Consider the following 144179-nt stretch of genomic DNA (forward strand, 5'->3'; position numbering starts at 1 on the left):
AGCTTTTAGGCTGTGCAATTTTTTTTCAGTCGCAGTCTCAACAAAAGCCAGATGTACCCATGTTAGGATAATATGAGGGAGGTTTAAAGTTACGGCTGGGGTGTGAGGAACCTCAGAGGGAACGGAGCAGTCCTAGGGGAAAGTGCCAGGGGGCTGCTACCTCCCTGAGGTCCAGAGACCAGGGAAGGGAGTGGTTCCTGGGACCCTAGCAGACAGCGTGGGAAGGGGGACACCTGGGGAGGGGCAGTGACCTTCGGTGGTCAAGGGGTAGAGATAGCCTTCAGCAATTCGGCAGGGAGAGGGGAATAAACACTTAGATTCACTCTCCTCTCTCCCTCCCTCCCTGCTAGGAAACCAGGGGGCAAGGGAGACAGATATCCTTAGATGGATTGGCCTCTCGGGGTCCAGCTAACCAATAATCTTAATTCCATCTGCAAAGCACCTAGATTAGAATCTTGGAATCTTTAGAATTCAACCAACTACAACAATGATCAGCATTTTGCCAAACTTAGGTGACTCGCCTTTCTTTAAATTACAGTGTATTTTTAGAAAGCAGGTTTATAGAGATTATAATTCATATGCCATACAATTCACCCATGTAAAGTGTACATTCAATGTTTTTTTGATATTATATTATGTTAGTAATTTTAAAAATTGTGGTAGAATATTTATTACATAAAATTTGCCATTTTTAAGTGTACATGTGGCATTAAGTACATTCACAATATTGTGTAACCATCACCACTATTTATATCCAAAACTTTTTCATTACCCTAAGTAAAAACTCTGAAACCGTAAAGCAATAACCCCCATTCCTCTTGCCCCTAGCACCTGGTAAACTCTAATCTACTTTGAGTCTCTATGAATGTGTCTATTCTAGGTACCTCACATAAGTAGAATATTTGTTCCTTTGTGACTGGCTTATTTCATTTAATACAGCGACTCCAAGGTTCATCCATGTTGTAGCATGTGTCAGAACTCCATTACTTTTTATGGCTGGATATTATTCCCTTGTATGTGTACACTAGCTTTTGTTTATCCTTTCATCTATTGATGGAATCTTGGGTTATTTTCATGTTTTGGCTATTGTGAATAATGCTGCTATGAACATTGGTGTACAAGTATCTGTTCGAGCTCCTGCTTTCAATTTCTTTGGGTGTATACCTAGGAGTGGAATTGCTGGATCATATGGTAATTCTGTGTTCAACCGTTTGAGGAACCACAAAATGGACTTCCACGGTGGCTGCACCATTTTACATTCCCACTGGAAATGCACAAGGGTTCCAATTCTCCACATCCTCCTCAACACTGTTATTTTCTGTTTTTGTTTTTGATAGCCATCTGCCACCCTAATGGGTGTGAAGTGATATCGAATTGTGGTTTTGATTGGCTTTCCCCTAAAGATTAATGATGTTGACCATCTTTTCATGTGCTTATTGGCCATTTGTGTATCTTCTTTGAAAAAATGTTTATTCAAATCCTTTGTCCATTTTTGATTGGGTTGTTTTTGCTGTTGCTATTGTTGAGTTATAGTTCTTTACATATTCTGGATATTAACCCTTATCAGGTATAGGATTCATAAATACTTTCTACCCTTTCATGGGTTGGTTGTCATTTCACTTCTTTTTTAAAAAAATATTTATTTGTTTATTTATTTATTTGGCTGTGTCAGTTCTTAGTTGCGGCACGCGGGATCTTCGTTGCCGCGTGCAGTTATCTTTTTAGTTGCAGCATGCGAACTCTTAGTTGTGGCACGTGGGATCTAGTTCCCTGACCAGTGATGGAACCCGGGCCCCCTGCATTGGGAGCGCAGAGTCCTAGCCACTGGACCACCAGGGAAGTCCCTCATTTCATTCCTTTGATGCACAAAAGTTTTGAATTTTGATGAAGACCAATTCGTCTTTTTCTTTTGTTGCTTGTGCATTTGGTGTCATATACAAGAAATCATTGCCAAATCCAACATCAGGAAGAGGTTTCCCTCTGTGCTGGCCTCCCAACAATTAAAAGCAGCAATCAGAACCCACAAATCTGATTTTTGGAGAGCAGTGTTGTTCTTATCACTCACCCTGGCCCTAACAAGCTGCACCAGGAACGTGGGCTGCTGTCCCCACAGCTGAGTGTCTTGGGGCTGAGGGGTGGGTGATGATTGCCACTATTAAGAGGAAATTGATCAAAATTTATCAGCCTTTCATCAAGCTCTCTCCTGGGTGCTGCAAGCATTCTACTAGACACAGAGTTCCAAAGTACTTTATTCAGACGTCTCCTGCCAGTTCAACTGCTGTTTTGACGGATGGATAGATTCTTAAACCTTCCTAACTCCACCATCTTCCCTGACATCACCTTTACGATTTTATGACCAGAATAAAACACTGGAAGTTTTAGCCCTAACGTAAGTTGTCCCTGTCAATAAATCCACACTGGCAGGCTGTAACTGATTCCACTATGGTGCCATTTTACAAGCAGGCCCTAACGTACCAGGTCCCTTCTCTACAACTTCAGCTCTGAGCACCTTGTTCCTGCTATTTCTGAGCCCCCTTCACTCTGTCCAAGTCAACAGTCCATTCTCATCCCCCCAGGGGTCAGCACGGGTGGCACTTCCCATTGGTGGCAGCTTAGAACAGAACGGGGGTCTCACTCCGTGGCCAAGGTCAGGAAGGTATCTTTGTTCCGGAGGGGAGAAAAGCACAGCTCATCTTCAGAACTGAATCAGGAAACCCTATTGCCTGTAGCTATAATTTTTCTAAAAAATGAAAACAATGTTTAAAAGGGTGATTTGAAGTCCACAACAGAATTAATTTTTAAGTCAAATATCAGCCCCTAAGTTCAGGGACTCACTTGGGAAACAAACCATCCCTTATAACACTGGGGACTAAATAGGTTTTGCAGATTATTAAATGGCTATCTTTCCATTGTGAATCCGCCTCCCGAGATTAAATATCTTCATTCATACAAGATAGAGGGAGATTTTTTAACAAAAAAAAAAAATTTATTTTCTGCACTAATATTTATACAGCTGTAAACTCAAAGAATCATCCAATACTTGTACAAATCTGGGGAACAGTTAATAAGCACCTTCAATGGTTTCCACAGTTAAAGAATTTATCATTTACAAAATTTTAGAATGAGTCTAGTAAAATGAATAAGATAGTTATAAACATTATACAAAGTCATGACAAAACATTTGATATAGAGGACTCAATATGGAATGATAAATATAAAATTAAACTAATTGATGGGGTTGGGCTATATAAAAGACCCATGTGTTCCCCAAACCTTGTGATTCTTGGGGATATGTGTGCCTCTCAAAACAAACTCCAATTATTCAAGGAAAGGCTCTCTTGATTCAGGTCTCATGTACTGCAGAAAAGGGGGTGGGAGGGGCTGAGTGTCCTGAGGTTTGCAGATAAGAAGAGGGGTCTCTTCCTTAAGGAGAAAAACAGGCATATTCTTCCATGTCAAGTGTATAAGTGTTCTCTGGCAAGGAACATACCATTTTTTTCTTTGGCGTTATTTAAGAGTTTTTCTCATTGCTATTGTTAAATCCCCTCCTCCACCCTTTCTCTTGGGCTTTCCATTCCTGCTCTTGGTCAATCTCTTTGAGATACTTCTGAGTCTTCTCTACTCCCTTACCCCGATCTTTACTGACTCCAATTCTTTATTCTCAGCTTTCAATCCAAAATTTCTATCATTTTAGGACTCTGGGAAGCAGTTGACAAAAAAAACAAGCAAACAAACAAAAAAACCCACTAGCTATATATAGTCAGGAGAGGTTTTCTAAACAAACTGTAGAAACATACACATGAAATGTGGCAATGGTCCTTTTAATTACACCAATGAGCAATAAACAGTCTGGATCACTAGTATAAATATTCAGTTTGGCCCTCCTGGATTGTGATTTTGCATGAGAATACAGCCAGCAAGGGCCATGGATAGAGGGAGAAACAAAGGAGAAGAAAGCTTAGGGTTGATTGTAGATTGGATCTCATGGGTGGAGGCCAGAGGTGAGGGACTATAGGGGGTGTCATCACTGGTACCAGCCCCATCCTGTGTCTCAGATGGGTCTCCATTAGGAGGCTGGACACAGGTGTCAGCAGTGGGGCTGTGCCGCCCCAGAGACCAGATGCTAGGATCCAAGTGCTCTGGTAATCTTTGGTATAATTTAAGGCACATCAATAGAATCCCCATCCTCAAACATCTGACTCTACACATTGAAATTCCTACTACTGGACACTCCTTTGATTTGAGCCTTTGAGTACCAAAGACTACTGCTGAAATACCAATAACTTATCTGGGAGAGGCTGCTCAGTATCATCCACCAAATACCCATGTATCCTTCAGACAGGGTGGGTTTTGACCAAAAAGCAGGGCTTGCTCTCTATAATGTGGGCCTTGGGCAGGATGCAGGTGGTACAGAACTCAGGGGTTAAAAGCCTGGAGTACAAAGAGGGAAATCAGAGCACCAAGATGAAAGTGTGGGAGGGCTAACTCCCTCCTTTGCTCACAGCCTTGCCTAGACAATCCTGGCTGGTGTGTTCAGCAGCTGACTGGATGATGGGTATCTCAGAGTGAGGCTGAGCTCGTAAGGCCACAGGGAAGGGGCAGCTCAGGCCTGGGGAGGTTCTGCTCACCACTGGGGTGTTAAGGTTGGGGAAAGTTTCCAGCACCAGGATGGGGCATATAATCCTCACTCAGGGCTGTATAAGCTTGTCTGAGGGTTGGGGTCAGAGAGGTTTTCTGTCTTTGTGTAGGAGTAGAGGCTTTCCCATTCCAGAATTGCAGGGCATATGTTTTGGGGAACAGTGAGGGCAATGCTGTTGGGGCTCAGGCTGGGTTGGCCCTGGACCTGGTGGCCACTTAGCCACCAGGTCAGACAGTTTTCAGTCTGGACCCTTTCAAGTAGGGTGTTGCTGTGAAATACTTTAGAGAGGGAACGAGGCACTCTTGTCTTCATTTCCGCTCGATACAGTCAACGCCCAGGGTATTGTCAGGGCAACGGCAGGTCCTGCTTCCTGGGGTGGCCAAGCAGAGGTGGGTGCAGCCACCATTGTTCACTGAGCAGTAGTTGTGACCTGGAAAAGGCAGAAGTCAGCTCAACAGCTAGGAGAGTGGCCTCCATACTAGACCCCTTTTTGGTCTCTGGGAGGCCAAGCTTGTGGGGGCTCCTGGGGAACAGGGAAGGCTGCACAGGGCACTCAGCTCCGCTTATCTATCGGCTGTTTCCTCATCATTAAGGGTTTGCCAGATGTGCAAAAACCTTGATTCCTGATCTGGGGGCTATGCAGATTTACCATTGAAGCTATTAAACAGATCTCAGGGAGGGTTTTCCAGCTCTGATCAGAACATGGAGTTGGAATTTTAAAGCACAATGTACTCTTTATCTAGCTTGGCCACTTGAGTGGGGGACAGGAGGGAAGCCAGGAAGGAGGCTGGGCTAGGGGAGAGAATTTGGAGAGGCTACCTAGCACAGACTCAAGCCAGGCTGCATAGCTCATCCCCGGTTCTGCCATCGTGAGCACCATAAGTGACCGTGTGACTCCGGGCAAGTGGCTTCAGTTTCCTTATTTATAAGGTGAGCATAATAATAGTACCTACCTCGTAGGGTTGCTACAAGGATTAAGTGAATTAGTGGATACAAAGCACTTAGTATGCTAAATGACTTAATATATGTGATGTACCTAGCTCACAGTAAGTATCACATCCATGTTTGCCTGGTAATTATTATTATTATGAATTATTGTTGTTGCTGTCAGGACAAATGGATGGATTTTAAAGCAGCAGAGATCCTAACACTGATGTTCCTCCTTGGAACCTGAAGACCGCATACTTTTAGACGCAGCCCAAGAGCTGATACTTTTCCTCACCCTTATCCTCTATCCACTTCATTCCTTAACATTTTCTATTGATTCATCTTGGCTCACCTACTCAATGATGAAGACCCTTGATGGAAGGGACTGTGTCTCACCTGCCATGTGATACTCTGGTAGCAGCCAGAGTGTGGGCTCTGAGCCCCAGAGTGCCCCCAGCCCCCTGACCAGTTAGAGCACAGGTGAGTTACCTTCGGGACACTGAGACAGGGCGGTGGTGATGCCATACAGCCGGGTCTGTTTCTGGGGATGGAAAGAATCCGTCTCTTTGGAAATAGCAAGATCCACAGCGACCACGGAATTCCTACAGAGCACCAAAGGACGGGAGGTTAAAATACATCTAATGTCTTGAACTTTTCTCTAGGGGGCAGCCTCTTTTATTGTTTGGGGGATAATTTGGAGGCCATAAACAGATTCACTGGCCTTGCTTCCTAGCCATCCCTCCCTCTTCCTGGGATGAGACAAGCGTGCAGTTCTCTGGCTTCTTAAAAAAAAAAAAATGGACAAAGGTCAGCTAGCTCTTCCCTCCAGCTCTAAATTCCAAGCTGGGAAATCGGCTTTCTATACAGATGCCGTTGCCACATCTGCTTGCTTGGTTTAACCCCACCTTCCTGCAGGAAGAGCTGGTCAAGAAGGGGCTTTGGGAATACTGCAGTTTAAGAATTAAAATAAAATAGGGGCATGGAGCCCACCAGCCAAGTGACCGAGGTCGGCTCCTGGGGAGAGAACAGACATGCTCAGGAAGTCCAAGTCTGCACTTGAAGCTGCCCATCAAGGAGCATCGAGATGATACATGGCAACCCCTGCTCCCCTAGAGCCCCTGCCTCCCATTCCTCGCCCTCCTGTCTGACAACCAGAGGGCGAGGCAGAGGGGGCACCTCTGGAGGCGGGAAGGTCAAGCCAAGAGGCCACTTGGGAAGGGCGTGGCCTCGAGAGAGGGCGGCAGGGCAGGTCCCCCGCCCCCCGCGCTCCAGCTGCTGACATACGTCTTCCAGTCTGTGTAATACAGATTCTTCCCGAAGCTTGTAACGGCGAAAGGATACTGGAGCCCTTCAAGAACCTTGCGTCTGCTGGGCTGATCGGGCTTCAGGCATTCGGCCTGATGGGTGCCTGTGTGGGGCAAACACAAGTCGTCCATTGTTCATATAAGAAATGGCCCCTTTGTGTCCAAAAACGAGAGTAATGAGGGCAAGGGTGAGGGTGAGCGTTACAGGCTCATATCCTAGAGAACACAAGACTTGCTCTTCTAAACTGCAAAGTTGTCTGTTCATCCTCCCTGGCCCCTCATTGGTCCACACCCCCTCCATCCAGTACCCATACCCGGTTCGGATGGGGAGACAGAAGCTGGAGCAGAAGAAGAGCACCCCGTCTCACCAATTCCCGGGGACTCAGGAACGATGCCGTCTTCCAGCTCCTGCTCAAGTCCCTCCTCCTTGAAGCCTCTCCAAACCTCCCCTCCCTGCATTCAGAGCCCTTAGAATCGCCAAGCTGCACAGCCTCGCGTCAATACCCGCATCATGACCAACTTAAGGCTTGGGCTTTCACTTGACTGTGCACGCTTTACTCCGTGCATCCCCCGTGGCACCTGACAGTGTCTAGAACAAAGCAGGAACACAAGGGAGACCTGATGGATGACTGACATTCCTCCCCGACCGAGCGTCCTGCCCACATCCCTCGCCCGAGGGACACCCCAAATCTGCCCGGGCAGGAGCACACATCAGGGCTGCATTACTTTATCTTCCTTGGCCTCAAGTCCTGCCTAAGCCCTTGGGGACAAGCGGGAGCTACAAGAATGTTAAGTTGTGACTTGCTTAATAGGTATCAGGATGAGGACAGGCTCTGGGGGTCAGCAAACGTTTTCTTAAAGGGCCAGTTAGTAACTAGTTTAGGTTTTGTGAGCCAAGAGGCAAAATCCAGGACATTATATAAGCATTTATATAACCTTTTATTTATTTATTTATTTATTTATTTATTTATTTATTTATTTATTTTACAGTATCAATCTATTTTATTAATGTAAACAAATATTTTACTGAAAATGCCAAGGTTTAGTTTGTCCCCAATCTGAAAGGTAGAGTATTTGTATCAAATTATTTGGTCTTTGGGAGAAGACTTGACTGTACTGAAAATGAATATGACTAGGCCGAATGTGTGATTTGTACTGACATTTCTGAGATGTTCAGATTCTTGCATGTGAAATATAAAATGAGCCTCAGCAGGAGTGTGACACTAATACATTTGAGCCAACTAGTTTGTCTGCAAAAAAGTCTATGGATTAAAAAAAATTTTAGATAGCTCTAATGCCAACTGAATTAAGTTGTCATTGTCTTAAATCTGAAACTCTGAAGTATCCTATAATAAGAAATTTTGCATTACCACTTGAGCTTGCCCAAATAGTCTTATGAAAATGCAAATTAAAATACACAGTGTTTTGGAGGCCTCGGTGAAATCGTATTATGGTGTAGTACTCAGTTAGAAATGACTATGTAGATTATACACTCAGCAAAAATGGATAGAGTCCAGAGCACACGATGGCATTGGTAACTGCAGGCAGGCCCATCAAACTTTGCTTCCATCTTTTAAAGCATTGTACACAAGCACTATTGGACGTGGAGGAATGAGACACCTTCTTTGTATCTTTGAAAGTTCTTTTCCCTTTATGTGGCCCTTCTCTTCCTATGTGAGGTGGGAACTTGCCATGGAGGCTTCCCTGTTTTCCAAGCGGCAAAGAGAATGCATGATCCTGGGCTGCTTCTTTAAGGCTCTTCACTGGGGCTTCTTAAAATGCTTGAGGGAAATGAGTAGGAGAGAGGGAGGGATCGATAGCACATGATTGATGGAAGATGCTGATAATTTTGTTGGTGGCAAATAGGAAGCTGAAGCTCCAGCTACATTCTTCTCTCTCCAAACTCCAGAACTCCCCACTCCAGAGGCCCTCCTTTCCATGTGCTGTATATAACCTTTTAAAATGTAACATTTAAAAATGTGAAAACTGGGGCTTCCCTGGTGGTGCCGTGGTTAAGAATCTGGCTGCCAATGCAGGGGGCACAGGTTCGAGCCCTGCAGGGTCCGGGAAGATCCCACATGCCGCGGAGCAACTAAGCCTGTGTGCCACAACTACTGATCGTGCGCTCTAGAGCCCATGAGCCACAACTACTGAAGTCACAACTACCAAAGCCCGTGCGCCTAGAGCCCATGCTCTGCAACAAGAGAAGCCACCGCAATGAGAAGCCCACGCAACACAGCGAAGAGTAGCCCTTGCTCACCACAACTAGAGAAAACCTGTGCGCAGCAATGAAGACCCAACACAGCCAAAAGTAAAAACAAATAAATAAATTAATTTTTTAAAAAATGTGAAAACTGGGCTTCCCTGGTGGCGCAGTGGTTAAGAATCTGCCTGCCAATGCAGGGGACACGGGTTCGAGCCCTGGTCTGGGAAGATCCCACATGCCGCGGAGCAACTAAGCCCGTGCGCCACAACTACTGAGCCTGCGCGTCTGGAGCCTGTGCACCGCAGCAAGAGAGGCCGCGATAGTGAAGAGGCCCGCGCACCGCGATGAAGAGGGGCCCCCGCTTGCCGCAACTAGAGAAAGCCCTCGCACAGAAATGAAGACCCAACACAGCCATAAATAAAAATAAATAAATAATTAATTAATTTTAAAAAAATGTGAAAACCGTTTATAGCTCCTGGGTTATACCAAGGAGGTTGGATTTGGCCCAAGGCTGTAGTTTGCTGACCCCTGACCTGGAAGATTAAGACCTCTCCCTAGACTGTGTCAAGCCTAGAGAAACAATAAATTTCAGAGCAAAGATATGCAGCTATTGTTTGTGCAGGAAAAAAGCAGTTATCTTATGCTCTCTTCCCCATAACAGATAATCTTGATAGTACAGGGGGTAACAATAATTGTTTGGTAAAAAACAAAGCACTGTTCCAACCCCAGGAGCCAGGCCTGGGGCTTTCCGTCACCTGCATCCACCCAGCAGAGTTGAGATGAGTAGGCATCAAAGGTCAGCCCGTTGGGCAAACCCAGGTCATCCTGCACAAGGATCCTCCGGTTTGTGCCATCCATGTAGGAAGTTTCGATTTTGGGGCTGTCTCTGTTCCAGTCTGTCCAATAAAGATTCCTGGAGGAGGAAAAGGAGGAGAAAGAGGAAGAAAAATATGAAGATGCATGAGAAAAAGTTCACTTAGAAAACACTTAAGACTCACAGAGTTGGAGAATGAACTTATGGTTACCAGAGGGGAAGGGTTGGGGGGAGGGATAGTTAGGGAGTTTGGGATTGACATGTACACACTACTGGTGGCGCACTGGTTAAGAATCTGCCTGCCAATGCAGGGGACATGGGTTCGAGCCCTGGTCCTGGGGGATCCCACATGCTGCAGAGCAACTAAGCCCGTGCGCCACAACTACTGAGCCTGCACTCTAGAGCCCATGAGCCACAACTACTGAGCCTGTGCTCTAGTGCCCGTGAGCCACAACTATTGAGCCTGTGCTCTAGAGCCCATGTGCCACAACTCCTGAGCCTGCATGCCACAACTACTGAAGCCCGGGTGCCTAGAGCCCATGCTCTGCAACAAGAGAAGCCACTGCAATGAGAAGCCCACGCACCACAACAAAGAATAGCCCCCGCTTGACACAACTAGAGAAAGCCTGTGTGCAGCAATGAAAACGCAACGCGGCCAAAAAATTAATTAATTAATTAATTAATTAAAAAACAATGGATAACCAACAAGACCTACTACATGGCACAGGGAACTCTGTTCAATACTATCTAACAACCTAAATGGGAAAAGAATTTGAAGAAGAATAGATACATGTATATGTATAACTGAATCACTTTGCTGTACACCTGAAACTAACACAACACTATAAATCAACTCGACTCTAATATAAAATAAAAAGTTAAAAAAATAACAACAACAACAAAAAAAACACTTTAAAAGAGGGGAAAATCCTTGGCGGTCCAGGGGTTAGGACGCCGCGCCTTCACTGCTGAGGGCCTGGGTTCCATCCCTGGTCGGGGAACTAAGATCCTGCAAGCTGCAAGGTGTGGCCAAAAAAAAATTAAAGTTTAAAAAATAAGTTCATAAAGGAAAAAAAAAACACTTAAAAAGAACCCATGGTGAAGACATTAGCAGACACTGAGACACAGAATGGCTAAAAAGGATCTGCAGGTGTCAAGACATGTTTTCCTTTGCAAAGACCCTTGGATTTGGCTCTTCGCTTGAATCTTTCTGTTACTCACGATTTCACTCCCCTTAAACATAAGTTACATATTATATCTCGGCAAAACTGTTTAAAAAAAACCAGAACACCATAACTGACATAAACACATGGGAATAATTCCCATATGCTGTCACCACACAGGAAGACACAGCAGACCCAGGGGATGAGGCCCAGAAGCAAGGCTGGCAGAGGCAGTGGTCAAGGCACCTGCTGTCAGGGAGGTGGCTGAGTGGCCACAGAACAAGAGACGTGGTCTCAAAGGGAAGGAGTCAAAGCGTCAAGGAGACACAGGCCTGGGGTGTAAGATGTAGAGTTTGCAGTAAGGGAAAGGGAGAAAAAGCACTGATACGCTGACAAAACCCATAGGGAGGGACTCCAAGGTGTTCATGCTGGGTTGGCCCCCAGGAAGGAGCCCCAGGGGGACATTTATGCTACCTTGATACTCTTCTGGGGTCGATACAAGTCAGGTGTTGATTCACATTCAACCCAAGTGGAAATACCCAATTTCTGAGCTGTCAACTTACAAAGGCTCTTGGTAAAAGATTGGAAAGTGGAACATGGTATCAAGTCCATGATCACACGTAAACATACTGCCATTTCACCATGGATATCTGTAAGCCACCAACTGTAGACTCACTCATCCTAAACTCATTCATTTCAGGAGAGCAATGCTGGAGTTACAGCCTAACATTTGAGAAAATCCAAAAGGGCAGATGCAAATAGAAGAGACGCACACACAGATTTACGCAAAGATACCCTCTCACGGAATCCGTTACGATGCCTCTGGGATTCACCAAATCAGTCTCAAACAGCACCCGGCGCTGGGTCCCATCCAGCTTTGCAACTTCTATCCGATCCAGGTGAGAATCCGTCCAGAAGATGTTGCGGCCCAGATGGTCAAGAGCAATGCCTTCTGGGCTTCCAAGATCTAGAAGCAAACACCAAACACTCCTGATTTTTTTTAAAGCAACTAAGATGAGGTTTTTCTGATTACTCAGTGCTATTTCACCTGGCATCCAATCCTTGCACTGTGAAAAAACAAATGAGAGTGTTAAATGCTTGTTGTTTAAGTTAAGTAACACTTAGTGACAAATTGAAAAATGCTACTCATTCCCTCGATGGACATCCACATTGGGAGCCAGGCCCATAAAGATGCTGAAGCTGTGGCCCTGCCTTCAAGAAGCCCACAGCCAATCACAGTTCAGACTGAGTTCCAGGTTCTGTGGGAACATGAAGGAGGGACACTGGACTCAACCTGGGGAGACCAGGGAAGGATTCCTGTGGGAGATAACACCTCCTAAAGCTGGCTCCTGCAGAAGCAACAGGACTTTGTCAGGCAAAGATCCTGGATAAAGGTTTTCCAGGTAGTGGGACCAGCACATAGGTCTAAAGGAAGAAAAGACATGGCCCGAAGTAAACCGTATGTCATTTTGCGTGGCTGGAGACCCCGAGGGTGGAGGGTGGCCAGAGATGAAGTTAGGACGCCCGTGTTAATGAGCTTAGCGCTTATCCCTTATGCAAAGGAGAGGCACAGGAAGATCTGAAGATGGGAACAGGACAGATTTACCTTATTCATCAATGGGGAAAAGAGGTCATTTCAGAGAACTAATATATGCTAGAAATCACAGCTGTTATTACTTTTATACAAGTATTAGGATTACAAAGAAGGGGTGTCAGGAATTGTGAATAGCACCCAGAAGTCCTTACTAGGCTATAAGCAACTGATTTCCAAGCCAGGGGTTGCCACAGCATAAGCTGACTGCAATGGGAACCTTCAGCACCCACCTAACCTAATCAGGAGTTCAAGATTGCAATAGTTTCCTGACTAGAAATACAATCAAGCTAAAAGCTAAAACCCCACCAGGGTTTTACTGGTGTCATCTGGGATGCTTTCCCCTCTGCTGATTATAGAATCGAAGGTCATTAGTACAGCTGGAAGTGGAAACAGGAAGGGGGAGAGCCGAGGATGGAGCTACCCTGCCCCAGGGGCCTGGTACAAGGAAACCATCCCAGCACTGTTTTTTTTTTCTTCTTTCTTTCTTTATTTGGTTGCATCGGGTCTTATTTGTGGCAGGCGGGCTCCTTAGTTGCGGCTCGCTGGCTCCTTAGTTGTGGCAGGTGCAGCACTGTGTTCTTTCATCAATAGAGAAGCAATCCCGACCTTCAGCCCCCTCCATATCGGCTTTCACTAGACCCCTAATACAATCATGATTGTGAATGCCGGCAATGTCTAAGGCCCCTCAAAGGACCCCCACCAGAGGAAGTTTATTAAGAATTAAAAACAGCAGTTTCTAATTTTAAACAAGTTCTTTATTGTTCTAACCAAAAGTAAAGATTTATAAAGTATTAAAATATTTTCCATGTCCCTAGAGGCAAAGGGATGGTGAGACTGAACTCCAAAGGCCCCTTTCAACTTTCAGACAATATCAGAAGAAATCATTCTAGGGTATATTTGGAATGAGTACATCCTGTCTGAGAGGCATGAGCTATTCAGACACACACAGAACAGTGGGACCAGGGAAGGCTGTTCAATGAGTGTCTCTTTACAAGTTCCAGGAAGGAACTCCATGTCATGTTGTCTCTTTATAAACAGCCCTGCTCTTGACGTCAAACCCAAGAGCAACCATACCTCCTTCCCCAACCAGGAAAATACTTCTTTATGGGATAAGGAGCCAAAGGAAAGGCCTGGAAAACCTCATCCTTTGCTGTGAGTCAGGGCAAGATGGGAAGATGTCAGGGCAATATATTCCACACTGATTATGTTGAAAGGAAACAGATGACGATACTTATCAAAGATATTTGGCTAGGACTTTAACTCAAGGAAAGACAGAGAAGCCCAGGATTCAGACGTTACGAAATTAGGAAGAAAAGAAAAAGAAAAGATACACACTGCCATTTTCACTCACTAGGAATGTACCAACACATACCATGATGAAGATGTAAGTGGAAGTTTCTTTCTCTCTTTTTGAAATTAAAAAAAAAATGGATCCCTAGGGATCTTTCTTCTACAAAGATCACATTCTGATTTAATTCTGTGTTTTCACAGTGGGCTTTTGTCTGGAATGTTTCTTACTGTGCTTATAGCTTTCTTGGATGATTATCAGTTCCAAAAGCAACAGGAAATAGCAAACGATGACCTACTCCCCTCTTCCACTGGGTTTTGAAGTCAAATCACAGACAATAGCAACAACATTTTTAACGGTGATAAGATACAAAAAGGCATTTTCAAACTTCTGTTCATTAAAGCAAGCCATGAAAACTAGCAGACATTATTTAAATAGCATACTGGATTCCAGAAAAGGATTTGAGGTCTATGTCCAAAGTCAGACATATTTAACTCAACCTCAGTTTAATTCCTGCTACATCATCTCTTGTGAAGGAGTCAAGGAAGGAAAAACATGCCCCAGGGGCTACTTCGCAGGCACAGGGACCCTTCCAGAGTACCAGTTTCTAGGGAAATGTTAAATTGGAAATTAGAAAATCTACACTTGGCCCCAAGTAAAAAGAAATACCAAAGAGGCTCATATATTTTAAGGATGTATCTTTGATTTGAGTGTTTTGCAGAGGAAACAAGATGATTTTACACAGCAAATATCATTGGCATGACAATGTCTTTTGATTGAAAATATCTGCAAGTCAGCTGATGAGTCACAGACTTAGTAATGTGTAATATTTGACCTTTTCAGTACAGGAGAATTTTTACAGGCCCTTGGATTTTTGTCATAATGGACTTGAATCTTGATAAAACATATCCACCTAAAATAGCCTTGACTTGTTGAAGGTAGACATTAACATAATAGAGTCCTTGGCTTAAATCAGCATCCATAAGTTAAGGAATTGAGGTTAAATGTTGAGGGGTAAGCTGTGCCAAAGTGCCATGTGCTTTGTCATCAGTGATGCAACAAAACCAGAAATGTCTGTAAGAGTTCAGCCTGATTTTCTGTACTCTTCTGGCAATCTGAGCAAGGTCCAGTGGGGGTGAGGTAGAAGAGAGGAGACCCACCCCACCATGAGGTTACAGGTTGAAGTGACAACCCTTCAACTGGAAAACTGTCTTGGGAACAGACTCACTTCTCAGGGACAATATCTGCCAATATGCTCGTGATCCTCCCATCTTTACGATTCATCTGCGTATTGCCTGATGGACCACCCACCCTGGGGCAGACAGTCTGAGAATCGGTTCTAGGCTCAGCAGCCAGAGGGTGAAATGTATATCCAAACTGGATGGTTGAGTTTGGCCTTTATTATTCCTTAAAACTGGCTACAGGAGCTTGCAGAGACAGGCATGGACACTTACCCTGTTTTAATTTTATTCTCCTCAGGCTAGCAACAAATCCCAGCTAAGATGTTCATGATTTAGTGATGAGTCCTCAGAGGACTCTTCAGAGAAGGCTGGAAAGGGCGATGTTTGAGGTTGAGAACCCAGCCCCTCTCAGATTACCATATCCTGTAAGCAACCATACACTGCACCCCTCCCCTCTCTCCCAAGAGCCACGTGGGCTGCTAAAAGCAAAACTGAAAAGGAAGAATGACATTTGCTTGCCCACCTTGTCGGATGATGGTGCTTGGCTCTCCACCGTGCAGACTGGCTCTCCCAATGGAAGGCTGACTGATGTCGGTCCAGTAAACAATCTTGTCCACACAGTCGAAGGCCAGTCCAATGATGACTTTATCCTGGAAGTGCAGACCAGTGGTGAGAGTGGTCCACCTACTAGTGAATGATGATGGCGGGACTCTCTCCCATGCTTAGAGGCACTTAGATACCTTTTGAAATGAATTGTCTTCAAGTCTTTGTCTTTTTTTTTTTTTTTTTGGCTGTGCCACGCAGCATACAAGATCTTAGTTCCCCGACCAGGGATCGAACCCATGCCCCCTGCAGTGGAAGTGCGGAGTCCTAACCACTGGACCGCCAGGGAAGTCCCTCTTTTGTCCATTTTAAAAATTATTGAGTTGAAGGATTTCTTTATATATTTCAGATAAAAATCTGTTGTCGGGGCTTCCCTGGTGGCGCAGTGGTTGAGAATCTGCCTGCCAATGCAGGGGACACGGGTTCGAGCCCTGGTCTGGGAAGATCCCACATGCCGCGGAGCGACTAGGCCCGTGAGCCACAATTACTGAACCTGTGCGTCTGGAGCCTGTGCTCCACAACAGGAGAGGCCGCGATAGTGAGAGGCCCGCGCACCGTGATGAAGAGTGGCCCCCGCTTGCCACAACTGGAGAGAGCCCTCGCACAGAAACGAAGACCCAACACAGCCATAAATAAATAAATAAATAAATAAATAAATAAATAAATAAAATATTTTTTTAAAAAATCTGTTGTCATACACATATATATATGTATGTATGTATATGTATATTTTTTCTCAGTAAAGAGCACTTTTTCATTTTCTTAATGATGCTTTTGGAGAGCAATAGTTTTAAATTTGTATTAAGTGCAATTTTATTTTTCTTTATGGCTAATGCTTTTTGTATATTATCTAAGAAATCTTTGCCCAACTGAAAATCATAAAAATTAAATAAAAGACATAAATATTGGAAAGGAAGAGGTAAAATCACTCTATTTTAAGACTATGATTATTTATGTAGAAATTCCTGGGGAATCTATAATAATATTTTAACTAAAAATTGAATCTAGCAAGGTTGCAGGATCCAAGGTCAATGTAAAATTGTATTTCTACATACCAGCAAAAAGTAGAATTTAAAAATAATAAGGTTTCTAATAGCAGCAAAATATTTAAGAATAAGTATTTTAAAATGTGCAAGATTCTATACTGAATACTATAAAACATTGTAGAGTGAAATTAAAGAAGACCCAAATAAATGAAGAGATGTTAGTTTAATGGATCATAAGATTTAATATTGCTAAGATATACTAAATAGAGTTTAGGATATCCCTAAATAGAGTTAAAGATCTAGTGGTATCCATATCAAAATCCCAGCAGGCTTTTCTTTTCTTTTCTTTCCTTTCCTTTCCTTTTCTTTTCTTTTTGGTAGAAACTTACAAGCTTACTCTAAAATGTATATGGAAATGCAAAGTGAGGCCCTGGGGACCATAGAAGTGTAAGACCAGGATGCTCTTTTACTGGGAGAATCAGGGTTATCAGCAGACACTTGCCCTCCAAAAGTCATGTCATAAAGGAACACAGATCCTTACCATACACCATATACAAAAATTAGCTCAAAATGAAGCAAAAGTCTAAATGTAAGAGCTAAAAATACAAAACTCTTAGAAGAAAACATAGTTGAAAGCCTCATAACATTGGATTTGGCAATGATTTCTTGTATATGACATCAAAAGCAAAACTAGATAAATTGGATCTTATGAAAATTAAAAACTTTTGTTCAGTAAACAACACAATCAACAAAGTGAAAAGGCAACCAACCCATGGAAGGTGATGAAATATTTGCAAATCATGTAACTGATAAGGGGTTGATAGAATATATAAAGAACTCCTACAACTCAGTAACAATAAGAACAAAACAACCCAATTACAAAATGGGCAAAGGATATGAATAGACATTTTTCCAAAGATATATAAATTGTCCATAAGTATATGACAAGATGCTAACATCACTAATCATTAGAGAAATGCAAATCAAAACCACAATGAGATACCACTTCACACATATTAGGATGGCTACAATTAAAAAACAGAAAATAATAAGTGTTGACAAGGTAGTAGGGAAATTGGAACCTTTGTGCTCTGGTGGTGGGAAATGCAAAATGGTGCAGTGCTAAGGAAAACCGTATAGTGGTTCCTCAAAGAACTAAAAATAGAATTACCATGTAATTCCAGGTCTTGTTTATATCCAAAAGAAGTGAAAGCAAGGACTTGAACAGATGTTTGTAAATCCACGTACATAGCAACACTATTCACAATAGCCAAAAGGTGGAAGCAGCCCAAGTTCTCCACTGATGGATGAATGGATAAACAAAATGTGATACATCCATATAATGGAATATAATTCAGCCTTAAAAAGGAAGGAAATTCTGACACATGCTACAACATGGATGAAATTTGAAGACATTATACTAAATAAAGTAAACCAGTTACGAAAGGGCAAATACTGTATGATTCCACTTATAGGAGGTCCCTAGAACAGGCAAATTCATAGAGATAGAAAGTAGAAGGGGATGCAAAGGGCTGGCAGGGGAGGAGGGAGTTATTATTGGATGGATCCAGAGTTTCAGTTTGGGATGATGGAAAAGGTTCCGGAGATAGATGGTGATGATTGTTGTACTTAATGCCACAGTGGCATTAGCTACAGTTAAAATAGCTAAATGATAAAGATAGATAGATAGATAGATACATACATACATACATACATACGTACATACACAGAAGGACAGACAGATAGATGATACATAGATAGGAAGGACGCAGTGAATATTTATAATGTTGTTTCAGCACTCTCCCTCCACTGATCCCATCTCAATTTCCTGCTTTTCATAGCCTCATTTGGCATTTAAGCCTCTCCCCTTGGTCTTGGGGGAAAACGACTTTCACATGGAATTTAACCCACTCCCACTACCCGGGAGTGTGTGCTAGTGGATACGGAGGAAGAATGATGATTACCCCTTGAGGGCTGTGTGCTTCAGTGAGGCAACAGGAAATCACAAAGATCACTTACACATTTGTTCAACAAATACTTTTCAAGTGCCAAGCACTGTCTGGGATCTTCGAATACCACTGTGAAACAAACAACTCCATGAAACAGACGGACAATTTCTGATCTTGCTGTGCTTATATTCTTGGTGGGAAGAGATACATCAGACATAGAACATGTACCCTGATATACAATGTTTCGAGTAGTGCTGGGTGCCTGATGAAAGACAAAGCAGGGTAGGTGGAGGCTGCAGTCTGGATAGGGCAGCCAGGACAGGTTTCTCTAAGAGCTGATGCGCCAGCAGAAATTCAAGTGACATGCGGCAGTGAACTGTGCAAGTGTCTGGAATGAGAGAACTCCAGGCAGCAGGGACAGCAAGTGCAAAGGCCCTGAGGTGGGAGCGTGCGTGGTGAGTTGAGGACCAGCTAGAAGGCCAGAAGGCTACAGCCGGTGAGTGAGGGGGCAGTGGTAGGGAATGGGGTAGGAGAGGTAGCCGGAGGCCATGGAAAGAACTGGATATTTTTCTGGGTTAAGGGAACCGATCAGAGGGTTTTGTGTTGGGGAAGAACATGAATCCAATCAAGGCTGCTTTGCAAGAGGCTTCTGAAAAGCATTTTTACCATGGATGGACCTACAGATTATCATCTCTAGTAAGTTAGTAAGTCAGAAAGAGAAAGACAAATACCATATGACATCATTTATATGTGGAATCTAAAATATGACATAAATGAGCTTAACTATGAAACAGACTCAGACAGAGAACAGACTTGTGGTTGCCAAGGGGGAGGTGGTGGGGGTGAAGGAATGAGAGTTTGGGATGAGCAGATGCAAACAATTACATGGATAAACAAAAGGGATAAACAACAATGGATAAACAAGGTCCTACTGTAGAGCACAGGGAACTATATTCAATATCCTATGATAAAACATAATGGAAAAGAACATGAAAAAGAATGTATGTATATATATATATATATATATATATATATGTATGTATAACTGAATCACTTTGCTGTAGAGCAGAAATTAACACAACGTTGTAAATCAACTATACTTCAATAACATAAATTTCTTAAAAAAGAAGCATTTTTATTTTGCAGACTTTTTTGATCATGTTTCCTCCCTGGTCAAAAAGAAGAGGGGGTATGGCGGTGTGTAGAGATCCATGCAGGAAGAGAAAATAGGGCAGGTGGGAAAGACAGGGGAGTAGGGAAAGGAAGATGAGAAGAAAGTAACATTTCTACCCGGAATCTTCAAGCAGGCTCTGCAACCAGCACTGAGGGGTAAAGAGGATTCCTGCTGGACTTTCATCTCTAAGAGCTGGTAGCCCGCTCGCTACTACTTCTTCACTCCTTAGAGAACCCTGACGGGCCCCACTGCCCTGGCAACCCTGAGTCCACAGCCAGGAGCCTCCACCAGGTCTCAGGTTTGGTTTCCTGGCAGGAGGTCAGGATCCCAGATAGAAAAGCTCCTCAAAAGTGTCTGAGCTCTAACTAACGGACAAAAATTCCCCGACTCACAAAATGCATCTTTGAAACTTTGAAAAGCTCTGGTTACTTACTGCCTCTGGGCAGACAGGAGCATCTTGAGCTGAGCGGCTGCCGAAAGATGAGTCACGTTGCTAATTTAGCAGGGATGGCAACATCAAACCTGGCAGATGCTCACAGACAAGAGAGCAAACTCACATGACGCGCCCACCTGAGGGGTCAGATACCAAAGGGGTCTCTCTGGAAGCCCTACTGTTTCTGCTCCCACCCTCGAGCCTCACGGGGGTGCTTAGGAATACAGTGGCCTCATTTAGAGGTGGACACCCAGGGTCCTGGGTCCAGGGGTCCAGCCCTGGTCCCTGGGCTGACTGCACCCCGCTCGTTGCTCCAGGCCATTGAAGCAGAAATTGTCACCAAGTGCCATCGGCCAGCACTCACCGGGGCGTGAAGCAGCGCCTTGGCTTCCGTCTTGGTCATGGTGCTTCCCTCCAGGGGGAGGTGCTCTATCTTCCCGGTCTGGGCGAAGAGTAGGTGGGTCCCAGGTGGCAGGGGGATCACGGCGGTAGGAACTGAGGGTCCGTGGTGAACCGGGGGAGCCACTGTACTCAGACCTGGGTGGTGGGAGACGGCAGTGAGTAAGGCCCGCGTGCAGTAGGAATGCACAAACGTACGCGTGTGGGCGCGTGCACGGACTCACACACATGCACCCACACCCGGTCACGTCACCTTCATGGCACCACAGACTGCACCGTCGCACGTGCACATTTAATATCCGAAAGCACAAGGAGCAGAAAGACCTCAGTCAGTCAAAGGGCATTTGTGATGAAGATGATGCAGGGCCAGAGTTTAACATTAAAGGTCGACTGGAAAGAAACAATGGCTCAGTCTCCCCCTTAATGGAACTAACCTGGCTATCGGTGCCCTGCTCTGCACATGGGCTGCAGCAGTGAACGGAAACAATGCAACAGCAGCAACCCTGAAACCCTGGCCACAGGGAGCTCGCACCCCAGCAGGAAGCTGCTGAGTATTTTCATGCTCGAGGAGACCGTCTGAGTGGACTAGCCCCACTCACCCCATCCCACGGGGGTGGGAGGGTCTCAGACGCCACAAACGGGAACACAGGCCTTCTGGGCTTTCCAGAACGAAATGATGGGCAGGGCTAATCCTCCCTCAGACTCGGCCTTGCCTCCTACCTGCTGACCTGGTGGCCCAGCACAGCTCCTGGCTCACCTGACAAGAGAATGTCCCAGGAGGGGACAGGCAGCCTGGGCTGCGGGTAAGGAACACGCAGTGGCTGTCGGGAAACCTGGGTCCCAGACCTGGCCCTGCCACTCGCCGTGTGGACACGTCGTGGACCTTCCTGGGCTCGTTTCCTGCTCTCTGAAGTGAGAGAACGAGACCAGGTCAGCACCGAGCTCATTTTCAGTTCTTTTCTCTTGTCCATCTTGCCTGTTATACCCAATCAATGATATAAACCAATCTCGTGGACCTTTTTAATATCTCTGGACTCTATCCCTCCAAACTCACTGCCAGCACCTCAGGTCAGACCCTCGCCGTTTCTCACCTGGATTAATTAGAAATACTGCAATTAATTAATTGCACCCGCCTCCCCACCACCAGGGCCTCACTCCTCCCTCTCAGCTCTTCTAAAACAAACCTGGTCACATCAGCGCCTGCTCGAAACCCTTCCTGGGCTCCCCTCTGCCCTCAGGACCAATCCAGACCCCTCAGCGGGGCATCTGATGTCCTTACCTCCATTCTGCTCCCCTCCCACAGGACACAAACCCCTGGTGGTTTTTTTCCTGCCTCTCCGCCCTTTCCTGCTGCCTGGACCATGGGCCTCCTCAACCCCTACTCCCCAGCGCAGCTGACTCTGGCCCTGCTCAAAACCTTGGTTCTCACGGTACTGCTCTGCAAAGCCTTCCTGGGCTAGCCCGCAACCCCCCAAGCCACTGTGCTTCCTGGCCCACCTACTCTCTCTTAAGGTTCCTTTCCCTACCCTGCACCTGTTTACCTGTCCTCTGAGGTTCTGGGGCTGGCACTGGGGCTTCCCTCTGTGGGCTGCCAGCACTGACCACACCAATCTGACACTCAGTTAATGTTGGCTGGCTGGTGTAATGAAGTTTGTGAGTGATCACTTCTCACTTCCTTTTTTTTGGCCACCCTTCGCAGCATGTGGGATCTTAGTTCCCCGACCAGGCATAGAACCCACGCCCCCCTGCATTGGAAGCGCAGAGTCTTAACCACTGGACCGCCAGGGAAGTCCCTGTGAGTGATCACTGCTTACTCAGCAGCCTCTTAGCAGCTTTGGGAAACTATCTGGTAGGGGATCAGTTTATGATTATTAGCTAAATGGAGAATGGAGAGGCAAGGACTGATTGTATTAGATTTTGGTAATTTGTGACAATTACCATTTTCTATGCCTGTGACAGAACTTTAGAGCTGAGAAGCATCCTAGAGATTATTTTGCTCGAATCCGATGTTGAGGCCGAGGATGCTGAGACTCAGGCAAGTATCTGTCCAGTGTCACACAGCCTGGCCCCCAGCTCGGCGCCTTCCCACCGTCATGGACTGTCGCAGAACTATCTTGCAGAAACCTTTGCGGCTGTTAGCTCCTGCCATTCTAAATGGACCGAGTACCTAAAGGTCAGGCAAGTGTACCAGGAGGAGAACAGTTCCACACCTGAGTTAGCCCCTCCATGCCTGGGGAGGGGCTCCGGTTGGTCTCTCCCATCCCTGCACTGTGTGCCAGCGCAGAGCCGCTGGAACGCTGGGCCACCCACTGCAAGGTTTACCTCGGGGACCCCTGAGCACACACCCTCTCTGCTACCAATTGCAGCCTCAATGCAGCGGGTCCTGCCCATCGTTTGCACAGAACAGGTTTGCACAAAAAAAGAAGAGGAAAGGGTAAGAGGGAGGAGAGGGAAAGTGGGGAGAGAGATGGTGGGGGTGGGCAAGTGATGGGGAGATGGAAAAGGGGGCTGCAGAGGGGAGAAAGGGAGGGAGGGACGGGCTCCGAGCCAGTGGAGCAGGTCAGGATTTAGGGCAGGCAGAAAGTGCCAACTGCACCTTTGGCAAGGGTCCCCGGCAAGGGTCCCCAGCGATGCTTGCAGGTGCTGAGACTTCCTGTCTCCAGCACTGTCCTCTGACTTACACGGTGGCCTCATCCCGGGCGTGGTCCTGGTGCCCTCCACCTCGCGGCCGTCACGGTCCACACACCAGCAGTAGCCAGTGCTGCCGTGGCACTGGGTGGGCGCGTAGTGTCCGTGCTCATCACACTCGGGAACAAACAGTCCCGGAGGCCGGGGGCGCTGGGGGTCCACCGCCCCGAGGATGTGTTCTCGTTCATGCTGGCATCGGGTCTTCTCCACTTCTATCAGAGAGGCGAGCAAAAGGAGGGTCATCAGCTCAAGTCCCCACATCCCACTCAGAACCTCAGGAGCTGCCGGTTCACTACTGAGTTTTGTTTCATTAATTTAAAAAATTTTTTAATTTATTTTTATTGAAGTCTAGTTGATTTACAATATTATATTAGTTTCAGGTGTACAACATAGTGATTCAAAATTTTTATAGATTATACTCCATTTAAGGTTATTATAAAATATTGGCTATATTCTCTATGCTGTACAATATATCCTTATAGCTTATTTAAACATTTTTTTTAAATTTAATTTTTATTTTGTATTGGCGAATAGTTGATTTACAATGTTGTTAGTTTCAGGTGTACAGATAAGTGATTCAATTATACACATACATATATCTGTTCTTTTTCAGATTCTTTTCCTATATAGGTTATTACAGAATATTGAGTAGAGTTCCCTGTGCTATACAGGTCCTTGTTGATTGTCTATTTTATATATAGTAATGCATATATGTTAATCCCAAATGTTTTATTAATTAAAAAAAATTTAAACATCATTATTATTTAGTGAATTTAACGGTCAAGAACAGTATACCTACATTTTCTTTTCCTTCCTAGGCCATGTTTTTTTTCAGTTTTGAAAAACTGAGGCAAACTGAGATAACATAAAATCAACCTTTTTTTTTTTTCTTTCTGGCAGCACCATGTGGCTTCTGGGATCTTAGTTCCCAGACCAGGGATCGACCCCAGGCCCTCAGCAGAGAAAGCACCGGGTCCTAACCACTGGACCGCCAGGGAATTCCCCAAATCAACCATTTTTACAGTGAACAATCCAGTGACATTAGTACAGTCACAATGCTGAGTGACCGACCACCTCCTCCCTGTAGTACCAACGCATTTCCTCACCTCAAAAGGAAACCCCAGACCTATTAAATGGTTGTCTCCACTTCCTCCTTCTTCCCAGCCCCTGGCAACCACCAGTCTGCATCTGTCTCTATGGATTTACCTATTCTGGTTATTTCACATAAATGGAATCGTACAATATGCGACCTTTTGTGTCCAGCTGCGTTCGCTCAGCAGAATGTTTTCAAGGTTCATCCATGTTGTAGCCATATAATAGTACTTCATTATTTTATTTTTTTAAGATTTTTTATTTATTTTTTTTGGCTGCACCACGCGGCATGTGGGATCTTAGTTCCCCGACCAGAGATCGAAGCCGCGGCCCCTGCAGTGGAAGCTCAGAGTCTTAACCACTGGGACCGGCAGGGAAGTCCCAGTACTTTGTTCTTTTTTGTGGCTGAATAATATACTATTGCATGGCTACATCACATTTTGTTTATCCATTCATCACTCGATGGACAGCACTGACATTTGTTTTAAGAAATTTTAAGTGTTTCTTAAATGTGTCCTTTTTATCATCACCAGCTTCTTGATTACCCACACTGAGTCCGGGTCAAAGATTTGGGGGACCAAAGACCACAGGGCACATGTACCAACATTTGTATGTTTCCTTTTAATTACGTGCTAGTGTTTGGCATGAAACATGGCCTTTTGACTGTGTAACTCACAGATCCCAAGGCTGGGAAATACTGCTCTATCTTTGGGAAATTGCCGATGAGAAGCTATGAACTGGCATAAACTCCCATGTTTATAGAGTTGTAAGTGGCAGAGTTGCAGCTGCTTCCACGCTGGCTAGACTCCAGCCACCACAGCACCCAGCCAGGCCAGCGCTGCCATCACCTCTGCGGCATCCACCACCCAAAGCGATGCCCAGACACTGCCGAGAGCCACACTTCAGCCAAACTGAACCACGTCTGCTGCCCCTCTCCTGCGGGCCTTTCCATGTGCCGTTCATTGTGTGACTCCCCGCCCCCACTCCTCCTGCCCGGTGAATCCTTCAAGAATCAGCTCAGGCATGTGCTTCTCGGGCCCTCCAAGAGCTTCCAGGATGCTCTGGCCTCGCCCGCCCTGTGACTCTCATCACACTAATGCTGAGACTCTAAGGCTGTTCCTGGTCTGTCTCCCTGAGCACATTCTAGGCTCTGAGAAGGTAATGAGGGACTGCATCCCCTTAACCTTGACTTAGGAAGCCCCTCCTGGGCTGGAGTGGGGATGGACATGGGAATAAACCCCAGGCCCTGCCCTCAAGGAGCTCCCAGTCTGGAGGGAAGGGAACAAGCAAACACACAGTAACCATCCAATGAGTCAGTGTCTTGACAGAGGAGCCCAGGACACAGCACATACACACAAGAGGTCCTCTCTGTAGGGCTTGGAGAGCAAAGGCGTGCTGAAGTGCGTTTTTTTGATCTTTACTGGAAGATTGTGGTTATATAATTGAGGGCAGGGCTCCGCTGACTTTTCCTGCTAAGGGGCAGAGAATAAATATTTTTGGTTATGTGGGCCATATGGTCTCTGTCACAACTCAGCTCTGTGGATGTGGCATGAAAGCATCCAAGCTTAATACATATTGTAAATGAATGAGTGTGCCAATAAAACTTTATTTACAAACAGTGGGCCAGATTTGGCCTGTGGGTCTGTAGCTGTCAACCCCTGCTCTAGGGCATTGCTAGTTATGTTAGGGAGAAATCTTATATAAATACTCTAATTAATATATTAATGTATATTAATATATTGCTGTGTTCATAATATATATATTGTAATAATAGAGTATATAATAATATATTACATATTTCACAGAATTTTGTGTCTGAAAAATGTTTTTGATGTTCAGTTCCACCACATCTGGCCCTGTCAGCAATGCTGGTTGACCAGCGATGGCAGGAGTAACTAATCCCACGGTATTATTTGAGGCGTGAGTAGAATGTGATGAGACAATGTAAACGGCTGGAATTTTAAGTCTTGCACTCCAGCGTTCATCTGTGACTGTATCTACACCAGATGAAGGAAGGAAAACAAGTCTGTGGGCCACAGATAATTTCGGGGAGTGAGTTAAGCTAACGTGTGTGTGTCACCGTTGCCATAACACGTTCAGTGAGCAGGGGGTGTCCTAGGCACTGGGCAAGTGGGTGCAGAGGGCCCGGGGCTGGGCTAGGAATCCAGAGACCTGGGTTCTAGCGTTCATCTGTGACTGTATCACACAAGAGATCCTCTCTGTAGGGCTTGGAGAGCAAAAGCGTGCTGGAGTGCTTTTTTTGATATTTACTGGAAGCTTGTGGTTATACAATCGAGGGCAGGGCTCCACTGACTTTTCCTGCTAAGGGGCAGAGAATAAATATTTTTGGTTATGTGGGCCATATGGTCTCTGTCACAACTCAACTCTGTGGATGTGGCATGAAAGCATCCAAGTTCAATACATATAGTAAATGAATGAGAGTGCGTTCATCCGTGACTGTATCTACACCAGGCCTTCACAGTGTGTTCAGTGATGTGCTGCCGATGACTGTTTAAAGTGCCTTTGTGCTGCCAGTTTTCACATCAGCCTGCTGGACATGGCTGGCCCCTCGATTAGAAACAGCGAGCCTGCCAGGAAAGTGTGTGTTGAACCTGGGAGGGGAAACTGGGTCTGCTTTCTCTTTTGCCCCAGAGGCTAATATAAAAAACAAAAGGCCCTACTGTATAGCACAGGGAACTATATACAATATCCCGTGATAAACCATAATGGAAAAGAATATAAAAAAGAATGTATATATGTGTGTAACTGAGCCACTTTGCTGCACAGAAGAAATTAACACATTGTAAATCAACTACACTTCAATTAAAAAAATAAAATTAAAAACAAAACAAAAACAACAACAACCACCACAAAACGTATTTGATGTAGGAAGAGCCAAACAAAGGCACAAATAATACCATCTGGTTGATGATAAAAATGTTGGTTTTCTTCACTCTTGGATGTAGGGCTTGTTTACTTCCTCGGTATCTTACATTTGTACAGGGCTTTAGTTTCTATACAAGCTGTCTCTGCTCACACATCGTTCACTTAATTCTCACTATAATCCTATGCAACAGGCAACTACGGTTTTTACGTCAAATGAGAGAACGGAAGCTCAGATTGGCTTCCCCAGGCCACGGCACTAGCGAGTGGCTCAGCTCAAGCTAGAACCCGGGTCTCTGGATTCCTAGCCCAGCCCCGGGCCCTCTGCACCCACATGCCCAGTGCCTAGGACGCCCCCCACACACTGCATGTGTTATGTCAACAGTGACACACACAAGTTAGCTTAACTCACTCCCCGAAATTGTCTGTGGCCCACAGACTTGTTTCCCTTCCATCAACATATGTATATAGTGCTGCCTTTCCAACTAGAAAACAGGCCTGGTATTCTGTGTACTGTCAACCAAATCAAACTTTTAAGGGAGGAAGGGGTACCTCCCTTGTACGTGGCTGACAGTTTTGGGTTAGCCAATACACAAAATCTCAAGTGATCTAGAATTTCCAGCGGAGCTGTATCTCAACTGTATCTTAAGTGCTGTTATCTTGAACTTATATTAAGGTGGGGGAGACCTCAGCTGTGACTCAGGAAACAGAATTTCAAGTGTGTGTTTTTTTTGTTTTTTGTTTTTTGGCCGCGCTGCGTGGCTTGTGGGATCTCAGTTCCCCGACCAGGGATCGAACCTGCGCCCTCGGCAGTGAAAGCGCCGAGTCCTAACCACTGGCCCGCCAGGGAAGTCCCCAAGTGTGTTTATGGAAAGCTGTGATATCACCGTGTTCCCTGGGATGGCTTCTCAGCCTGGCCCACAGCAGCCCCTGTGGGCGCCTCCCCTGAGGGCTCCAGGCTCCCACAGGGAATGTCCCACTGTGGGTGGGGTGGGGAAGGGATAATAAGGACACGTCGGCCTTGCTTCTGGTTGAGGCAAGATTCTCTTTACTCACCTAGTTTAATCTGCTCGGGGGAGGAAGCATTCGAGACCTGATACTTATCCAGGGAACAGCAGGGAGTCTGGGGTGACTTTTCTCAAATTGGGGACAAAGAGAATGAGAGGAAAAGGAAATAGATGGAGAAGAAAAAAAGCACATGTTTTTGTCTCTTGATTTGCATCCCATTCCCTTGCCTGATTAAACTTCTTCCTAGGTGTTAATTCAAATAAATAACTCTTGTAGCCTCTGATATACTCAGTGGGATGGAGGAACTTGTTGGGGGCTTCCGTTTATTCAACCTCTTCCTGCACAGTCCACCCCCCTCCGTAAGGGGCCACCTGATCCCAGTGGCACTGCCACACACACACATCTTGGGATGAGCTAACATGGGCGTGGTGAAACCATGCCTGGTCTCTGCTGGGTTTGAGATTTTGGCTCCTGGCCTCATCTCCTGAGCTGCCAAATGGACCCTTGTTAGTCCAAGACTGCCAAATTTCCAAGAACGGGAATTTACAAGTAAGAGAACAATACCCATCTGATGTGAGGTTTCCTAAGGACACCACCACAATCTCCACCACCGATGATGACGATGGTGGTAAAAATCTCTCTACTTATGAACTCTCTTCAGGTCCCTTCCCAACATTTGCCCCCAATTCTTACAGGACTGGTGAGGAAGGAGAATGCCCAGAAAGGGGGAAATAAACTAGCGATTAGCAAAGGGCAAAAGGGGAGGGGAAAGCAGAAAGGTCACAAAGCAGCAGGAAGAGAAAATGCACCTCTAGCCTGTGTGCCGTCTCATCGTGTGAAACTGCGTCTTTGGGTTTTACTCCCGTCTCCTCGGTCCACCCCCAGCATCCTTCCTCTCCTGACACCCTATTAGTGTGGGCCTTTTTTTTTTTTTTTTTTGGGCCCTACTGTGCGGCTTGCAGGATCTTAGTTCCCCGACCAGGGATCGAACCCGGATCCCCGGCAGTGAAAGCGCAGAGTCCTAACCACTGGACCGCCAGGGAAGTCCCTAGTGTGGGCTTTTTAAATTGGTGTACCTCTCAGATCAGGAACCCCATGGACCCTTGAATCATTTATGTATTTGTGATAAGCATTTACTGAAACCTCTGCGAGCCAGGTGCCCGGCAGGTTGTGGGCATCTTCGCTAGATACGAGGGCCCTGGGAGTTCACAGGACCCCACCAGGGTAACGCATTGTGAGAAGTGGCTGGTAGTGGTCGAACAGGCTGCTTGGGAGCCGAGAGGAGGACCCCCTCGGTCAAGGGGTCACCTGACACCGAGGGCAATCAATCTGCAGTGTTCCTCATACACCCCTAATACTCCGCGTGGTAGAACCCAGTGGCCTGGGTGTAGCACTCACCTCAGGCTGGAGGTTTTCAGGCCGTGCATGGAGGAGAATAAAGAAGCCAAGAAATTCAGGATATTGGTGAGGGTGGTTGACATGATGCTCCTTGGGGTTACGGTGAGAGGACTTCGAGAAAAAGAAGGGATGGAGAAGCTGACTTGGAAATGAGGCTGTGTGAGGCTACAAGGCAGGGAGGTGGTGGCTAGAGGGGGCCACGGGCCTCAAGACCATAGGAGTTCTCCAGCCTCTGGGGGCCTCGTTTTCAGGATCCTCTACGCCCTGACCTCACCTGAGCTGCTAAACCGTATCTCGTCCCCACTATTCCTCCCCATCTCCTGTTCAAATCCTACCCATCTTCCAAGGCCAAATCCTACTTCTCACGCTTTCCCTCACTTCCCTAGCCCACCTGGATCTCCTCTCCCAGCCACTGGTTACCACTTACAGACTCGCTATAGTTTCAAGCGCTCTCTTCTCCTGCCCAGGGGCAGTGTGAGCTCCTCCCGAGCGCAGACATTACTGTTTATGTGCCGAGTACAGTGACAGGCATATCACAGATGCTTAAGAAATATTTAGCAATTGATCCTGGCTAGTTAGCCAGGTGCCTTGGGCAAGTTAGGTGGCTTCCCTAACCCTCGTCCATTCAATGAGGTTAATCGTACCCCCAATGACACATACCAGCCAATGATGGAGAAAACTAAGAGGTGTGGTATCCTGGACACCAAAAGAAGAAAGTGTTTTAGGCGGGAAGGTGAGGTCAACTGTACCAAGCGTTACTAAGAAACGGGGGGGCAGGGCTGAGATCTAACAAAAAGTGAAGGTCATTGCTGACTTTTATCGGAGCAGTTCCAGGGTGGGGAGGGGGGTTGGGGGATGGTAGGGCAAAGCTGACTGCAGTAGTGAAACCGAGCAGGACCCTGTGTGGCTCCTGGGCACAAAAGCCTTCCTGTGTCCCCCCATTTCTTGATTACAGGAAATAGGCTTCATTCAGCCTCCAAGACCTTCCCTGAGTTCCAAGGGGTAGGTTCAAACAGATGCTAATCAGGGAAGGCACCGGATGCAGAGACAAGGGAGGAGTAGTCAGGAAACAATAGCGCAGCCTTGGGGCAGGGTCCTGGTTCCTCCTCAAGGGATACACATAACAGTATCTTTGAGCTATTTTGCAGACACTGAAACCCTCACCAGGTGGAAGAAGTTGACTGTTTGCTGCCCACGAGCACGTAGACCCCAGACTGGCTGGAACCAAAAGGCTGGTGATGCAGGCTCCCGCTTACCTCACCACCAACCAATCAGAAGAAGGTCCACGAGCTGATCACGCCCTCTTTGAACCATTGCTATAAAACTCCTCACTACTCCCTCCAGGTCGGGACATACAGTTTTGAGGGCATTAGCCTGCTGTGGCCCCCTTTGCCTGGCAAAGCAATAAAGCTCTTCTTTTCTACTTCACCCAAAACTCTGTCTCCGAGATATAATTGGGTATCGGGGTACAGAGGCTGGATTTGGCTTCAGTAGTTCAAGAGGGAATGGGAGGCTCTGGGAAGAGGGTAACAGCCTAGTTTTAGAATCTAATTACAGACAGAATAGCTACAAAAGCCATGGGCAACATTTACAATGAAACGAGGTGACCAGGTTGTCCTATGAACCCCCAAACACAAGCAGGGGTCACAAAGCCCCCCTGGTGTCAGTGTCTGTGTAGAGAAAGGAGAGGGAAGTGGCAGCAGGGCATCTAACAGTTCTGGGAACAGGAGAACCCCAAGAGCTAACAGGTACTCAGCTGGAAAGCAGGCCAATTTGAAAATGGTAGCTGAAACCTTGGAAGGATTTTTCTACTCCGAGATGGAATGTAAAGCCAATGGCGGCTGGAAGATCTAGCCCCTACTGGGGAGAAAGTGCTGGGAATGGGATCAAAACTAGGGAGGATGAAGATGACACGTACAAGGAAAGAGAAGGTCCAGCGGGGGAGGGGAGCAGAGCCAGGAAATCGTAATGTAAGCTGAAATATTTTTAAACACTTCACCAAAAGAGCAGAAGAGGAAGCTCTGTGTTGCTAGAAAAAGTTATCTGCACCAAGCTTCTTCCAGAAAGTTCAGGAAAACTAAAACTCTCATAAAAATGAACAACAGAAAAGTATGGAGGGCAAATCCAACACAAAGTTACTATAAGGAAAAAGGATATAAAAGGATAGTCAGGAGTACAACAACCCTACAGATAGTGAAAGCTTGCCAAAAAGATGTGCTAACGGATCAAAACTGTAATCGTCTATTGGGCTGGCCAAAAAGTTTGTTAGGGTTTTTCCGTAAGATATTATGAAAAAACCCAAACGAACCTTTGGCCAACCCAATGTTTCAGCTTAAGCAAAAAGACAGTAGAAAATGATAAAAAACAGGAAAGAACAAAATGAATCAGCATTTGAAAAACTCAAAAATGAGGCAACAGAATTCAGGAAAGAAGTAGAAACTTTTAAAAAAGAATCATTTCAGAAATGAAGACTCAACTAGATGGAACACAAAGTGAATAAACATAACAGAGTATGCCTTAAGAGAAACAGAAGGTGGAAGTGAGGAAAATGTTTAAAGACAAAAAGAAAGGATATCAAACAAAGTTAGGAGATTCGGGCAAATACTGGAGATAGGCAAAGAAGATTCAATATGCAAAATGGAAGTCCCTAAAAAATAACCCAAAGCAAGGAAAGAGAACAAATACTAAAACTAAAATTCCAGAAAAGTTTCCTGAAATTAAAAGATGTGAAATGACAAATTGAAAAAGCACACTGTGTAACTAAGACCCAGAACAACCAACACCAAGTCATATTCTAGTAAAACTGTTGAACTTTTGAAGGGAACTATGGAAGAGAAAGAAAAACATCCTTTGGACATCCAGGTAAAAAGGGGAAAATTATCTTCCGATTATCATTTGCCCTTTGGACAGCCATGCTTTATGTCAGAGGAATATTTGAGATAGTCAAGGAAAGAAAATGAACCAAGGAATACTGTTTTCATGAGCCCTTCCTGAGAAATTTTCTAGAGAACAAGCTTCTGACAACCAGATAACTAGAGAGGCATTGACATAAGGACTGGTAACAAGCAATAAATAGTGACTTGTTGAACTAAGACCAAATGAGGGTTCAAAGTGAGAGAACATAGGGACTTCCCTGGCGGTCCAGTGGTTAAGACTCCCTGCTTCCACTGCAGGGGGCGTGGGTTTGATCCCTGGTCAGTTAACTAAGATCCCACGTGCTGCAGGGCACAGCCAAAAAACAACAAACAAACAAACAAAGTGAGAGAATATAGTAGGTGTTGGTTACATGTACATGCCCAGGCAATGTAGATATAACTGTAAAAACAGGAGGGCACGTGCAAAAAATTTTAATTGTTCTAAGAAACTGTATTGGTGGTATGTAGTATTTGAATGCTCAGCCTGTTATGTGTGTGATGTGGAATAAAGTAAATCCGGACTTATGTTCTATTCTAATTCTTACATCCACTGTGCCCTTGAGAACCAGGATTCTCAGTATGGAAGAAAGGAGATATGGATACAATCTAGACAGTGTAAAGGAAAAACCCTGTGGTCATGTATTTGAATTGGAACTATCAACACAGACACATGAATTCCTAGCTCTGTCTGAACATTTCTACTACTTAGATTGTGGTCCTGCAATGCTATTTCCCACTAAAAGAAACCAGAGCTTCATGGAAAAAAGGCTGGTTCTAGTTCAGAGAGCAAGGGAGATATTAAAGACCACAGTGGACCCTCTGTATCTGCAAGGTTCCACATCCTTGGATTCAACCAACTACAGATCGAATATATTAGAAAAAAAAAATCCCAGAAAGTTCCTAAAAGCAAAATTTGAATTTGCCACACAATTTACATAGCAATTTTCATTGTATTTACAACCATTTACATAGCATTTACATTATTTTTACAATTTTTTACATACCATTTACATTGTATTTATAATTATTTACATAGCATTAGGTATTATAAGTAATCTAGAGATGATTTAAAGTATCTGGGAGGATGTGGATAGGTTATATGAAAATACTACACCATTTTATACAAGAGATTTGAGCGTCCATGGATTTTACTATCCTCGGGGGTTCTGGAACCAGACCCCCATGGATACGGAGGGATGACTATACTAGGATCATGTCAAAAGGACCAGGAGCCAACTCGAAGAGGTTCCCATGGGCCAAAGATGGGACTCTGAACCACAATGAGAATAATGATTACAACCAATTGATATCCATGAGTCTATAATGCTATTAAAAAACTAACAATTAATTAGCAAACTTCAGTGGCTAATAAGGAATCAATCTGTTATCTTATCAACCAGTAAAAAAAAAAAAAAAAAGGGAAAGATCCAAGCATCTATCCTGCTTTTTCTTTATGAAATGTACCACTGGGCATCCAAAGAGTAGATGAGGGGAAGCATTTCTTTATAAGTATTCCAACTAATAAATGAAAAAAAACAAAAACAAAAACCCACCATGATGATAGAATTAGACTATTGCCATTTTGTTACCCACTAAACATTAATGGACCTAAGCAATGAGCATCAATTCCAATGAATAAAGGAGAAAGAAATGATAGAATTAACGTCTCACCATTTGCCACTCCCTGGAAATTAATGGATCTAGGACATAATCATTAATGGCTCCTAACATCACCTGGAGTGAGACAAGCAGACTTTATGCGCTTCTGATGGAAGGTAAGACCACCACTTGTCTTGCCGAAAGGACTGAACCCAAGTCTGATCAAGCCTCTGGACTCAGCTGCCAGTTTGCAGATGATATGGAGAACAGAGGAGCATGCTGAATTGCCCCCGACTGTGCAAAACTACAGCTCAAAAGTCTTGGGTTCTTCAATAGATGAACTTCAAGGACAAGAAAGGGATGGCAGAGGGAACTAGAGGTAGAAAAATGAGCAACTCTCAATCTGTAGTGTCTAGGAATGTACATGCATGATAAAACAAGAAATGCAAGGAAGTGATTTCTGTGAAGGTGATGTTGGTGGTTACTTTTGGAGAGAAGGAGAAGGCAATGACTGGAACAGAGCACCTGCAGCAGCTTCTGGGGCTGGTAAAGTTCTACTTCTTGACCTGAGTGGTAGTTACAGGGGTGTTCACCTTAGCTATCCATCCTTGAGCTATCCATCTGTTCTATACGACTTCTGTATCTATGTTTTATCTTACAATAAAACGGTAGAAAAAAGGAGAGAAAATGGGAGAAGAGGAAGCGGAAGTAGAACTCCAGACAACCCTCATGAGGAATTAAACACTATGAAAGGGAGGAGGAATGGGACGGCAGTTGGGGAGGGGTGGAGGCTCAAGGGAAGTCCTCATTTGTGTCTTTTAGATGAGAAATGGCTTCTCTGCAGGCTGACTGGAATTATCCAGTAGAGATGGAAAGAATAACCATCCAGGATGGGAGAGGCTACCGCAGGAAAGACAATTTCATCTCAGACAAACAATAATCTGGCACATTAAATGAATGTTGATTGGAAATTTATGATTTGACATTTGGTTGGTATTTAATTTGTAAATGTGCTTTGCTTTTATAGTTATAGAAGAAGTTGATACCTAGATTTCTCCATAATAATCTAAGCCAACCCTGGAGATCTTAAAAATGTTTTTCTTTCAAAAAGGGTCTTACTCAATTTTGAGAAAAGTTGCTTTAGAAAATTCTTTTCTATAATGAGTTCAAGAAACCTTTTTGTAAACTAAGAAATTATTCGGGCCTCATGTTCCTTATTTACAAAATAAAGGAGATGAATTACAGAATTTCTGGAGCCCTTTCCAGCTCTCAGTGGGAAATTCAAGTTTTCTAACAGCGGGTTTGTTTGAAACAAAGTGCAAACTGTAACACAAACAACAGACACACAGCAAACAAAAAGTACATGTTAAATTGTTCCTCAGTTCTCCTCCCTTTACACTGTATTATCCTAAATGTTTTGTTTTCCTCTTTCCATGCAGCCCTACTTTCCGAACTCTTTAATTATCTGCCTTGTGGATCTGTGGATCTGGAAACAGTAAGCTGGTAAGCGTGCCTGGTGCCAAGCGTAAAGAAAAGTGATCAAGCATCCCCAGGTTTGGTACTTGTCCTTAAAAATTCGGGCTTTACATCTCTAGCCCAGGATTCTTCATACTCCTCTTTCATCCTCTAATAAGCTCTCCTATATTCCAAACCTCTACCCATTTCCATTCCCCCAGACCTGTCACCTCCTCATATTCCCACACTTAGGTAGTTCCTTTTCACACTGTAGGAGGGTTGGCCTGTGACTGATAGTATCAGCAGAAGTGACAGCATTGTAATTTCCAAGCTTAGGTTACAAAAGACTGTGGCTTCCATAAAAAAAGAATGAAATCATGCCATTTGCGGCAACATGGATGGACCTAGAGATTATCATACTAAGTGAAATAAGTCAGAGAAAGACAAACATATGATATCACTTATATGTGGAATCTAAAAAAAAATGATACAAATGAACTTATTTACAAAATAGACTCACAGACATAGAAAACAAATTTATGGTTACCAAAGGGGAAGGGGGTGGGAGAGGGATAAATTAGGAGTTTGGTATTAACAGATACACACCACTACATATAAAATAGGGAAACAATAAGGACCTACTGTATAGCACAGGGAACTATGTTCAGTATCTTGTAATAACCTATAATAGGAAAGAATCTGAAAAAGAATATATATATACATATACATAATATATAACTGAATCACTTTGCTCTACACTTGAAACTAACACAACATTGTAAATTAACTATACTTCAATTTAAAAATGCAAAAAAAAAAAAAAAATCTTAAGAAAAATTTTTTTGAAAAAGACTGTGGCTTCTATCTTGGGCACGCTCCCCTTCCTTGCTTGCTCTGGGGGGAGCCAGCTGCCAGGTCTTGAAGACACTTAGGCAGCCCCGTGGGGAGACCCGTGCTATGAGGAACTGAGGTCCTCCGTCCAACAGCCCATAAGGCCTGCCTGCCAACCACCATAGGGATCCTTCAGCCCCAGATGAATCTCAGAAAAGATGGTAGCCCAGCTAAGGTCTTGACAACAAACTCTTGAGAGACCTTGAACCCAGACCACCCAGCTAAGCTCCTGAATCCCTGCCCCACAGAAACTGTGAGATAATATACATTTACTGCTTTAAGCTGCTAACTTTGGGGGATAATTTGTTACACAGAAATAGATGACTAACATGGCAGCTTTCAAACTTCCTGACCACAACCCATAGAAATGCTTCCCACTCTGCAATTCAGGACACACACGCATGCTTACACATACACACACTCAGCCATGCACCGGACAAGCATCCACAACTATTATTTCATGAAACAATACTTATTCCTACTGTATATACTCGGCATACTCTATTTTCTTGATTATTTTCTTTTTCGTTCCATTCCATTTAAAAGAAAATGGTAATAGTGCCCCACTGAGCTGATTTCACAATCCACACATGCATTTTGGGCAAAGAGTGCAGAAGGACAGTGGGGAACAAATCATCATTTTTTTGGTTTTGCTTATCATTGGCTGATACTGCAGTAGCCATGACCTTAACTGACTCACCCCTAAAGCTAGTTTAGTTTTTTATTTTTTTAAACTAGCCCCTGTGTATAGAGTAGGTACCAAAAAATGCTCAATGTCTAATCCCTACACTTCATTATGTTTGGCAATAGGAGTCCAGATGACACTATACTTAATTTTTCATTAATATTTCATTAACTATTTAGTCACACAAAATTTAGAAAAATATGATGAAAACCTCAGTGTTCATATTCCAGCTGGGAAAAAAAAACACATTAGAAATACAAATGCAGCCCTTGTGCAGCCCTTCCCAACCCCAATTCCCTCTCCTACCATAGAAGTAACCTTTATCCTGAAGTTTTTGTTTCTCATTCCCATGCATGCATTTTATAGTTTCATTGTATATGTTTACACATATGCAGGTTTCTTTTCATACAGGCTTATATTTCATATAAATGGGATCATACTGCATATATCCTTTTATGACTATTTTTTTTAATATGTAAGAAGTAAATTTATTGAGAGACAGACACACTCCATAGACAGAGTGTGAGCCATCTCAGAAAGTGAGAGTCTTTTATGACTTTTTTTTGCCCAACATGCTGTGGAGATTTATCCATTAACTCTAGTTCACTCAGATTTATTTACTTATTTACTTATTTATTATTTAATGTGTCCATTCATTCATTTATTTATTTGCTGCACCTCGCGGCTCACGGAATCTTATTTCCCCGACCAGGGATTCAACCAGGGCCCTTGGCAGTGAAAGCGTGGAGTCCTAACCATGGACTGCTAGGCGATTCCCTCTAGTTCACTCATTTTAACTCCTGTATATTATTTCGTGGTATGAATTGTACCCAAACTCATTTGTCCATTCCTCCTGTTGGTAGTCACTTAGATTTTTTTTTCTGTTATGAACAATACTCGATGGACACATATATTTCTAGTGTATATTCTCTCTCGAGCATATAAATAGATGTTGAATTTCTTAAGAAAACAGGATTAAATACCTAAATAATCCTAGCAAAGAACTCTGATTGATTTTATCCTTGTCCCAGTTTTGTATCCCAGACTATAGGTCTGGATTTGTTTCTGTTTAGTCAATAGAGCCTCGAAAACGGGGCAAGGAGTCAGGTTAAAAGAACAAAAATAAAAAATGAAACATCTGCTTCCTTTTGAACTGGAGATGTGAAGGAAGCCTAAGGAGATAATGCCTTAGTCATTTTTAATAGCTGCTGGAATGTCTTAACTCAAATGATCATGAACTTTTCTCTATGTAACCTGCCTAACAGAATCTGTGGGGAGAGCCGTGTCTTTTACCCATAATTTCAGGAACAAAAGGTTGATCCTGCCTGGGTTCATCTAGGCTGGGGATCAGCAAACTTTTTCTGTCAAGTGCCAGGTAGTAAATATTTCAGGCTTTACAGTCTCTACCACAACTACTGACCTCTGTCTTTGCAGAATGAAAGCAGCCATAGGCTATTCATAAACTAAAGAGTATGAGTGTTCCAATAAAACTTTATTAACAAAAACAGGCAGTGGACCAGATTTGACCTGCAAGTCATAGTTTGTTGAGTCCTGTCCTAAGCAGAAGAAAACAATTTAGACCAGCAATATGTAGTACTGTATATCGAAATTTAAACTTTAATCTGATATTTTTCTCCTTTTAGATGGTCAATTATCCTAAAAACTGGTCACACCCAGTCCTGTTGAGAGTGCGAATAAATAATTATCAATACTATTATACACTGCCGGTAGGAGAGGTGCATTCATTTACTTCCTCAACAACTATAAAGAGCTACGAGCCCCAACATAGGCCACGTACTCCACAGGATACTGGGGACGTGAAAATAAAGTGCACAGGCACCCTATGCTCAAGGCACCCAAGGCTAGTGAAGGGAGGCAGACATTGGAATAGCTTGTAGTTGCCCAAAAAAGTAATGAAATGGAAATTTCCATGTATCTCTTATTGAATCATTGACAGTGGCATAAATATGTTTGGCCAACAAGAGCAGCAGCAATTAAAATAAGTAACAACTCAACTGGCTAACTGCAGTCGGAGGCATCAGATACATCCTTAATCTCATGACAGGATACCATGTGGTTTCGGGAACTGAAACCAGGTTGGGAGTCCATCGGGCAGACCTGGGTTTGAGTCTTAGTTCTAGTACTTACTATCCCCGGGACCTTGATTGTGCTTTTATCTCTGCGTTTTAGCATCCTCTATGTAAATGGCAATAGTAATAGGACTTACTTTAAAGAGATGATTATGAACATTACATGAAATAGTGTCGGTAAAGCACCCAGCACACAGTAGGCTTCATGCAAATGGCAGCTAATTATATGTATTCATTCAACAGCATTTGTTGAGTGCCTCCTAAGTTCCAGGATCATTCCAGGTACTGAACTAGGACTATCATTATCCTCATGATCTAATGAGATACCACAAAAGTCTCAACTTTAGAAGCTGCACGGTCCAGGTGTAATAGGTGGTACGTGCAATTCTGTGGGGTCCTCAGCCTGACTCTTCCCACAACTGCTGGCCCTTCACCTTCCCCACCCTCACCCCAGCGCTATTCCCCGTGACTCTTAGGAATCTGTGATGGTTAATTTTCGGTGTCAACTTGACTGGGCCACAGGGTGCCCAGATACTTGGTCAAACATTATTCTGGGTGTTTCTCTGAGGGTGTTTCTGGCTGAGATTAACCTTTCACTCTGCAGACTGAGTAAAGCAGATGGCCTTCCCTTAGGTGGGTGGGCCTCATCCAATCAGTGGAGGGCCAGAATTGAACACAAAGGTGGACCCTTCCCCGAGTCAGAAGGAATTCTCCCTTCCTGATGACCTATGAATGGAACATGAGCTTTTTCCTGCCTTTGGATTCAGACACTGGCTATTCCTGGGTCTCCAGCTTGCCGACTACAAGCCTTGGGACTTGCCAACGTCTATAATTGTGTGGGTCAGTTCCTTCTGATAAATCTCTTTATATATAAATAAATAGATTTCTCTCTCTTTCTCTCTCTCTCTCTCTATATATGTATATACACATACACACACACACACACATATACACACATCCATGAGTTCTGTTTCTCTGCAGAACCCTAATACAGATCGGTTCTTACCCTGTATCGCTCAAGTCACAGGGATGACCAGCCTCCAGGCTGCCAGCACAGTTTTGGTCCAGGTGTGGGACCCCCGGAGTTGTGCAGTGTGCAACCCACATGCTCACCACCGCAGCTGTGCTCTGATCGCCCACCTCAACTCTCCACGGAGCCCCACCTCGCCTCCTCTCCCAGGGCCATGTACTCAGTACTCACGGACAGGGCAATGACCCACCAACTCCAAACGTCCCCGACACCTTACCTCCAGGCATGCAACGGAAGCCGTCTCCCTGATAACCAGGTTTGCACTGGCACGTGAAGGACCCGGGAGTGTTGTAGCAGACGGCATCAGGGTGACATCGGCTTAGCTGGCATTCATCCACATCTGCAAGACAGGCACCAAGCCCGGGGATAGTGAGATTGCTTCCAGAATTCCTAGTTTACACAATAATATAAGCCACTTGCTCAACTTCTGGGGACTGAGTTTCTGATCTGGGAACAGTGATTTAAGAACTCACCAAACATTAATTATCAAAACACTAACTCCTCAATTTCTATCTAGTGTATTTACAAATGTGTTTCACTTTGATGTTTTCATGAAAAATCAAGCAGGCAAAAGGAAAAACGAGAGAATTTTTTTTCATTATTTCCTTCTCATCATAAACGAGAGCTTCAAAAATGTCTGAGTTTGGAGACAGATGATCAACTGCTTGACAGAAAAATCTCAAAGACCAGAGAAAATTCACATGTTCAGTAACAAAGAGAAAGTATTTCAGAAATTATAATCCCTTAGAGAAGCTTGGACTTTCCAGAAATACTCCATGGTATAACGTTAAGTAATTTTGCAAACCAGGGGACCGGGAAACGGTGTTCAGAGTTATTTCACTTGAAATTATCTTTAAGAGCACCCTGGCTGCCAACAATGGACTGATCTGAGGTCTGAGAGAATTTTGTGGAACCATTTATTCTCTGCATCTGAAGTCATTTATTCAAAAAGGGGACTTCACTTTTTTTGGAACACAAGATTAGAGCAGGCCAGGTGAATGACTGTATGTATCTTATTAAATAAAAGGCTGGACTTTAAGCTCCATGTGTGTAAGGATTGTTTGTCTTTTCATGAAAGACAAACAATCTCCTCAGTCCCTAGCAGACAGCAGGTGTTTAATTATTGCCTGAACGAGCAAGTGACATGGAACAAAATGGTACGGGGAGGACAAGTGTCTTCCCCAATGAGAACAGCCCCCCAAAGAAAGCACATAATTCAAATTACTAGAGATACAAAATCCAGCCCATCTACTCAATAGAGTTGAGAGAAGAATTCTCTTTTTTTTTTTTCTTATTTTATTTTATTATTTATTTCTGGCTGCGTTGGGTCTTCATTGGTGCGCGCGGGCTTTCTCTAGTTGGGGCGAGCGGGGGCTACTCTTCCTTGCGGTGCGCGGGCTTCTCGTTGCAGTGGCTTCTTTTGTTGCGGAGTACGGGCTCTAGGCGCACGGGCTCAGTAGTTGTGGCTCACGGGCTCTAGAGCGCAGGCTCAGTAGTTGTGGCGCACGGGCTTAGTTGCTCTGTGGCATGTGGGATCTTCCTGGACCAGGGTTTGAACCCGTGTCCCCTGCATTGGCAGGCGGATTCTTAACCACTGCGCCACCAGGGAAGCCAGAGAAGAATTCTCTTGAATTCAGAGTTGAGTCAGTAATTAGCATATGAAAAGTATCACCCAGGGGATTTTTTCAGGTTACACAGGGAGGAAAGTCAGAGTGACCACGTACCTTGGCAGGCTCTGCCATCCCCAGAGAAGCCTGGCAGACAGGAGCAGGTGTAGGACGAGCCTCCCAAGTAGATGCACTGGGCCCGCTGAGAGATGTCACAGTCATGAAGGCCAGTCTCACAGTAGTTGATGGGGCGCTGGTCCACGACAGCTTCAGACAAAAGGTTGACACGCAATGTTTGGAAGAGTCCCCTGAGCAGTCCCAGGGCCCTTCCAAGCAGTGCAGTCCACTGAGGTGGACTATGTCTGGACCCCAGACCTCCAGACATCTCTTCAGGTGCATCCCTGCTCCCCGCTGGGTGGTACCCTGGCTCTCCTCCTGTTTCCTCCCACCTGGATCCCACCTCTGATTAAGTCTTCGCAGCCTGCCACTGCAGGGGGTCCATCGGCCTGACTCTAGACCTCAGCTTCGCCCCAGGGCTCTGCCTCAGGCCACTCTCCACACCTGGTCCCCGAAACCCAACTTTCCCTTCATCTGGTTGTGGAGGTGGAATCTGCAGGTAGACACGCTTCCTGTGGCACCTCTGTTGGTGGAGCGTTTGGAGCTGAGGATCTGAGACTTCCACGGTATCTTTGCCCTCGGCTCACTGGGCGGGTGGAATATTCACTATGAATGCCAAAGTCACCCACTTCCCACCAAGGAAGGTGAAATAAATTTTCCCAGGGAAGTGAGACGGGGATGGTAGAATGACTGTGGGCCTCTGGGGTGGGCAGCCCTGGGTTTCTACTAGGTGCATATGAGTTCACCATATGGCTTTGGGTAAATCATATAACTTCTCGGAGCCACAATTTCTTCCTCTGTAGAATAGGAATGACTTCCAGCTTGCCAAGCATGGGGAGGCCCAGTAGATGGGACTATTATTTTCTAAAGGGTCCTGATGACAAGACTCAGAGAATGAGGTCGTAGGAAGTAGGCATGTGACATAGAGGCTAGAATATCATACCCCATCTTGTGCTGTTGCCTCAAGATGAAAGTCAAGGACTAAGGTCTAGAGGGTGATTTCCAACAGCTGGTTCAGATACTCTGGGGTTTGTAAGGCACTTTAACTTCTGGTCTTAAAGCTCTAAGGCCCAGGTCAGAGTCCTGGCCCTCGCAATGTCAGAACAGAACACTTTCTTCCTGCAAGGAGGCCCTCAGGGTTTCGATTATCCTGGATACAGGAGGACTCCTTATCTTTATCCTCAATGAGTCTTCCCAAGATTAATTCCAGTTCATCCTGCCTCAAGTGCCTCGGCAGAGAGAGTTCCAAGCACCGTCAGGGGACAGGTAAAGAAGAGGCTCCTCTTCAAAGGTCTGCGCCCATGAAAGGTTAGCAAAGTACCGTATTGGTGGATGGAGGCCCAGCCTGTGGACTCAGCACTTCAGACTCCTGAAGTTGGACTGTTAACTAACTCCCATGGGACAGGGACCATGGAACCAAGTCTGTGGGACAAAGGGTTACTGGATTTTAAATTGCTACAAGTGGTCCAAATTTCTTTCTAGAAAAGAGTAGCCCAGATTACACTGAACCAGCCCAAGGACACACTCTGTTTCCTTGGACCACTCCTGTTTTCTCTCACTTTTCATCGTTTCTAACACTCTTCTTCTCTCCAGGGTCCTCTTTCCCCCAACTCCTTCAGCTCGCAAAGTGTGAAAGGGACACTCTCGGAGAATTGGGACCGAAAAAAGGTAGGGGAAATATACCCAGACAGAACAACCAGGAAAGGAGTCTCACTTCTCTTCCATCAAATATTCATGTCATTAGAGTGCGTAAGTGATCATTTTACACATTGTGTTTGCTCCAGCCTCATTGTGCCCCACCCTTGGTAACAGGCGAGGACCTTGCTGCAACATGGGTAGGTCCTAATGTCCCCTGCCCTGCCATCACCTTCACCTTTGCTTCTACTTTTATTTTATTTTTTTGGCCAAGCTGCTTGACTTACAGGATCTCAGTTCCCCGACCAGGAATTGAACCCTGGGCCCACGGCAGTGAAAGTGCAGAGTCCTAACCACTGGACCGCCAGGGAATTCCCACACCTATGCTTCTATAATTCTCAAATCCTTTCTAGAAAAAGGCAGTTTATAATTTAATTTTTTAAATCATGTTTTCCTTCATGTAAGACCATTTTTCACACCAGAGCAATTTTCTTCTGAAGGAAGCTTTAGAACTTTACAACTCCAAATAATTTAGTTCTACCTTTTTCATTTTCAAAGTATACAAAGCATTTTTTTTCCTTTTTTCTTTTTCTTTTTTCTTTCTTTATTTTTTTTCAACATCTTTACTGGAGTATAATTGCTTTACAAAGGTGTGTTAGTTTCTGCTGTATAACAAAGTGAATCAGCTATACGTATACAAATATCTCCATATCCCCTCCCTCTTGTGTCTCCCTCCCACCCTCCCTATCCCACCCCTCTAGGTGGACACAAAGCACTGAGCTGATCTCCCTGTGCTATGCAGCTGCTTCCCACTAGCTATCTATTTTACATTTGGCAGTGTATATTTTTAAGCAAAATATACAACAACCCAAAGAAGACCTTTCCACTAATTTACACGAGAGGGGCCACCAGCACATCCAGCTGTGCTTCCTTCCCTCAAAGGCTCCTAACCCCGCCAGCCGGCAATTTCCTACAATTCTCACCCTGCCTGTCAACTAGCAGGGGGTGCAGGGTGGGAGGGAGGGGAAAGTTTTGGAAAGGACAGAAAATCAGGCTCAAAATGGGATTTAAAAACAAACAGTATGGAGGTTCCTTAAAAAACTAAAAATAGAATTCCCACATGACCCAGCAATCCCACTACTGGGTATATACCCAGAGAAAACCATAATTCAAAAAGACACATGCACCCCAATGTTCATTGCAACACTATTTACAATAGCCAGGTCATGGAAGCAACCAAAATGCCCACTGACAGACGAATGGATAAAGAAGATGTGGCACATATATACAATGGAATATTACCCAGCCATAAAAAGGAACGAAATTGGGTCATTTGTGGAGACGTGGATGGATCTAGAGACTGTCATACAGAGTGAAGTAAGTCAGAAAGAGAAAAACAAATATCGTATATTAACGCATATATGTGGAACCTAGAAAAATGGTACAGATGAACTGGTATGCAGGGCAGAAATTGAGACATAGATGTAGAGAACAAACATATGGACACCAAGGGGGGAAGGGGTGTAGGTGGTGGTATGATGAATTGGGAGATTGGGATTGACATGTATACACTGATGTGTATAAAATGAATGACTAATAAGAATTTTTTAAAAAATTACAAGGTGAGGTGGTGGGATGAATTGGGAGATTGGGATTGACATATATACACTACTATGTATAAAATAGAGAACTAGTGAAAACCTACTGTATAGCACAGGGAATTCTACTCAGTGCTCTGTGGTGACCTAAATGGGAAGGAAATCCAAAAAAGAGGGGATATATGTATACGTATAGCTGATTCACTTTGCTGTACAGCAAAAACTAACACATTGTAAAGCAGCTATACTCCAATAAAAATTAATTTTAAAAAATTAATTACAATTACATGGTCAGTTGTGGTTTTACTTTTCTAGCTCCTGCATTTCTGAAGAGAACCCTGAACTGTGACCTGGCATGGGCAGAGCCGAGGAACTGCCCTGAGATGCTGCCACCCAATGTGACATTGGTCCCCGAGAGACACCTGCAAGGCTGGCTGGGGCCAGGAAATGAGACAACGTGGAGAAGGGAGGTGATGCCAAGAAGGAAGGACAAAACGAGGGACAGAAGCCACGTGTTACAAGGAGAGAAAAGGGCGGGGAATAAAGAGCCTTTAGGGGAGTGGTTTCACAGCCTCTAGTTACTTTAACTTCTGAGAATAAGATCACAAAGATGAATGATTCACAATAATTTTTCCTAACAACATGACAGGAGAGGGAGGGAGAACAGGAACGCTGGGTGAGCGAGGCTGAGCCTTTAGCCTAAGCCCACCTGCCCTGACCGATGGGCAGGTGCATGGTGCCGTGCACTGTACAACTCGGGGTCCCAACCTGCCCATGCTCCGTCCAGGCCACGTATCACAGGGGGCAACTGTATCTACACATAAAGGTGATTTGCAGGCCAGCTGAGGCTCTTTCCCTTTGTGTCAGCATACTTTGCACATTCCAATTAACTAAAAGTTTGCACCCAGTGGAAAAGAGAAAGTCACAGGCTTGCAGAAAATGACAAAGATGGAAATCCACAAAGCAGCCCCTCCCCTAATGGATACCCATCCTCATGGAAAGACAGTCACCTCTGGCCATCCACACACCCTGCATGAGCGCACAGCCCCTCACAGTTGTCAGGACACAGAGCCGGCCTCCTAAACCATCCAGATTCTTTCCTCACCCTTCCCTGCTCTGACCTGACAGACGTCATCATCCCAGCCTGGGCTTCAACCCAGGACGTAGTTTTAACAAGGAATTCCGGGACAGTGAAACTGACCACTAAATTATCCAGTGACGAGCCAGAGTCTTTGTGTGAATGCATTCAGGCAGACTTGATTTCACCCAGTGAGCCATCTCTCTATGAGGTGAGCCTCAAAGGAGCCAATTAAAAGAGGCAAAAGGCCAAGTGGGATGGAATTGCACAGGGGGCCACAGGCAGGGGGAGAATCAGGAAACCTCGATGCCAGGTCTTGGTGGAACTCAATGATCTTCAGGTGGTTTTCACACTTGCTTCTGAGAGGGGGGAATCCATTATTCAAACAAAATCTTACTCAGAAATTGATATATAGAAAAATGAAATAGTCCTTGTATCCCCATTGGCAGATCCTGGGGCATCTCCAAGGGCTCCACGGGACACAGGAAGCCCATGATGCAGTCTAATCACCTCATTTTACAGGTGAGGAACTGAGGCCCAGAGAGGTTGTCTTCCTCAAAATCAAATGCCTAGGAGTAGACGTTTGCCCACCATCTGTCTTGCACCCCACCCTAGCCCTTCCGTGAGGGTGGATTCCAGGAATGGCTGGAGACAGAAACTGAGGACACAACGTGCCTCACACACGTCTGCCCCAGGACTGTCCACGTCACCACCCAAGGGGTAAAGGATCCACCACCAAAGCTTGAGCCGAAATGTAATGTAGATGGTGTTGCCACAAAAAATAGACCTTTGCATCTCCTTCGTCTCAAAAAGCAGAGAAGGAAGTCAGGCCAAATTCACAGAAGTTGTTGTTCTGTATGGAAAAAAAAAAAAAAAAGATGGAAGTAACTTGAGCAGAGCTGAAATCTCAGCTCTGTGCAAAGGGGACTGGCTGCTTCTCAGTTCACAGATGTTTGGGTCACACTCAAAATATGAGAACGGCCTGTTCCCTCCGCCCTCAAGACACCATCTCACCCCGGGACCTTGGCGGCCTCATCTGAGTTTCAAGACAGAGCAAACAGAAAGCATGCTAGGGTTTAGTAAACAGCAAGGAAAGCACAAGGAGATGGTTCACTGAGGCAGTAAAAGGAATCTGTTTTAAATTGGGAAGAGATGTTGAGTTCAGACGGCCCCTTTAGCATGCTGCCCTCCAGACCTGGAAATCTCCAAGAACCTTTGAACTTGAAATTCTTGGAAACAACAGGTCAAAGTGCAGCGGTCGGAAAAAGTGGGGAAATTTAAACAATCTGGCTCTTTGGAGTTGGCCCGTCACCATCATCACCAAAATCATCAGCAACCTAAAGCATAATTAGCCTAATTAATAGCCTTAACTTCTAACTTGGATAGGCTAGGAAGTTATGCTAGTACTTGTGGCTTGTAAAATGGAAATCCATAAATAGAAAAGCTCCGAATGGAGTTTTAGATGTAAATCAGGAAGAATTCAATCTAAGGCAGGTAATGACACAAATGCCTATAAGGTGTTCCCTCCACGTGAATCCCAAGGCCACTAATTATAAGGAGAAACATGTCTAATTGTTTGAATAGCCATTAAAAGAATAATGAAAAGAGTTAAAAGGAATTTTATAAGAAGGGAAGGATATTACCAGTGTAGACAGACAACACTGCTTATTTCTTGTACCTGTGACTCTCCAGGCAGTCGGAGGGAAGGAATGAAGTCTGATTCACCTTTGTAAGCTGTCCTCCCCAACAGAACAGGGAACCTTCCATCTCAGCCAGGATAACGACCTGGGGCAATACCATTCACACAGGTGCTGACATACGTCATGTGAATTACTCGTTTTGAAAAGTCACCCACAGAACTTACCCACACATGTTCCCTCCTCTGAAAACCGGTAACCCTCTACACACTCGCATCGGAAGGTCCCTGGGTGGTTATTGCAGATTGCATGGCTCCCACACACCGAGGGCTGCTCTGAACATTCGTCGATATCTACAGCAAAAAAAATGTTTTTAAGATTTATTTATTGATTTATTGATTTTTGGCCTCGCCGCTCGGCTTGGGGGATCTTAGTTCCCCGACCAGGGATCGAACCCAGGCCCCCTGCAGTGTAAGCGCCAAGTCTTACCCACTGGACTGTCAGGGAATTCCTCCCAAATTTTTGTTTGAATGCAGACTTAAAAAAAAAAAAAAAACCTCTTCAAACACCACTAAACATAACAAAATAGAAAGCATTTTGGCATGCAAATGGATCCACTTTAAAACACACATTTTTATATTCTAAAAATGATGTTAAAGAAGTCTTTTTTTCTGTACATAATTTGAGAGTGATCCCAAGGCCCTCCTCCTAAATAAATGTGTACTCCCCGCTCCCCGCCCAACCTGCCCTGCCTTTTGAAGTTAGTTGCTAAGCCTCGCGCCCACTAACATCAGATGGGCAAATACGTGTTAGAAAGACGTGCAGACAAGTCTCCAGACTCTGAATAAGGTTCCTAAACTACAAAACATAATTAATATGCTCTTGTTCAAAAATATTTCCTTTCTCCAACGATAGTGACAAAGCAAAGTTGGACTGTTTAAGCCTAATTGTGAATCTTGGAATGTTATCCTGAGCTTAACGCACTGACAGGAAAACCATTAACTCATAAGATTGTGAGTGATGCTCTCCCACAGGACAATACTGTGGCCATCGCGTGGGGTGACTGGAACAAAGGAACGTATGCTCTGGAGCTGGACACAGCTAGGTTCAAATCCTGCCTCCTTTCCTTACCAGCTTGTGTGGTCCTGGGCAAGTTGCCTCACTACTCTGCCTCAGTTTCCCCACTGGTGAGTACTCACGCTGCTATTCATCTTGAGGGGTTCTACTGAAGATTACAGAAAATGGATGTAAGCCTAGCCTGCTCAAGAAACGTACCTATTGGGACTTCCTGGGCCGTCCGGTGGTTAAGACTCTGTGCTCCCAATTCAGGGGGCATGGGTTTGATCCCTGGTTGGGGAACTAAGCTCCTGCATGCCGTGGGGTGCGGACAAAAAATAGAAATAAATTAAAAAAAAAAAAAAAGAAATGTACCGATTATTATTATCCTACACTACCAGCCGCAGGGATGTTCCGATTCTAGGAACATAGCCGTCAGATGGCCACTGGCATTGGGGGCCGGTCTGTGGTTACCCCTACAGGAAGGCTGGTTGGCCCAGATAAGAAATCAAGCTCCTCTGTCATCACCTGGGTTACCTGTCTGCTGATGGATTGAAATAAATACAGTCACACAAGATCCTTCTGTGCCAACCTCACTCTCAGAGCGCACAGGTACTTCTGGCGTTTTTAGAACTCCTGGAGACGCATGTGAGGAAGATTTCATGGTGGCTGAGACCACACAACTCCCCTCCCCGTCTCAGCTGCCCCTCCTCAAGTCCATCATGTGAACCTTCCTCGTGCTCTGCCTCCGATGGCCAGTCCAGCCGGTCTCTTCACCGGTGAGGCAAAAGCCCCGCTGGCTTTTTGGACTACATTGCACAAGACAGGCATTTTTGCCACTTCAGCCCCGTAGTTGGATCTATACTCAGAAAAAAACCCAAACCAAATGGCATTCAGCTTTTGAAACTACACTGCAATGTAAGTTTCTGTGACGTGTTTAAGATACAAGATCTCATATCACTTATACGTGGAATCTAAAATTTGGCACAGATGAACCTATCTACAAAACAGAAACAGACTCACAGACATAGAGAACAGACTTGTGGTTGCCAAGGGGGAGGGGGGGAGGGGAAGGGATGGATTGGGAGTTTGGGGTTAGTAGATGCAAACTATTACATTTAGAATGGATGGACAAGGTCCTACTGTATAGCACAGGGAACTATATTCAATATCCTGTGATAAACCATAATGAAAAAGAATATAAAAAAAAGAACGTATATATGTGTATAACTGAGTCACTTTGCTCTACAGCAGAACTTAACACAACACTGCAAATCAACTATACTGCAATTAAAAAAAAAAAAAAAGCTACAAGATCTCAGACCAGAGGATGGCTCCAGGCACAGCTAGAAGGTTACAGAACAAAGCCCCTCCCAAGGCAGCCTCTTTATGAGCTGGAGCTGGGATGGGGGGTGGAGGGATATTCAGCAAGTGTGGACTTTCCAGCTCCATCCACCAGCTGCTGCTTCAACAGCATGGGAGAAAAAGATCATTCTGCTTCACTGTGTCTGCACTACAGCTCTCAGAGGACACTCCAGGCCCAGATGTCTGGACACACTGTGCAAACTGAAGGGATCCACGGCTGAGACTCAACTGCCAAAGCACAAGAGCACAGAGCAGCAGTTTTCAATCAAAGAGACAGAACACAATCACCAGGGGAAATTTGCCAAGCTTCATTCCACCCCTAGAAGGTTTATGGAAAGGAATACCGCGTGTTTCAAGAAAGCTTCTTAGGTGATTGGACAGATGCTCATCCTGCACACCTTACCTGGAGAACCACAGCAAATAGGATCTGGGGGGCCCGTGGGAGGAGGGAGGAGATGGTCCCCTAGCACTACCCCACCTCCATGCAGGTCTACACATAAAATCCAAGCTGGGCGACTCCTTTTCTTTGAGAGCAAAACCCTAGCCATTTCCCTGCTATTATTTCACGGTCCTTACAGTTTGGAAATTCTCCCTAATGCCTAATTTAAACCCTCCCTTCTGTAATTGGAGGCTAGGACTCTAATCCATTCTTTAGTAGAAACAGTGAACTAGCAGTGATAACAGTTCCTTATAAAAGATCACAACATCTGCTTGAAGATTATTGTTCTTATTAGTCATGATCTGGTCAACGTCTTCACTGGGAAGAGGTTTCCTTTCACATAAATCATTCCCTAACCCAACAGGAAAATCCTGGATTATTCTTGTAATCACTGCTTCCTTTTTGACTTTTTTTCAGAGTGGCTACTTTTCAACAACTCTAAGTTTCTCTAAAATGTGTCCTTTTCATAAACACCAGGCTCTTATTGGAGAAGAGTCTCAGGATTTATCTGTTAAATGCCTTGTGCGCACTCAAGATTACTCAATGAGAGATTGTGCAAAACCCTCTCTTACAGCCTCCCAACTGAGAAATATAGGGAAGTCATTCTGTCAGGCACCAGAGCTCTTGTGATTCAACTGGAAATCTCCAAATTAGCTCGCAGGGTCACTCTGCAGTGTCTAATCAAGCCCAGCCTTATTTTGAATGTCATCTATCATTATATCAATGCTACACACACTGAATGACAAAGGCTCACCTCATTCTCTTCAGAGGCACTTTCCAGGTCAAAATATTATGTGAAGTGATCTGCTTAATGCAATTTCCTATCAACAGCCCGGTGTCTCAATGCATTAACACTACGAGGCTTATTCTCGTGACCCAGAACAGAAAGTAGCCTGACTAGGAATATACCCACATTCCATGGTGCAAATCTGCCAGGATGAGGACTAATCACAGGGCGAAAGCAAGTGCACACAAACACCTGTCTTCCTGGGCCAACACATCAGAGGGGTTTCCACGATAGCAACAGATTCCATCCATAAAGCATGGCTGGTTGTGCCTTGGGAAAGTGAAGCAAGCAGTCCCACCACAAGCTCAGGCACCAAAAGCAGAATTAGCCAGAGGTTATGGGTCAGCAGGTTGGGGTAGCTCCATGTTTTACTAATACAGTAATTCCCTTACATACGAATGAGTTCCATTCCGAGAGTGCGTCTGTAAGTCCAATTTGTTTGTAAGTCCAACAAACTTAGCCTAGGTACCCAACTACCACAATCATCTATATACCGCTCATTTTACGCATGCTTCCGGACATCTGGGCTTGAAATAAAGATACTGTACTACTGTACTCTATACAGTACTGTACAGTAAACTACACAAAAGCACAACCACTTATAGAGGATGCACGCACGTGACAATGTACACCAGACACGTGAACTAACTTAGGTGACTGGACATGCGAATGCACATTTGCAGCTTTGAAGGTTTGCAACTTGAAGGCTTGTATGTAGGGGACTTACTGTATTCAGTTGGCTTATGAAGCTGAAGCAGAGCTACATAAAGACTAAGGAGGTATAGGCTTCTGCTGGAGAAATGGGGGCACCTCATCCCTTCGTGCTGTCCATCACCATCACCATGGCCTGGGAGGTCTCTGCTCACACACACACAGTATCACAGTTTCAAAGTGGCCTGAGCCAATTTAGCCATTCAAGACTGTTGGGCTCTTTGGGGAAACACAGGGGAACTCTGATGATCAGAGGTGAGTAGGAACTACGTCCCCTGCCCAGTGGTATGTTACAAGGGAAGCGAGTCTCAGATTGAATTCTACCACACGGACAAAGTCATCAGCGAGCTGGCTAAACAGTTGTACAAGCTGTTCCTGTAAGCCCAGTCCCTGCTCTCCATCCTTTCCAATGAGCACCTCACATAAATTTCACTCTGAAGTAAACGCAGCAATACCCCCACAGCAGGATCTGCTAAGCTTCACGTGAAATCAGCACACTAAAGCTGCCATTCATTGGAGGCATCCAATGGACTCCATTCAATGGATTCCGGACCCAAGGCATTGTTCCCAAATTCCAAGGCTGCTGGGCTCCCCAGATTCTTATGCCCCAGTCATTCAAGGGGGCTGCTCATCATTTTGGCCAAAAAGACATGTGCACACCACCCATTTCACTAGGGAAGCTTACTTCTAGCACTCTTTACATTTGTTGGTGAGCCCCTGTGGCGGGTTTAGGAAGCTTTGACATTCTTACCCTAGTTGCCTCTGCTGTATGGACTCTTCACTGAGTCAGGAGTCAACTAACTGCCTTTTGGTGGTGGATTAAAATTTAGTAACAGACATAAATATCAAGCTGTCTACGTGAAAGTATTTAAAGTGAAATTATAAGTAATAAAATAAGTACAATGAAGACAGTATAATATATGCACTTGAGTCAGAGTCTCAAGGTCCAACGTTCCAATGTCCCCGGCTCATCTGTAAAAACAGGAATAGACCTCCCACCCATTAGGATGGCCGCTATCCAAAAAACAAAACAAGTGTTGGCAAGAATGCGGAGAAATTGCAGCCCTTGTGCACTGGTGATGGGATATAAAATCGTGCAGCTGCTGGGGAAGACAATATGACGGTTCTTCAAAAAAATCACACACAGAATTGACGTGACCCAGCAACTCCACTTCTGGGTATATCCCCAAAAGAGTTGAAAGCAGGGTCTCAAACAGATATTTGTACTCCGTGTTCATAGCTGCATAATTCACAACAGCCAAAGAACTGAAGCAACCCAAGTGCCTGTAGACAAATGAATGGATTAAAAAGAAGAAGGAGTATGTGTATACAATGGAACATTTCGCAGCCTTCAAAAGAAAGGAAATTCTGACCCAGGCTACAACATGGATGAACCTTGGGGCCACTATGATAAGTGAAATAAGCCAGATACACAAAAGGACAAATACTGTATGATTCCACTTACATGAGTTACCTAGACTCATCAGATTTGTAGAAAGAATTATAGAATGGTGGTTGCCAGGGGCTGGTGGTGGAGAGGAGGGACGGGAAGTTGTTATTTAATGGGAATAGAGTTTCAGTTTTGCAAATGAAAAGAGTTCTGGAGATGGATGGTGGTGATGGTCACACAACAATGTAAATGTACTTAATGCTGCTGAACCTTACACTTAAAAATAGTTAGAATGATCAATTTTATATTATGTGCATTTTACCACAATTAAAAATAATTTCTAAAAGACAGAAATGAAAGAATCTATCTCGTTAGAGTTGCTGAATTAAATCAGTTAGTGTTTGTGAAGCACCTAACACAACAATGCCTGGGTACGTCACAGGTGTAGTCATATTATGTGTGTTAACAAACAGCGCTGACTTGCCCTTCCTTTAAGCCCATGTATTCTCGACGTGAAGGGGAGTGTGGCCTTATAAATTCTACTCTGCTGCTTAGAGTCAGGGCATCTGACCAGGTGAAGGAAGGGCCAGGACCCCTAACATCACGGAGGGAACACTGAGCGTGGGGCTTCAACAACTCAGCGTGACCATCAGTGTTTATCTCACCGGTGCTGCCTCTCCCTCGCCCCTCTGCTGTACAGGATCTGTTTCCGCAGCCCCCCACCCCGCTGCCCACCACCACCAAGTCAGAGCGGATGGCTGTACCGTAGCAGGTCTGTCCGTCTCCCCGGAAGCCGATGGAGCACTCGCAGGTGAACTGGGTCCCGGGGCCGGGGCGACAAGCTGCATTGGTGTCACACCCATGGGTGCCGATGTAGCAAGGATTCTGAAGCGCATCAGGGGAGCCGTCTGTGAAGGCAGAGACATTGAAACCCAGTGAGCATTCAGAAACCCTTATTCCTCCAGAAACTCCAGAAAGTAAGGCAGGACTGATGACCAGGAAACCCACCGACTCCTGAGTCACCTGGGGGTCACCTGAGGCGGGATCAGCAAACTACATCCCTTTGGACTTTTGTCTGTTTTTGTAAATAAAGTTTTACTGGAAACCAGCCACACCCATTCACTTACATATACGGTCTATGGCTGCTTTTGTGCTATAGTCACAGAACTGAGAGAGACTGCACGGCTGGCAAAGCCTGAAATATTTATTGATACTGTCTGGCCTTTTAAGAAAAAATACACCAACCCCTGATGCCTGGAGCTACAACTGTCAAAGGAGGGAGACAGACACCTGCCCTCCTTCTGCTTTATGGAGCTGAGGACAAACCCGACTAGCTGGAGAAGTGACCTGGGTACAGAGGGAGAATCAAAAATAACTGAAAAAGAGAAAGACCTTCACACGTAGACCCCAAATATACAGAACCCCTAGGGCTTAAAGATTTGGATGACGTGAGACCTGACACTGGGCTGTCCCACCAGCTCCAGCTCCTTCCACGCAGCCAGAAGCACCCCCAGACTAGATCCCACCTCTCGCAATGTGCCGTCCCCAGGCAGAAAGCTCGTTGCAGGCTCCGTGCCTAACTTTTAGCACATTTGATTTGGATTTCCCCAGGCCCTGAGCACACAGTGAGTATCAGAGTGTTTTAAATGCCTGGCCATCAATAGGCACATGAAAAGATGCTCAACATCGCTAATTATTAGAGAAATGCAAATCAAAACTACAATGAGGTACCACCTCACCCCGGTCAGAAGGGCCATCATTAAAATGTCTACAAATAACAAATGCTGGAGAGGGTGTGGAGAAAAGGGAACCCTCTTACACTGTTGGTGGGAAGGTAAATTGATACAGCCACTATGGAGAACAGTATGGAGGTTCCTCAAAAAACTAAAAGTAGAACTACCATATGGTCCAGCAATCCTACTCCTGGGCATATATCCAGACAATTCAAAAAGACACATGCACCACTAGCAGCACTATTCACAATGGCCAAGACATGGAAACAACCTATGACACGGAAACAACAACAAATGAACTTATCTAGGAAACAGAAATAGACTCACAGACATAGAGAACAGACTTGTGGTTGCCAAGGGTGTGGGGGAAGGACAGGGATGGATTGGGAGTTTGGGGTTCGAAGATGCAAACTGTTATATATAGAATGGATAAGCAACAAGGTCCTGCTGTATAGCACAGGGAACTATAGTCAATATCCTGCAATAAATCATAATGGAAAAGACTAAAAAATAAAACAAAAATAAATGCCCGGCCATAGGCAGCTGCAGCCCTTGGATGGTCTACTCTTTAAGGTAACTCAAGGATTATCATTCTTCTCAAATGGAATAATGAGGAGGCCTTAGGTTAGCAGAACAGAGACGGGTAGGTTTTCTAAGAATCATAAATGACAAGACGTTTATTTCTGTCGGGAGCTATTTCAGCATAACTTTCTTCTTCTTACTGAGAGTAAGAGACGAAAAACAACACGTCAGAAGCACCGAGAGAGCCGTGCAGGCAGACACACACAACGCCCAGCCTGAGCTGCCACCTCTTACCCCTCACAGGACCGACAGAGTTGCTCAGAGCATAGCGCAAGATCCTCTCCTCCTGGTTGTACAGGACAAACACGCTGTCCACCGAGAGCTGCTGGGTTCTGGGCAGGGCTGGCCGGGAGTCGTCGTGGACGCACTCCTGGAAGGTGATGGTCTGGCGCCACTGGTAAGTGTGGACGTGAGAAGGGGCAGCGCCGTCCCGCTCGGGTTCCGTCACTGTGTACTCCCGGCTGGAGGATGATGTGATCACTGGACGCGGGAGGGAAGCAGGGACACAAAGGAGAGATCTTGAGGGTACGAGAGGCTTAGTCAAGGGCTCTAAAACCAACAGCAGTATTCTCTGCCCACACTGCTACCAGATGACAGATCGGATGGAACAGCATAAATAAAACTATTTATTTCAGCATTGGGACTCATTCTGCCACCTAGATTTCCCATACTATTATTGATGTTATTTGCATTAGGAATAGTTACTGCTTTTTCTCATCAGGTGCTTCTCTATAAGTTCCTAAGTCACCCAGAACCAACCCAGAGTTTAAGGTCTGACGGAAAGAGCACGGGCTTGGAGGGAGAGACACCTGAATTCACACCTTGCCCCTTCGCTCACAAGATGTGTGCTCATAGACCAGTTACTAACTTCTTTACCCTCTGTTTCCTTTCCGACATGGGTTGGGGTGAGGATGAGATAATGTATGTAAAATTTCTGGAATCAAGCAGGCTAAGACTCTTATTAAGACACACTACCATTTATGGAGCATTTATCACGCGACTAGCCGAGTGCTAACTGCTTTTTATGGGTTATCTCACTTAGGATTCAATAAATAGAAGCTGCTATAAATAACCCTAGATTAAACGGTTCTCTGATATATAAAAATGAGACACTAATAGGTTTCAGTAGCCAACTTCTATAGAGCTGTGAGCAAATCTCAATAGAGAAGGGAAACAGTCTTCCCCACTTAGAAGACAGCTCGCTTTTCACCCAGACAATGAAAAATCTCAACTTCCTATTTTAAAAAAAGTATAAAAGACTCTTCACATCTGTGTGCTCTGCTGTAGTTCATAATCAAAGCCAGAGGATACATAAAAGACTAGTGTAAGTTGCCTTCTGTCCAGCTCCCACGTGCCGGGCTGTCAGAAACACCATCTGGTCATAGCCTGACTTGCAGACCGGGGTGCTGCGGCTCCTTGCACCTCCTACTCACCCACTCGTTTTCCCCAGGAGAGACGGAGCAAGCCACAGAGCCATGGTAATGGGTACAACCTTTCTGGATGGCCATTTAGTAAGAGCCTTTAAAGAGTCTCCATTGTTTGACTTGGCACTTCTATTTCTAGGAATTCGGTCAGAAAAGAATCAGGAATGTGGTCAAGATTTATGATGAAGATGATTATTTCAATTCATTATGAGAAGGAAAAAGTGGAAATAACCTAAGTTTTAGAAAAGAGAATGGTTTACATTGATAGCCATACAATAGAATGGTAGAGATTCATTAAAAAGTGTTTGCAAAGCCTATTTAATGAAACTATCAAGTATTCATAATTTGACGCTAACTGGAAAAGTGAAGATACAATAATGTGGTATGACTGAAATTATGTAAATAGAAACTATATACTTGACTGTAGAGTATACAGTAGTATTGCATCAATGTTAAATTTCCTGATTTTGATGAGTGTACTGGGACCGTGTGAGAGGACGTGCTTGTCCTTAGGAAGAACACGTGAAATATTTAGGGAACGAAGGATCACGGTGCCTGCAGCTTACTCTCCAAAAAACCCCATATATATATGTATGTATGTGAGAGAGAATGATAAAGTAAATGTAGCAAAATGTTAACAACTGGTGAGGCTGGGTAAATGATATGTGGAAACTGCTATTTTCAACTTTTCTGTAAATTTGAAATTTAAAAAGTACATACAGATGTATATTATAATAAAATTATATTATTTTGAAATTATATAATATGATGAGATTTTACGTTGGGACATTATTTGTGTTGGTATATATACATATGTTGGGATATTTTTTATATGGAAGGAAAAGGCTGAAAGGAAATACACTTAATCTAATAATAATTGTGTCCTGGTTTTACATCTGTAAGTTATGCTTATTTTCTTTTCTGCCCTAAATTCTCTCCAATGAGTGTGCACGATCTCTATTAGAGAAAAGGTGATTTGTATAAGGTACCCCCTGCACTTTCCTCTCCGAAGGCCAGGAGATAGCATGAGCTCAGGGCTGGAGCCTGTGGGTGGCGTTGCCCCGGGACGCGGCGTTGCCCCGGGACGTGGCGCTGCCCCGGGACGTGGCGCTGAGGCTCACCCTGGTGAGAGTAGTGGTAGAGCTCCGTGTAGGGCTCGATGTGCACCGAGGAGCCGAAGGCGATCTGCGGCACTCGGCCCTCCAGCTCCGTGTCGATGGTCAGGTGTCCGTGCTCATCGATACCGCTGAACTGCTGCCTAATGAACAACTTGCCCGGGTGCCCCACAAAGGTCACCTCAGCCTGGCGGGTGAATTCGCCCCCTGCAAAGCAAGGTCAGTCTGTCACGTTGCTGTCAAGGAAGCCACCCTCATGCCCACCCTGGGCTCACTGTGGGGACAGGCTCACACCTCCTCTGCAGATGCTTTAGTCTGGTTAGTAGAAATGGGGCTGTTGACACCAAGGACGGAGCTGGGACATCCATATGGCCCAACTGAGTCACGCGCAAGAAACAGAAGCCGCTTGCCAGCTGCAAACCAGCATCTGAGACGGGTGGGCTCATGGCTTGGGCTGGAAAAAGCAGGGGATAGGAGTTGGACCCCCAGCTGTACTGGGTACTGGTTGGGTGAGCTTGAACAAGTTACTTAACCCCACGGAGTCTCCATTTCCTGATGATGAAAAAGGGATACAATCTGTCTTGTGGAAATTAGACAAGTACGTTAAAACGTCCTCTGCCAAACATCAAGCGCTCCAGGACGTCGGCTGTGGGAATGACTACTGTAACAGCTAAGCCCTGGTCAGGATGGGCCAGTTGTTCAGGGCAAACTATCACCAGACCCAGAAACCATCCTAGGAGCACATACTAAGGTGCTGGCTCAGGACCTCCCCTTGGTCTGGGCAGGGAAGCAGCCCCCGACAAGCAGGAAAAAATACCCCCCCTTCTTCCAGCTTCCTCCCTTTGCCACCTTTGCAGACTTCCGATAGCACGGCTGGCAGCTATTTCATGATACGTGAGAAGTATATGAAATTTACATTTCAGTGCCCATGAATAATTTCATTCCAACACAGACATGATCATTCATTTGCATATTATCTTTGGTGCTTTCGCTCGACGACGACAAAGTTGAAGACAGTTAGTCCCCTACATACGGATGAGTTCTGTTCCGAGAGCGCATGCTTTAAGTCCAATTTGTTCGTAAGTCCAACAAAGTTAGCCTAGGTACCCAACTAACACAGTCGGCTATCTAGGACTGTACTGTAATAGGTTTACAATACTTTTCACACAAATAATACATAAAAAACAAACACAAAAATAAAGAAAACGTTTTTAATATTACAGTACAGTACCTTTAAAAGTACAGTAGTACCAGCTACATCACCGCTGCTTTTACGCTTGCTTCCAGACATCCTGGGCTTGAAATGAAGATACTGTACTACTGTACTCTATACAGTACTGTACAGTGAAGTACATAAAAGCACAACCACTTGTAGAGGATGCACTCACGTGACAATGTACGCCAGACATGTGAACTAACTGACGTGATTGGACATGCAAACATAGGTTCGCATCTTTGAAAGTTCGCGACTTGAAGGTTCGTATGTAGGGGACTTACTGTAGCTGCAACAGAGCCCGAATAGCCTAAAACATTTAGGCAAAGCTTAAAATATTTACTAACTGGTCCTTTGCAGAAAAAGTTGGACAACTCCTGCTTTATAACCCCCAGGTCCCAGGCAGATATCCAGCTGATAACACAGGGGCAGTTAAGAAGGACCATTGTAGTAACAAAGATTTGCTGTTGTAGGGAATTTGTAAAGCCTCCCTCAGCCTCCCTGAAGTTGACGTAAGTGACAAAGGACCATCCATTTAAGTCAACCCATAGTCAAGGCAACACCAATGTGAAATGCTGTGCAGCCAAGGAGTAGGACCTGTGGATCTGGCCGCAAAGCTCAACTACGTCTGCAAAGGGAAGAGCATGTGTTTGCAAGAGAGCCCAAACATCATTATGCTACTCAGGGTACACATGCCTGTGGGAAAGGGAGAAAAAACACTGGGCCATAAATAAGGTATCTTATACCCTTTTCAAATATATATCCTCTCCGTTCTTAAAACGTCCACATTTCAGGAAGTTAGGTATTTATGCTCTTTAACTTTGGGAGGGGTGTCTATGCACAGCCCACAGACCCTGCTCTCAGCAGTGTTTTCACGATAAAGCCGTGGCTGAAGCTCCAGTGAGGCTAGGGGTGTTGGAGAAGGCAGGTCTAGGTAGTCAGAGGCAGCGGCTATGTACCTGTGCCCCAGAACAGCAGGCTCCAGGTCCCGGGAGCGGCCAGAGATGAAGGATGCAGGCTCCTTCACCCAAGCAGTTCCAGGAAAGGGCCTCCAGCACAGCGGGGCCAGCCTCGGCACAGCATGGGAGAGGCCACCACTGCTCCAAGGAAGCATCTCCTCCGCTCCCGCCCACCGACAACCTGCCCACAGGTCCCCTAAAGACTGAACTGTCCCCGACGGGACACGGTCTCTAAGCAGCTCCAAGGAAACTCAGGTTTCCTAAGACTCATGAGGATTATGTTTATCAGGCTGAATTTACCAGCTAGAAATGACAGGTTCCTTTTCTCCAAGCAGATACTGAGGAAATGTCAAATATCAGTTTCAGATTCGTTGGGAATTTGGAGGCAGGCTGGATAAATAGAAGGAGCTCCGTACTTTGGGTTGTGAGGATATAGGAGCAAACATCATTTGCTCTGCCTAAATCTAAATCTCCACCCTGAAATCGCTCCCTGATCAAAATGCAATTCTAGACAGTCTTAGTTAATGTATATTAATCGAAAAACTTCTTGATAAGTTTACCTCAACACCTTATTTCCAGAGCCACAAAATGCTTATCGGTAAGTTATTTGCAGACATGGATTTCCCTTTCCATTCACCCCAGCCCATTAATTTTAAGGTCTGATGTCAGTTACCTGTGATGCTGAACCCATTCTTGAATCCATCTTGCTCCACGGCAAACATCCATCCAATGATGCCTCCAATAGGGGCCAGAGGAAGCAGAGAGTACCCGATGGTCTCAGGAATGGTGCTGATGGCTGTGTAGGAGCGCCCATGGTTCATTACCACGTAGGAGTGGAGGTCGGTGTTCTCAAAGACAGTGGGAACTTGGCTGTTCCCCACAAAGACCTTCCCTTTCACCTTGCCATTAACTCTCTGGGGGGTACCTGAGTGAGAAACAAAGAAAGCAGCCAGCCCTTCAGAATAGAATAGTATGTCTGGTAGGACCTGTACGTATAAAAGCAAAGAGCCAAACAGTGCTGGGGTAATGGGCTTTGGGGTAAGTGAAAGCAGCTGTTCTTCCCAAAAAGGCAGTTCCTATGGCTGTGTCTATGAGCCTTACAAATTCCAATTTCTTCCTCTCTTCCACGCTGATGGATAATGGACAGCAGAAAAGTGAGACCCATTGTTTGATGGAGGAACGTCTGAGGCAAATAAAACCATCTCATAGAACAGTATCATGGATGGTCTAGAACTAGGTGACATAAATGTCTCACTTTTGAGAGTATCAGGGACAGAATCAGTCATTTCACTGGGACAGCAGGGCTAAACTGGATGGGACATTTGGTTGCCTGATCTGTAACACATCTTAAAGAGCATATCCGGCTCAAACATAGGACTGCCACTCTGAGTCCTGGACCTTCACTCAAGCCAAGCCAGACAGAAGTGGCCACAGCGGATATCGCAGGCCACACAAATACGCCCTCTGACCCAGAACCAGCTTGTGGGCTGGGGTGTGTTTGTTGTTGATCGTTCCATTTAGCCAACTGGGAAAGATGTGAAACTTACTATGGCATACTTAAAAGCTTTCTTCATAAATTGCTAAATAGTATATGTATAGGACACCATTTTTAAAAATCACATTAATGATAAATGTTAGCATACACTTAGGGGCAAATATCTGAAGAGATGTACACAAAACTGCTACCAGTGGTTAACTCAGGGCGATATGGTGAACTTTCATTTTCTATACTAGATACCTCTATAATGTTCATATATTTATAACTTGCATATATTCATTATTGTTTAATAAGGAAAAGATAAGCTCTCAAGAAATTAAGTTGTTCTTGTATTTGAATAAGAAAACTGAAGGTTACCACATGACCCAGCAATTCCAACTCCTAGGTATATACCAAGAGAACAGAAAACATATGTCCACACAAAAACTTGTACACGAATGTTCTTAGCAGCATTATTCATGATAGCCAAAATGGGAAAGCACCCAAATGTCCATCAATTGATGAATGGATAAACAGAATGTGGTACATCCATGAAATGGATATTATTTTGCTAGAAAAAAGGAATGAGGTACCTGATACATGCTAAAACATGGATGCACCTTGAAAATATCATGCTAAGTGAAAGAAGCCAAACACAAAGGTCCCATGTTGTAAGATTCCATTTATATGAAATATCCAGAACAGGAAAACCTGTGTTGACAGACAGTAGATTAGTTGTTGACAGAGACTGGGGATGAGGATAAATTGAGGGTGACTGCTAAGAGATCCAGGGTTTCCTTCTGGAGTGATGAAAATGCTCTAAAATTAGAGGTAATAGTTGCACAACTTAGTTAATATACTAAAAAGAACCAAATGGTATACTTTAAGTGAGTGTGTTACTTACATCTTTTAAAAAAAAAAAACTGGGGCTTCCCTGGTGGCGCAGCGGTTGAGAGTCTGCCTGCCAATGCAGGGGACACGGGTTCAAGCCCTGGTCTGGGAGGATCCCGCGTGCCGCAGAGCGACTGGGCCCGTGAGCCACAGTTGCTGAGCCTGCGCGTCTGGAGCCTGTGCTCCGCAACAAGAGAGGCTGCGATAGTGGGAGGCCCGCACGCTGTGGTGAGGAGTGGCCCCCGCTTGCCGCAACTGGAGAAGGCCCTTGCACAGAGGCGAAGACCCAACACAGCCATAAATAAATCAATAAAAATTAAAAAAAAAAAAAAAAAGAATATAAAATTAAAAAAAAAACAAAAACTGAAGGAAGAGGTAAATAAGTCACTTTGGACTGTTCAGGTTTGATGTAGAATTAAATTCTATCACTTACTGATTGTGCATATCGTGTTTCTCTTCCTAGATTATAAATGTCTAGAGACAAGACTTTCACACCCAACTCCATGGCTCCGTCTTAGCAGAGGTTTCTGTGCACAGTAAGTTCTCAGGAAAGTTTGTAGAATAACCTGAGACAAACAAGCCCTCATCTGAGCCTGGTCACCAGTGTTCTGAAGACTTTCTGCTGTGTTCAATATGCCTTAGCTGCTAAACAGGGTCACTGAGGGACTTCCCTGGCGGTCCAGAAGTTAAGACTCCACGCTCCCACTGCAGCGGGCATGGGTTCCATCCCTGGCCGGGGAACTAAGACCCTGCATGCCGCCTGATGCGGCCCCCAAAAATAAAATAAAATAAAATAAACAGGTTCACTGACAAGCCAAGGCAGACTCGACACAGCGTATTTCTGCAAATAAACTATGTCATTACACTGGGGGATGCTGTGAAGTTAGAAGACTAATATCAAAAAATGCCTCTCCCCCAAACAATTACAGAAACAAGCAGGAAAGCCAGGGGAAGGAAACCAAATTTTTTCCACCAAACTTGGAGCTAGAAAACTATTTCAAAAGTAGCAAGACTCCAAAAAATATTTAAACCACAAAACTATGACGGGGCGTGTATAGAAGGTCAAAAAATGTAGCCGAGCAATCTGTCACATCTGAGCTTCCTGCCAAATGCAACCTATCAGCATTTCCAGTCTGATATGTGGCACAGAAAGAGCTAATGAGATTGCTCTTTGAGAAGAAACGTTCACTGTAGATTTTGGAAGCTGCTCCCAGGGTGAGAGAAATATAAAAGCCAAGCCTAAAACAAAGCAGCAAAGGTACACCATCCCTGGGGCGGTGGGCTTTAGAAGAAAACAGACAACACATTTATAAACGTTAAACACATCTCCCCAAATTAATATGCAACGTATACAAAATTTTCTTTCGTTGCTGCAGATAGTATTTAACTATCTAATTGTGACCTAGGAGGGAACTTTTTTATTTTAGCAAATTAAAATAACTGATTTAACTTTAGCTATGTCAGGGGATCTGAAAAACAGAAAAGCATTCCTCCAACTGAGTTTTATTTAGTTGTATTGTGTGAAGCAGTTGAGGTTCCTCATTAAACACACGAGGAAAATGACAGGTGACAAGTGAGGTCACTTGGCATCTGAAGGAACAAATGTTGAGTATGGTTGGTTTCGGTTTTGTTTTAATTCTGGTTTATGGCCTCAGGTTCCCATAGGTCTCCCTCTCTAAGTAAACTCTTAACCGGACCCTCTAGACTTTGGAAGAGAAGATCCTTCTGACCATCTGAGAATGTCAAGACTGGTTGGTCCTTTTCCGGGGACAGAGCTCAGAACTGATGCCAGCCCACTGACGCCAGCTGAGTCCGTTTTGGAGTGGGCCCACAATGGGTCTGGGCTCCAGAGCTGTGATGCACCCCTTATGCTCCTCCATCACCATGTTGGGATTCCAGGGGCGTGAGGACAGGAAAGTCTTTACCCGCTACACACTTTGGTTTCCACCAGCCCACTGTGGCCTTGCTGGAGTTGAACCACCATTAGGATGGTGTGAGTGATGCCAAAAGAAAAGGTTTGAAAGAAACGGAGGAAAATGGGGGGCACTGACAATTCGTGGTCCAGGCTGCAAAATTTCAACACTTCAGCCTTTGTCTCACGCTAGGGACAGTTGTGAAGATGGGCTTCCAATGGCCGTCATTTCAGAGATGGAGAAACAGCACAGGAAAGAAAGAGACCTCCCCTTATTAGAAAAAAAGGACACTCCCCAGGACCACCCCCCCAATAGAAAAATACGGGCAAGAACGGGGAATGAGAGATTAACTATCATTGCCCGACTGAAAATACCACCCCCGTTTACAGATCTGGGTAAACGAAAGATTTCAAAACAAGCACCAAAACAAAAACTCCACTCCTCCCCCTTTCTCCCCCTTCAAACGGAACAGACAGAAGCAAAGTACCTTCTGCAACACATTGCCGGCCGTTCCCCGTGTAGCCGGAAACACAGCTGCAACAGAAGCCGGTGGCAAAGTCCCTGCACTCTGCGTGCACGGAGCATTGGTGTCTGTTGTTGGCACACGTCTGGCGGGAATCTGTGTTGTAGCTGAAAACTGCTTGGAGAGAACACAGCACACCTGTAAGTGCTTCACAGGGCTCTGGACCAGGAGGCTCTCTGACCCTACGCCCTCAGCTGTGCAAGACTTGACATCTGCTCAGGCAATTCAGACCCAGGGCTCCCTACCTGTAGCCACTTAAATAGTACAGTGGTTCCATTATTCAAACCACCAAAGCAAATGGGTCTAAAGGGAGTCTGAGAAATCACAAGGGTGAAGTCTTTAAAAATGCTATAATCCAATGTCCTCAGTATCATGGAATCAATATTAGGTGACTGCCACCCAATGTCAATCTTAATATGGCATCCATTTAATGTCGTCAGATCTGCTTCACATTTTGGGCAGGAGTGACCTTAAAATTTTTTTAAATTATCTTTTATTGTGGTAAAATATCTATAACATAAAGTGCCATTTTAACAAGCTTAAAGTATTTTTTAAAAATTTTGACCCTTTCTTCTCACCAGGGGATAAATCAGAAGCTCTTGAGTCAAAAGCTGGTTAGAAATAATTCCTCAGTCATACCTGGTCTAAAAGCCCTTGACCCAAGAATCAAGAAGAATTTCTCCCTATTTTAAATGTCTCCCTCACAGGTTCATTTTATTGGATGATGAACTAGCTCATTAAACTCAAAAATCCAGAGCAAATTAATTTGGGATGAAGTTCAAAAACACAAGAGGGGATGAACTTTTAGAAGGGATAACGACCCACTTTATAAATGACTGTTATGAGTGAAGAGAAAAGTAAAGTTTAACTCCAGGTAGATTCCATGAGTCTTACATACCCAGAAGGGAATTTCCTGTATGTATAAAGTTGGCGTTTGGAGCTGAGAATACTTGGGCCCTGAGCTGAACGCATGTGAGGCTACTGATTGCTTAAGCCCAGCTCCCAGTGGGTCTGTTATGGTCGACATTATCTGTGGGTGACTATTCAAGTCACACCAGGAATGCACTGCTGGCTACAGAAGATTGACCTTTCTAATAAAAACAGTGAAATAACCGGGATCAAGGGCAGAAAAACATCTCTTTTAAGCACCGTTGGGATTCAAATCTAGGCTTTTCTTTTTACTAGTACCAAGGAATATACTACCATAAGTTGCTGGGGCTAGCTATGCTCTCATTTAAGTGATGGCTTCACAAATGAGAATTTCAGAGACACCTATGTGGGGTGAAAGCAGGAGGAGACTCAAAACTCACCCTGCAGGTAAACATACGTGCAGGTAAACATATGCAATCCATCTTGGGGCGACCACTCTGAGACCCAGCTATAAGAGCAGAGAGCAACGTGCTAGGCGTCAGCATTACCCCAGGAAATCCAGGGTGCCATGTGTGTAAGGGGAGCCCTGAGACATGAACCACGTCCTTATCATGTCACTTAAGGGCAGCTTCTCCATTTCTGTGCCTCAGAGGTAAGTAAGCACACTACCCTGGCCACCAGATCCTGTCCATGCTTTGGGATACTCGATAAGAACAAACATCTGACCATTGCTACGAGACAAATCACAAGTAAGGAGAAATAAAAATGGGTGAATAATGTGGAATTGAGTTTATGTTTTGAGGGCCTTATGATAACTTCATAGCTGAAGCAGTTGTGCGTCATAGTAAACATCATTTAAAGGCTTGGACCGGCCCCTTGATAGGAATCTTAATGGATTATAGGTCAACCTGAAGGGCAAAAAAATAATGAACACAGTCTAGTTCAAATGTCTTTTATAAGACAAATCAAAGCATGCTGGGGTTCCAGTGGTTTTCCCTGAAAATGTAGCAAAAATCTGATATAATACGGTTGACTAGAAGATATTGTACTTTAAAACCATCCTCAAAAAGGGGATCTACTTATTTTGTAGCTTTAAATGCTCACAAACTAACTCTGAAACTGATAGGGCCCGGGAGGAAAAATAATCAACCATCCTCCTTCCAAAACAAAGAGGAAATAAATTTCAAAGATAAACCGTGTCAATAGCCAAAGGAACTTCTAAAATGTTTGTTCAGGTGGGTGAATATATTGCTGATCTCAGAAGTCACAAATAAGGAAGGAAATCTGACTATCAGAATAATTCTAAAGCACTTTTCTCTTTAAAACGGAAAAAAAAAGAAAGAATAATAGGAGACTTGAAAGAGGACATGTTCTACAGTCTCCATAACCCCAGCCCTAATGGCCAGATCCCTTGGAGTCTCTGAAGCCTTCAGGCCCATCGACCGATGCCCTGCAGCTATGAGTTCCACCCCACCTTCCCCAGGCGCTCATCCTTACAAACCACCAAATAATGCACACAGCTGACACCCCGCCAGCAATGCTGCCCTGTCTGGAAACCCAAGTATCCAAGAAGGTACCACCTGCAACGGAAATGGCCTTACCAACTCCTGTTTCCTCAACTTCATCCACGTCTATGACCTGTGGTTGCTGCTGGGGAAACCTCTCCACTGGCAGCTGGAAAGATCTGGTCCTCTCCGTGGGAGGTCCAGGGGGTCTCTCAGTAGCCAGGCGGCGGGGGGAGAGGTCACTGGGCATGTCGTACGTGCCAGTGTCTCCCCTTCCCCGGGCCTCATAGGGGAAGGACGTGGTGCCCGTGTCCTCCAGGCTCAGAGATGTCACCGAGTCATAATCGTCATCATACTCTGCTCCGTCGTCCAATCCCAGGTTCACGTCCGAGGGCACCACGCCACTGGCCGTGGCCGGACTCCCAATCTCAAACACCCAGATGCCCTGCTGCCCAGAGTTGCTGCTCCTAGGGGGAAGGAGAGGCTTCTTGGAAACAGGCCAGCAACCCACAAACAGCCCCCAGCAACCAAGCAGAAGGAGCCCTGGGGATCTGTGTCAGTCTGAACCCCATCGCCTGCTTCTGCCCGCAGCCTCGGTGGAGGATGAGAGAGCAGACGTAGTCCTGTCTGGTCCTCACAGAGCTGAGACCATCCAGGGGGATACGGTGAGGCTGTAATCCAATGGGCACAACCCTAGCAAAGGCTTAGTCTCGGCCATTCGAGAGGCACGCTTCAGGCCTTAAAATGCAATTTATAGGAATCACTGGTCATGTGCTTTACCATATAAGCAACCTGTTGACCGGAGTCATCCATTTTCTCAGTTATTCTCTTTCCAGGGCATGGTGTGACATGATAAGAAATATGTATTTGGTCCTTGTCTCTGGTTCTGGCATATAACCCCTAAAATCCCTGTAATTTCTGGAGTGATAAGAGTGTCTTTTTGTATGCTAATGAGATGGCTGGTGGCTGGGGACCCTGGGTAGCTTCAGGATGGGGGCTGGTCACTAGGAAGAATAAGGCTTGATTACAGGGTTGGAATTTTCTTCCCCACGCCCTGACTTCCAGGGAGGGGGGTGAGGAGTGGGGTTGGAGAATAAGTGAATCACCAATGGCCAATGGTTTAATCAATCATGCCTATGTAATAAAAATTCCTAAGTGATGAGATTGACAGAGCTTTTGGGCTGGTGAACACATCAAGGGGCTAGGAGGGTGGTGAGCCCAGAGAGGACATGGAAGCCCCTCACCCACTCTTCCTCCCATACCTTGCCCTATGCATCTCTTCTATTTGGCTGTTCCTGGGTGTATCCTTTATAATACACTGGTAATAGTAAGGAAAGTGCTTTCCTCAGTTCTGTGAGCCATTCTACCAAATTATCGAACTTGAGCAGGGGTTCATGGAGACCCCCGATTTATAGCTGGTTGATCAGAAGTGCAGGTGTCAACCTGGGACTTGCAAGGGATGTCTGAAGTGGGGGCAGTTTTGTGGGACTGAGCCCTTCACCTGTGAGGTATGTGCTGACTCCAAGCAGTTAGTGTCAGAACTGAATCGAGTTATAGGACACCTAGCTGGTGTCTGAAGAGTTGGAGAATTGGTTGGGGGAAAACCCCTACAAATTTGGTGTCAGAAGAGTTATGAGTGAAAATAGTACAGAGTTGGTTTATTAGAAAGCCCAACACTGTTAGCTGTGGAACCTTGGACAGGTCTCAGTTTACCTTTTTATGTTCAAAGGGTGTAGTGAAATTCAAATGATATTGAGAATCTAAAGGCATTTTATAGTTATAAAATACAATAGAATAACCCTAATCTCTACTTCTTGCACCACCATTTTTACTGTTCTTCTGTGTGTGATTGGAAGTGTTCCTATAAGAAATTATGTAAAATGACCAGCTCATACAATGGAAAGAAGGGACATACACTACTTGGTAGAGAATACTGAGCAAAAGATTGGGGTTGGACAGGGAATGAGGAATCAAGAAAGTCCTGCAGAAACTGGACGTCTAATCAATCTGTCTGCTTGGGACTCAAATAAAGGCAGTGATATGTCGGAGCTTGCTTGAACCAGCTTGTAAAAAATTAAATTATATAAACTTACAATTAAATAATCTATATTAAAAGCAGAGGCAATCAAAAAGATACAAATACCCCAGTGTTCACTGCAGCACTATTTACAATAGCCAGGACATGGAAGCAACCTAAATGTCCATCGACAGGTGAATGGATAAAGAAGACGTGGTACATATATAAAATGGAATATTACTCAGCCATAAAAAAAGAACAAAATAATGCCATTTGCAGTGACACGGATGGACCTAGAGATTGTCATACTGAGTGAAGTAAGTCAGGGAAAGACAAATATCATATGATATCGCTTATATGTGGAATCTAAAAAAAAAAAAAGTAATAAATAAACCTATTTGCAAAACAGAAATAGAGTCACAGAGGTAGAAAACAAACTTATGGTTATCAAGGGGGAAGGGCGGGGATAAATTGGGAGATTGGGATTGACATATACACACTACTATATATAAAATAGACAACTAATAAGAACCTACTACATAGCGCAGGGAACTCTACTCAATACTCTGTAATGACCTATATAGGAATAGAATCTAAAAAAGAGTGGATATATATATGTATAATTGATTCACTTTGCTGTACAGCAGAAACTAACACAACATTGTAGATCAACTATACTCCAATAAAAATTTAAAGAAATAAAAGCAGAGGCAATAAATACTTGAAACTCATCCCATCTGTATTATGTTACTATTAGCTATCTTCTTCAAGTTATTTGAATCTACTGCACCTCTATGGTGAGAATACTATATAATGGTTCACCTTTTCTCAACCCCAGGTTGAGCGACATGATGTGAGCAGCTGGAAACTGGCCATGGTAGGAGTATTTACACCACGGAAAGAGGCAAATGCTATAAATGAGGGCTTCCCCAGCCCGCCTAAAGCCAGTTGCTAAGCATTTACCAGCACACCGTTAAAGTGTAGAGGAGTTTTAGACTCAATTGGCAATATGAAATTGGGAGGGGTTTTCTCAGCCCTGGGGTCATAGCAGGAGATAGTTTTGAATAAGTTGTATTTCTAACTTTATACGTATAGAAGAGATGGTAAAACTGTCTCAAATGAGAATACCTGTTCATTCTAAGAGTATACTCCCTTGAGTTCATCAGAAAAACAAAGTACTCCATAATATAAAAATTATATACAAAATTTAAATCCATGGGAACATTTTTAGGTAATGTTCTATATTGCCCATTACATTATTCTTAATAAAACAGTAAAATGATAATCTTATTAAGGGGAGAATCTACTGAAGAACAAAAAAAAGCATACTTGGCCAAGTTTCCAATTGATTCTCTGTCATTAGCAAATACATTATAAGCTCCGTCACTCTTCCATATTAATCCTACTAAACCTTGGCTGAAAGCAACCACTGCGGGAACTTGGTTCTCATCCTTCTTTGAGAATGTCGTATAGAACTGCAGACCATCTTCAGGATAAAGGAAAATGGCGTAGGTGCTGGAATCAGAGGAGGCCAGAACAGCCTGGAATGTGTTTCTCTGTGAAGATGAGTTAAAATTCAGTTACTCAGGAAAATATCTACAGATCTTAAAATGTGCTCTTCACCAGATCGTATCTAAAAAGTACAGAGATGGCAGTATTTACACCTCATTCTAAAGAAATACTTTTGTAACAAGGACCAAGTATTCCAGGATAATTCCACTTAAATATCTCTAAAGCTATGTCAACATGAAATTTTCTAATTAATCAATGAATACTTTCTGCATAACTGTGACCCTAAGGTTAATGAAAAATTACAGAGATGGCACCTCCAGGTAGTGGCCTAAATCTCATGCAACTTAGCAAAGTCTTACCCGCAGAATTTGTTTCCACAGCCATTAAACATATTCAACCACATTCATTATTTAGCTGATTGAGCCCAAGCACCGTGCAGTAAGAAAGAAAATGAGCTTTGAGAGAAAACAAATCTGGATCCAAATCCTGCTCTACCCCTCATTGACTGTGTGACCTTGGGCATGTTACCTAACCTCTCTGAACCTTGATCTGTGAATCTGTAAGATGGAGATGAAGCCACCTACCGCATAGAAATGTTAGGAGGACTACGTGAGCTGGCATATGAAGGGCCACAGAGAACATATTCCTAATGTTAGTAGCTCTCCTATGCACCAGGCATTGTCCTGAGCACCGTGAAGACGGATAAAAGTACGGGATCGCCGCACTTGAGAATTTACAGTCCAGGTGGGAAAACTGACATGTGAACAAAACACTGCCAAACTGGAGGATAGATTCTGTAATGGAGTCGTGTGCAGGCGAAGTGCCCGATGCTGGGAGGAGCGGGGGCAGAGGAGGCGGAAAGAACAAGCAGGAGCTGGACACGTGCAGTGAGGGTCACGGAGAGGCCATCGCAAGCAGAGAGCACAGCTAGTGCAAGAGATTGTGGGTAAAACAAACAAGCAAAAAGTCTCAGCAGGGAATTGCAAATAATCTGATACAGCTGCTGCAAGGGGGTGCAGAGAAGTAAGAGTGAGGGGAGATTTGGCCCGTGAAGCAGGCAAGAGCTCTGTACAAGGGGCTGGGCAGGTATCACTCAAGTGAAAGGGATGCACACTCGAGAAACTGAAGGTTTTAAACAGTTTTCAAGCACAGCACTCAGGCAGATACAGGTGGCAAAGCAAAACGAGTCAGACAGACTTCTCCAAAGTGTGCTCTATGGGATGCAATGTGTCTTATTTGGAAGGGAAAAAGGTATGGCCAAAAGGTTTGGGGATGGCTAAATTAAACAAAATTAAACAGGTTTCTGTACTATAGGACTTTCCAGAGTGAGTCACCATGAGGGAGATACAGTTTTAGCGCTTCCCAAACTTATTTGGTCCAAGGAGTCCTTTTCCTCAAGGAATGTCTGTGGGACCAGTGTTCTGCGGTACACACTTTGGGAACCACCAGCTGGGAACATCCCCCATTTAAAGGGAGTGCTTTTGGGCCTTTCAAGTTGCTCTCTACCCTGCAATGCTATAAAAATTAAACAATGGTGGAGCAAATTTATTTTTCCAAGGAGAAATCGAAGCATGTCCTGAAGAGTCACCTCAGATCTAGAGATGGCTTCTTCAAATATTCTCCTTCCTTCAAGGGCAAGTCCAAGCTCTACACACCCTAACACCTTTCCCAACCACTGCATCCACAGAGACTCCCATCCCTGGTTACGATGAAACTTGTCTCCTGAACCATCCACATGGTACAAATGGGTTTTGTCCCCCCCAACTAGAGTGTGGGTCTGGTCTTTATTTCTTCACATCTCTTGGGACTGCTTTATTAGTTTAACCTATCACTTCATATTAATAAGTTCTCTATTTATCTAGAAGCCACCTCCCATTATCCACCACCCAAAGTAAGAGCAGCTAGGGCTGTAATTTATCAGCCCTGTTCTTGCCATGTGGCAATCTTCTCAGGAACTGGCTTTCTTTACATCTAATCATCATTACAGCATAGATTTATATAGCCCTGCAGATAAGGTTTTGGAAGTTTCAGACCTGCAATAAACAGCTTACTAGATTTTGCTTTGGATGTCTGTCCAGTCTTTATCAATCGCATGGGCGTGGTGTACATCAGAGTAGCACAAACCAGAAGACCAAAGTGTACAAAGCCAACACATTAGACTATTTGCCCTTGTGCCTGGGTGGGTGCTTACCTTGCCTTCCTGGGCAGGGTCCTTGCTGGGCCCTTGGTAGGGAGCCACGGATTCCCAAGTGACAACCACCACGCTACTGGGCTTGAAAGAGACTTCCGGGAACCCTCTCTGGACACACTCCGCTGCCAGCTGAGTGACAGAGGGAGATAAGTCTTCCCGATAGTAAACCTTCCCAAGGCCGTCTGTCGTGTCCAAGTCCGCCAGGAAAGGGGCGACTGCTCCGAAGGTCGGTGGGAATAGCCCAGGATGGGATTCTTTGGCTGGGGGCTCACTCATGGCAATAATGCCGTTTGTGGTAATCTGTACAAAACCAAACATCATTAAAAGGAGTGCAGAAACTTACAATCAAAAATTGGGAGCAACCCAAATACCCATCAACAAGAGAACAGGTAAATAAATTCTGGCCATTTCATACAATGGAATACTATACAGTAATTTTTTTAAATACACAAAACAACATGAGTGAATCTCACAAATATTAAGCCAAGCAAAAGAATCCAGACACAACAATAGTACACAGTATATGATTTCATTTATGTGAGATTCAAGAGGAAAATGGTGTAGTTCAGTTAACTGCAATTAATCTCAAATGTACACAAAAGTTGCACTTGTAGAGTACGTAAAGATAAAATTATCTCAGCTCTTTTTTCCTTGAAAAAAGAAAGAAAGGAAAGGAAAAAAAAAAGATGTGCAGAAACGACGTCTTCTTCAGGGAGACTGAGCTCCCGTTCACAGAATGCTGTCATAGTGTATCAAACATGACAGTGTGTCAAATACAAAAAAAACTGGAGAAAGACATGATCCAGAACTGTAAAACTCAGCATTCTTTTCCTAGGGAGGACGGCCCGGTAGAAGGAACAGGGGCAAGAATCACAGGACCTGACTCTGGCATAGTCACCAGACCTTGGGCAAGGGTCTTAAACTTCGCATCTTAGGCTTCCCATGTGTGTGGTTTGTGGCACACGAAGGACCATTCAAACATAAGTCATCATCAAAGACTGTGTTAATTTACTCAACAGAGTAATCATTACAAACCAGGGCTGTGCTAAGCACTGTGGGTCCACAAATAAGTAGAACCCAGGCTCTGCCTTCAAGGCACCCACAGTCCAGAAGGACACGGAGATGGACTAACACAAACAGATAAGACAATAAGCAAACAAGTGTCAAGGAGTAAACGTGAATGGGCCACGATGGTGGCGTTATTGTGAACAGATTAATGAACTAGAGCAAGAGCTAACATTTATTGAATATTTACCATGTTCCAGACCTCTTATTAACATCTAATCCTCAGAAGAACCCCGTAAAACTAGCTATTACTATTATCCACATTTTTCTGAGGTGGAAAATGAGGTAAGTTGATCAATTTGTCCAAAGTTACCAATAAGAGGCCTCACCGGGATTTGAACCCAGGGAGCCCAACTTCAAAGTCGGCCCTCTTAATCACTACATGGACAGCCTTCTTGAAACCAGTTATCAGTTATCACTTCTTGACACCAGTTTATAGCCTATGAAAAGATTTCACTGTTCTTATCCAGCTAAAACTCACATCCCCTGGGAAAATGGGGAAGGGACTACAGCCCCCTGGCAGTGGGCGTGCTTGGGCCTCCTGCAAAGCCATGCTTAGAATGAGGCTTTGAGCCCTTCCCACATCCTTGTTAGTGCACAGTTCAGAGAACACCACGCCAGTGATTTTTTACTTCCGGAGTCTATGAATTAAAAACAAAAAAATCCCTAATCCAATGGGAGCGACTTTGCATATGGCCCTAGTTTGCACTTCAAGAGGCTACAGATTGGAAGAACACAGCAGCAAAGGGAGTTACAATTAATTGTTCAGGAGTTCATTAGAAGGCCTGTGGGTTTTCCAGGTCACTTACTTCCCTCCCCCCTCTTCCCACGGCCTTATCCTTCAGTCACTTCAGACCTCATTCCTAGAGAAGGGGGCAGCGGCCGACAAGAAGGAAAGGAACTTAAGACCAAACTCTACAACATGCCAAGAACCAGGTAAAAAGCTTCGATGTGATGGAGCCAATTTGGGAAGGGAAAAGAACAACAGGTTTGAGTGTTAAGTGTGGACCTAGCAAGATCCTTCCTTTTTACCAAGTGTCACGGTTGTTAACTGTTCGGGTGACATATTTTCCATCATCACCTGGCACCAGCAATGATTTTCTAGAATGCACGGACAGGCTGCAAAGAAGGGAGTAGGGAAGGAGCCTCGTCCAGCTGGTCTCCTGCCCTCTTCGCCTCCACCCCATCCAAACATCTCCCAGCACAAACATCCTGATTGGGTTGCCATGTGAGAGCGTGGGAAACGGCTCACTTTCTCAAGCCGCCAGAAGTTGGCAGTTACCAGCTGCCAGTGGGAAGTGATCACATGGAAGCCACATACAGACAACTTGGTTTTCAAAAGCTGTTTTCCAGTGAAATTTAAATCAGGCCAACAATTTTGAAAATGTTCCCGGTGCCTTACATTATTGAGAATCTGGGCACAGGAATTTCTATTTTCACAAGGAACGCTTTAGGAATTGAGTTTTTAGACGAGAAGCATGACGCCCTGCCTGCAAATGCTTTGGACAAAGACCAGATAACCCTCATTAGTATTAGTAGGAAAATTATTTTTCAGGCAGTTTTATGGCACATTCAACTCACTTGTCTATGATAATGAAGAAAAGATGTCATATACAGAACACCCAGAAGTTTCATTTGATTCTTAAACTTCTTAGTAAATGTTTTCAGTTTTTTGTTTTTTGGGTTTTTTTTTAAATTGATTTATTTATTTATTTATTTTTGTCTGTGTTGGGTCTTCGTTTCTGCGCGAGGGCTTTCTCTAGTTGCGGCAAGCGGGGGCCACTCTTCATTGCGGTGCGCGGGCCTCTCACTATCGCGGCCTCTCTTGTTGCGGAGCACAGGCTCCAGACGCACAGGCTCAGTAGTTGTGGCTCACGGGCCCAGTTGCTCCGCAGCATGTGGGATCTTCCCAGACCAGGGCTCGAACCCGTGTCCCCTGCATTGGCAGGCAGATTCTCAACCACTGCGCCACCAGGGAAGCTCACGTTTTCAGTTTTGTTTTTGTTTTTTTCCAAATATAGCAATTAATGGCAGACTTGATGAACGATATTCCTTTACATTTGGGGGCCAGGCTTATTCCACAAATCTGTCCGGCTCATGATGCTCCTACTGGCCTGGTTCCTTTTCTCCGTCTTGTTCAAGTCGAGCAATTCAATAGAAGGGCAGGCGCACAAAGGGAAGGACCTAAAAGGCACTTAGGAGGCCAGGAGGACAGACCTGGGTACCACTGAGACAGGCTGGGACCTGGGACCCTCTACCTGAGCGCTTGCAATTAGACCTGGACAGACGTCTCCTCCAGCAACAGAATACAAAGAAACTAGAGGGGACTGAAAATAACTGTGTGCATGCGCAGTTGGGACAAATTATGAACAATAAGATACAAAAAGGCCACAAACCAATCAGCACTTCTGAGGTCCCTGGAGCAAAAGCAGGGTATTGCGCATGCCCCCTGAACACAGCACCACCAAGGGGGTGGGCAGGCCACCTAAGCCACCCCTCAGGCCCAACCCACCAATCCACTCCCACCCTCACCCCATTTAAGGGACCAGCTCACCGCGTCCCCACTAGGAGAACAAGCAAGGGCACCTGTTTCGTGTTTTTACCCCTCAAGCTGCAGCCCAAGTCCCAGTAAAGCCTTGCCTGAGTTTCTTGTCTGGCTTCTTATCAATTTCTATTGATTAAAGAATCCAAGGACCCAGGTCGGTAACACCATCTCCAAAGGGACTAGACTGGGGACCACAGAGAGAGTCACGCAGCCTGTCCAGCTGCCCAGGGCTGTCGCAATAACAGCTATTCACCCAGTTGCTTAAGCCAGGAAACCTGGCAGTCGGCCTTGATTCCTTGCTCTTTCTCATCCCATGTCCTGCGTGTCCGGCCTCCAAAGTATACGGGCACTTTCTCCATCCCGGCGACCACCAGCACCCCTCTTCCCCACCTCCTGCACCCATATAACGGGCTCTTTCTCGCCTCTTCCAGGGCTCAGCTGAAATAACACCTTCGAAGGGAGCCTCCTCCATCCATCCAGTGTAGGCTCCCCTGGCGGGCCCCTCCTCCTCCCTTCCCTCACGCCTGGCCCCCATTTATATCTCCGCCTCCTATTTGTGTCCTTCCGGGCACAGACCACAGTGTGTAGGGATCTCACTGACTCACCTGCCAGCTCTGGCCGCTCTCCCCACTGCCACAGTACATCCCTTGTGGTCCAGGACCAGGTCCGTCTTGGTCTGTGCCATAGCTACAGAGCTTATCCCCTGCCTGGCACACGGAAGCTCCCTCCCTTCCCGACTCCCTCCAGGAAGTGCAGAGGGGAGGTTCATAGGGATAAACCCTCCGACCAAGGCTGTTTGAGAAATACTGCCCGGTGAGCTTCGAGGAGGGCCACAGCATTATGTGTCCGCGGTTCTTCCGCTGCAGGGCGACACGATTTACTAAAACACTTTGCATAAATGTGAACCGATAACTCAAGTCTGAGCAAGTCTCTAGATCTAACTACCACTTTACAGGAAATACAGGGGACAGAAGCACATTTAGAGGATACCATAGGGATGTGACCAGCAACATCCAGAATATGGGACATCCTGAAGGACAAATACTCAGTTTCTTTAATAAATGCATGGAAAAAAGGTGAGGGGAACCTGTAGATTTCAGAAGTCATGAGGTATATATCTACTAGACGTGATGTGTGGTCTTCACCTGGATCCTGATTTAAACCAGTCAACTGAAAGGCCAAATAAAATATTTTATGAACCTATGTGATACTGGATGACATTAAGGAAATATTGTTAACTTTTTAGGTGTGATCATGATTTTGCAGGGGTTTTTTTTGTTTTTGTTTTTATTTTTGGCTGCGTTGGGTCTTCGTTGTTGTGCGCGGGCTTTCTCTAGCTGCCGTGAGCGGGGGCTCCTCTTCGCTGCGGTGCGCGGGCTTCTCATTGCAGTGGCTTCTCTTGTTGCGGAGCACGGGCTCTAGGCACGCGGGCTTCAGTAGTTGTGGCACGTGGGCTCAGTAGTTGTGGCACAGGGGCTTAGTTGCTCCGCGGCATGTGGGATCTTCCCGGACCAGGGCTCGAACCCATATCCCCTGCATTGGTAGGCGGATTCTTAACCACTGCACCACCAGGGAAGTCCCCGTTTTGTTTTTAAAAAGTCATTTTTTTAGAGATACATTCTGAAATATTTACAATGAAATAAAATGTTTGGGATTTGTTTAAAAACAATTCAGTTTAGGTAAGAGGGGAGAATATTAAGAATAGGTGGGGATATAGGTGAAACTAGACACACCATAAATGGATACATGTTGAAGCTGAGTGATTCATGAGAGTGCATCATAATATTCTATTTGTGCATATGTTTAAAATTTTCAAAATCAACTTTAAAAAACAGATAATGAAGTGATTAATCTAAAGTTTAAAGTTTCTAAAGAAAGGCAGTTAACTTTTATAGCTAAGCCCACATGAATGCTCTCTGTGAGGAGAAGGGCCCATGTTCATTGTCTGAATTCCTCCTTCCCCAGACTTGTCCACCCCTTCCCTCACAACCCCTGCCTCTCCTCTACCAGAGATTTTCAGGAATGTTAGTTGCACTGGGCAAGCTAGATTGTGTTAATTAGTAGAAGGTGCTGGTGAAAGCAGGTTTAGTAATTAACATGAACCAAAAGTTGCAGGCGCTTGAGGCTCCAGGTGCAGGGCCCTGAGTCCAGAAAGAAACAATTATTAAACATAAGTATTATACAGCAGTCACCAGTATTATTTTCTGTTCACCACTTTGTGCCAGCTGAAAAATTACGTGGATTATAGGCCCAGGTTTTAGTTTTGATACGAATGTTGGTGAGGAAAAGTCTAGAGTAGAAATACATGTGCTGGAATTTTTTTTTTTAATTGCTTACACTTCTCCACACTCACCATGGTGTTTCACCTACTTAACACTGCGTGGTTTTGCATTTATGGTCCCCTCGGCCTCGAAGACCCTCACTCAGCTCCTGTCCGTGGCAAAGTCCCATTTCTCCCTGTGAAGCCCTCCTGCCCTCCCCAAGCAGGGTTTACCACCAGCTCCTTTACATCTGCACCTCTCTCTATCTTTTGTTAAAAGACAGAACAGGCCCAAAATGGAGTCTCTTATGCTAAGCCCCACATCACCAAACTGAGACTTAATTATAGTTTCCACTCTATATGGAATCTTAAACCAGTCAATCAGAAACCACCTGATCAGCACTAGTGAGGTCATCTGCTGGGTAGACCCTGCCCTCCCCTAAAGAAAAGTTAACTTTGCAATACTAGGACCTGCTTTTTTTGGCCAGATAACTTCCCTGTTCCCACTCCCTCCTGGCTATAAAAGTCTTTCATTTTGCATAGCTCCTCGGAGCTCCTTTCTATCTGCTAGATTGGATGCTGCCCAATTCGAATCGATTTTTGCTCAAATAAACACTTAAAATTTTTAATATGCCCCAGTTTATCTTTTAACAGTTCGCAATCAGCACCTTGGAGTCCTGACTCAGGAGCCCTGAGTCCCAGTGGCACCAGCACATTCCTTGCTGTGGATTATGTAATAGGGAAGAACAAATCTAACTCTATATTGGATCTGTTTCTTTTATTTTAACCTTGAAGCAATTATACTCCAATAAAGATGTATTATTAAAAAAAAAAAAAAAAGAATGTTGCCTGTAGCCTGAAATATACAGGACAGCCCATTCTCAAGGCTTTGAACTTTAAAGGTATAACACTTCTCCATTCATACAGAGATAAAAAGTTGCAGAACAGAGAATAACATTTGTCCTGTTGGACGTTTATAGGAACATGGTCACCAGACCTACGGGGACAGCTGCAAGAACAAAGGATTCTGGCACCAAGAAGTGTGCACCAACCAACCACACCCCCTCGCCTTTCGGTATAAAAGAAGCCTGAACCCTAACTCAGGTAAGATGGTTCTTTGGGACACTAGTCCCCCATTTTCTCGGTCTGCTGGCTTTCCAAATAGAGTCACTATTCCTTGTCCCAACACCTCTCTCGATTTATTGGCCTGTCATTCAGCGAGCAGTGTGAGCTTGGACTTGGTAACTATAACATGGCAAAACTCTTGTGAAATTTTTTTTTTTTTTTTTTGGCCACAGGGCACGGCTTGCAGGGTCTTAGTTTCCCAACCAGAGAGCGAACCCACACCCCCTGCAATGGAAGCTCGGAGTCCTAACCACGGCACCGCCAGGGAAGTCCCAAAACTCCTGTGAATTGAATGCATTCCTGAGAAAGTCTGTCTGTATTATTGAGGGCTAAAGTAATAATAATGATGATGATGATGATGTTATATTATTGTCTTAAGGTAACTCTAACCAAATATTGCCTCACTGAGGCTTTTGGTAGCATAATAATACATTGCTTCTTTATTGAAAAACAGCTACATCCAGCACACTGACCAAGGTAAATACCGCCCTGAATCTTGCTGACAGTTCACACTGGGAAAAAGAAGTTCCTTCAGCAAAGTTAATGTTCAGCTCAGCGTGTTACTAGCGCAACTTGACACCCCTGTACAGAACACACCTATTCACTCACCCCAAGGAACCCACCAAACAATAGGCTCTTCATCCAGCTGCACCATCAGTTACATCACAAAACGCCCCCGGGTGAAAATGCAAGCCTCACAGGGCTAACAGTTGGAGCCACTTACTTAACAATTGTTTCAACTCAGCTGACAGTAAGAAGAGGCGGGACAGAGCACTAACTCATAATGAGTTAAAAAAAAAAAAGCACTTCCAATCTCCCGTGCATCTTTAAAGTGAACTTACAGGCAAATGAAGCCCTGGAGAAAGTCTAAATGCAGATACTCCATACATTAAAATTATGTGTTAGATTCCTTATATACAAGCAAATCTTTTTTGACGTCAATGAGCCTGGTAGCAGGCCCCAGGGCAGAATGCTCTTCCCTTGCAACCCTGAGAGGAAAGCCTTCTTTAAAACAGATGTGGTTAAGAATACTTGAGGTAGGCACAAATAAGAAACAAATGGGCTCCTTTTAGAAATGCAAAGAGCGGTACTGGGAAGACAATGAAATTGCTTGCAGTTGCAAAAGCAAACTCCACGGGTGGGAGGAAGCCGGAACCTAAGGTAAAATAATTTAGGCCAAAGAAGGAACGGGAAGCAAACGCTTACGGCTAGGTTTGAGGCCCTTTACTAAAGCTGTTTGCATTTTTTTTTAATTTAATACAACCACCCCTCTTTTCACGTGTATGAAACAGACAAGGAAATGACAAGAGACTTAATTTAGCTTCATGTCACACAGCCAGCAAGTGATGGGACCAAGATTTGAACCCACATCTGGTCGAGTCCATTACCGGTGCTCTTTCTGTTATACTCAGTTTAGAGAAATGGGGAGCAAAAGTCCTGGAAGTTGCAAAGCTTCATGGGATGGCTCCATGGATAGAGATTGGGCAGCTAGAAAAACCTAGAAAATGAAAAGGGCCTAAGAAAAGAAAAACTTGAGAAAGAAGTCCCCGAAATAGCCTGAACTAATGATACAATCAAGGTGGAGGTAATAACTGATTCCAGCCTAGAGCCCAGAGGGGACCTGGGGCCTGCCCCACGTGAGTGGTACTTGATAGTTTACAAAGCCTTTTTACTCCAGTTATTGTAGTGAACCTAGTAAAGCATGCATTAATATCATCTTCATTCTTCATTTGAGAAAAAAATGAGTTTCCGTTTATAGGACTTGCCTAAGATCATACACCAGAAGTGCCAGAACGAAACTCTTGAGTCTAAATTGCAAATATTTTCTATTAACTCCACAGAGCCAGAGAAACGACTCTGGCTTGAATTAGAAATAGAAACAAAAGGATTAGCAGATAAAAACAAGGGGCAACCTGGTAGTAACAGTTAAAAGATGAGTCAGTGTTTTAAACTTAATCCAGTTAATGTCTAATGAGAGACTCAGGATAAGTTACCCATCTCTTCTGCAGGAAATTTCTACCTGAGATTATCTGCCAACATTTAAAAATGGTTGGGAGTCTTTAAATTTTAAACTCTGGTGGGTCTATCAAAGAAGAGGTAGAAGTGTCCTTCAGCATTCCAGAACAGGAGGTGATCAGGAAAGGCAAGAGAAGGGCCTTGTCCAAACCCTCAGTCTCTACGGAGAAGTGTGCCCCTCCTTAACACCTCGGATAGAGATATCAGAAGTTCACCTGTGCTGACTAGGGCACCAGGACTCCCTGAATTTGGATTATACCAATCCCTTAATTGGAACACCAGTCCCTTAATTTGAACATCAGAAATTATAGGGAAAGAATTAAGCACTTATCTGCCTTTCCAGAACAAACCATGTCAGTGTAACCCAAAAACCCCAGTTGATGAGGGAAAGCTCTTCTTTACAGGAGTATGAAAGCTAATAAATGTAGAAAGAATGCTAGAAACCAACAAGTAAACAACAAGACAAAATAAGACACAATTTGGCAACCGTTAATTTAATAATTGATTCAGGCAAAGATCATCAATGGTTGCTATGGACATTAAGTGAAAGGTTGGTGGGCAAGGGGACAGCTGCATAAGGCCAAACAAAGTATCACCCCATAGCTTGCTCTCTGCTTACAAGAGGAAAAATGTAACACGACAGACATGATCTAGCTGTCATCACCTTAACACGAGCAGCTAGCAGAGCAACAACTAGACATCACTTGCCTCCTGATATTATACACTATGACATATATGGCTTCATTCATGAAGTATTCTTGTTAAATAATGTTTAACCTACTCAACAATAAAAATACAGATAACCCAATTTAAAAATAAGCAAAGGATGTGAACAAACATTTCTCCAAAGACGATATGCAAATGGCCAATAAGCACATGAAAAGATGCTCAACATCATTATCATCAGGGAAATGCAAATCAAAACCACAATGAGATACCCCTTCACACCCACTAGGATGGCTAAAATCAAAAAGTCAGATAACAACAGGTGTTGATGATGACGTGGAGAAACTGGAACCCTCATACATTGCTGGTGGGAATGTAAAATGGTGCAGCCCCTTTGAAGAACGATTTGATAGTTCCTCAAAATGTTAAACATAGAGTTACCATATGACCTAGCAATTCCACTCCTAGGTATACACCCAAGAGACCTGAAAGCTGATGTCCACACGAAAACTGGGACACGGACATTCATAGCAGCATTATTCATAATAGCCAGAAAGGAGAAACAACCTGAATATCCGTGAACTTATGGAAGGAAAAATAAAGCCATGGAATATTACTCAGTCATAGAAGAACTAGGAACTGCTAAGTACTGCAAAGTGGAGGAGGCTTGAAAATGTTATGCTCAGTGAAAGAAGCCAGTCACAAAAGGTCACATGTCGTATGATTCTATTTACGTGAAACATCCAAGGCAGACAAGTCCATAGAGACAGACAGTAGATTAGTGGTTTCCAGGGACCGGGGCAGTGGGGAGGTGGGGGAGATGGGGAATGACTGCTGAAGGATTCTGGGTTTGTTTGGGGGGTGAGCAAAATATTCTGGAGTTAGACAGTGGTGATGGTTGCACAAGTCCCTGGGTATACAGAAAACATTGAACTGTACACTTTAAAGGGGTGAATTTTAGGGTATGTAAATTATATCTCATAACACTGTTATTTAGAAAATCAAGGAGGTGTAGAAAGCAAGGGGGAATGTGTACATATATATGTTTGTACATTTGAGACTCTCTCTGCAAGGAGATAAAAAATTCATGAATAGTGATTGTCTCTGGGGTGAGAAGGATGGGCCTGGAGGCCAGGGTAGGAAGGAAACTTCCCTTAACACTGTTTTTACAAGTTTTGTTAACCATTTGCATTGTCTTACTATTCCCCAAATTAATTTAAAAATAAAATTCTACGTGTTTTCTAAAGAAAACAATGTTTAACCTGAATATTTTCAAAGTTACCAGTTTTCAGAAAATACAGAGATGGAATAACAGGCTAGACTACATTACAAAGAAACAGTCAAATGCAGAAGGTGGGACATTCTACAGGACATTAAGCAGTGACTCTTAAATAAAGTGAGAAATAAAAAGGGGGAGCGTATTGGTCAAAATTAAAAGAGACTAGCGACTTCCCTGGTGGTGCAGTGGATAAGACTCCGCGCTCCCAATGCAGGGGGCCTGGGTTTGATCCCTGGTCAGGTAACTAGATCCCACATGCATGCCGCAACTAAGAGTTGGAATGCTGCAACTAAGGAGCCCACGTGCTACAACTAAGGAGCCGACGAGCCGCAACTAAGGAGCCTGCCTCCTGCAACTAAGACCCAGTGCAACCAAATAAATAAATTAAATTAAATTAAATAAAAAATTAGAAGAGACTAAAGAGCCAAATGTAATGCTTGTCATCCTTTGAGCCCCAGTCTGAATGAGTCTAGCTATAAAGGACAGCTTTGGGGATACTGGAGAGATTTGATATGGACTGGGCATAAATTCATAACAGGAAATTATTATTGATTTTGTTTAGTTTGATAATAGTATGCTGGTTAGGTAGGGAAATGCTGTTACTGTCTTAGGAATGCATAGTAAAATATTTAGTGATGAAATGTCATGAGGACTGCAATTTATTGTTACTTTGGATACACGAGTAAAGAGAAATTAAACAAATAGGGAAAATGCTAACAACAGTTACCTTTATGTAGCATGTCTATGGGTGTACATGATACTAATTTCTCCCCTTTTGTGTGTGTGTGTGTGAAAACATTTCTAATTAAAAATTAAAGGGACTTCCCTGGTTGTCCAGTGGTTAAGACTCCGCACTTCCACCGCAGGGGGCACGGGTGCAATCCCTGGTTGAGGAATTAAGATCCCACATGCGGCGTGGCCAAAAAAAAAAAAAAAAAAATTAAGAAAAAAATTTACCTGAGGACAAAGCAGTTAAGAAACCTGCTCCTTAAGGGATAAGAACCAACTTTTTTCACAAGCAGTGCAATGGTGAGTGATGTGATGCAGTGTGAGTTCCGTGAGAGCAGGGATCATGTGTGATATAGCCTCACACACCTGGCCCCAAAGTCTGTACATTACAGTGCTGATGAGAGACTGTCAAATGAATAAATGAATGAAGGAGGGGAAGAAGTCGGTATCCAAGGTGGCATAGTATAAAGACCGCAGAACTAGGAGTGGGGAGATCTGAGTTCAAGGTCTACCTCGACCCGAGCTGCGTGTATTTGACAAGGCCCTTAGCTGCATGTGTCAGTCTTCTTCTCTATAATAGGGGACTCATCCTATCACCTGCCTGAGCGACCTCACAGGGCTGCTGCGTGTCGCAGATGAGATAACACATGAGCAAGCCTCATTGCACTCACCTCCAAATAGCTCTAGAACCCACAACCCGTGTCCACACACCATCGCCACCCTCCCCTGGACCCTGGCAACAGGTCTCTAGCTGTGCAATTCACTCTTCCTCCTCCACACCTCCCCTAAAAGTCCTTTACCCACAGGCAGCATAATTTTTTTAAAACTTTTTATAATTAGACTACTTTTAAGGGAGAATTTTCAAACACACACAGAAGAATCACTAAAATTATCCACACACTCTAGTTCTTGCTTTATCTATTCCTTCCACACATGTGCATATTTATTTTTTTCTTTTTTGAAGTATTTTAAATGAAATCCCAGGCATCAAATTATTTCACCTGTCCATATTTCCATATGTATCTCTCCTAGAAAAGCAGTTTGTCTCAAAGATGTGTTTTACGGCCACTTTGTTTCCATCAGGATCCAACAAAGTCCTTACCTTACATTTGGTTAGCTTGTCTCTTAAGCCTCTTTTAATCTATGCAGTTCTCCCTCCTTTTTCTCCCATGCCATTTATTTGTTGAGGAAATGGAAATCTTTTAAAAATAAATCATATCGGGGTGGGGGGAGGGATAAATTAGGAGTTTGGGATTGACATATACACACTAATGTATTTAAAATAGATAACCGACAAGGACCTATTGTATAGCTCAGGGAACTCAATATTCTGTAATAACCTAAAATGGGAAAAGAATTTGAAAAAGAATAGATACATGTATATATATAACTGAATCACTCTGCTGTACACCTGAAACTAACGCAACATTGTAAATCAACTATACTACAATATAAAATAAAAATTTAAAAAAAAATCATGTCACTCATCTAGCTAGAATCTCTAATGCTTCATAGAATAAAGCAAGAAATACCTAGCGTTCATTCATACCTTCATTCATTCAACAGATCATAACAGAGCACCCACTATGTGCCCCAGACCCTACTCCTGGTGTGTACCTGGGAGACAGTGGTGAATAAGGCAGGTCAGACGCTGCCTTCAAAGGATTCAGACTCTAATGGGGAAGATGAGCAACACACAAGTAAACAAATAAACTAGTTTTAGGTGGCTATACATGCTGGGATGAAATCAAGACGGAATGCAACAAAACAACACGCACGGGCGTCTGCATGTGAGCAGAGACCTGCGTGACGGGACGGTGCAGAGGGGAGAGGAGTGTCTACACCTGGGTGGGACAAGCTGGCTGTGGCCGAGGAATAGAAAGTGGCTAGTGAGGCTGGAGCCCAGCGCGTGAGGACAGCAGGGTAATAAGGGATGAGGATGGGGAGCCAGCGTGGCTGTACCATCACCACACGTGGTGAGAAGCTGGATGTCATTACGTGCAAAGGGAAACACTAGGAGGGCTCTGAGCTGCACTGTCCGGGTCTGACTTAGCTCCCCCAGTTCTTGCACCACCGCCCTCACTCACACTGGCTTTCATTCCGTCCTGAAGACATGCCAAGTTCCTCCTCTCTACAAGCTCCTGGTCTCACACTCAGTAACGAGGCACCATTCTGCCCCTTCCCCTCTTTTCACATGGCTAACCCCCTACCCATGCTTTAGTTCCAGGTCGAGAAGGTCCTCCTGACCCTCCACCTAGCTCAGTTTCACCACAATATATGAACTTCTTCCTCACAGCACTTATCACAGTGTCATTACTAGTTTAATGTCTGTCTTCCTCACTAGACTGTAAAGATCAGAAACAACACTGGTCTGGTTTCAATCTCTATCTGCAAAGCCTAGCACTGGTCCTGGCATGTTAGGCAACAAATTAAGTATTTCTTGAATGACTAGATGATGTATCTCAACATTGCACTGCATTATATGAGAAATAATAGCCAGTGTCCTGTACATAGTAAAGGTATATACTCAACAGCTGGTCACTTGATCAGAGAATACCAAAGATCCACGATAAAATGAACCTTAGAGATAATCTTATCAAACCTCTTTGTTTTATAATAAAAGAGATCTGGAATAATAAGAGGGTGAGATATGAAGTGACTGGACCTCAATTATAAGTTGGTTAATCAACATGATTCATCAATTTCACTTTCGCCCCCATTAGAAATTAATACTCTATTAAGTATTCTGTGACTCAGCCAGGGCCACTGTTAGACCACAGGGCACCTTTGGGCAAATTAGAAGCAAGTACCCTGTCCTCTGAATGGCCCCAGGCCCATGCTGAGGTTCAGGGCTTGGTGAGTGGCCTGTGGGCTGGACTTTAGTTGGTTTGTCCCCTCAGTCAGAGCTTTGTGCTGCAAACCACCTGCATAACCATGGGTGGTGGGCCCCGGGCTTAGCCATAAACTTCCTATGTGCCAGTAAGTGTGGCAGGTCCACGAGTGATGTCAAGAGGAATACGACACAATCTCAGGGAGCCAGGCCGGCCCGCAGCTCAGGAGTAGGACGGGCCTGCATGAACCCTCCCATCAAACCTGCGCCTCCCCAAAAAGTCATGGGACCATGTCGAATATGGAGCAACGCCTATTTAACTTGTAGTTTGCTGTCAAAGAACTTAATAGCAATGCCGAGAAATATGAGAGAGAAGAAAAGGCTGGAAAGGCCAAGATTAAAAAGGCCATTTAGAAGAGCAATCCTCATGTAGTAAGCACTGCATACATATCCAGTTTTTAATTTTTAATGATATCCTTATTATTATCAGTGAAGGTTAGTTATCTGGTAAATTGTGAAGACAGTTATCCCCTCACCAATCTGTTAGTGAGTGGAGACAAAACATTGTGTATTAAATGAATACTTTACGTGGCCACTGTTTCAACTTAATTTTTAAAGGGTTAAAAATTCAAGGAAGGCAAACTATTATTTACAGATAACACAAACATCTAGATATCATGGTCATTATTGGGAAAATCTGAATCTGACTAAATATCATCTCACCTGGTATTATTAAATAATTTCTGTGGCTGTAACTTCATGGAAAAACTATATAAGCTATTATTAACTCCACAATCATTTCACCAAAGTATGTTGGACTTGATCACCTCATTTATACACTACTGACAATGTCATTTGTTATTATTCATTGATATGATGAGGCAATTTATAAAATAAGAAATAAAGGTGGCCAGTATACATCTGAAAAGGTGTTACATCACCAACAACCAGAGAATTGTAAATGAGAGATTATTTTGGACTATCTCAGCAAAGTTTAAAAAGATGGGTAGGGTGCTACTGAGGGGCTGGTGACACTGGCGTTCTCATACATACATTGTTAGTAGGAGCAGAGATTAGTACAACCTTTCTAGAGGTCAATTTGGCAATACAAGTAAAAACATTTAAAAATATGGTCTTTGATTCAGCAGTTCCACTTCTTGAATTTTATCTTAAAGGAATGTAGTCAGACAAATACACAAAAATGCTTGTATATGCATGCTCACTGCAGTGTTGTTTATGATGACAAAAAATTGGAAACCACCTAAATGCCTGCCAGTAGAGAAATGTTTAAATAAATGACGGTAGAGCTATACACTGGGACTCCATGCAGCTATTAAAAAGATAAGATCTGGGCTTCCCTGGTGGCACAATGGTTAAGAATCCACCTGCCAGTGAAGGGGATACGGGTTCGGTCTCTGGTCCGGGAAGATCCCACATGCCACGGAGCAACTAAGCCTGTGAGCCACAACTACTGAGCCTGCGCTCTAGAGCCCGCGAGCCACAACTACTGAAGCCCGTGTGCCACAACTACTGAAGTCCGCACGCCTAGAGCCCGTGCTCCGCAACAAGAGAAGCCACCGCAATGAGAAGCCCACGCGCCGCAACGAAGAGAAGCCCCCGCTCGCCGCAACTAGAGAAAGCCTGCATGCAGCAACGAAGACCCAATGCAGCCAAAAATAAATAAATAAATAAATTTATTAAAAAAAAAAAAAAAGATAAGATCTATTTGTGTTGACATGAAAGATGTCCATGATCCATATCAGATACCATTTTTATATTAAAAAGGTATATGCATAGAAAAAAATTTGGTCATCTATAACTTTTTAAAAGCAGCTTTATTGTGGTATAATTTACATACCATACAATTCACCCATTGTTAAGTCTACAATCCAATGACTTTTGGTAAATGCATACAGTTTTGCAAGCATTACCACAATCCAGTTTTAGAACTTTTTTGTTACCATCCAAAGTTCCCGCCTGCTCATTAAGGCTTAACTCTTAGCAGTGGTTAGGTTGGGGGTGAAGTCTGGGAGGGTGAAGGCAGGAGAGGAGAATTATAGACAGCTTCCTAGTTTATCACTTCTGTCTTATTTGAATTAATTTACGACAAGGATATACTATCTTTTAATTGAGAAAACAGTAAAGGTTTTTCTATTTTGAGAAGAACAAAAAAAGGAAACAGACTTATACCCTTTGACCGAAATCTACTTCTGGTAATTTACCCTAAGGAAATAATCAAATATGTGGAAAAGGATCTGTGAACAAAGATATTTATCAATGTTTTATCTGAAACAGAGAAAAGTTGTTAAGCAATCTAAATATCTCATGATGGAAGAAAACAATTACTAATCACACTGAAATATGAAAGGTACAGGACGCAAACATTTATATGCAATCTTTATTATTTTATCCATGTAAAAAAAGTTAATGCACAGCCAGAAAGTCCTGTTTGGAAATATAATGAAATCTCGCCAATGGTTATCTCTGGATGGTGGAATTATAGCACTTTTAATTTTTTTGTGCATTTCTTCATTTTCCACAATGAGTATGTATTATCTTTACATCTAAAACCAACTACATAAATGATACTAATTAAAAATAGATTAATTATGGTTAAAAAAAAAAAAAAAAGAAGAGCAATCCAGAAGTGGCAAGAACACACATTGAAAATGCAATCCACCAGAGGAACCAAGCAATTAATTTCTGGAGTGTGAGCAATGGGGCTCCTGCTGTGGCAGCAGGAGTTCAGACTACAGGCAAGGTGACAAAGTTCACGGCCGTTGGTTGGCTCTGCAGATGCTACATGGAGGGGTATAAACCTCCATGAAAATATGTTTGCCCCGATGGACATGTGTAAATACCAACTGGAAATGCTGAAGGTTCAAAAGCAACAAAGGGAAGACACGATGAGTCACTCCACAACCCTAACAATACCACAAAACCAAGTGGATACGTTGCTCCAAGAAATGGCAGATGAAGCTGGCCTTGATGTCAAAAGCAACTACCACGGGGTCAGTAGGTTCTATAGGCACAAGTGTTGCTTCAATGGAACAGGATGAACTCTAAGAGACTTGCTTGTCGGCGTGATCAAGAGTTAAGTTACAGAACTGGTACTTCTGTTTACTTTACTTGCCTCTAAAATATTTTGTGTGTATATACAGATAAGTTGCAGTCCAATTACACTAAGAACACTATGTATGCCAGAATGCTTAAACACTATTTGTATGTAGTGCTTTCTTTTGCTTTGCTGTACTTCCCAGTACATTAAGAAATTGCAGGGGGAAAAAAAAAAAAAGAAATTGCAGGGAGTTCCCATTTTGACATATTTTACGGTTCTGTATATTATGCGTAAAAGTACGAGGGATGTCTTTTTGTCCATGTCTTTGACAGAGTAGCATTAGCTTGTTGTGTATGAAACATCTTTCTCAAAAGTTAACATCGAAAATCTAGCACGAGGGACTTCCCTGGCGGTCTAGTGGTTAAGACTTCGCCTTCCATTGCCTGGTCAGGGAACTAAGATCCCACAGGCCGTGCAGCGTGGCCTAAATAAATAAATAATTTTTAAAAAAAGAATTCTTCCTTGGTAAGGTTGGTGGAATGAAGCCACATTTTCTTTCTTTTTTTTTTTTTTTTTTGCCGCGCCTTCCCGATCAGGGATTGAACCCACGCCCCCTGCAATGGAAATGTGGAGCCGTAACCACTGGACCACAAGGGAAGTCCTTGAAGCAAGTTTTGAAGAAAGTCAGTGGCCTGTATTGGCAGAGAAGGTAGGGTAAAAATAGGAAGAATGTTAGAAGATCTTAAGAGTTAAATTTACCTTACTTAGGGAAAGATGCCTATATGTAAGTGGTATAATGAAAATCAGTTTGTGGAAGATGTATGTGGTGTGTGTGTGTGTGTGTGTGTGAGAGAGAGACAGACAGACAGACAGTCATGAGGAAGGGAGATGAGGAGATGAGTCAGGAGAGCAGTATACAATCTTTTTGCTTCCAAGGATATCCTTTTATTATTTTTCCATAGCCATAAAGAATTTTATTTCCCAAACTGAACTTATTAAACAATAACTAATTCACTTCTCCATGTTTATGAATCAAGACATGAATAACATCATATGTAATCAAATCATGTACTAGATTTAAACACTGGCCCACTCCCCTCTCATTACTCAGGATGGGGTCCAAAGAATGACTGGCTTCATCACTGGGACTGTGCTGATTTAAAAATAAAGAGATTACTCCACGTGGAGAATCAGATCTTATCATGCAATGGCCCACAGGATCAAGTCAGGAAACCAAGATGGCCCCTCGCTCCACCATGGAATATTCCCCAGCAATACCCTCTGCCTTGGAACAGCTCTCAAATTAAGGCAGAGGCCTACGATATCTAGATACCATCAAATCAGCAGCTCTTGAACATTTTGGTCTCAGGACCCCTTTATATTCTTAAAAATTATTAAAGAACCCCTAGAATCTAGTGTTTATATAGGTCATATTGATCAATACTTATCATATCAGAAATTAAAATTGAGAAAAATTTAAATATTTATAATAAATAATAATGAACTCATTACATGTTAACATAATTTTAAAGAAAATAAAACCCAAAAGTTGTTGTACATTTGTGCAAATCAATTTGATGTCTGGCTTAATGGAAGATAGCTGGATTCTCCTATCTTCTACATTCAATCTTCTGTGACAAATATCACAACACATGTAGATAACACATATCCTATAGCCTCTAGTGAGCTCCACTATATACACATGAGAGCATGGGAGTATAAAAAGCAAACAACAGGGGCTTCCCTGGTGGCGCAGTGGTTGAGAATCTGCCTGCCAATGCAGGGGACACGGGTTCGAGCCCTGGTCTGGGAAGATCCCACATGCCGCGGAGCAACTGGGCCCGTGAGCCACAACTACTGAGCCTGCGCGTCTGGAGCCTGTGCTCCGCAACAAGAGAGGCAGCGACAGTGAGAGGCCTGCACGCCGCAATGAAGAGTGGCCCCCGCTCACCACAACTAGAGAAAGCCCTCGCACAGAAACGAAGACCCAACACAGCCAAAAATAAATAAATAAATAAATTTAAAATTTAAAAATAAATAAAAAGCAAACAACATTTTCGTATTACCAGGAAAAGAGTTTTGACCTTGTGAATTTCTTGAAAAAGTCTCCAGCACGCCCAGGAGTCCCCAGACCGCACTGTTAGAACTGATGAGTGGGGTCATTACTAATGGTACCCTTTCCAAGGGCTCCAAACCCAGCTCTCAGCTTGTTCCCTGCTTTCCTACTTCCCCTTGTAAACTAGTGTCAAGGCTTCCATTCACCTTCCAACCTAACTGGTCGTTTGAAGGTCTACAAGCTCCAGGGCATCTCCATGTTCTGGTCCCCTTGTTGGTCTCCAACACCACCGAGTCAAACCTGGACTAATGCCTTTTCACTCAAGTCAGCTCTGCCAACCATCTCATCATTCTCTCACGCCTCAAGACCAAGAACCTCTCCCTCCCTGCCTTCTCCTCCGCGTTCCATATGTGACTGGTCAGAAATCTTGCTGATGCATCTTAGATCAACTCAGGTTCGCCCACTCCTCTCCTTGCCCCATTCCTGTACACTCTAATTCCTGCATATCTGATAAATCAGTAACTTATGGGACTGGTTTTCCTGCTCCCAAACTCTTGTTGTCCGTTTGTTCATGCTGTCTTGCAAACCACTGCCAGACTTATCTTACTAAAGACGGGCATGCCTTGTGACCAGCTACAGACAGTATAACCCATCAACCACTAACCTTCCAGGAGCCATCTTTCATGACCCTCCATGTAATGTATTGCATCGTTTGGCTCCACATCTTCAGCTCTCCCTGTATCCATGCCTGTTACCACCACGGCGGGGGGGTGGGGAGGGCGCGGGGATGACCTGCCTCACCCATTGACTCTGGGCTCAGCCATGAGACTTGCTTTAGTCCCTGAGAAGTTAGGAGGCATGACCCAAGGGAAGGCTTGGAAAAGCACTATGCATTTCCACTTACTCTTATGCTTCTGACATCTCCATGTAAAGGAACATGCTTAAGCTGGCCCTCTGAAGCAGCACCATCCAATAGAATTTTTAGTGGTGATGGATACATTCAACAGCAGCATTGTCCAATCTAGTGGCCACTAGCCACTAGTGAGGGTGTTGAACATTTGAAATATGGCTAGTGTGACTCAAAAGCTGAAATTCTATTATTATTTCATTTTAATTAATTTAAAATAGCTATACATGGCTAATGACCATATTAGGCAAAACAGCTGTGGAGGTTGAGAGACACCCCCCCTCCCCCAGCACCTCCCAGAGCAGAACCAGATCATCCCAGTTGCTCTTGCTGAAGCCGCCCTAAATCAGCCCACCACCTGTGGAGTCCAGACACATGAGCAACAAGTGCTTATAGTTATATGCCACTGACGTTTTTGTGGTTGTTTGTTACACAGCAAGAGCTAACTGATACATTTATCCCCTGACCCCACCTGCCTATCCCAGACTGAACCCTCCTATTCCAACAAAAACACTCTGCTCCAGTGGGGTCATATTCCTCACTTTCCCAGCATATACCAAGCTTGTTCCCATCCTCATGCATTTGCCCCTGCAGTACCTCCCACCATGAATGGCCTCTCCATTTCCCCCTCCGCCTACTGAAAATGGACCTGTCTTTCAAGTCTTAAATGTAACCTCCTCTGTAAAATCTTTCCTCACTACTCTAACTCACAGCAATCCCTTGGGTCCATCACATGTTTTAGGTCCGATGCTTGAAAGCATTATGAGTCAGACACAGACGGGCTGAAATCCTAGTTTGGGTATTTTTAACTGATGCTATGGCCTTGGGTAATTACTAATTATTGTTATTATTTCTTCATCTGAAAAAAAGGGGGCACGTTGTCTTGAGGATTAAATAATGTAAAACTAGCAAGTCCCTGACACATGTAGATGTACTCATCCAATAATCATTTTCCTTCTCAGTGGGTTTCCTTTCATTTTCTTAATCTAATGTCCAGAACAGTACAGACCATCTAGTTCATGCTCACACGTCCTGTCAATTCACCTTTTCACTCAGGGCCATGTGAGGGTTTCCATCAGCTCAAAAGAGCATCTACAAAACTGCAGATACTGGTGGGTGCTGTGATGTGGCACCAGATCCTCATTCAGCTCCTGGGAATGCAGTCCTCAGCCCTCCTCTTCGATAAGTGCCTCCGTGGAAAAAACTGCCTCACCCGAGGGTCACACCTCGGTCCAGGGCAGCCCTTAGGGAACCACGGATCACTGTAAGGACACGGAGGTCCATCCCTCTCAGGAGACTTGAGAGAGCTCTGAAGGGCCATCCCACCTCCAGAGCTCCCAGGGGACTGGCCGGATGCCCTTGCTGGCCTGCACCGCAGCTCCGCCACTCCGCTCAATCTTTCTTCACCGCCCTCCCGCCTACAAGTGTGGATCTGAGAAGCTCGCCCTAATGAAATAACCTACCTGCTAATCTCCATCTCAGAGTCCTTCCTGGGAACCCAACCTGAAGCACAGAAATAAGATGCAAAGAGACCTCTGGGAGTCTTTCTCACTGAAATGCAGATGAGAAACCCAAATTGGCTCAGAAGGTGTGGACTGACGGGAATCACTTTTTAGCAATCGATTTTCTAGGTCTTTAGAACGTAATGTGGTTAGTCTGATGCCCCAAGTAAAGAAGGGCAGGAGGGCCCTAATTTAACATAGGGGTTCATGAATAGAATTCAGTGGGTCTGTTAACCTAGAGAGAAAAAGAAATTTCATTTTAATTTTCAGTAACCTGTAACTGGTATTTAGCATTTCCTTCCATTATAAATGTAGGCAACAAAACACGGTAGTATTAGCACTTAATGACCTTGCCACTAACAGCAGTCACAGATATTCTCCTATCACATTATAGTCACAGTAGGTGTCTCTGAATATTGTTTACAGTCCCCATGACCTTGAAAGTTCCGGCATTAGCTGATTGTACACTGGATCCACTGTTACACCTTGCTATTTAATACGGTTTAAAAAAAAAAAACCATATATATTACTTAATACAATTTTTAAAAAATATTTTAACTCATTTTTCAACAGAATTGATCTCCTTGGCAATCCTGTGGATTTTATCTTATGCATTTAAAAACCTAAGGCAGGGTCTTACAGGCTACAGCAGACTGCGCAAGGAGGTCAGGGCAGTCAGCCAACAAGAGGACACCCTCTGTCGGTGGAGACTTCAAGGACTCATTCTTTTTGGGCAAAGCCGACAAGCTCCACGTGGGTGTTGTCCCGGGCGAAGTCTGCCCCGGCCAGAAGACGAGCACAGCCATTTCACCGGCAGGACAAGCTCCAGCCGCTGCTGGCGTTGTTCCCTCCACTTCTGGAATGCACACAGCTTTATATGAAATCCACATGGTGCGCGGCGGCGGCAGGCGGCGGCACGAAAGGACTTTACCAAGTTGACAGCGTCCCCAAGCCCGGCCAGTTCAGAGAAGGATCCAGAGAGCGAAAGGTCCCTGTCCCGCTCCCCATCTGGCCGCCCTCCCCCCGCCCCCCATGGTGACAGTGCTCGGCTACAGGAAATTGGATCACCGGGGCGCCCTTTCCCAGCCCTTAACTTCGGACTGAGAGCAGAATCACTGCCAAGGCACATCCGGAGTCCACACACACAAATGTAGGGGCTGTCGGCTACATTCCCGGGGCGGAGAGCCCGGTTTGGCGGTCTTTTCCTGCCCCGGCACCTACGGCAGTCGCAGGGCCCGCGCGCCGGCTGCAACCCAGCTCTGGCCTTTTGCCCTGCGCCCGCGCCTGGTCCCAACCGCACCGGGACCTGTCCCCAAAAGGCAGGGGACAATGGCGAGACGCGGACCGACTTCTCGGTCACACAGCCGCCGGGGTGGAAACGCCGCCCGGGTCCCGGGGTCCGGGGTCACGGGATCCCGGAGTCGGGCAGGGCGCGCACGGGGCGGCGCAGACGGGACGAGCTCCCCAGACCCGAGTGCCCCTCGGGCGACAGTGACCAGGCGGCGGGGAGGCGTCGACGGGCCGGGCGGAGGCGGGAGCCCCCTTGGGCTTGGAGACCGAGCACCGCACCCCGCGCCCCGGCGGCCTGCGGGTCCGGGTCCCCGCCCACGACGCTCACGTCCGTCCGGCTCCGCGGGCGCCCCCGGCCCGCCCGGGCCTTCCTTCCGACGCCGCGTCAGCCCCCCGCGCCCTCCCAGACAACTGCCCCCATCTCCCGCCCGGGGTCGCACTCACGTAGACCGAGTTGAGGTCGGATTTGTCGAAGAAGCGGAGCGCAGTGCTCAGCTCCAGGGCTGGGGAGACGCGGTCGTCCCCGGCCTCCAGCTCCAGGTCGCCCTGCCCGGGGCCGAAGGGAAAGAGCTCCTGGCGGCTCAGGCAGCCCCCGGGCCCCGCCAGCAGCAGCTGCAGCAGCAGCGCCCGCGTCCACGCAGCTCCGCTCCGGCGGACCGCGGCCAACATGTTCCCGGACTGCCGTCCCGCAAACCGAGGGGCTCTGCGGCCGGAGGCTGAGGAAGGCGGAGATGTAACCGGACGCCCCTCGGCAGCCCCTCCGCGTCTCCCGCCTCCCGAGGTTCCCACCCCGGGAAGCAGGGGAGGGAACCGAGGGGAGATGGGGAGGGCCCCGCCCCGTCCACAGGGCGCGCCGCGGAGGCTGCCCAATGGCCGCGAGGGGGAGGGCGAGGGGCGACACCTAATCCCCCAGCCGTTCTGCCCGCGTCGCCCTCCTTCCCCGCGGGGTGATGGGCGCTGGTGGCCCCGATTCCCGAAACCAGCCCAGTTCCCACCGAACGGCCCCTCCGGGAGTAGGAGCGGAGGGCCGGGCTCTGCAGCATTATCCTCGGCCCAGGGCTAAGTCGTGGAGATCGGGCCACGCGGAAACGCTCAGGATTTGGGGACACAGTCCACCCCAACGCTGCTTGGTGGCGTCCGGAGGTCGGACATGGTCAGACTGGTAGGAAGAGGGGGTAGTAGGTGCTGAGGATCAGCAAGAAGGGACCGGGCCAGGAGCATGGCCATTTACTCATCCCTCCATTCTTTCAGCTTAATTATTGAGTGTGGGAGCCTATGCTTGGTAATGGGAACTTCGGCCAGAAGTCGGGTCCAACCCCCAAAGTCATGAGTGTATCACAGTGTTAGGCGGGGTGGAGCCCCCAAGTGATAAAGGACATCGGGAGTGAACTAACTGGTCAAGGATAGCATCTTTGGGGATATGGAAATCAAACCAGGTCTTCCGGAAGGGATAGAATTTCACCAGGGGGCTGCAGAAGGAACTTTCTAGAAGCTGGAGGGCTGAGCTGTGGGTGGATTCAAGGTGCCATCCCCCGGTGGAAAATTCGGGAAAGGAATTCCCGAATTCCAGTTCGAAGTAAGTTTAATACCAAACCTAGGAATTTGAACTCGCTCTAACCCTCACAGGAGAACTATTGAGAGTTCTTGACAAAGGGAGATAAGCGACGTAAGTGGTATCCGAAATAATCCGTTGGTCATTAATTTGGCACTGGGTTGAAAGAAGAGACACAGAGGTCATCAGAGGATCGCTGAAAGAAAAAAAAAAAAAAAATAGGGACGAGGAAGGAAAAGTGGAAACCGAGAAAAAATGAATCTAAAAGGCATTACAGTGAAAGAAGGAATAAGACCTGATTATAAATTTGATATGGGGGATGGGAGAGGAGAAAAGTTTAAATTGGGTGGAAGGTTTTGAGCCTGGAGGATTGCAAAACCTGTGTTGCCTTTTGAAATCAGGGAATGGGAGCTGGGAAGTTGGGAGTTGGGTATGTGTTTGATGTCAGATCTGTTAACCTGGAGGGGTCAACAGGGTATCCCCCGTTGCCTGTTGCCCACTAAAATTAAGGACCTGGGACCCAGTTTGGGAGAATCCTCCCAATAAACAGCAAGTTCTGTATAATGTTTAGGGAGCATGAGTCCAGTAGAAAATATGAAGAAAAAGCCAACGAAATACACCATCGTTTTGCAATTACAATAACCCTAGGAGACAGAAACCATCCCCACTTTACAGAAGAGAGACAGGAACCCAGAGAGGTTTAAATCACTTTGCTAAGGTCACACAGCTGCAAGCCTGCCCGGGACCCAGGGTGGCCTGGTTCCCCTTTCACCACTACACTAAGTGGAGGCATTATTGCTACGTTTGTTTCTCTTGATGTTAAAGAGCGACTAACGCTGCCTGCCTGCAATCTGTTGCCAGATCCAGTGGCTTTTCTTTCAGTTCCCTCCCAGAATTGCAGCGCCTGGAGCCTGGAGCCTCCGTCCTGCCCCAGAAGGACTTCCTACTCTACCCCATGCCATCCGTAGCCTCAGCTGCTGCACCGCCCATCTCTGGGCTCTGGGCCCCAGCTCTGCCCGTTCCAACGGAGAGAACCCCATACAGAGGCTCTTCTTTCTTCCTCTGTGCTCACCTGCACAGGCCCCAGTTTTCCCAGTGTGCGCTCAGCCAGCCCCATCCGGCCCGTCCCTCAGACTCACCCCCTTCCAAACCCCCATCCCACCTTCTGTCTCACATCAGAGCTGGCTCTGAAGCCGCTGCCTGTCCCTGGAATGCTCTCACCCCCTCTCCCGAATTCTCTGCCTTTTTAGTACGCAGACAGCTTCTGAAACTCCTATTGGTCCGTGGAATTTTCCTCGGCTAATACAGAGCAAGAGCTGTTCTCCACTCAGCGGGTAGCTTGGAGTCCAGTCTGGCTGAGGCCTGGGCTCTGCCATTTACTAGCCCTATGAACTTGGGCAGGTTTCTATATCCTCCTCATTTGCATGGCATGTTCATTCCCACAAACAAAGGATTGTTATGGGAATGAAATAAGATGATTCATGGAATGCTCCTAGCACAGAATCGGAGCATAAAGGAAGCACTCAGTTAATATTAAGCCATCATTATTATCTAAATGTATGTTTTTCATGATTCTTATTATTTCCACAATTAATAAGAATCCACTTTGTGTCAGATACTGTAGTAGGAATTCGAAATACGAAGACCATTAACTCATAATCCCTTTTGTAAGCAGCTCATAGTCTACTGGGAAAGACAGGCACAACATTAACACAGTGGGATGTTTAACAGATACACAGAGAACAACAGCGAACGCTCCTTGTTGAATGCCTGCTTCTGCTAGATGCTTTATGGAGCATCGAATTTAATACTAATAACAATTGCACAAGCTAGTAGCTTTACAGTAGATGTAGGGAAAATGAGGCCTGCAAAAGTTAATGCGCCCAGTTTCACACAGTTGAAGAGCCAGGATTCGAATCCCAGTGTATCTGAAACCAAAGTTGATATTCTTTCTACCACACCCTCCTGCCTTTCTGTAGAAGGAGAGCTTTCTCCCTCAATTTCCATCCACAAAACATATTTGCTTCCTTGTTTATACACAATGTTCACGCTCTATTTATGTATGCTTCTGTTCCCTAATTTCATTAGTATAGTCTTGCTTAAGTTAGTTTGGTATATACTGTAAACTATCTGTCATTTCCTATTTATAGCCCTGCCCTCACCACACATTGCCTGGTGCTCTGGGGACATGACATCTATGCTGTGCCTCCCATTAGGACAATGTGGGCCAGGTGCCAGCCACTCCTTTAGAATTTATAGTTTCAACTACATTTAGCATGTAATCATAATCTTCATCATAGAATATTTAATTTCATATTTTGCTCTGGTCATTTTCTAAGTGTGTTTAATACCTAGATGTTTTTCTCTAGTTGTTTTATGTGGGGTCTTTTCCCCCAGATATAAGCTCTTTGGGGCGAGGATCATGTATTCTGTTTCTTTTCCAAAGTTCACAGAGCCTAGCACAATGCGGCATGCACGTTAATAAAAGTCAACAGTTTGAGAATTCAATAGTACTTTTAAGAATCATTTGAGGGACTTCCCTGGCGGTCCAGTGGTTGAGACTTCGCCTTCCAATGCAGGGGGTGCGGTGTTAGATCCCTGGTTGGGAAACTAAGATGCCACAGGGCAACTAAGCCTGCACGCCACAACTACTGAGCCCATGCACCTCAACTAGAGAGCCCGCGTGCAGCAAACTACAGAGCCCATGCCCTCTGGAGCCCGCCCACCACAACCGGAAAAGAGAAAACCCGCACGCCACAACTAGAGAGAAGCCAGCACACAGCAACGAAGATCCCAAGTGCCACAACTAAGTAAGACCTGACGCAGCAAAAAAAAAAAAATCATTTGATATCTGCAGTAGCAATATGCACCCACAATTAAATGACTACACCAGTTTTTTTTTTTTTTCTTTAAATTAAACCCTACTTTTGAGACATGTACTCTTTCATTGACTGCTGTGATGGGATAAGGCAAGAAGACAAAATTTAGGAAGCAGACTATACCTATAAGAAGCCAAGGTAACTTTTCTATTTGACTTATTTCAGACAAATGTCCAGGCAACTGAGTGGAAAAATAGCTCAGTTGTCTATTTCACTGAAAGAGACATCTGTTATAATCTCACTCTCCTGTGAGGTTTGGCCACTGACCACATACGGCCATATTTATTCCTTTATTTACCAGATGTCATGCAGAGTTCAGCGTATCAGTGTTTCAATTCCAGGGGAATTCACTTAACTCATGAATAAGGTGATTGCTATTTTAAACAACTTAAGCTCAGTTGTTATAAGCTTATCCTAAATTAAGAGACCATCCCTACCAAAGGATGAGAATCAAGCAGGATTTGGTGCTCAATTTATTGTATTTTCAAAGGAGATTTGGATAAAAAGTACTTGGGGGAAACACATTATGTCCTTCGATGTGTTTGGTTTGGAAGATACCACAGTGTTCAGGATAAAGTTTAATCCTTCTATTTCTACATCCTGTTTTCATCTGGACATTTTGTGGGTTCATTAACATCAGACCTCCAGCATAACCTGCCTTTTGTTGTTGTTTTAATATTTTATTTTGATTTATGTAATTTGCAGACTTACATAAATGTTGCAGGAGAAATACAAAAAGTTCTCATATACCCTTCACCCAGATTTCTTCTTAAAGTTTTACCATAATTGCCTTAATTCTGTCTCCTTTCTCTCTCTCTCTCTCTCTCTCTCTCTCTCTCTCTCTCTCTCTCTAGATAAATAGATAGATAGATATACACACACACAAATTTTATCTAGACTATTTGAGGATATGTTTTAAACATGATGTCTCTTTACCTCTGAATACTTTAGTGTATATTTCCTAAAAACTGGAACATTCTCTTACATAGCCACAATACAGTTGTCAAAATAAGGACATTAACACTGGAGTTAACTTTGATCAGTTGATTGAAGTGGTGTCTGCCACATTTCTCCACTTGGTTTTTTCCTAAAGTAAAATTAATTAGTAATGTTTCCTTAAGCACCAGAATTATTACTCTTATTATTAATAAAGACTTATTATCTTTCCCATTTTCAGGGTTTGTAAAGCATCTGCGTATATTGAATTCCATTTCCAATCACTGTTTTTCAAATTTTTCACTTCATACCATTTTTCTTCTACATTTTTTTCTCTCCAAAATAATTTGTGAGAGTATTTTTATAACTACGTCATGTTCCAAGACAATGTTCATCCCAAGACAGTACTACAGAAAACTTAGGAGATTAATCCAAAACGCTTATATTTATGGCTTCTCAGCTGCAGTTCACAATTTTCTTATTCCAATAGTGGATTTTCATATGTTAATTTAATCACCTTTATGATTTTTTCTAGCTTTATTGAGATATAATTGACAAAATTGTATACATTTAAGCTGTACAATGTGATGATTTGATATACATACACATTGTGAAATAATTACCATAATCATGTAGTAAACACATCTATCACAATTATAATTAACACACCTGCCATTTCACATAGTTACCATTTTGTGTGTGTGTGGTGACAACACTTAAAATCAACTGTTTTAGCAAATTTCAGGTCTACAACACAGTATTGACTATAGATAGTCACCATGCTGTACATTACATCCCCAGAACTTACTCATAACTGAAAATGTGTACCCTTTGACCAACGTCTCCCCATTTCCTCCACTTTCCCGCCCCTGGCAACCACCATTCTACTCTCTGTTTCTATGAGAGAATAGCAAAGATTTTTAATATTGTATGTTTCATTGAAAACAGTAGTGACTTGTGATAGATCACACTCATGGCCTAAGATTGTTAAATATCACTCAGAGTCAAGTGCCAGTAAAGGTATTATTTCTTCTTAATTTTCTTTTGTTAATAAACCTTCATAAGGTCCCATTTCCATGTGGTAAACTTTATTGTAACAAAAATAAACAGATCAAATTTGCATAATTAACTAAATTCAGCATAAATTGTGACGACTGACGGATTATAATGTAGTTCACTGTAGCTGACTGTACTCAGTCACAGCAAGAAGGTCGTTAAGACCACGATGACTCATTACTTTGTGTTAGCTAATTAGATGAAAAATAATTACAAAAGTACGTTTGTGAAAAATGTCCTTGTTGGAATGGGATTAAGCAATCATCACCATTCAGCCTCTGGTTCTACGTTTGATCCTGAGACAAGCTAACCACTGAACAAAGTGAGTGGGGAACAGATTTTCTAAAAAAAAAAAAAAATTGTAACATGTTTCCATATGACATCAAGTATGCTTAGGGAAATAAAGTAAAAAAAATACGTTGAACTAGAACTTCTTTGAACAATCTAGTTCTGTGGTATGAGCTACATGTCATTTCCTTAGTGCATAGATGCTGTGCTTAGAATCTGTACCTCCTGGGCAATATTGCATTGTAATTTCTTCTCTGGATATTTTATCTTTATTCCATGAAGGCATGGAATTATTTTAGAGGGTACAAAAAACTCCTCCAATTCCTATTTACCCACTGGTTTTAATTTTGTTTGTTGAACTTGAGGTTTTCCTTCCAATTAAAATCAGAGGCCACTCAGGCTGGTGCAACGTCACGCCACGCTGGCCTCTGCCGCTGCAGGCTCGCCCCGCCTCCTCCGTACCCCTCCCTCCCCCCCACCTGAGTGAGCCAGAGCCCCCGAAGCAGCTGCTACTTTAACCCCGTCCTGTCTGAGCGAAGAACACATGCCCTCAGGCGACCTACATGCAGAGGCGGGGCCAAATCCACAGCTGAATCCCAGGAGCTGTGCAAACAACGAGGAGAAAGGGAAATCTCTCCCAGCAGCCTCAGGAGCAGCGGATTAAATCTCCACAATCAACTTGATGCACCCTGCATCTCTGGAACACCTGAATACACAACGAATCATCCCAAATTGAGGAGGTGGACTTTGGGAGCAACGATATATATATATTTTTTCCCTTTTTCTCTTTTTGTGAGTGTGTATGCGTATGCTTCTGTGTGTGATTTTGTCTGTATAGCTTTGCTTTTACCATTTGTCCTAGGGTTCTGTCCGTTTTTTCTGTTTGTTTGTTTTTAGTATAGTTTTCAGCACTTGTTATCACTGGTGGATTTGTTTTTTGGTTTGGTTGTTCTTTCTTTCTTTCTTTTTTAATTACTTAAAAAATTTTTTAATAATTATTTCTTGTTTTTTATTTTAATAACTTTTTTATTTTATTTTATTTTATCTTTTTCTTTCTTTTCTTTCTTTCTTTTTTTCTTTCTTTCTTCCTTCCTTCCTCCCTCTCTCCCTCCCTCCCTCCCTCCCTCTCTCTCTCTCTCTCTCTCTCTTTCTTTCTTTCTTTCTTTCTTTCTCCCTTTTATTCTGAACCATGTGGATGACAGGCTCTTGGTGCTCCAGCCAGGCCTCAGGGCTGTGCCTCTGAGGTGGGAGAGCCAAGTTCAGGACATTGGTCCACCAGAGACCTCCCAGCTCCACGTAATATCAAACGATGAAAACCTCCCAGAGATCTCCATCTCAACTCCAAGACCCAGCTCCATTCAATGACCAGCAAGCTACAGTGCTGGACACCCTATGCCAAACAACTAGCAAGACACGAACACAACCCCACCCATTAGCACAGAGGCTGCCTAAAATCATAATAAGGCCACAGACACCCAAAAACATACCACCAGACGTGGACCTGCCCACCAGAAAGACAAGATCCAACCTCATCCACCAGAACACAAGCACTAGTCCCCTCCACCAGGAAGCCTACACAACCCACTGAACCAACCCTAGCCACTGGGGGCAGACACCGAAAACAACGGGAACCACGAACCTGCAGCCTGCAAAAAGGAGACCCCAAACACAGTAAGTTAAGCAAAATGAGAAGACAAAGAAACACACAGCAGATGAAGGAACAAGGTAAAAACCCACCAGACCTAACAAATGAAGAGGAAATAGGCAGTCTACCTGAAAAAGAATTCAGAATAGTGATACTAAAGATGATCCAAAATCTTGGAAATAGAATAGACAAAATGCAAGAAACGTTTAACAAGGACCGAGAAGAACTAAAGAGCAAACAAACAATCATGAACAACACAATAAATGAAATTAAAAATTCTCTAGAAGGAATCAATAGCAGAATAACTGAGGCAGAAGAATGGCTCAGTGACCTGGAAGATAAAATAGTGGAAATAACTACTGCAGAGCAGAATAAGGAAAAAAGAATGAAAAGAATTGAGGAAAGTCTCAGAGACCTCTGGGACAATATTAAACACACCAACATTAGAATTATAGGGGTCCCAGAAGAAGAAGAGAAAAAGAAAGGGACTGAGAAAACATTTGAATAGATTATAGTTGAAAACTTCCCTAATATGGGTAAGGAAATAATTAATCAAGTCCAGGAAGCACAGAGAGTCCCATTCAGGATAAGCCCAAGGAGAAACATGCCAAGACACATATTAATCAAACTATCAAAAATTAAAGACAAAGAACAAATATTAAAAGCAGCAAGGGAAAAACAACAAATAACACACAGGGAATCCCCATAAGGTTAACAGCTGATCTTTCAGCAGAAACTCTGCAAGCCAGAAGCGAGTGGCAGGACATATTTAAAGTGATGAAAGTGAAAAACCTACAACCAAGATTACTCTATCCATCAAGGATCTCATTCAGATTTGACGAAGAAATTAAAACATTTACAGACAAGCAAAAGCTAAGAGAATTCAGCACCACCAAACCAGCTTTACAACAAATGCTAAAGGAACTTCTCTAGGCAGGAAACACAAGAGAAGGAAGAGACCTACAATAACAAACCCAAAACAATTAATAAAATGATAATAGGAACATACATATCGATAATTACCTTAAATGTAAATGGATTAAATGCTCCAACCAAAAGACATAGACTGGCTGAATGGATACAAAAACAAGAACCATATATATGCTGTCTACAAGAGACGCACTTCAGACCTAGGAACACATACAGACTGAAAGTGAGAGGATGGAAAAAGATATTCCATGCAAATGGAAATCAAAAGAAAGCTGGAGTAGCAATTCTCATATCAGACAAAATAGACTTTAAAACAAAGACTATTACAAGAGACAAAGAAGGACACTACATAATGATGAAGGGATCAATCCAAGAAGAAGAGATAACAATTATAAATATTTATGCACCCAACATAGGAGCACCTCAATACATAAGGCAAATGCTAACAGCCATAAAAGGGGAAATCAACAGTAACACAATCATAGTAAGGGGACTTTAACACCCCACTTTCACCAATGGACAGATCATCCAAAATGAAAATAAATAAGGAAACACAAGCTTTAAATGATACATTAAACAAGATGGACTTAATTGATATTTATAGGACATTCCATCCAAAAACAACAGAATACACATTCTTCTCAAGTGCTCATGGAACACTCTCCAGGATAGATCATATCTTGGGTCACAAGTCAAGCCTTGGTAAATTTAAGAAATTGAAATTGTATCAAGTATCTTTTCTGACCACAATGCTATGAGACTAGATATCAATTACAGGAAAAAATCTGTAAAAATACAAACACATGGAGGCTAAACAATACAATATTTAATAACCAAGAGATCACTGAAGAAATCAAAGAGGAAATCAAAAAATACCTAGAAACAAATGACAATGAAAACAGGATGACCCAAAACCTATGGGATGCAGCAAAAGCAGTACTAAGAGGGAAGTTTATAGCAATACAATCCTACTTTAAGAAACAAGAAACATCTCAAATAAACAACCTAACCTTACACCTAAAGCAATTAGATAAAGAAGAACAAAAAAACCCCAAAGTTAGCAGAAGGAAAGAAATCATAAAGATCAGATCAGAAATAAATGAAAAAGAAATGAAGGAAACGATAACAAAGATCAATAACACTAAAAACTGGTTCTTTGAGAAGATAAACAAAATTGATAAACCATTAGCCAGACTCATCAAGAAAAAAAGGGAGAAGACTCAAATAAACCAAATGAGAAATGAAAAAGGAGAAGTAACAACTGACACTGCAGAAATACAAAGGATCATGAGAGATTCCTACAAGCAACTCTATGCCAATAAAATGGACAACCTGGAAGAAACGGACAAATTCTTAGAAATGCACAGCCTTCCGAGACTGAACCAGGAAGAAATAGAAAATATGAACAGACCAATCACAAGCACTGAAATTGAGACTGTGATTAAATATCTTACAACAAACAAAAGCCCAGGACTAGATGGCTTCACAGGCAAATTCTATCAAACATTTAGAGAAGAGCTAACACATCCTTCTCAAACTCTTCCAAAATATAACACAGGGAGGAACACTCCCAAACTCATTCTACAAGGCCACCGTCACCCTGATACCAAAACCAGACAAAAACGTCACAAAAAAAGAAAACTACAGACTAATATCACTGATGAACATAGATGCAAAAATCCTCAACAAAATACTAGCAAACAGAATCCAACAGCACATTTAAAGGATCATACACCATGATCAAGTGGGGTTTATCCCAGGAATGCAAGGATTCTTCAGTATATGCAAATCAATCAATGTGATACACCATATTAACAAATTGAAGGAGAAAAACCATATGATCATCTCAATAGATGCAGAGAAAGCTTTTGACAAAATTCAACACCCATTTATGATAAAACCCTCCAGAAAGTAGCCATAGAGGGAACTTACCTCAACATAATAAAGGCCATATATGACAAACCCACAGCAAACATCATCCTCAATGGTGAAAAACGGAAACCATTTCCACTAAGATCAGGAACAAGACAAGGTTGCCCACTCTCACCACTATTATTCAACATAGCTTTGGAATTTTTAGCCACAGCAATCAGAGAAGAAAAAGAAATAAACGGAATCCAAATCAGAAAAGAAGAAGTAAAGCTGTCACTGTTAGAAGATGACATGATACTATACATAGAGAATCCCACAGATGCTACCAGAAAACTACTAGAGCTAATCAATGAATTTGGTAAAGTAGCAGGATACAAAATTAATGCACAGAAATCTCTTGCATTCCTATACACTAATGATGAAAAATCTGAAAGTGAAATTAAGAAAACACTCCCATTTACCATTGCAACAAAAAAATAAAATACCTAGGAATAAACCTACCTCAGGAGACAAAAGACCTGTATGCAGAAAATTATAAGACACTGATGAAAGAAATTAAAGATGATGCAAATAGATGGAGAGATATACCATGTTCTTGGATTGGAAGAATCAACACTGTGAAAATGACTATACTACCCAAAGCAATCTACAGATTCAATGCAATCCCTATCAAACTACCAATGGCATTTTTCACAGAACTAGAACAAAAAAGTTCACAATTTGTATGGAAACACAAAAGACCCCAAATAGCCAAAACAATCTTGAGAAAGAAAAACGGAGCTGGAGGAATCAGGCTCCTGGACTTCAGACTATACTACAAACCTACAGTAATCAAGACAGTATGGTACTGGCACAAAAACAGAAATATAGATCAATGGAACAGGATAGAAAGCCCAGAGATAAACCTACACACATATGGTCACCTTATCTTTGATAAAGGAGGCAACAGTATACAATGGAGAAAAGACAGCCTCTTCAATAAGTGGTGCTGGGAAAACTGGACAGCTACATGTAAAAGAATGAAATTAGAACACTCCCTAACACCATACACAAAAATAAACCCAGAATGTATTAAAGACCTAAATGTAAGGCCAGACACTATCAAACTCTTAGAGGAAAACATAGGCAGAACACTCTATGACATAAATCACAGCAAGATCCTTTTTGATCCTTTCTGACACCTCCTAGAGGAATGGAAATAAAAACAAAAATAAACAAATGGGACCTAATGAAACTTGAAAGCTTTTGCACAGCAAAGGAAACCATAAACAAGATGAAAAGACAACCCCCAGAATGGGAGAAAATATTTGCAAATGAAGCAACTGACAAAGGATTAATCTCCAAAATATACAAGCAGCTCATGCAGCTCAATATCTAAAAAACAAACAACCCAATCCACAAATGGGCAGAAGACCTAAACAGACATTTCTCCAAAGAAGATATACAGATTGCCAACAAACACATGAAAGAATGCTCAACATCATGAATCATTAGAGAAATGCAAATCAAAACTACAATGCGACATCATCTCACACTGTTCAGAATGACCATCATCAACAAATCTACAAACAATAAATGCTGGAAAGGGTGTGGAGAAAAGGGAACCCTCTTGCACTGTTGGTGGGAATGTAAATTGATACAGCCACTATGGAGAACAGTATGGAAGTTCCTTAAAAAACTAAAAATAGAATCACCATATTACCCAGCAATCTCACTACTGGGCATATACCCTGAGAAAACCATAATTCAAAAAGAGTCATGTACCACAATGTTCATTGCAGCGCTATTTACAATAGCTAGGACATGGAAGCAACCTAAGTGTCCATCGGTAGATGAATGGATAAAGAAGATGTGGCACATATATACAATGGAATATTACTCAGCCATAAAAAGAAACGAAATTGAGTTATTTGTAGTGAGGTGGATGGACCTAGAGTCTGTCATACAGAGTGAAGTACGTCAGAAAAGAAAAACAAATACCGTATGCTAACACATATATATGGAATCTAAAAAAAAAAAAGGTCATGAAGAACCTAGGGGCAAGACAGGAATAAAGACTCAGACCTACTAGAGAATGGACTTGAGGACATGGGGAGGGGGAAGGGTAAGCTGGGACAAAGTGAGAGAGTGGTAGTGTATATATGGACATATATACACTACCAAATGTAAAATTGATAGCTAGTGGGAAGCAGTCACATAGCACAGGGAGATCAGCTCGGTGCTTTGTGACCAGCTAGAAGGGTGGGATAGGGAGGGTGGGAGGGAGGGAGACGCAAGAGGGAAGAGATATGGAGATATATGTATATGTATAACTGATTCACTTTGTTATAAAGCAGAAACTAACACACCATTGTAAAGCAATTATACTCCAATAAAAACTTAAAAAAAAAAATCAGAGGCCACCTACGTTTGTGAGTTATGAAAAGTATGTTTTGACATAACAGAGAATTTCAAGGGGCTAAAAGAGGTATGAGAGGGCACCATTGAGGACTGAAAAATAAGAGTCTGGAAGAACCAGAGTGCTTAAGACACACTTGGCCTATTTCACAGGCCCACTGTGGTCAGCCAGGTGTATCCATTCAAATACTGAGGACACGGCATACTTTTTGATGGGTTCATTGATGCCAAATAATTTTATCTAGTATTTATAGTTACACCTTTAATAAACTATACTGATCACTTATTCATCAATTAATATTTACTGAGCACCTACTATGTACCTGACACTGTTCTAACAGTGCTGTGAATAAAAATAAATTAGGAAAAAAATTAGGATAAGGATTTACATGGGTGGGTGTCAGAGGTAGTTTTATTTAGGGTGATCAGGGAAGTCCTCTTCAAGGAAATACCTTTGAAGCCGAGGCCTGAGGAAGTGAGGGAGTGAGCCACATGTGCGCAGGGTGAAGGAGCATTCCAGGTGAATGTCTGGACAGGGTTGGGCTGCGGTGCAGGGGACCACAGATTTAAAGTTCCTGAGCAAGAATGGGCCCCCTCTAGTCAAAGAATAGCGAGCGGCTACAGGTAGGTAGAGCTGGCCCTCCGCACCCACCGACACATCACGCTGTGGCCCCACTTTACTGAGTCCGACGGGGTACTACGCAGCCCCGCTCCTGCGGGATGCAGTCGCCTCCTTTAGGTGACTGGGCCAAGAGTCACACTGCAGCCTGAGTGTCTTCCCACCCATCCTCCTGCTTCCTCCCTCTCCTTTCACAGGTGTGAGACCTGCACTGAGTCCGGTCCTCCTTGCCCCCTCCTGCTCCCTTTATCCTCCCCAGGCCGAAGAAAATGGATGAGGTTTGGGGACTGGCTCACTCACCACCTGGTGGGCAAAAAGGATGGTTACATCTGTGCCATTTACAAAGTATGTATCATATATGTGATGTCATCTAATCACTACAGCAGCCTTGTGTCTGTTCCACTTTACTCGTGAGGAAACTGGGACTCAGAGTATTTAAGTGGTTTCCCAAGGTCTCAACAGCTAATAAATGTTATAGCTGAGGCTAACGTGCCTTCTTCTAACTCCAAACACAATACTCTTTCCACCCATGTAATGATACTCAGGTGTTTGTGTAAACAGTTTTAAGGCAACATAAGACTTACTCAAATACAAGTATTTTTTGTGGATTCGAATCTGTTCAAATATGCCAATATTCTATACAGGGCTGCCACTAGAGTATACATACACCACTTTATTCCGCAGCATGTGGGATCTTAGTTCCCCGACCACGAATGAAGCCGCGCCCCGTGCAGTGGAAGCATGGAGTCTTAACCACTGGACCGCCAGGGAAGCCCCATACACTTAGATTCACTTTTTTTCAGTTAACATGATAATGTCATGACGTTCCATGTTGTGACATAGCTTTCATAATTATTACTTTGCAAACATTGCATTTATTTGAGCTTAATTTATCTGACCATTTCCCATCTGTTAGCATTTAGGCTGTTTCCTTTTTCTTTTTTTGGCTGCTATTAAAAAACATCTGCAGTGAATATTGCTCTTTCTCTCTGGGGATTATTTCTTCAAATCTTTTACCCCAAATAGGATTACTGGGTCAAAGGATGAGAACATTTTTTATGGCCCTTGATAATGCATTGCCGCTGTTGGGAGTGCGGGGTAAGGCGAGTTGAGGGGTAGAATGTGGACAAAATCACCACCAACACTGGAGAAACAAGGCCTGTGCCTTTTAACCTTTCTACAGAATCAGCTCAAATCTACCTCCTGCAAAAATCCTACCCAGACCCCTCCCCAAGAGAATCCATCTCTCCCTTTCCTGCACCCTATTAGATCAATGATTGTAGCAATATCTCATCTTGGTTGAGAACTCTTTAATTTACAAAGTATATCTACAATCTCATGTAATCTGCAGGAGTATTTTAATCCTCATTTTACAGATGAGGAAACTGAGAGTCAGAGTAAATACCTTGCTCAATGACACTCAATTAGCAAAAGGCAATGCTAGGTTTTCAAAGGCAGGGCTCTTCCCTTTACAGAGCTGTAAAAGAACAACTCAGATCAATAGTGAAATTTTTGTCTTTGTCCGAAGTGGTTACCAGGTTGCCATGGGACAGCAAGGTGTGGGGGGAAGGGGCTGGAGAGATGGACAATCATTGATCAAAGCTGATGATCTGCTGACTGTCGGGATTGGGCTGTCTCTCCAGGCTCCATTCGGGATCATTCCCATCGCTCCATTTAATTCTGATTACAAACAGTCCATTCCTTATGCACAAAGTTATAAGAAAAAAGAAAATTTAAACCCAGACAATGGAAACAGATCACGAAGGGACATTTCAACCCTCTCTTCCTTCTTTTTTTTTTTTAATTTATTTTATTGAAATATAGTTGATTTCTTTTTCATATTCTTTTCCATTATGGTTTATCACAGGATATTGAATGTAGTTCCCCGTGCTATACAGTAGGACCTGGTTGCTTAACCCCCTGTTCATTCTAATGCTAGGAAGAAACATACAGCAGTTTGACCCATGTCCTACTAATGGCTGAGTGGCCCAGTGGGAAGAGACCTGGCCTAGAAACTGTGCATGCCAATGAACTTGAAAACCAACAGATTCTGTGATATGAATAGTTTTGTTAAAAGTATCCTCCATATTTACCTTGTGAGAGGCTTCTGGGGAGTTCTTCTTCCTTCCTTTATCTGCTGCCTGGGATGCAGATGTGCGGACTGGAGCTCAGCAGTCAACTTGAATCACGAGGCACACCCAGGGAGGGGGCTGCAGCGAGCTGCAAGGGCCCCCGAGGATGCATGGAGCTGCCCCGCTGCCTGAACTGCCGGCCTCCGGACTTCTATTATGTGAGAAAGGGGTCACAGAGAAGGGCCAAGTGCAACACCATTAGGGGACCAGTCACAGAAAGAGAGGCCCTGTCTACAGGGTAGAAGAACCCCAACCTCTCACGGCGGATGGTGCAAGCTTTCCCTGCAGGGTCCATTCTGATTCTCCGCTTTTCCAGTGCTTGCACGTTGAATCCGGACTTGGCTGTGACAGGAGCTCTCTACAGGATCTGGTCCAGAGTGAGGGCTGGGAGCCCCTGAGGAGAGAGGAATCCATGCCCACACTGTGACTGATGATCTAGTGCAGAAGCTTGCCCGGAGGAGTGCTTCTGGGTCTGCCTGAGGTGAAGGAGCAGTCTGTAAATGTCCACTCTGTCGTGGACTGATACTTTTGTAAAACACAATTAAAATGAAAATTCTAAAAAGACAGATCTTACATTTGTAATGATTAGATTGGATGGACATAAAATTACTCTGTCAAATTGCTATAAAATTTCTAATCACAGTTGCTCTCAGGTTCTGTACTTGTCTCATTGGGGACTGGTAACAATCCACAGACCAGAGCTGGGTAGGATGGACCTTTTAACCTATACCCAAAAGGGGTATTGTGTGCGTAATATGTATATTAATAGAAATGTTTAGATAGAGTGAATAATTCTACATTAGGTAATTTTTATGCTGAACAGTCCTACAATATAGGTAAGTAATTTGGAAATGTTACCACTGGTTAGTTTTCACTAATTTGTTGGAGACAATGAAGTGAGTGGGAGGCACTTCACTGGAGGTCTTAGACCCCCATAGCTAACCACATTGTTGGGCCACTGAATCAACCAGCCCTGCCCCTGGATTTCTGGTCTTGTGAGATAATGTAAATTACCTTTGGGCTCAAGCCATATTGAGGGGTTTCAGTTACTTGTAGGCAAAAAGTCCTAAAAATTCCAGATGCAGGGACTTCCTTGGTGGTCCAGTGGTTAAGACTCTGAGCCTCCACTGCAGGGGGTTCGACGCCTGGTCAGGGAACTAAGATCCCACATGCTGCACAGCATGGCCAAAAAAAAAAAAGAATAAAAATTCCAGATGCTGACCCTCAATCCATAGGGTGATCCTTAAAGAATGTGGCTCTGCCCTTGATCTGTAGCACTCAATGCCTGCTTATGGTCTCTCCTAAAGACTGATTTGCTGTTTAACAGTCAGCAAAGCCTGGCTGAAAGTCAAAGTTTTAAGGCTGGTTGTTTGAAACATGTAGTCTACTCATCCTTCTGATGACCCTGGAACATTCTGGAACATCAGAAAGATGCACACCTCGATCAGGTTATTTGGCCCCATATAGAGTTGCTCACACTGTCTTGTGCCTCGGCTCATGTAAAGTTGCTCCTGGCTCACAAAGGGAGATCTTAGAAGAGACAGCTGCAGGAAATACTCTCATTTATCACCTGTAGATTGTTGAGGACCTTGCTTGTAATGTTATCCAGAGTCTTAGATTGTCTTCAAATCCAAGTGCCAGGAGAAACTTCACCCTCCCCAAGAGACTGCTATGAGTCTTCCCCTGAGAAGTTAACTGACTGATTTTCTCTTTTGGTTTGTCTGCTCATGGAACTCTCAGAGTAAAATGTAAGGTTCACCTTTAATAGCTGTGCAGACCCTATGGTCTGTAGTAACTCCTTTATCATTTCCACAACTTTTTTTTTTTTCTTTTTGGCCGCACTGCGTGGCATGTGGGATCTTAGTTCCCTGACCAGGGATTGAACCCGTGCCCCCTGCAGTGAGAGCGCAGATTCTTAACCACTGGACCACCAGGGAAGTCCCTCATTTCCCCCATCTTGATCTTCTGCTCCCATCTATATTAATCTGTTCTTAATTTTTAAAATCTGTTGTCATTTTAATTGTACATCTCCTCAAATCCTTTATGGAAAGATACCAGAGGGTGTGGGATCAACACATAACAGCTGATCCACTTTTCAACATCTGACTACAGATTAAATCAGATGAATATGAGACTCAAGGGCAGGCGTGAAAGAAAAAGTAATTCATAAGCACAGGTCAGCCTGAAGGGTGTGTGCAAGGGCCAAGGAATGATTTTTGGTCATGGGAGGGGGGATGGAAAATAGATGTCAGGTGACAACTTGATAGGTCCTCTATCAAAGGATTGGAGTCCATCTGATGTGCAAATAGATTTGTTGCCTTTAATGAAAGTTGCAGGTTTTCTCCACACCACTCCGGTGTTTTGAATCATTCCTCCCTGATGAGGAGATACAAGCGCAGTGGTTCTCAAAACATGGGACCAGCAGTAGCATTTGGGAACTTGTTGAAGTGCACATTCTCAGGGTCCCACCAAGACCTACTGAGTCAGAAACCCGGGGGGTGGGCCCCATATCTGTGTCTTAACAAGCCCTCCAGGGGATTCTGATGTTGATAGTTTGAGACCCACTGCACAAGACCGTCAGATCCTGGTCAGCTGGCATTTATATGATCATTTCTGAATTCTCATTAGGGAGCTTGGCATAAGGCCTTTCATCCATTAGTTGGTCCGTGAATGTCTTTGGACCAAATGGAACAGACACTTTTCTTCGCTCTGGTTGTGCATCCAGACTCCGTGAGGAGCAGCGAGGTATGTACCACCCTTCTGTGGGTCCCTGGTCTCACACGCTCCTCATTTTCTTCCCTTCTTCTCCCTCTCCTTCCACTTCTTTCCCTTTCTACTATTCCCTTTTTATTCTGCCTTTTACTTTGTCCTATATATACCTTCTGTCTCCTCTGACATCCTCTAACAAACAAGAGAGATACCCCTTCGATCCACGTAATTCCAAAAATCAAATTCCTCCTAAATACAGCCACGTAGTTCCTATTTGAGTCCTTTATTTTTTTACTTTTTAATTTTTTAATTGAAGTATAGTTGATTTACATTGTTGTGTTAATCTCTGCTATACAGCAAATTGATTCCGTTATACATATTCTTTTTTATATTCTTTTCCATTATAGTTTATCACAGGATATTGAATATAGTTCCCTCTGCTATACAGCAGGACCTTGTTGTTTATCCATTCTATGTGGAATAGTTTGCACCTGCTAACCCCAAACTCCCAGTCCATCCCTCCCCCTCCCCAACTTGTGGCAACCACAAGCCTGTTCTCTATTCAGTTCTTTAATTAAAAGTAAAATGGTGGTCATTTATTCATTCATTCATTTGTTCCTTCTTTCAGCATCTACTATGTGCTGGGCATTGTTTTAGGCTGGGGTAGGTGAACATTTTCTGTAAAGGGCCATATAGTAAATATTGATACTTTAGGCTTTATGGGTCAAGAGATAATGTCCTCAAATCTTGAAGCAACTGTCTCTCTGTAAAGCTAATAGTGGGTTTTTGTTTTGTTGTTTTGTTTTGGGGTTTTTTTAAAAAAACATTTTAAAATATAAAACATTTCTGAACTTGCTGGCTATACTAAAATGAGGGTAGGTGGGATTTGGCCTAGTGGCTATTGTTTGTTGACCCCTAGATTTAGGCATTGGCGATACAGCATTGAATGAAAGCGATGAACGTTCCTTCTGTCATGGAACTTACATCCTAGTTGAGGGAGAAAAAATAAATATGATAAGTAAATTATCTCATGTGTAAAAAGGGCTAAGTGCTATGGAGAAAATAGAGATGAGTTGGGGTTTGGGGAAAGTGGTGGTGGAAGGGAAGTGTGAATTTTAAGTAAGGTGGTCAGGGGAAGCCTCACTGAAAAGGTAGCAATTGAGTAAAGACTAAGAGGAAGCCAAGGAAGCAGCTATGAGTGTTCCAGGCAGAGGGAACAGTCAGTGCAAAGGTCCTGCAGCAGGAGCCAGCCTGGTACGTGAGGCTGTCGACGTGGCTGGAGCCAGGGTGAGAGAGGGGAGTGGTAGGTGAGGTCAGTGTGTAGACTCACGTGCTGTGTGTGTGCATGCACTTGGGGGGTGCTTGTGTGATGTTTGCGGAATGAGTAGAGGAGAAGCTGCCGAAAGGGCCACTACCTGGTCTCTGAACTCTGTCTCATTTCCTGAGCCTGATTCCAGTCTATCCTCCCAATGAAACCAGAAAGCATCTGCTATGAGCCCCTTCCCAGGGTCATTTGCCTGACCCTCTGCAGTCTGTGCCATGGCTTGACCCAGGCCTGCCACTTCTCCTGGCCAGTGGGGAAGAGCCAGAGGTAGGGATATACGCTGATTAGCAGGGCATCCAGTTTCAGGGGGAGTTGAAAACTCACTAGAACATTCAGGTAACCTCTCAGATTGGAAACGAAGGGAAAAAATAAAGGATTTCCTATTAGAGATGAAAGGACCAAATGGGAGGGGGTGGGATGTTCTGGGTGGTTGTTTTTCAGGATCTGTAATGGAGGAGGGAAAATGAACCACTTCCTGGGAAAGGAAAGACCCCTCCCACACCCCACCCCCAGCCTAAGTACCAAGAGGAAGGGAACGCAGGTGGCTGGCTCTGTTTTAGGGCATCCCCTGGCGAATCCAGGCCAGGTGGGACTTGGATTGACTGAATTCAGGCTGAAGAGGGTGCTTTCTACGAAGAAATACAAACAGAAATGGACCTTGGGAGCTGTGACCTCATTACCTCTTTTTTTTTTTTAATTTTATTTTATGTTGGAGCATAGTTGATCAACAATGTTGTGTTAATTTCAGGTATACAGAAAAGTGATTCAGTTATACATATACATGTATCCATTCTTTTTCTTTTTCTTTTTTTTTTTTGGAAGCTCAGCTCGGTACTTTATGATGACCTAGATGGGTAGGATGGGGTGAGGAGGGAGGTCCAAGGTCCAAGAGGGAGGGGAATATATGTATACATACAGCTGATTCACTTCATTGTACAGCAGAAACTAACACAACATTGTAAAGCAATTATACTCCAATAAAAAAAAAAAGATAGGTTAGTGTTTTGGGAAAGGGATAAAATAATTGGATTGAATACAAGCTTGTGAGGGAAGGTACCATAAGACTTGTGAGATGTGTTATTCTTTTTCAAATTCTTTTCCCATTTAGGTTATTACAGAATATTGAGCAGAGTTCCCTGGGCTATATAGTAGGTCCTTGTTGGTTATCTATTTTATTTAATTAATTAACTTATTTATTTTTGGCTGCACTGTGTCACACGTGGGCTTTCTCTAGTTGCAGTGAGCGGGGGCTACTCTTCGTTGCGGTGTGCGGGCTTCTCATTGTGGTGGCTTCTCTTGTTGAGGAGCATGGGGTCCGGGCACACGGGCTTCAGTAGTTGTGGCATGCAGGCTCAGTAGTTGTGGCTCGTGGGCTCTAGAGCGCAGGCTCAGTAGCTGTGGAGCACGGGCTTCGTTGCTCCGCGGCATGTGGGATCTTCCTGGGCCAGGGATCGATCGAACCCGTGTCCCCTGCATTGGCAGGTGGATTCTTAACCACTGCACCACTAGGGAAGTCCCCAAAAAGAGTCTTTTTAATTGAATATGGTTGACTATGAAACGTCCACTTTATATAAAGAATATAGGAATGTATACGTGACTACATATGTGTGTTTATATATATAGTTTGTAATGATAATACATGTAATTTTTAACAGTTTTACCATGGACTAATGAAAGCTTTGTCACAGAACAAAGCTGACCCCAGGCCCCTTCTTGGGAGCCACGGCCGATGCAGGAGGTGCAGGATCAGTGATGGGGCCCCTGAGGCCCTCCCTGGCCCCCTCACTCCCCACCTCATTCTTCGCGCTCTGGCCACTCCACACCCCTCGCAGTTTCCTGAGCTTCACCCCTTCTCCCCTCTTTTAGAAGATAGACTCTATCACTCGTGCCTTAGAATAGTATCACTTTCAGACTTCTGTCACTGTTAGTCTTTTTTCCTTACCAGACCCTGAATTCCTTGTTCACCTCTGGGTCCTCTCACAGGAGGAAACACATAGTAGGTGCTCATGAAATACTCACCAAACTGAACTGATTATGAGCAGAAACTGTTGTTCAAAGCAAAGTTTCCTTAATGAGAACAATTCAGACAGGAGCCAGCTGGATAACAAAACCACCTCCATGGGGGTGTAAACATCAAACACTGCATGGGAGACTGAGTCATTGGTCCCTGTGTCCAGGAAGGTCTTGGGGAAAATGATAGGTGTAGACGGGTTTAAAACAAATATAATTTAAAATGATCGTCCTCTGATTCACTTTGCTGAAAACTGAAACTAACACAACATTGTAAATCAACTATGCTCCAATAAAAATTTTAAAAAACAAAAATAAAAAGTAAAATGATAGCTCTCAGCATGGAGTCTTCATTGGTCCAGATAACCTTATTCCACAGATACTATTGAGGAGAAAATACAGCCGATTATTATATTGTTTTTTAAAAAAAAGCGCAAATGAATAAAACAGCCATTATGAAGCTGTAACTAATACATCATCTTTGGGACACATTGTACTGTGGGTGGATTTCTTTTTCAACCTAAAACTTGTTCAAATATTATTTTCTATAAGTAGTCTAACTGAGGTGCAAAATACCCTTTTAACTAAAACCTGTCAGCTTGGGGCTCCCATGGGGTTCTGTGTGTAATGCACAAGAATTTCCTCTCGGCCACGAAGCCCTGCAGATAAATAAATGGACAGAAACCCCTGAGTCCGTTTATTCTGGGTGAGTGTACAGACCTACTATCCATATAGTTTATACAGTTTATTTATGTCTGGTAACTGCGTGGACCTAATAGCTTTCGTTCGAGTTAGAAGATCTGAAACTAAAACCATCAGCAATCTACTCATTTCAGCCCAAATATGGTGTGACATTTTGGTTCAGAACACACACCCCACGGGGTTGTCCTGCAGCCCAGGGAGGTTTAGGAAAGTCAAGTACTTTTCTTCTTCCAGGAACTCGAGTGCTAAATATTTACAAACGTAAAGAGAGACAGTACTCCTGAGACCCTCTCAGGGCAGGAGTGTTTGGCTGAGAGGGTTTTTTTCCCTCCTAGGTTTACACTGAAGATAGATTATGGCAAAACAAATGATGAAAAATGAGAAGCGTGTTGAACTGGTTGTTTGGACAACCTCACACCAGCTGACGTGTTTGGCTCATCTACGGGACAATTCAGTCCCATTCTGATCGTCTTAGCAGCCAATCCACCCTTTACTACTGTCCTGTTACAACATCAGGGCTTTCCACCTGCATCCCTGCTCTCTCTGAGGCTGAGGGGACCATTAGCTCCAGAAGTGAATTGTCTTCTTTTTTGAGTTTTATTTTAAGCAAATGTTACCTCTCTCCATTGTGTTTACTTTCCCCTAAAATGTCTAGACCTAAAAAAATTCCCTTTTCTAAATTATGAAAGCAGTGCATGACTATAAGAAAAACTTCAAACATTCAGCCATGTACAGTGTCAAAAGGAAAGTTTCTCCTTTCCCCTCCCTGCGTCCCATCTTCCAGAGGTCATTTGGGATTTCTATTAGGACATGGTCTCTGGAGTCAGACTACCTGGGTGCAACTCTGTCACTCTCCTCCTTGGAAGACCTCGGGAAGTTCCTCGACCTCCTCGTGCTTCAGTTTTCTCATCTGTAGAATGGGGACAATTATGGTACTCACCTCACAGGGCTACTGTGAGGATTAAACAAGTTATCACATGTAAAGTGGCTGGAGCAGAGCTTAGCACCTAATAAGCACTAGGTGTGTGTTAATTATCATTATTAGTAGTGGTGATACTATAGATACATACCGTATTACTTAGAATATAGGATTAGCTGCTGTAACAGAGGTCCCGAACTACAATAGCTCAAACAAGACAGATGTTTCTTTCTCTTTCTAGAAGTGTTTGGAGGAGTGGGACAGGGCAGGTAGTTGCCTCTGTTCCATGAAGTTTCATCCTCTAGCAGGGGTCCTTGACTGCATCAAAGCCTTATCTCTGGGGTCCAGCTGCAGGAAGGGGACAGAGGAAGTGAACCACTAACTTCCTCTAGAAGGATGTGACCATTTGGTTGCACACATCACTTCTGCTCATCCCACTGGCCAGAATTTAGGCTCTCTGCTAAACCTGGCTAAAAGGGAGGCTTTGGCTGTCCACTTAAATATAGGATTGGCTACACTGCCCCCTGGCATCTTCATACCAACCCAAGGTAATGCAGTCTTTAGCTGCCCTCTTAAAATAGACAGGAGTTGGGGGAGACCAGAATTCTATTATTAAATGAAAAAAAGAAGGGATACTGACAAACAGCTAGCAATCTCTGTCCCACACATGTTTTCTCTAATGGTATCATTCCAGACATACTGCTTTACACACAGATTTTCCATTTGGCAATATATCGGGTAGGTCCCCCTATGTCAGTATAAACATATCTAGTTTATGCTGTCTGTCAGCTCACTGTATTCCAGGGAATGGAAGTCCTGTAATTCACTGAACCAAGCCTTAGCGATGGGCACTGAGGTTATTTTCAATCTTTGCTCTTACAAAGCTGCAGTGTGCATCCTTCTACATAGATATTTTTTGCAATTTTTTAAAAGAATAAATTTATTTATTTATATTTATTTTTTGCTACGTTGGGTCTTCGTTGCTGCACGCAGGCTTTCTCTAGTTGTGGCGAGCAGGGGCTACTCTTCATTGTGGTGCGCGGGTTTCTCATCGTGGTGGCTTTTCTTGTTGCAGAGCATGGGCTCTAGGCGCGCAGGCCTCAGTAGTTGTGGCTCACGGGCTCCAGAGCGCAGGCTCTGTAGTTGCGGCGCGAGGGCTTAGTTGCTCCGTGACATGTGGGATCTTCCCAGACCAGGGCTCGAACCCGCGTGCCCTGCATTGGCAGGCGGATTCTTAACCACTGTGCCACCAGAGAAGGCCCGCAATTTTTTTTGCTAGCACTTCTATGTCATAGGTTTATAGAAGTGGGTTGCTAAGGAAAAGAGCATGTGCATTTAAAATTTTTTACATACTGTGAAATTCCACTCTGGAAATACTGTATCTATTTGTGCTCCCCCAACAATATAGGAGAGTCTTTGTGTCATTCTATCTAGAGAGGGGAAATCTCCCCTTTGGAGAGCCAACTATCTCCATCTGAAGACCTTGGAGATAGGGTATGTAACCACAATGGCCCTCCCCACCCATCAAATGATTATCTTGATTTACAGTTGGTCCCGTCTGGTGGTATGGAAAAAGGAAAAAAGGAAGGACAGGAGGCAGAAACTTGACATTCATTGAAGATTGGGTATTATTATCCTTACTTTCTAAGTATGAAAATAGAGGCAGAGAGCAGTTATATACTTTGCCCAGTTCCCTTACCTGGTAAGACCTTGTTCCCTTCTCTTTTCTGTCTTTTTCTAAGCTTTTTCTCATTCATTCTTCTCTTAGGTACTACTTACATATAATACAATTCACCAACTTTAAGTACACAGTTGGCAAGTTTGTTGCTGTTTTTTTTTGGCCGCAAGGCATGCAGTTTCTTAGCTCCCCACCAGCGATTTAACCTGTGTCCCCACCGGCATTGGAAGCACAGTGGAGTCTTAAACCCTGGACCTCCAGGGAACTCCCCGCAATTGGCAAGTTTTAACAAATGGATCCCATTGTAACCACCATCACAATCATGATATGAAACATCTTCATCCCTCCCCAGAGACCCATTGTGTTCCATTACAGTCAATCTCTTTCCTCCACCCAGCCCTGGAAACCACCCATCTGCTTTCTGTTGCTATAATTTTGTTTCTAGAATTTCATAAAAATGGAACTATATAGTATGTGATCTTTTGTGTCTGGCATCTTTCATTTAGCCTACTGCTTTGTATTTAATTTTTTTAAAATTTATTTTTATTTATTTATTTTTGGCTGCGTTGGGTCTTTGTTGCTGCACTCGGGTTTTCTCTAGTTGCGGCAAGCGGGGGGGCTACTCTTCGTTGCGGTGCGCGGGCCTCTCATTGCGGTGACTTCTCTTGTTGTGGAGCACGGGCTCTAGGCACGCGGGCTCTAGAGTGCAGGCTCAGTAGTTGTGGCACATGGGCTTAGTTGCTGTGTGAAATGTGGGATCATCCCGGACCAGGGCTCGAACCCGTGTCCCCCGCACTGGCAGGCGGATTCTCAACCGCTGTGTCACCAGGGATGCCCCCTACTGCTTTTTAGATTCATCCATGCTGTTACAAATATCCGTAGTTTCTTCTTTTTTAACTGCTGAGTATCATTCTATTGTATGGATATACAAAACTTTGTTCATTCACCAGTTGATGGATAATTGGGTTGTTTCCAGTTTTTAGCTATTGCAAATAAAGCTACTATGCGTGTTTCTTCCCAGTTTTACGTGAACATATGCTTTACTTTCTCTTGGGAAAATACCGAGGAGTAGGATTCCTGGGCTGCTTGTAGGTGTATATTGAACTTAAGAAGAAACTTCCAAACTGGTTTTCAAAGCGGGTGTGTCATGGCGCATTCCCACCAGCAATGGATGAGAGTTCCGGTTGCTCCACATCCACGCCAGTCCTTGATATTATTGGTCTTTTTCATTTTAGTCATTCTCAGTCAATTTCAATGGCTTCCTAACCTGTCCTTGATCCGCCCCCCGACTTCCTGCAGACCCAGGAAGTATGTCCTCTCTGCCTTTCCTCTGGAGGATGGTCTTGAACACAACCCCCTCACACTGACGGAGTTGGAAGGCACAGTCCAGGTGAAGTGAGTGAGAAGTTACCTGCCGGAAGGGGGAATTTTAGAAAGAAGGAACCAGGAAGCTAGGGAACCAAAGGCCAACGAGGCTGACCAGAAGGGAAAATACGTGTGAATTAGCAAGGGGAGGGGCTAGAGAGAGCTAATTATCAGAAGGAAGTGAAAATGGGAATAGGGACAGGATAAAAGAGAGTTCTGGAGACTTCCCTTGCAGTCCAGTGGCTAAGACTCAGTGCTTCCAATGCAGGGGGTGAGGGTTCGATCCCTGGTCGGGGAACTAGGACCCCACATGCCATGGGGTGTGGCCAAAAATTTTTAAAAAAAGAGAGCTCCCTTTTGAAGAAAAGTTTTGTGATGCTGAGATACGTGAGGTGATGCAGAGATATAGCAATGACAGTGTCTGAGAGCACGGACTCTGAGGAAGGCTGCCTAGGTTCAAATCCCGGCTCCACCACTTGCTTGCTGTGCCACCTTGGGCAAGTTACTTAACTTCTCTGTTTCCTCGTTTGTTAAATTGGCTAAAAATAGCACCTACCTCATGGTTGTTGCAAGTGAAACCGCACAACTCAGGCTGGGACTTGAACCCACGGGCTGGGACTTGAACCCAGCCAAAACCCAGATTGGGACTTGAACCCACTGTCTTTTAATTGAGATCACACACCTGGTCTCGGGACTTAATGAAGCTCAGGTTCTTTATATCTCATGGCAGAAAGAATACAGTGAGAGACAAAGTGATAGATAAGAAGTGGATTGCTCTGCCCCCTTCCCTCCTGTTTCACAAGGATGGAGCTATTATCAATACATGTAAAGTACTTAAAATAATGTCTGGGTCCATTTTAAGAATTAGGGATGGGTTTGCTATTCTTTCCCCATCATCCTCATCCCTTGTCACTACGGATCTAGAAGCCAACTAAACTGGATTTGTTTCGCATCCCAAGATTTCCTTGCACAGTACCCAAAATAACTGTTCACTTGATACTCAGAGTCTGTGCACCCTCAGCAGAGTGGGGGACACGAGCCACCCTAGGGCAATCACCCCAGCCTTTGATTCTGGGACACAGTTGTCTAACCCATGGAGGGAGCTCTGAGGAGCATCTTTTGCAGATTTGCCCTGGGATGCCGTTTCATCACGGTGAGGGGAGAATTTGACAGTCAGTGGGTCAGGAGAGGTAGAGCGCCACACTAACCTGCTGACAGTGGGAGCAACTATTAAGAGTTCCCATCCATTAGTTCCCACTCAGTCAAACTCCGAACTGTGGTTATACTGATTAAGTATACATAAATAGAGCTTCTTGCCTGCCCTAGACATGTATGGCATTGTCACAAAACAAGTTTTAAAGTTAATTTGAAATGCGTGTGTCTTTTGCAATGCCAAAGATGGTAAAGCAGCTGCATTACATTCTCACGGACCTCCAATACTTCCTTCCTTCCTGGCTAGAGTATTTAACTCGATTCTCAAAGTACTGACTGTCGGGCTGGAAGGTAACACGGGACATCTGGTCTGCCTGCCCCGCCCATGTAATGCGTTCAGCAGACCTGTCCTCTACATGGGGACTTGCACAACCTCCATCCTATAAGCAAAGACAGAGATGGGCAGAGAAATGGCAAGTGAAGATTTTTTATTCATAAGGAAGGGAGAAGAAAGAAAAGAGCCAACTGAAACAGAATTGCAGCCCATTAAAGTGAGGTTTGGGGGGCTCCTGGAGCCTTTTTGTAAGTTTCTTCTTGTGTCTGCCTTACCTGTCTTTGTGAGCTGCCCAGCAGAAAGCAGGAGCCCAGTGGGTGGGTTCTGGGTGATCTCTTCTCCCCTGGCAGTGCTGCTTCTGGGAGGCCTCTCTCTTCCATCTGCAGCTATCCCGGCATCCTTGTTGGGGGCCCTTCTTCCACCCCCTCTGCATGTTGGTGTCCTCTGAGATCTCTCCTCTTCCTACTTGAAGGCCTTTTCCTAAACGATTTCATGTCCTGTACTGGCTTAAACTTCCTCTTTTATGCTGTTCATCCCCCAGATTTCCAACTCCAGCTCAAATCTCTCTACTGAATGCCCGATGGACATTTCCATTGCTGTCCCATGGACATCTTCAACTCAACATTTCCAAAACTGGAACTCAAAATTCTCTCCCCCAAGTGTGCTCTTCTACCTGGATTCCTCACCTGGGTCCAGGACACCACTTTTGCCCTACTTGTTCTGTCTAGAAGCCTGTCTCCTTCAACTTCTCAATTTTCATCTCCCTCCACCCCATGTCAAATCAGTAGTAATCATTATAGGTAATATTTAATGGGCACGTTCTGTGTGCCAGACATTATACTAACATTTTCATCTGATACACCAATTATACGAGGTAGGTACTCTTATTAGCAGTGCTTTATAGATGAGGAGATTGAGGCACAGATTGCTTGCTCAAGGTCACAGGGCTAATAGACAGCTGGGCTGAAACTGGAATCTGTTTAATTCCAAAGCTTGAGTTCTTCATCACCACCCTGCACTTTGATCACTCGTCCTAAACACTTCTCACCTCTGCATGCTTCTCTCCATCTCCTGGGCTGCCCTTTTTTGTGCTTGCATCATTTCTCACATGGACAAATGTCGCCCCCTATTAATGCTCCACCTTTGAGCCTGCACCTCCGTGTTGCTAGCACAGTGAGATCTAAAACCTTTCAAGGGTTTGCCACCACCTGTAAGAGAAAGCCTGACCTCTAAAGCATGGCCAAAAGAAAACACATTCCTTTGCCGAGATTCTCAGCATCGTCTCTCTGCTTGTCCACACATATCCTGTACTTCCACCTGCTCCATGATGGGTCATGATCTTTCACTCTTTAGGGACTTTGCCTAAGTTATTTTCTCTCCGGGACCTCTTTCTGCTTTCTGTGAATTCTACATGTCCCTTAAAACTCAGCTCAGCTGGCAACTTCCCTATGACGACATCTGTGATTCTGTGATGTATAATAAGAAATATCTGTTTGGTCTTTGTCCAGATCCAGTTCCTGGCACAAAGCCCCTAAAACCTTAGAATTTCTTAAGTGATAAGAGAATTAAAAGAAGTGTCTTTTGTATTCATCAAAAGCCCCTTTCAGCCCCAACTGCGTTTATATTAATGAGGTGACTTTTGGAAAGTCCCTCAGGATAAGGGCTGGTTGCCAGGGTACCAGTCAGTGATTAGAGAGTTGGAACTTTCAGCCCCCAAACCTCCAGGGAGAGGAGAGGGGCTGGAGGGTGACTCAGTCACTGACTGACCAATGATTTATCAATCATGCCTACGTAATGAAGCCTCCATAAAAATTCCTAAAGGATGGTGTTCAGAGAATTTCTGGGTTGGGGGACTCACAGAGGTGCTGGGAGGGGTCCCAGAGAGGGCACAGAAGCTCTGCGTCCCTTCCCCCATACCTAGCCCTGTGCATCTCTTCCTTCTGGCTGTTCCTGAGTTGTATTTTTAAATTATAAACCAGTAATCTAAAAACAAAACAAAACAGAAAACACAGAAAACGAAAAAGCAAAAAACAAAACAAAACAAACCCCAGTAATCCAGTAGGCAAACTGTTTTCCTGGGTTCTGTGAGCCATTCTAGCCAATTATTGAACCCAAAGAGGGGGTCGTGGGAACCCTCAGTTTATAGTCGGTCAGTCAGAAGCACAGGTAACAGCCTGGACTTGAGGCTGGTGTCTGGAGTGAAGGCAGGGGCGTGGTCTTATGGGACTGAGCCCTTAAACTGTGGGATCTGATGCCATCTCCCGGAGATAGTGTCAGAATTGAGTTGAATTGTAGGACACCCTGCAGGTGTTGGAGAATTGTTTGGTGTAACAAAATCCCCCTCATATTTGGTAGCCAGAAGTATTGAGAGGAGAGTGGTAAGTAGAAGAGAAACATGGTGAGTTTTCCCTTTTCAACATCCCAGTTCTCCTAGGCAGAACTAAATGTTCTTTCCCCTGTGCCCATGTTATTTTATTTTATTCCTTAATAAGCAGTAGTGATCATTCCTTTATCTGTGTGTTACGCACCCTAGAGTTGCCATTTCTCTTCTCAAGCGGATTCACTGCCACTGTTGCAAGTAGGTTCTTAATCACTGGCCAATTAGTCGTTCAATAAACCCTACCTGAGCTCCTTCACTTAAATCTCAGACACTGTGCTAAGCGCAAGTGATGGAAAGTGAGTGAGAGAGGGACCCGGGCATTGAGGAGCTCTGGGTTCATGTCAAATACACTTTTAGGATATAGCTTATCCCACAGGGCTGGGACCAGGTTCTCATCACACATGCATTTCCAATGCTTAAGATAAGGCGTGCTCAGGGCAAGTATTAAATAAATGTCAAATGAATGAACAAACCTGAGTTCTATTTCTGATCCAATTTATGGATTGAAAACAGAAGTGAGGAGAGAATAAAATCTCTGTTGAGAGACCGACCTCCTGTTCTCCAACTAACATCCACAGAGGATTCCAAGAAAACCCCAAAGCATACTTTGGGAACCAGCACTGCACTGACAGCAGTGGGTCCCCACATGATCTATTTTAAGGGCCCCTGGCATGAGGCCCAGATAAAATCATTGTTATCGTGCTGCCAATGGGTAGAACTTTTACAGGCCTAAGAAGGTAGGATTTTGCTTTCCTCCTAATGACAGAACCTATCATTGACCTCAGTGAAGCCTTTAACATCAAAATGGAACCTGCAGTTCACTTTTGAACACCTGAAATCATTTCCTTGCTTCTCATGTTCTAAACACTCAAAAGGAATCACTCACAGTTGTTTGTGGGAAACTCCCGCCAAGGTTAACAGTCATCTCAGAGGGAGGAGGGGGGATAAGGGGCGTGAGGGTGACAGCAGAGGTCACTGGCAGGGTGTCCCCTAGTTGGAGAGTTCCTGCAGCCCAGATGTACAAACTCCACCATGGACCAAATTCAGTGACCGCCGTCCCATCTCCAGGAAGGACTGGAGACCCCAGGAAACATAGACATAGCTGCCAGGCCTGTAGTTCACCACCAGGCCCCCTGGTTCCAGAATCAAGGCAAAGCTGCCCCATTGGCCCAAGCCAATGACACTGTACAGCCCCTCGGCTTCACACAGCCTGGTCCCAGCAAAGCCAAAACCAAGTCCATAGTGTGGAAAAGTGGAGAGAGCCGGTCCTTTGCCATGGTCAGTTTTGGAGAAAATCTTCATGAATTTCAGCCTCATCAGTACCTGTGTGACTTGCTCCTGGAGATTTCATGTGGATCCCCTGGGAAGCCTGAGGGGCGGACAGGGATTGGAGGGCCGCCTTTGTTAACATGGGTGTGAGTGTGTGGTTGAGGTGTGGGCATGACTGTTTCTGATCTCACACCACCCCTCACACCTACTCTCCCATTTCCAGGCCCCGTTTGGCTGAGCACTCCCCGGCGCCCTCCCACCCCGTCCACCCCCCGCTGGCCCGGCAAAAGGGAGCCTCTTCTCTGAGGTCTCCGGGCACGTTCTATCTTATGATAATGACCGCTGCCTGCGTTCTGTCGGGGTCATTTGTACCCCTGGACAAATGGACAGCTCGGGACCCAGGCCGGCTTCCGGCAGCAGCAGCAGCTGGTAGGTGCTCACGTGACTGTGAATCGCTCCCACGCAGCTCAGGTGTTCTCAGCGGGTCCCCGGATGCCTTCCTCCCTCCCTCCCTCCCTCCGTTCAGCTCCACGGAGGGCCGGCTCAGGCTGCCTGCGGTTGAGGTGGCAGTACGAGCAGGTCACCCAGGCTTTGTGCGGGCGGCCCCGTCTCCACTTCACACCGTGTGAGCCCCCGGGTCCCCCACAAGGCGTTGGCCGGTCGGGCTCCGCAGAGGTAACTTGCCCAGAGCAGCCGCGAAGGAAGGACCCGGCAGGTCCGGCTCCGGCCCGGAACAGCAGCGCGGGAAGCTCTCCAGCCAAGTCGCTGCCGGGGGCGCCTCTTTCCCTGATTCCGTTCTGCTGCGGTTAGCCGGTTTTAGAAGTTGCTGGAAGTACGTTTCTTTCCCCTGAGAGAGCGGGCTGTGCTGGCGTTGCACCTAGAATCAGGCCTCAGTTTCTCCAGGTCAGTGGCTTTGCACAGCCTTTGCTTTTCCCATTCTCCCTTCTCTAGTCGTTGCTATTCTACTGGATATTAGTATTTTAGGGGAGGGTGGGAGGGGAAAGTCAGTAGAGTTAAAATTCGATCTGATTGCAGATTTGATCAATGTTTTAGTAGGGGAGAAGTTAGTATTTAACTGATGTTTCAGTAGATTTATGTTTTCCATGTTTCTTCTTACAAGGGATTTTCAATAATCGACCGCGTATCAGAGAACAAAGTACAAAATTTCTATTTTGTCAATTTTATTCAATTCATGCATGGCATGTAAGAACAGCAGCTCCCAGAAGATGGCGCCAAAGTCTGCCTTTTCTCCACTTTCCTCCTGCGCTTCACTGTTTCACAGTCGGCAGGGTCCACTCTCAAAAAAGTGAAGTTTCCGTATCAGCACAGACCATTTCTGGCGAAGGTCCACAGCAGAAAATCCTCAGTAAGATGTTTAGGGGGAAAAATAGTCCCAAGGGTTGTAGCCTTGGCTGGTGTAACTAGCAACTTCCAGTATTCCAAACTGTAGAACCTTTCACAGATGGGAAGCAATGTTAAAATGTCTTGGGTTTGGAGTCAAGGTCAAGCTCTTTCATTTATTGACTACCTGGCCCCGACTACTTGAGCCGCAGTATCCATCTTTCTTTTTCTTTTTTTTTAAATATTTATTTATTTATTTATTTATGGCTGTGTTGGGTCTTCGTTTCTGTGCGAGGGCTTTCTCTAGTTGTGGCAAGCAGGGGCCACTCTTCATCGCGGTGCGCGGGCTTCTCACTATCACGGCCTCTCTTGTTGCGGAGCACAGGCTCCAGATGGCGCAGGCTCAGTAATTGTGGCTCACGGGCCCAGCTGCTCCGCGGCATGTGGGATCTTCCCAGACCAGGGCTCGAACCCGTGTTCCTTGCATTGGCAGGCAGATTCTCAACCACTGGGCCACCGGGGAAGCCCTCCATCTTTCTTTAATGGGACTAAAATCCTACTTAGTTACAGAGCAGTTATGAAGCTCAGATGAGTTGGGTTTATGCAGAATGCTACATAAATCATAATGGAGTTTACCAACTTAACAGCGGCAAACTGTAAAATCTGTAAAATGATGATGATGGTGCCAATCTCATCCCAGTTTTATGAGGAATACATAAAATAATGCATATTTATTTTTCCAGTTATTTGATCATATTTATTGATGGTTCCTATTATTAGACACTGTACTAGCTGGGCAGTCATAGAGAAGATGTAAAAACCCTTTGTAGGTTATAAAGCTTTTATGTAAAAAGTCCTTTGTAAATTAGAAGGCAACATACATTTTTTTCCCTCAAATTTCTTCATCTTTTCCAATCTAGACACACCCACATTTGCACTAAAACACACCTGCAACTAACATTATACCTTTGTCTCATACCTTTGTTTAAACTATAATACATGGCAGCCATCTCAGACAATGGCATGGAAATAAAACTATGACAAGAAAATATCCTCAGACTATTTTGGTGACTGAAAAAAGAGTAATACCAAAATTCATACAAAATTATCTATACATATATGAATCTGGGAGAGTATACATTAAAATAGGCACAGTAGCTTTCTCTAGGTGGTAAGACTGATGATTTTGACTTTCTTTTCTTGCTCAGACATAATTTTTACTTTTTCTATAAAAAATTACCTATGTAATTTTTAAGTTAAAAATAAAACATTTTCATTTAGCTATTTATCTTTTTTAAATTACTTTATTTATTTATTTATTTACTTTTGGCTGCATTGGGTCTTCATTGCTGCATGTGGGCTTTCTCTAGTTGTGGCGAGCGGGGGCTACTCTTCGTTGCGGTGCGCGGGCTTCTCATTGCAGTGGCTTGTTGCGGAGCACAGGCTCTAGGTGCACAGGCTTCAGTAGTTGTGGCTTACAGGCTCAGTAGTTGTGGCACACGGGCTTAGTTGCTCTGCGGCATGTGGGATCTTCCCGGACCAGGAATCGAACCCGTGTCCCCTGCACTGGCAGGCGGATTCTTAACCACTGGGCCACCAGGGAAGTCCCTAGCTATTTATCTTATAGAATCCTAAATGTGGGTTTGAAAGGGGCCTTGGAGAGCATTATAGATGAGGAAATTGAGGTTCAGGGAGATGGACTGGTGGGACTTCCTTCTCTAAACTGGACATTTTTTTCCTTCCTCTCTTTCCAAATGTGTCTGCAGAGCTTTTGATTTTTAGTCTAAACACATATGCTCTGTAATTAGATTCTCATCTTTAATTATCTTTCTGACTTTTTGATGTATCTACTTACTCTAGCATGGTAGTTTTTCTTTGACTTGTTTCTCTTTTTTTCTTTTTTTAATGTTCAACTGACTGCTTGGTTCCTTTGACTTTTCTCTTTGAAAGACGCCTGAGGTAAATAAGCATTTTAGCCCCATCAGTGGTCTCTTTAATTATATTCTTCTCACATTTGCCTTTTGGTCTCTACCAACTAATTTCCTCAGAAATTTCCAAGGGTGAATCATAATTCCTCAAAGACATCATTCCTGGAGTCAGAACATTTTTTTTTTTTAAATTTGATGTAGATTGAAGTAAGAGTCTTTCAGACAGAGTGTACAGTATTCTTTAACACAAAGGCTTTTGCCTTCTGGGCCTCAGTGTTTCCATCTGCCAAATGGATGTTTTCCCACCTCACTTGATGACTATTACTTATGGGAAACATCTTGGAAAATCTGAAGCCCCTCCAGCCTCAGCAGACTTGACTCCTTAGATTGCATGTGAGTGAATGGATCTGGGGCCAGAGATTGTGATAGAAGCCAGAGCATCAGAGCTGCCCCCCACAAGACGTGGAGCTTTGGACTGTACAAGGGGAAAGCCCAGCAGGGCAGAGCCAAACGTTAGATCAAGTGAATTTGACTCTTTTTTTTTTTTAATTGAAGTACAGTTGATGTACAATATCGTATAAGTTACAGGGGTACCATATAGCGATTCAGAATTTTAAAAGGTTATACTCCATTTATAGTTATTATAAAATATTGGCTCTATTCCCCGTGTTGTATAATATATTCTTGCAGCCTATTTTGTACCTCCTACTCCCCTACCTCTATATTACCCCTCCTCGCTCCCCACTGATCACCACTAGTTTGCTCTCTATATCTGTGAGTCTGCTGCTTTTTTGTTACATTCACTAGTATGTTGTATTTTTTAGATTCCACATGTAAGTGATGTCATACAGTATTTGTCTTTCTATGATTTATTTCAGTTACCATAATACCCTTCAAGTTCATCCATGTCGATGCAAATGGCAAAATTTCGTTATTTTTTTATGGCTGAGTAATATTAATTTAACTCTTTTTCTAAATGAAGTCCTTTCTGTGACTGATGTCCTACACTCAATTATCCTGCTCAGGACACCTATGGCTACAGTTTGATTGGCCCCTTATCTGTGGCTCCTTAGAGCAGTGCCAATCATGAGGCTTATAACACACACACACACACACACAAACACAGAGTGAATTCACATAAGTTTCCACGTTCTCTGAGAGTCCAGAGTAGGCAGTCCAGTAGAAATATAATTCAAGCCGCAAAGTTTCGCCCCATATGTAATTTAAAGTTTTTCTGAGCAGCTTCATTTTTAAAAAAGTAAAAAAGAAATGTGGCAATAATTTTAATAATATAGTTTATTTAACCCAATATATCCTAAATACTATCATTTCCATATGTAATCCATAGTCCAACTTACTACTGAGATATTTTACATAAACAAAATTTGCACAGAATGCTATAGTTTTCTGTAAACTGTTTTTTTAACCTTTTAAAAAATTGTAGTAAAATATACATAACATAAGCTTTACCATTTTAACCATTTTTGGTTTAGTGGCATTCAGTACATTCACATTGTTACGCAACCATCACCACCATCCATCTCCAGAAAGTTTTCATCATCTCCTCTGAAAGCTGGTGAATCCACAGTCTCATAACACATGTTATTACTGGTCAGGTAAGGAAACCAAGGCTTGCTTCCTCTCCCCTCATCTCCCTTCCCTTTTTCTCCGTCACACTTGCAGCCTAGCTTCTGCCGACAACTGCCCTAGAACTGGTCCCATTAGGCTGTCAGCCCTTCCTGGTGTCCGAACCTCACGGGCTGCCTCCTGATCCTGTCTGGCTTCTGGTCTGCATCACTGGGCAATCCTGTTTTCCAGTCCGTCCTGCACATTTCCTCCTCCGGCTATTTCTATAACATCCTCTCCCTGGGGTTTCCTCTCACCTTTTGGGTCTTCTGACATCTCCTCCTCCTGGCTCAGGAACTCATCCCTACTCCCTAGGTCATTGCAAGAACAGCCTGGCTGGTTTTGCTGCCTCTGGGCTTGCTGGAGGGGCTCCTCTCCTGCCCCCTGCTGAGTGTCCCAGAAGAGAGGCAGGCGGGGAGGGAGCGGGGGCGTGTCGCTCTGTCCTCCCCAGGCCGAGGGGCCCTGTCCACCTCCTGATGGATCTCAGCCCACAAGAGCTTGCTAATTCATAGCTCACACAAGAAAGGCAGAGCAGTGGAGCTGAAAGAGATCTTGTCTACATCAGGATACTTAGTTCTGTGTTTTTTCTAGATCTGCCACTAACTGGCCATGTGACTCTGTAAGGCCCAGGAGCCTTATTCATGTGTAAAACGAAGGGTATTTAGATCTCTTTCAACTCAAAAATTCAGAAAGAGGAAACATTGCGTTTAAAGGCTGTTCCAGGCTTTTAAGGATAAGTGGATCCACATTTTCCAAGGTATCAAAGCGATGGCTGAATCCTCTCACTGGGCTAGTAATCACAGCCTCCCCTGCACTCACCCGTGACCGTGACCTGCCGCCAGATGACTGCTGCTTATATAAATGCCCAAGTCATTTGAGGAGCTTCCCTGGAAGAAAGAACTGTAGTTGAACTCTTGTTTTTCACTATTTTCATGTGTTATGAGTTGAAGTAAATGATATATTTGATTAATCTGTGTGAAAGAGATCTTGCTCAGAGTTCTCTGAAAGATGGCTGTACTGAAGGAGCTACTGCCCAGGAGGAAAGGAGGATGGGGGAAGGGGGGAGAGAGGGAGAGAAGGGGGGAGGAAGAAGATGAAGAGAAGGAGGAAGAGAAAGGAGGGGGAGGGGGAAGAAGGGGAGGGGAAGGGAGGGGGATGGAGGGGGAGAAAGAGAGAGAGAGAGAGACTGATTTCCCTTTACAAACCCAGATCATGGTTTCCACAAACCCCACCTATCATTGACTCAAGACCGTTAATCAGGGGACACAGATCTGGACTGATGCCTATAGCTCCCAAGCTGATTCTTCACCAGGAGGTTGAGCTGGCGGCTGCAGCAGACAATGGAAATTCACCAAATGCTGCCCGTGGAGAAGGTCCACCTCCAGGTCCTAGATGACTATGAGTCAAGGGCGTTTCACTCTCCAAAGTCCTGCATATGTCTTACTTCATTTACAGTACAACCACATAAGGGGTAAAAAACGTAAGATTTAGTTTCCAGATTAGGAAACTGAGGGTCAGAGAGAAAAACTAACTTTCCGACGTCACCCAGCTGGCGCATGGAGGATCCAGGATTCAAAGTCGCTCCTGACCCCGGGACCTCATCCTGCCTCTCTGCATAACCAGATCCGCCGCACCTCAATTCCCCACCCCTCAGGCCTTCCCCATGTCTCCATGCACTGAACAAATCACACCCAGTGTGATTTGCTAATTCCCTCATTCTTCCTTCCCCAGTCCTCCCACTCTCTAAACCTCTCTGATTGTTTCACAGATTACTTTCACCTCTGCAGCCAGGTGGTAAGGTTCTTGAGGTCTAGGAGCATGTTTCCTACTTCGTTTTTCCTCCCAAATTACCCGGTGCCAAGCTGAGCACAAACTACATGTGGGGTAGGTGATGGGCCAGCAGAGCACCCACCAAAGACATTCTGTTCCCTGGCCACCCAGACTCAAGTGTCAGCCCTGGTTATTCTCTCTCTCTCTCTCTCTCTCTCTCTTCATTTCTCTATAAATTTATTGTTTTTTGTTGAAGGTGTTATATAAACCAGAGTTCTAAGCCACCTCTTTTTGAGTTATTTTTTCCCATTTACATATATGAGACAAACATGTTAATAAACATGATTTTTTAACTCTATGCACATTTACTATTTTTAATTAATTTTTATTGGAGTATAGTTGATTTACAATGTTGTGTTAGTTTCTGCTGTACAGAAAAGTGAATCAGTTATACATATACAGATATCCACTCTTTTTTAGATTCTCTTCCCATATAGGTCATTACAGACTATTGAGTAGAGTTCCCCGTGCTATACAGCAGGTCCTTGTTATTCATCTATTTTATATACAGTAGTGTGTATATGTCAATCCCAATCTCACAATTTATCCCTCCCCACCAACCCCTTTCGCCCCTGGTAACCATAAGTCTAATAAGCTTGTTTTGCTTTGTCTTGTTAATCTGTGTTTGTATTACACGGCATCATCTGAGGACCTATGAAGGGTAGAAGAAAGGTTTTTTTCCTGCCCTATGGTATGTCCTGATTGTTTTTTCCCTTTGGCTGTTTACCTGACAAGCTCCTGGTTGTCCCAAGTGGCTCATGGGGTCCCCCTATCGACCTCAGAGGGGCTGGGATCTGTGTCCAGGCGTCAATGGGGGTGACATCCCGTCAGTGACAATCTGGTTTTAAGGAAGGGGCTTTTAGTGTGTCAGTAGACAGTGACACTTAATACACCCAAACACGTTTACTGGGAGAATTTCTTTTCCAGGCAGAAAAAGTCAGTTTTATTTTGTACTTATTAGTAATTTATGAATATTTAACACAGTAGCATTGGACATAGGTATACTCTGTTGTTTTCTTATGGCATTTCTTTACTCTCTTTTAAAAACTTACTATGATGTGTAATTATATGCTCATTTGAGTATCTACTTGTTTTCCACTAGAATGTAAGCCCCCAAAAGTCAGGGACCATGTGCATTTAATTCACCAGAGACTCAAAACATATTTGTTGAATGATTGATAATAGTAATGTCCACTGTCCTCATTTTCTAAGGACCAACCATGTGTGTAGTGAAGAGGGTCCTAAATTAGGAATCAGAGAACTAGGCCCTGGTTTAGGCTCAGTGACCCTCTGGCTGAGTGGTCATGTCCACACCCTCTCCTGGCCTCATTGGTTTACTTGCAAAACAAGGATAACAAGGTCTAGTCCTACTTATTCTCAGAGGCTGTTCAGTGAAGACAGTGGGATAATTTTAGACTTACTGTGTTGTTAAAGTTAAAGCCTGTGTTGTCAAAGTTAAAGCCTGATTTTTTTTTTTTTTTGGTCACACTCTGCCTGGCTTGTGGGATCTTAGTTCCCTGACCAGGAATTGAACCCAGGCCCCCAGCAGTGAAAGCACTGGACTACCAGGGAATTCCCCGGGCTCATGTTTCACTCTGTCTTTTTTTTTTTTTTTTTTTTTGTCTTTTTTTTTTTAAACTTCATTTTTGTGAATAGGCCATACAGATACATGGTTCAAAAAATATCAAAATATACAAAAAGGTATAAAGTGACAATCCGCCTTCACTCCTCTGTCCCCACCCGCCCAGTTCCCCCACTGCTAACACTACCATGCGTCTCTTTTGTCGCGTTCCAGAGCTTCTTTATCCACATATGAGTAAACACGGAAAGATTTTCCCCACAGTAACAAGTCTTATACCTACAAATTTCCCAACTACCTTGCTCTGGACCCAATACGGAGTGAATCTGCAATCAATATCTGCTGATGAATTTGACTAACGGGTATCGTAACAAAAAATTGGACAAGAAGGAACGTGACTTCACGATATGCATTAAAGATGGATGGGCACACGTGCTGACCCGGACTGTTCCAGGTCACTGCCTGCATCTTTCCTGCTCCTATTCAATACCGACCCTGACATCTGGGCCTTGGTTTTGTTCAGCTTTTTGTGTGTGTGTGTGTGTGTGTAATGGAGGTAAGCAGTTTATTGGGACATCTCAACTCATGGGTTGTTACAAGGACAAAATGTGTGACGTCACGAAAAGGTCTTAGAGTCTAGCACAAAGACAAAACCCAGGGACCACTAGAAATTATTATCACTCTTACCTCCTATCCACAACTCACCTCAGATGACCGGTTGGTTCTGCGTCATCGGCTGAATTCGTCCCCCTGAAATTCAGATGTTGAGGCCCTAACCACCCCCAGTACCTCAGAAAGTGACTAATTTGGTGATATGGTCTTTAGACAGGTAATTATGATAAAGGAAGGTCATTAAATTATCCAGTCTGACTGGTGTCCCTATAAGAAGAGGAGGTTAGGACACCGACACCCAGAGGGAGGACCATGTGAAGACACAGGGAGAAGACGGCCGTCGAAAAGCCAGGGAGAGAGGCCTCAGAAGAAACCAACCCCGCCAATACCTTGATCTGGGACTTTCAGCCTCCAGAACTGTGGGACAACGGATTTCTATTGTTTAAGCCACCAACTCTGTGGGACTTTGTGAGGTAACCTGTGCAAATGAAGACACCTTGTTTAGCCCTTCATTTCCCGAACATATTAAAGTAGAGAAGACTTGTGTTTGGTTTTTAGAGCCAGGCCTCTGCCATCACGAGGACACAAAGGTGCACCAGCCACCTGTGAAGGCGTTTCCACCCGCAAGTGGGGCAGAAGGAGTGCGCACCCTGGGGCAGGCCGCTCAGCACCTGCTCCAGGAGCTCTGAGCCATGCCTGGGGGTAGAAGCGCCCTCCTGGCCAGCTCCTTGAAGGGCTGTGTACAGAGCTGCATGACAGCCATGGCCTTGCCTGAGAAGCCGAGACCCTGCAGGAGGAGAGACAGAGCAGATGCCTGTCTGGAGTCCTGCCTTCACCCCAGCCCCTCTGAGGCCAGCCCCACCGCTGCCTGCCCTGAGCTTTGACTCCTTGAGCTCAACTCCTTGTGCTTAAGTTAACTGAGATGTGTGCAAAGTTTACAGCTCAGAGGGTGCTGGCAAACACAGTCTCTAAAGAATAAGATCCTCGGGACTTTCCCTGGCAGTCCAGGGGTTGACTCCACGCTTCCACTACAGAGGCATGGGTTCGATCCCTAGTCGGGGAACTAAGATCCCACGTGCTGCCTGGCCAGTGGCTGCTGGCCGGGCTCCAGCCTCCCTCTCCCTGCAGCCCTGGTGGTGCAGGGATGCTCCAGGGGCCCCAGACAGGCTTCCCACCAGAACAGCCGCCCTCACTGCGCAGTGCCTGCCGACAGCCAACAAGCCTCCCGCTCCAGTGACACAGCTCAGATTCTCCACCAGAAGCTAAGCCTGCCTCTGCTGGGCTCCCAGTGTCACATGGGTGTGCAAGTGTGTCTGTCTTGGGTTCCTCGAGACCTACGCCTGTGTCGTGTTGCATTAGCATCCGTGGGGATGTCTGCGTGCTCTCTTCTGTCCCTGGTGGTTTGTCTCTCACCCCCTGGAGTCCGGTCAAGCTTACAGACAGCAACCCCGGGCCAGCATCGGGTCTCTGTGCAATGGCAGAGTCAGGTGGAATCCAGACCCGGACCAAGCCCGTAAAGAAGCTCGTGGTTACGATGCCTTTGCAGAACAGTCACTGGGCAGCTCGTACTGAAGCGGAACCGAGCTGGCTGCCCGCTGACCTGGGCTCGCTGCCCTTGCTGGGCTGACCAGAGTCCAGCTCCTGGCTGCACATTAAAGAACAGGGGACGTTACAGTTCATAAAGTCACCAGCTCCAAAGGTCACTGCCGTGGCCACACATCCTGTGGAATCGGCTGTGGTCTCACCCTGGGTTGGCGGGGGTGAGTCATCTCTGTGCTCTCTGGGCAGCCCTTATGCGGTGGCTCAGAGCTAGACCCGGGGCTTCCCGGGCCGGCTTTGCCCTCTGTGTGCTGTGTGCCTTTAAGGAAGCCCCCTAACCTCTCTGAGCCTTTCATCACTCATTAGCCAGAGAGAACCATGTTATAAATTAATAGGGGCATGCTTAGGAATGCATGAAATACTAGGCGTGAAAGTGTTTCATTCGAACACCTTGAAAGTGTTTGTGCGCATGGACACCGAGGGGGGAGGGGCGGTGGTGGTGGTGTGATGAATTGGGAGATTGGGATTGACATATATACACTAATATGTATAAAATAGAGAACTAATAAGAACCTGCTGGATAAAAAAATAAATAAATAAAATTTAGGGAGTAAAAAAACCCAAAAGTGTTTGTGGTTGTTTGGTTGGTATGGTTTTCCTCGAGCCTATTTAATTCCATCCCTAGCCCTCCCCACCCCACCTCCTCATGTTCTGACCTCCTCAGGATAATCCCAGAGCTGCCTGCTGTCCCCTGTCACAGCCATCATGACCTGTGATTACTGACCCCTCTACTCTGCTGTCTACCAAATCTGTCTTTTTCTGTTCACACTCCTAGTTCCCACTTGTTTCCTGAGCTAACTCTAGACACTTCCTTCTTCTTCCATCCTGACCTCGTGACTCTCAGTCCTGGAGCAGGGAGATGACACATCTCCTAAGTGCCTACTCATCTCAGGGCCACCTGCTGTTGAGCCACTTTTGTTACAATGGGGAACCAGACAAGAGGAGGCGGACGGGCCAGCGAACCCCCCCTCACTGCCAAGGTGAAGATGGCTCCCGGTCTACCACCACCATCACTAAACGGTCAGCATCAGCACCTCTCACCACTCCCAATGGGTGGGCTCTTCCAGATCCAGGTCTAAGTGCTCCTATGCGTTATTTTATTTCGTGTTCACAACAGCCCTATGAGGTTGATCACTTAGTCTGGATGGGAAGAGCCATGGTTATCAGCAAGGCTGTGTTTAAATCAATGAGGCACAGCACGTGGCCATCCCAGGCAGAGCCCAGAGTGACCCATTTCTTGCCCCAGCAGCTTGGCACCAGGTGTGCCAGTGGCCTGCCTCCTGCTCAAGGGCCCTACGTCTCCAGCTTGGGCACCTACTCAGCTCACTGTGTGCCCTGGGCTGGTGGGGCCCTCCTGATGGGATTAGTGCCCTTATCAGAAGAGACAGCTGTCTCTCCACCGTGTGAGGACACAGAGAAGACGACCACGTACAAACCAGAAGGAGAGCCTCTCCAGAACCTCACCACACTGGCACCCTGACCTTGGACTTTCCAGCCTCCAGAACTGAGCAATAAATTTCTGTCATTTAAGCCTCCTGTCTGTGGTACCTTGTTATGACAGCCCTCACAAACTAATACCGTTAGTTTCCTTATTCTCAGTCCAAGATGAGATATCAAACGTGACTACTGTTGCAGTTATTATCCCAGGTGCTGTTTTCACATTTGGAGAGCACTATTAGCAAGCACTTTGTGAAGGATCTGCTTCTGGATGCTCTGGGACCAAGTTTAAATTCTCTGTCTACTCTGGAAAGGTTGGCTGAAATGGAGCAGGACATTATGGTCCTTCCCCCCCGCCCCGTGTTCCCCACCTGCCTTTTGTGTGTGGAAAAACTTCAGCCAAAGAATAAGTTTAATCAGAGAAGTGAGAAAATGCAAAAGCAAAGAAAAGCAGTCAGACAGGACAAAATAAAAATAGTTCAGTCAGTAAGCGAAGTCAAGGACTTTTAGTCCCTCCTCAAGGGCTATAGATAATATTCTGAGCCGTATCCTGTGAGCTGTCTTATAGATACTGAAACCGCCACCAGGTGGAAGAAGTTAACTACATGATGACCAGACTGTAGCCATGACATAAGCTGCCACAATTCCAAGAATTGGCCTCAAGGAAATGGGAACAAACCGACCCTGGAACTGAAGATTAACTGTACCTGAAGCAGCCAAGATGGTGCTGAGCAGACCACCGCAGGACCAATTTCAAGATGACCGTCAGAGCTGACTGTGCCGTTCTGCGTGGAGCTCCCTCCCTCTGTCTATACAAGCTCTTGCCCCCCGATTGGCGGGGGTGGGAAGTCGGCCTTTGGGACAAGCGTCCCCCTCCCCCACCCCTCCCCCTGCCAGTTGCCGGCATCCAAAATAAAGCAAACTTTCCTTTCCACCACCCTTGCCTCTTTATTGGCTTTTGACCGGCGAGCAGCCAGACCCAGGACCCCACTTTTGCCTACAGGTCCATTCCCAGGGATCTCTGAGATCCTACCCGTCCAGACCACCAGGACCCCCAGAGCCTGGCCCTCCCACCTGGTCTGCTTTCCCTGCGTCCTCTTCCTCCCCTTTCCCTGGCCTCCAGACAGAGGACCAGAGGAGGCAGGAGGCTGCTCCCTGGCGCCGTGGGCAGGGAACTCATTCTTCCCTTTCGAGAAACACAAAGCAATCTCTATGCACTGCCTCACAGAGGAAAACTGCAAATGAGGCTCTGGGTGTGGCGAGTCCAGGCTGCAGGAGCTGGTAGGCATTTTTTCTTAGGGAGGCCTTTGTCTTCCCTTTCAGCAGACTGGCCTGAAATACGGAGGCACCTCAAAACTCTTAATATACCACCACCCGGAATTCACAATAAACAGGGTAAGGAGTGTCACCAACTCAAAGACTCCTTAAGATGAATCACCCCACAAGAAAACTTGAGATACCCTGAAAGCTGTGGATCATAAGTGAAAAAAGCTCACTGAGGTTTTCCCAAGCTGACAACAATCCTAAAAATCCCCATGACTAACAATAATGAGTTCTGAGCCTGAAACTCTCCTGAACTTCAATAATAAGTGGGGTTTTTTAAAAATTATTTATTTATTTATTTATTTATTTATTTTTGGCTGTGTTGGGTCTTCGTTTCTGTGCGAGGGCTTTCTCTAGTTGCGGCAAGCGGGGGCCACTCTTCATCGCGGTGCGTGGGCCTCTCACTATCGCGGCCTCTCTTGTTGCGGAGCACAGGCTCCAGACGCGCAGGCTCAGTTGTTGTGGCTCACGGCCTAGTTGCTCCGTGGCATGTGGGATCTTCCCAGACCAGGGCTCGAACCCATGTGCCCTGCATTGGCAGGCGGATTCTCAACCACTGCGCCACCAGGGAAGCCCCAATAATAAGTGTTTGATCAATCGTGCTGGAGAAAAGATTTCTCTGTCTATTCTCTCTACAGAAAATTAATTGCAGAATCACTCTTACACGAAGAGGAGTATGAAGACCAAAGAAGTGTAGGGAAAAAGGAATTTAGAGATGCCTCAGACAATGAATAAGTAAAAATATTGCACGACTCTTCTGGATTTTGTGGTGTTTGTAGGACTGGCCAGCTTCTTTAAATGTGTGATGTGTTATTCTAAAGAAATGATTCATTTTGGTACCTAGTTTTGCATTTGTAGTTCTGTTTTTCTGTTCCTAAAGAGGATCTCTAACAATGAAGAAGAAGCTTCAGGACTCACAAAATTGGATGTGGTGCGGCCTCTTGAACTGCTTTCTCAGAAGGATTTTCAACACACCTCTCACCTTCATTCTTTTGGTCCTGCTCTGGGGGGTATCAGTCAGCCTACCTTCATAGTTCACTGGACCTGGAAGTTCCGACCACTCTCAGTGGCTGACCACGTGTGTGCCAGTGAGACCAACGGTGCCATCATAATGGCTCATTTCCCTGTGGTGCACACACCCCTGAAAATAAGATGTGGTCATTCTCAGACCTTGAGACACAATGACGTTCCACGGCTAGAATCAGTGCCCTCTTGGGCTCTAGCTACTTGAAGTACTATTTCTGGAGATGAAAATGGGAACCTGTAAGAAGAACACGGAGCAATAGCCAGCAGCTTAAATGCCTTTTCAAGAATTCCTGGAAAGGACTCCCCTGGCGGTCCAGTGGTTAAGACTCCACTCTTGCAATGCAGGGGACACGGGTTCGATCTCTGGTCGGGGAACTAAGATCCCACATGCTTCGTGGCCAAAATGAAACAAACAAACAAACAAAAACTCCTGGAAAGAACTGGATCTAGTTTCCTGCCCAGAAACTTGAGCAAACCACTGACAATACTTTCCCTGGAGCAGAGTATGAGGTGAATGCGCTTTGGGGGATTTGTTGGTAGGAAACATTCCATTCTGTTTTCGGGTAAATAGATAATATTCCATGCTCTTGACCACTGCGGGCTTCAATTTACACTAAGTTCCCTTTTTACCCCAGATCCACTTAATACCAAAATTTTAATGAG

The 144179-nt window shown here is 44.4% G+C and overlaps 1 protein-coding gene and 1 pseudogene across 2 annotated transcripts; one reads left to right on the forward strand and one right to left on the reverse strand.

The window, feature by feature from the left end:
• Positions 1 to 3805: 3805 nt before the first annotated feature.
• NID1 (nidogen 1) lies at positions 3806 to 97871 on the reverse strand. 2 transcript variants are annotated; one of them, XM_059899272.1, is made up of 20 exons: positions 97512 to 97871; positions 73740 to 74039; positions 71366 to 71592; positions 68116 to 68486; positions 65609 to 65758; positions 61514 to 61765; positions 58675 to 58875; positions 56364 to 56609; positions 54579 to 54722; positions 48294 to 48419; positions 42119 to 42268; positions 40612 to 40734; positions 23342 to 23560; positions 20626 to 20798; positions 15640 to 15766; positions 11849 to 12020; positions 9832 to 9989; positions 6851 to 6974; positions 6056 to 6168; positions 3806 to 5069 (listed from the first exon to the last, which is right to left on the reverse strand). In XM_059899272.1, exons 1-20 carry the CDS (start codon positions 97734 to 97736, stop codon positions 4948 to 4950), a joined length of 3723 nt encoding a protein of 1240 aa, XP_059755255.1. In that variant the 5' UTR covers positions 97737 to 97871; the 3' UTR covers positions 3806 to 4947. The 2 variants fall into 2 exon arrangements, with proteins under 2 accessions (XP_059755255.1, XP_059755253.1); XM_059899270.1 differs by having other exon boundaries at positions 65609 to 65761.
• LOC132351025 (charged multivesicular body protein 1B2-like) lies at positions 88546 to 91313 on the forward strand (annotated as a pseudogene).
• Positions 97872 to 144179: the final 46308 nt, after the last annotated feature.

Source organism: Balaenoptera ricei, chromosome 16, assembly GCF_028023285.1.
Source record: "Balaenoptera ricei isolate mBalRic1 chromosome 16, mBalRic1.hap2, whole genome shotgun sequence".
NCBI lineage: Eukaryota > Metazoa > Chordata > Mammalia > Artiodactyla > Balaenopteridae > Balaenoptera > Balaenoptera ricei.

Coding starts and splice junctions, on each gene's coding strand:
- NID1 (XM_059899270.1), bottom strand. CDS start 97,736: ATGTTGGCCGCGGTCCGCCGGAGCGGAGCTGCGTGGACGCGGGCGCTG. Junction 74,040..97,511: donor CCGACCTCAACTCGGTCTAC/GTGAGTGCGACC, acceptor GGTTTTGTACAG/ATTACCACAAACGGCATTAT. Junction 9,990..11,848: donor GTAACGGATTCCGTGAGAGG/GTATCTTTGCGT, acceptor TTCCTCCTCCAG/GAATCTTTATTGGACAGACT.